The sequence below is a fragment of the Gopherus evgoodei genome, chromosome 1 (assembly GCF_007399415.2).
Source record: "Gopherus evgoodei ecotype Sinaloan lineage chromosome 1, rGopEvg1_v1.p, whole genome shotgun sequence".
NCBI lineage: Eukaryota > Metazoa > Chordata > Testudines > Testudinidae > Gopherus > Gopherus evgoodei.
Window position 1 is genome coordinate 217,776,491 of NC_044322.1, and position 122,429 is coordinate 217,898,919.

Genomic DNA, 122,429 nt, shown 5'->3' on the forward strand with positions numbered 1-122,429 from the left:
TCCAGAATCATGTTTGCTTTTTTTGCAATAGTGTTACACTGTTGACTCATATTTACCTTATGGTCCACTATGACCCCCAAATCTCTTTCTGCAGCACTCCTTCCTCGGGGAGAATGGATTTGGGGAGAATCAGACTGGAGAGTCTGTTGGTATCACCCGGCAAAGAGTAACTGGGCTAGTAAGAGCCAGGGTAAGACCTTATGCTTCTGGGCAAGCTACTAGAATCAGGGATCTGAACTGCAGATGTGCAGCACAGGGTGGTTGATGGCAGAACCCTTTACATTTCTTTTGGGAGATCATTCCAAACCTAATAAACATCACTGATTGGAATTTTTTTCTGAAATTTGGCCTACTTTTTCCTTTTTGTACTTGTACCATTATTTCCTGATATAGCTATCAGTACACCACTAAAAATTCCTCTCCTTTGTGGTTCATGACCATGAAATACTTGTATGTAGTTTTCATGTCCCAGCTAGACATCGTCAGGAAATTTTTGATCAAAATTTTAATTTTCTTAATCTCAGTTTTATCACAGGAACCTATCAGTTTAGACAAAACTTTAATTGTAAAGGTCTCAAGTTCAGGATGGAATTTCTGTTCAGATCTGTGACAGAAAGAGCCTGATCCCAGAACAGCTAATTGACTGGTGATCAGGGTACTCACCTGGGCTCTGAGAAAAACAAGTTTAAGTCTGTGCTTGATTTTTTGCAATGACTTACCACTGTGTATCCACATCCCAGAGGAGTGTCCTGAGCTATGGCATCAGGTGTTTTCTGGTGCAATTAATATGTATTTATTCATACAAAGTGGAACAGCTTCAACAGGACAGACTGAGCCTAGTGGCTAGGGCAGACACGTGGGAGGTGGGATAACCAGGCTTCAAGTTCCTATTCTGCCTAGACAGAGCCAGGAATTGAATATGAGTGTTTCATAGCCTGAGCGAGTGCCCTCATCACCTGGCTATTTCAGAGACTCTCATGCTCTGTCTGGTTTGCACAACATGTTTTCAAAAGGCCTCAGGTTTTCTTTCAATGTGAAATGAAATCTACTGATTAATAGAGGTGTCTTGAGCATGATGTAAGTGTAAAAAACTAATGTTATAAAATATCTTCCATCCCTCCATACATGGTTAATGAACAACACTTCACAGAACCCCCAGGAAATAGGGAAGCATCACTATTCCCAGTATAAGATGGAAGGATGATAAGAAGCTGTTAGGTTAAGGTCTCTATTGTGCCTGGTGATAGGTGCCACTGGGTGGGGTACAAGGACACCCCAACCCAAAGGCTGTCACTGTGATATGAGGAGCTCAAGGACTATTCCTTCTTAATGTTTCTTAGGGCATAATTCACTCTGAAAGGGGCCAGGAGAAGGTAGATCCACGGCTGAGGTGGCCAGGTTGCCTTGTGGAATGCTCTATACTGGTCACAGGGATAGCATAACTGGAGCTGAGCAGATAAAAGATTTTTCAGTTTGGTGACTAAACAAAAAAAAAATCCCAAAGAGAATGTGGTGAGTTTCAAACCAGCAGGTAATTTCTTTTTGTTTTTGTTGCCAAAACAAAAAACAGAGAAAATCTGAATGTTTTTAAGTCTTGATTCAGAATAGGGTGACCCGATTTTAAAGGGACAGTCTCAACATTTTATAACATTTATCTATTCCCCACCAACCCCAGTCCTGATTTTTGTCCCCTATTTGAAAATGACATTTCATTCTGAAAATGTCACTTTAATCAATATTTAATTTCAAAAATGTCATTTTTATCAACATTTTGATTTGAAAATGTTGATTAGAAACAAAACATCAAAGTGCTTTGTTTTGACATTTCCAGTTTTTTTTGCAGCTGAAACCAATTGCTGAATTCTATCCAAATTCACAGATTGTGTTGATAGCTTGAAAATTGGATTTTTCAGCAAATTTACTTTTTTTGCTGAAAAAATGTCATCCAGCTCTAAGTATAACTTTCATACTCCCTCTGCACTCTGCCCCCCAAAGATCCCTCTCAGGCTCTGGCCTCAGAATGGCCAACTCAGCCAGGGGTGCACCTTCTTCTTGCCCTTTAGTGAGCAATTTATGACCCAAGAATTATGAAGAGGAAGCAGTTTTTGTGCTCCCCACATCAATACAAGCCAGCACCTAAATGGCAAAATTTCTAGTGCCAAATAATTAGCCCAAGATCATAAAGGGACTGTGGCAGAGCCAGCTGTAAAGCCCAGAGCTCCTGTCCTTGAGCCACAACATCATCCTTCCCTAGTAGCGCTAACTTCTCTTTTATGTCCAGAATTCAGGCTGGTGTTCTCTGACTTCCTCTCAACCACAGAGCTGCTTGAAAAATGGCAATTATCTTCCATGAAAATTTTGTAGGCAATGAAACAATTGTAATTTAATGTTTAATGTGTCCACGGAATTTTCCTTTTTTTGTCAAAACAATTTTTTGTTTCAATTTGATTTAAACTTATAAATTTCCATTCAAGTGGATTTGAATTAAAATGGAAAAATGTTGGGTGCTCTTTGGTTAGTTGCATCCTCTGGGCTTGAGTGTGTGGGTCCCCATAGCTTCCCTCCTCGTGTTCTTGGGCATCTTGGGTGAGGAGGCTATGGAACTTGGGGAGGAGGGAGGGCAGTTACACAGGGGCTGCAGCCAGTGGTATAGACAGGTTCTAACATCAGGGGAGAGAACACATTAAAAATAGGTGCCACTAGACATATCAAATTACTAATTACATACTTTTAAATTTGTTGTACATGTTTATTTCTACTTAAAATAAAAACACTTTCTGACCTTTCCTTGCTCCTCCCTCCCATCTTCCATTCCTTGTAGGCATTTTCCAATCACCTGTTTGAGATGCTTGCTCACCCAGCTCGGTCTGCAACCCTTCCCTATGAATATTTCCCCCTTGCTTGGGACATAGATTTCAGAGAGCTTCTGCAGCTTTGATTTAAAGTAATTCCAAGCCACCTCCACCTTCAGATCCTTGAGTTCTTCAGTCCAGTCCACTTGGTGCTTCCCTAACTAATTCCCTTCATTTTTTAAAAGTTTGCCCCTTTGAAATTAAGGCCCCTAGCTGCAGAGCTCTTTTTGTTTATCCTTCCATTTAATTTAAACAGAATTAGCTCATGATCACTCGAGCCAAGGTTGTCCCCTATAAACAGCTCTTCTCTGAGGTCTTGACTGCTCACCAAAGCCAATTCTAAATGGCTCCACCTCTTGTTGGTTCAGTGCCTATTTGGTAAAGAAAGCTGTCACATCCAGGAAAATCTAGGCCCTTCTATTATTAGTAGCATTTGTCCTCCACTCTGTATCTGGGAAGTTAAAGTCTCCCATGATCACACAGTTCCGAGCAGTATTTTATTTAATTAAAAGCATTACAAAGGTTTCTCTCCTTCTCTATATCCAGATCAGATCCTGGGGCTTTAGCACATGCCAGTCACTAGCCCAGGGAACCCCTCTGGTAGCTTTCTTCCCCCAGCTGAGTTTGGCCCAGATTCTGTCTTATCCATTCCATCATCTCATTTTTGTACAGTCTGCCTCCTCATCAATACACATTGCTACTCCAGTGCATCGTTCTCATCTTCGCCACTTCTTTCACAAATAACCCCTTGGCCTCAGCGCTGCCTCCTTCATTTTCAGCTCCCCCAGCTTCCACTCCTCCCTGCCCAGGCTGTTTCTGTGAAGATTTCCAGCAATGACCTTGGTTCTGCTCCACCTCAGGCTTGGATCAGCCTCTCTGGCTGAACTCTAAGGATATGCCTACACTGCATGATTCCCAGGCCAAGCAGATGGACTCATGCTCGCTTAGCTTGAGCTAATGGGTGAAGACATTTGGCGTGGGCAGCAGTTCGGGCTAGTGCCCCTGTTTGCCCATTGGGATCCAAGCTCAGGTGGTTAGGCAGAGCTAAACCATCCACAGAACTGTTCTTAATGCTAGATCATCTTGAGATAACACGAGTCTCCCCACTGCAGTGGCTAGATGCTCCCTACAGTTCTTGGGGCAGAGACCTGCCTCTAGCCCTCCAGCTCTGTTGGTTACAAAGAGGTTGGGAGTTCAGTGTGTGTCCCCCTCCTAAGTATTTAGCTCAAGGCTGGATGCTGCTAACTGGCAAACTCACAAGGCAAGTGGTACAACTCAATTTGTATTTTTTTAATAATTTCAACAGATAAATTGATTTTAAAAAAGCGTAAAAATAAGTTTTCATTGTTGTGCAAAATGATAGGGGGAAAATGCTTAAAACCATTTTTATCTTCACATTTGCAGGAAATTGGGAGGGGTGTGTGTCAGGCAATATTTATTTAACAGTCGGTGCTGACATTCAACGAGTGAAAGCTTTACAAACTGTTAAAACACCCATTGGCAACATCACCTGTCAAACTATAGAAAATGTCAAGAGCCTTAAATCAAACTCTGAGAAGTGATCAAGCCACCTTGCCTATCAGTTTCAGTTAGAGCAGTGGGGGGGAGTTGGTCAGTTTGTGCACGTGTGATGAAATCTACGATTACTGACATTTACCGATCTGAGAAAAAAATCTAATCTTTCCAAACCTCCTCATGAGCAAGAGCCTAGAAGCATCATGGACAAACATCTCTAGGAAGCTGGTTTTCCTATTGGCCAGAAAGCCAGAGTCCAGCCCGGCCCAAAGACCAGGTTGAAAATTACTGCTGGGAGAAAACATGTCTGCAACATTTTTAAACAGTAGAGTGCCACCCCTCCCTCCCTGGTCTGTGGCTGCTGCAAACTCTCACACGTCCTCCCTAGGAAGACAGTAGGAAGGTTTGTCTAATGCCTAGGGTTAAGTGGATCTGCCAGGAGCTTCCTCCTCCTCCTCACCCCCGGGGAGCCTGCAGCCCCGGAGTGAGCAAGCCGGGCTGGAGATGGGGGAGGGCGGTGCAGAGCCGAGAGCAAACCGGCAGCCGCACGCAAAACCCAGCTCCAGACTCCGAGTCCAAGCCCAGTGCTGGCTGGGCAGAAAGGCGCCACTTTTGGAAAATGTCCTCAGAGGAAGCGACTGCTTTCCCTGCAGCCCCCTTAGCTACTCTTCTGGCTGCAGCGGGAGTATGTGGTCTTGCTGCCTTTCCCGCATTAAATCCACCATACAGCGGAGCATGTCAGTTTGCTCCTCCATGAGCTTAACCATAGCGTCCTGCCTGCTCTCATCACACATATCCCTCCTCTCTTTGTGTTCCTGTAATGCTTTATGGGACTCCACAGTTGTTTGCCTCCACACATTCAGCTGGGCCCTATCAGTGCAGGAGGACTGCATGAACTTGGTGAACATGTCTTCCCAAGTTCATTTTTTCCAACTTCTAATCTGGACCAGCCTCTGGGATGGAGTAGATAGGGGCCGCATATAAAATTTGCACCTGCGGGAGGAGAAAAAGGGAGGGTAGTATTTTAAAATATACATTTCAGAGAACAAAGGGGACACTTTGGTATGAGTAAGCCATCACACACAGCTGGGCAACAGAATTCAGCTTGCTGGCAACCTAGGGGCACATGGGATTCTGCTTCTTCTACGTTCATTTCAATGTTTTCAAACTGCTGGTACTCCTTTCCCATAGCAAGCAATGCCTGGTGGGTTTGCCATAAAGGAGGACCTGCGGGCTTTCTGGGATGATCACTTTACACAACACCCAACCTCCTCCCCGCCATGCACCCACCCCACACCCACCGCATGGCTCTGATAAGGCTCTGAGCAGGGATGGGCCCTTTAAACTATATGTGAACAGCCCAGTGCAGCTGGGTTCCCCCCCACACCCCCATCTGCATAGCTCCGATCAGGCTCTCACTCACCAGAAGTACAATAGTACCTTCTCCAGGGTCATGGTCCTGGAGCCCGCACTGGGAGTAGGGGAAGGCTATTGGCTCCAGTGTTAAGCATAGTTCCTGGCTAGGGGGGAAATGGATTCCCCACTTGTCGTCTGTGCACTGTCCTCCTCCTCTTTGTCCTCCAATGACTCTTCCTCCTTGCTCTGTGGAACTCCCCCCTTGCAAAGTGTCCACGGGCAGTGGTGGGGTAGTGGTGGCATCACCCTCCATAATTGCATGGAGCTCATGGTAGAAGCAGAATGTATGGGGCTGTGACCCAGAGCACCCATTTGCCTCCTTAGCTTTCTGGTACACTTGCCTGAGCTCTTTGATTTTTGTATGACACTGCTCTGTGTCCCTGTAATAGCCTCTTTCTGTCATGGCTTTGGAGACTTTAGTGTACATATTTGCGTTCCTTTTTTTGGAACATAGTTCTGCCATAACAGACTCGCCTCCCCAACATGCGATGAGATCAAGTACCTCCCATTTGGACCATGCTGGAGCTCCACGAATCCGGGACTGCATGATCTGCATGATCTCTTGTGATGCTCATGACTTGTTCATGACTTTTATTACAAATATCTGTGACTAAAATGTAGCCTTACTCATGAGCCTTCAAGGACAAACCTGGAATCCTGGGCCTTCCCAATTGCCTGGGAGATGAGAGAACTCCGAACACTGCAATAATCCATCTGGATTGTGATGTTCTCTACCTTGACCTCTAATCTGAATATCAGGCCTAAACTATGACTGCTTGTGTGAGTTAAACTGGAGATGACCTGTGAGACCCCTAAGGAGACAAATTAGGAAGTGAGCTTTCTGGTGTTAGCACATGAGACCTTTTAGCCATGAATGGTAAAGTCTCCTCATATGTCAGCTACATGGTATTTCACAGTCATTGCTGACAAAATGTCTGTCAGCCCCTTTATAAACCCTTTAGTTTTTGATTGTCCGTAAACAAGCACAAAAATCTATGTTTGCTTTGGCTGTGGTTCCTACTGTCCACTGGATAAATACAGTTTTTCTTGTCTTGCCTGAGCTGTCTTTTTGGATATCAATTTAGAGGAAAGGTTGAATGCATTGTGACCTGTTTTGTCTTCTTTTGGCCTCTGATCAGCTGAGTAACCGGAAGGGTGAGATAGGCTAACAGAGAGCTCTTGGTGTCATCCACCCAGTCTTGGATGATGAAGGTAATCCTGGGTACTTTGTCACTGATAACTTTCTGTATGGTTTAACCTTTTTTAATTACAGATCTTATATTGATCTGCATCAACCTGCATTCTTGTGACTTTGTTTTATGTGCTTATTATTAGAAGTGGTCGGAAATTCTCTGACAGAATGGTTTGCCTTTGAAGAACACAGATTTGTCCAAATAAAACAGTTTGGCACACATGGTTCAAAGTTGATGAAAGTCAGATGGAACCCATGCAAGATACAGATGGAACACTATCTGTCAGCCAGGTTTTAAAATCTGCCTTGTTCCTGCCATTTTCCCCATGTAGCTCTTCAGCTGAAGGGCAGTTGGAAGCCTGGAAGTCCCCTGGTTGAAGTGGGAGTCTTGGAGGTTGGGAGCACTCAGGGCTTTCATGTTCCCAGCTTTCTTTCAGCCTGTTGGGCAGAATGTCACTTCTAAACACCGAATGTTTCAATTTTTTTTTTTTAGTTTGTTTTGTGAAAAATTTTGTTTTTTTTTTAGTTTTTTTTTCATATTGGAATTCAGCCAAATTTCCAAATCTGCTGCAGAATGGATTTCTTGTTATCTGCACAGTTGCACCTGTTATGCCCCTCATGAAAAACACATGGGGTCACAGCCTAGCTGGCCCTTGCATGAGCATGTAGGAATGGAGAAGTAGGCATGAAACCTCTACAACCACTATTTGTGCGGCTATGCAATTGTCTTCCATAATAGCAAAACCTGTTTACTCCTACTCTTCTTCATGGCACAGAACACCATAAAGGGAGTAGAGATGGGCAGAGTCGTGGCACAGCCGCTCTTCATCAGACATTAGAATTGGTCTGTTCTACTTGACAATTTCACACTCTTCATAGACTTACAGAAGTTCCAGTAGAGCTTGTCCTACCTGAGGCAAAATCTCACTATACGCCACCTGGATAGAGTGGTTTCACACTGCCACCTACACAGGATTGTTGAATAAATGCCACAAGCTAGCCCATTGAATTTAATTAAGAAGAAAGCAATAGGGTTCTATTAGAATTTAACAGAGTTCTAGGGAAATTGGTCTAAATTCTATAGAATTAAATAAAGAATCATATCCCTTCCACATTCTTTTGTGCATTCTATTTCAGGGATATAATTTTCTAACTATTTCTAATTGGATAAAATTTCACATGATTTTTTTCTTCATTTTCTATTACATTCTGCAAGAGTTGTCTGAAAGGAGCAGGCACTTCTTCATTTTTGAGACTCCTGCAACGTGCAGAGATAGTAACCAGTTTGTTCTCAGAGTTGCTGCAGCTGGTCGAGGGAGATACATGCACTATGCTCTCTCATGAAGACATTACTTTCACTCCTAAATCTAAAAGTCAAAATTTCAAAAATTATATGATTGCTCTTTTTTATGGAAAAAAGAACAGCTATTTTTTGTTGTTTCATCTTTCACCTTCACTCAATTTTTAGTTTCCTTTCCACAACATCCATATCTTTCTCTTCCTTCGGAGGCATCGCCTCTTTCCCTCTCCCGCCTCTTCCATCTCCACCATGGACCATCTCTCTCTCTCTTTCTCCATTGTACCTACCCTTCACCTCTATGGATGCCCCAAAACCTTTTTTTTCACTCCAGATTATGGGATGGATCTGTCTCCATAGAGTTCTGTCTTATTATAGCCACATTTACCTTGCTCTAAAATGCCTACAGATGACAGGATAAAAGATGAAAATGAGAGGTAAAATGAAGCTACTGATCAGTACTGAGAACTGTGTAAAATGCAAATATCACAAGTCAGTTAATTGTAAACCCTGTAATGGAATCCTTCCAAGATTTGCATCCTCCAGATCAAGATATGAAAGCAAGTACAATCCCGTTTCCAGATGCTTTCCTGCTCTCCAATAAAAAGCAGGAGGAATGTGTGTTAGACAGATAGCAGTAAGCCTTTGCTTTGGTGACACCTGTTCTCCTTCTCCTTTAACTCCACAAGCAGATCGTGGTGATTGTGAGAAGAAAGATGTTTATTTCATTTTATATCATCGGCCTAATCATTTCATTGATAGAGAACATCATAGGGATGTTTGGAAATGGATTTATTGCTGTCATTTATTGCATTGACTGGGTCAAAAGCAGAAAACTATTTTCATGTGACATGATCCTGACCTGTTTAGCCATGTCCAGAATTCTCTTGCAGGGGATATTTACAGCATACATCTTCATCCACATCTTTGCTCCTGGGACACATTATTTGAATCAAGTACAGAAATCTTTTAGCTTCCTGTGGTTGTTTGCAAACACTGTTGGTCTCTGGTTCACTGCCTGTCTTGGCATTTTCTACTGTGTGAAGATCACCATCTGCAACCAGCCCCTCTTCCTTCGAATGAAGCAGAAAATCTCTGTGATGGTCCCCAAGCTGCTCCTGTGGTCACTGCTGGTCTCTTTCATTACCTCTATCCCATTAATCTGGAGTCAGTACAGCTTTTACCTTTGCATCTCAGAAGGGCATCTTTTCAGTAACAGCACTGTGGAAGATAAAACCTGGGATGTCTCATATCTTTACTTCACCTTTCTGTACAGTGCAACATCTTTCATTCCTTTTATCATATTTTTGACAACATCCATCCTGTTAATTTCCTCTCTCTGGAGACACACCAGGAATATGCAGTGCAATACAACCAGCTTCTGGGACCCCAATACAGAGGCCCATGTAAGTGCCATTAAAGCTCTGATCTCTTGCCTTATTCTCTATATTTTCAATTTTGCAGCTGTGATTGTGACCGCATTACCTACTTGTTTGACTGATCGCATCTGGACACGTACAATCACTTACATGGTCCTTGCTGCTTATCCTTCAGGGCACTCCCTTATCCTGATTCTAATTAATCCCAAACTGAAGCAGGCATTGGTGAGGATTCTGCAGATTATCAAGTGCCATCTGAAAGGAGAAATTTTTTAAATCCTATCACATGACCCCAGAGATGTCCCAGCCCTCCTGATAGGCAAGGAATGGTTTCACATTTGAATTGTCCTGGACATTATGAGAAGAAAGATAAGACACAAGAAGTGTTGGTTAATTAGACCATAACATAAGTAACACATCTGGGAACTACCTGGCAACAAATCGTCCAGCATAGTTCACCCTTCTTATTGTAATATGTACAACCTGGTGGAGGATTACTGTCATCCCCGTACCCCATTAACTGTTCCCAGCACCATTTTGAAGTTGAAGGGGTGGGGAGGAAGGAGGTGTCTCCTTGCTGTACTAGACAGTAGGAGACCCAACCCTATTCCCCCCCCCACCTTCTTTAGAAGAAGCTGCCTCCTGATCTGCTTCCAATTCCAGTGTATCTGGGAACCAGACTCCCTGTTGAATTATTGCCTTTCCTGGGCACTTCCAAGTTACAACAAAATGAATTTTACAACCTAACCTTTCCATCAGATCCCTGGCCTCCTTTCCCCTGGTACTTTGTGCCTGGTATGCTTGCTTCTGTCTCATCTGTTCCTCCATCTTCTGGAATGTTGTCCTCAGGTTACAGATATAAGATGGTGCTGTGTCTCCCACTTGTGTAGAACATCAGGTCAAGGGAAGCATGGTAGCTGGATCAATGGACAATCATTCTTGAACTGCACTGACCCTCCCTAGTCTTGGTCTCCTTTGACAGATCTGTTGGCGCACAGAACACAACTCAGGTTCCTTAAACTGCTCTTGCTAGATGTGCTCACAAGACCAGACTGATTCTTTTCTCACTGCACTGACTGACTGACAGCATCTGTAACCACATTTTGCTTTTCAGGTTTACGGTGGACTGTGACTGCATATTCAGATGGTTTGTGAATCCATCTCCACAGGCATCCTTCTGGGTTGTGCTTCATAAGGAGCCATTTCAGGGCCCTGGGGTCTATGCATGCTGTGAATTCCATACGTAGGAAATAGGGACAATAGGCCTTGTGTGTCAGGAATCAGAGCCTGCAGCAGAGTTAGTCTCCATGCAACCTAACGAGCACAGCTGGCCTGCAGCAGGCTGTTGGATTGGCTATACCACTTGATTGGCTGGAAGGGTCAGTAGACTAGCTCTTAAGTCAGCAGAAGCAGGAGCTGTTCACTGGTTTCTCATTGCTCGCACCCATCACTGTGACTACTCCTGTGGTATCTTATTCCTGCTGCCCCTGCCTTGTCCCCAGCCTTGCCTCAGTCCAGTTCCTGCCTGTGACCCATCTTGCCTATTACCCTGCTTGCTTCAGGTGATTCTGCCTCTGATCCTCAGCTCTGGTCTCTGGTTCTTGCCTCCAGCTTGACTCTCAGCTCTGATACCTAGTTCCTGAACTCTGACTTGTCCCTTGGCTCTGACTTCTGAGTACTGACTCTGGCTCTGACCCTAGCTTCTGGTTTCTGACACTCACTTCCTGATGCCTGCTCTGGCCACTGGCCCAATGCCCGCAGGAACCACTAGGATAGATTGTCCATGTCCTGACAGATTGAGCAACCCAAAAGAAGGGCCAAGGGATGAGTATGGACATGATTAAGGCACTAGCAGAACTAATGGATGCCGTGCAGAACCTGCAGGTGTAAGTAACCATCCTGCAATCAGAGAATGTGTTCCTGAAAGTGCAGGTTGCTCTGCTGGCTCCTCTGATTCTGCCCCCCTCCAAGCCAAAGATTCTAGTACCTGACAAATTTGATGGGAGGGGGGCAAGCTTTAGAAATCCTGGGTCAGTGTCAGCTCCTGTTCTTACTACACCCTCAATTATGACGAATAGACAAGGGCCATGAGGGGCTCATCTTAGGTCAGTTGTCTAGGGAGGGTTTGGCCTGGGCTTACGCCCTTCTGGAACAGCCTAGCCGCCTCCTGGGATAATTAGAGGGATTCATTCAAGCTGTGTCTATCTGTGATTACCCGAATTTTACCCAGATTGCCAAGGCAACCCTTTGGGCCTCAGGGCAGGAGTGCCAGCACACTGTCAAATATGGCACTGAATTTCATTGTTGGGCCTCTTACACTGAGTGGAATGGGGCAGCGCAGAATTGCCATTTCTGTCTGGGGTGAAAGAAGAGTTAACCCTAAGAATCCCTTTATGCCGATTGGCAAAGGGCACACTCAATACTCTGTTGTCAGAACATTTAGTCAAAGAGTGTCTTGTAAAGTATCATATAAAAACTGGTGACATGCTGGGCATGAATATAATTTTGTGATGTATGTATGGGTTTATATAAAGAGTTATATATGTGTGCTGGTAATAAGTTCTTAAAATATGTTTTGGAGACAATGGATAAACTAGCCTGCCACAGGCAAAGGAATGTGAATTTACCTGTCTGCCTGACTTGGTCACAGGCAGAGGACAACGAAAGTGCATTTAATATAAGGTAATCAAAGCAATCAAGCTAACAAGCAGTGGAGGAAAGAGCTTGGTGAGCACACTGGGGGGCATGCTGGAGTCTGTACCCCCAAAAGGACTTCCTGGCTCTTAAAGCAAAGACAGTGAATTTTGAAAAATACAAAAGGGGCAAAAAGTCATTCTAGTTATCCATCACTTAAGAGACCAGGGGAAAATCACCCTCTGATTCTGTAGATTCTCTTACCTGACTGGCTGGAGTTCTTGTAAATGAGAAACTTTCAAGCAAAGACAGCATGCTATTTGTGTTTTGTTTGTAACCCTTTTCTCTCTCTTTTAGTCTTGCTTGGTATCACCTAAATCTGTGTTCTTTATTAATAAACATACTCTTTTTATTACAAAAATCATCTCAGTGCTTTATATTAAAGTGAATTGTGGGGCCTCAGCTAACCTAACAGGCTGATATGTGCACTGTCTCTTTGGAGGCAGCAAACTCAGTAATATCTGTGAGTGTCAACACTGCTGAGAGACGTATCCGAGTAACTTGGGTCACTGATTGTTACCTGCAAATCAAGATTTAGACTGACATTTTTGAAGAGCTTTCTGGAAAGGCAGCCAAGTTGGTAGGTCAGGGAGCTGGCATACAGCTTAGCAGCACCAAAGCTTTCACTTGCTAATGTAGATGGGTATCACAGTGGCTTCCAGTTCTGGGTGTCCTGAGCAGACCATCACAGGGCATAGAACACAAATGAGATTTCTCCCACTGGCCTTGTTAGCAACTGATTTTCAAAGTACAACCATTATCCCCATTCCACTCTGTTAGTATAGAGGTCTGTTTGTTATTCTGGGATAGAATTTTGGGTTTGACTTTTTGATACTTTTATACTAAAATGTGTAAACAAGGGACAGAGACACTGATGTTGCTTCTGTCTAGTTAGCTGCATTTGTTAATACAATGGGAATAGATAAGAGCAGTTAAAAGTGTTACTCGAGAGCACACTAAGATTGCCTTGACTCCATGTCAAGGAAAAGTCAAGCAACCAGTCTGGAGAGGCAAAGGGGCTTGGTGGGGGAGGTATAAAACACGAAAAGACCAAAGAAATGCCCATCCCTGACCATAGCACAACCTCTCTCCTTACCCCTCCCATAGGGTACAAAAGGGGTGGGATGAAGAACCCAGAACCAAAATGGAACATGACCCTAAATTGTAAGGGGTGGGACTGTGGGCATTCCATTGCAGATATATTTGGGCCTGCTTAGATGGAGGAAGTGGGGAATAGGGAATGGGAAATGGGAATGAGGACACAGGCAAGACTCTATGGTGTCAGAGCTGGGAAGGGGGACACTGGGGAATGGATTCTGTCAGTGTATAGAGATAAGCCCGACTGGTGTGAAGGGCTTCGGAATATGCTTGCTTGAAAATTAACCCCAATAAACACTGCATTGTCTGTGCTTCAGACTTCTGGTCTTTTGCTGCTTGTTGTCTGTGTGAAAAGAACCAGGGAAGTGGGAGGGTTGAGGGGAAGCCCCCTAACATCTTGTTGCAGTGACTCGGATGCATCACTCTGGACAAATAAGTAGCAGCCATGCAAATCCCCCGCCCTAACTGTCTGTGCAGCTGCTTGGACGGGGTTATGCCGGGCTCTCATGATGGTAGTTGCGGGTCTTTGCAAGATGGCGTAATGGTCTTTTTGGATAAGTGGATACAGAAGAATCAGGGCCCATTCCAGGTACAGGGTGTGACGATGTGGTTCTGGCAGGACCCAGCTGAGAGTGCCAATTCAGGACCAATTGCTCAAACAGGGCAGTTACAGCCCTAGGCTGGGTTTTTTCTACCTCTAAGGCAAACCAAACCAGCCAGACAAAAATGACTTCGGTTTTACCCCACTGGCTAACCACAAGTCACACAAGCAATTTCCTTAGACACTCCAGTCTCCCAGTATCACCACCAGTCCCACTTGTCCTGGGGATGAATGGTTATGAAAACCAACACCCCAGTAAAAGAAAAAGGTTCTCTCGATCCAAAGGACTAAGCCCCAGACCCAGGTCAATATACACATCAGATCTTACCCACAAATCATGCTGTTGCCAATCCTTTAGAATGTAAAATCTAAAGGTTTATTCATAAAAGGAAAAAGGTAGAGATGAGAGCTAGAATTGGTTACATGGAATCAATTACATACAGTAATGGCAAAGTTCTTAGTTCAGGCTTGTAGCAGTGATGGAGTAAACTGCAGGTTCAAATCAAGTCTCTGGAGAACATCCCCTGCTGGGATGGGTCATCAGTCCTTTGTGTAGAGCTTCAGTTTGTAGCAAAGTCCCTCCAGAGGTAGGAAGCAGGATTGAAGACAAAATGGAGATGAGGCATCAGCCTTATATAGGCACTTCCAGGCGTAAGAACACTTCTTTGTTCTTACTGTGGAAAATTACAGCAAAATGGAGTTTGGAGTCACATGGGCAAGTCCCTGCATACTTTGCTGAGTCACAAGACGTATCTGCCTCCTCTCAATGGGTCAGTTGTGTAGCTGATGGTCCTTAATGGGCCATCAAGCAGGCTAAGCAGAGCTAACACCAACTTGTCTGGGGTGTTTCCCAGAACTGCAGCACCAATTTGAAATACAGACAGTATACAACCAATACTTATAACTTCAACTACATAATGATACAGACAGCATAATCATAACCAGTAACCCATAACTTGGTCTTAGACACCTTATATGACCCCCTTTACATAGGATTTGGTGCCACTACAGGACCTTGGTTGCAACCCATGTTCTATATAGTCCCAGTTTATATCAATAACGTCACACAGGGGTACCTGGAATGAGATTAAAAAGGAAACTGGAGCAATGTTAGGGGACCCAGAGGGGTGGGGGCTGGCTGAGGAGCCCACCCTCCTTGGTAAATGGGTAGCGGAAGGAGGTCCCTTCCCATTGGGACAGGATGCCTTCCAGGGAAAGGAGGCACTTAAGTCCACTTGTAAGAGGTTTGAAGTAAAGACAGCATTATGGCAGGCTGCCAGTAATCTTTCAAGTTTGATGCTATTCCAACAAAGGCAACTGGAGGGTTGTAAATTACAGCTAGAGGTAGCTAAAGATAATTTGGCTCTATAGGGTTTGGAGTCAGAAGCAGAGTTAACAGACCACCTTAAGAGACAGGAGCTGGGACTTGGTCCTAGGGGAGTGGAGGAAAAAAAGTTTCAAAGTGAAAAAGAGCAGGGTTTGCAGGAGGGGTAACAACCCCAAGTCCTCTCCAAGAGCCAGGATAAAAATCTAGGTGTAATTTTTTGCTGTTAGCCTGTACTTTAAAATAACTACACAGGGCAATTGGTTGCTTTCCACCTCATCCCTCTCTCTCACACTTTTGGTTTTTCTGAAGTTTTAATGGAGAGTGCTTTGGATATTTATGTGAAACATTTGTTTGGACAAAGCATGAGGGAAGTCTGATGGATTCTGTTGAAAATTTGAGAGTAAAAGATCCAGGGGCGACCATTGGAGATAAAAGTTTTTTAATGCCTTTTTGAACAATCCCGAGGTAAAGACAGCACAGGGTAAAAGGCAGTTGTTTGCAGAAATTAATACTACAGAGCGTGGGGGAATTTGGAGGGAAGTAAATGGTTGAGAGTTGTGGAAATGTTAAAAGGTAACAGTTGTGAAGATGGTAAAGAGTAACAGTGCGTTATAAGAAGGAAGTTTTAGGCTTGATGATAAAATCCAGTTACATGAATCTAATTATTTGCGCAACTCGTTCAGTCACATTGGGTGGAACCCTGGTACTATTATCATCACTGTGTTTTTGTCCCCAGAAGCCTTTACAGCTGTTCTGAAGAAAAATGGGCCTTTTTCCCACAGGAAAGGTTTGTAAATACGATTGAATCAAAATCACTAAAGAAATGTAAGAGGTTTCCTTTGGAATTTAACTTGACTGCCTCTAATTGTACAAAATGGGAATGTTATTGGGGTACAGTTGTGTAAAAAATAATAAAAGCAGTGCAAGGGGTGTTGGGCAGGAGGATTTTTGTGTGTGAATTTTTTTATGTAATTCTGTGAGGTTTTAAGGACCTAAACCACCACTCATGGTTTGTAAAATACTGTTTGTAGGTTTAAGATAAATTGTTTATTTCTTAAATAATGAAAAAACAAGGGCATTAAAATTCCACTTGAATCTCTCATTCAAAGTTGCAACACTGGCAGACCTTTATGCCAGAACTGGATTAGTTAGTATGATGTGGCTTTGGTATTTGGCATGTAATCTTTTGGGAACTGTGACAGGGTTGGGACTCACCACCGCAGCACTTCCCGCTGGCACCAGGGCTGGCTCTAGGTTTTTTGCCACCTCAAGCAAAAAAATTTTTGGCTGCCCCCACCCCAGCCCTGGGCTCCCTCCCGCACCCCCCTACTGCCCCAGCCCTGGGCTCTCCCCCTCCCTGACGTGCACCCCCCTACCACCCCAACTCTGGGCTCCCCCTTTTCCCCACCACCCTCACACCCCCTGCTACCCTAGCCCTGGGCTCTGCCCCCTCCACCCACACCCCCTGCTGCCCCGGCCCTGGGGTCTTCCCCTCACACCCACCTGCACCCTCCTTCCGCCCAGCCCTGGGTCACTGGTAACTTGCTCCCAGGATGGGTCATTCACTAGGAATTTTGGATATGCACAGAACACAGACAGGATTGGTTCTCATATGGTTACAGAACTGCAGTAAAGTGGAACAATTTTCAGCTTGTGTGATTGGAGGATATCTGGATGCATATTATAAGACTGTCCTCCATAAATGAGGAAAAGTTGAGGTGCCTTTATTATTCTTTTGTTCCACTCTTTGTTTCTATGGGGAATTTGCCAATGCAATATCACTGTCTTCCTTCCTTAAACAAATAAAACTAAAAAAAAAAAAAAAAAAAAAAAAGGCCATGGCTCTTGAAAATAGCAATTCCAGTCCTAAAAACCACTGGGAATCATTTCTTGCTCAATTTTATCCTACTTTTTCTACACCAAATTATAGTGGATCAGTATATTTGATTTGGGAGAAATGAAGTAACAGCTGCCCAAATTGAGCATGAGCACTCCTGAATTTTGAGGTGTTCAAATCTGGAAGTCAGGTGCTAGATTCCCTTTCTGAATATTAGCTATATCTGGAAAAGAAAAGTCAATTTCTGCTTCCATGGCTCAGAAGTGGAAATCCTCCTACGTGCCTAGTACTGTATCTAATGCTGCCCAGGTCCAGTAGAGCCTTCCCTCCCTTACTTTTAATTTTAAATTCTAGTGGGATCCACATACCTCCCTTGCTAGGCTTCAGATAGAGAGGGGCACTGTACATTTAGTCCACCCAATTACTTCTTTGGGGGCTGCAAGGTGAGGTCACACCAATATCCCTAATTCAGTCTGGGGAATGTCTTCTGAAGGGGATATCTGGGGCAAAGCCTTCTACTCCTTGGGCACACTTGTTCCCCATTCACAGTGCCACCCCGCTCTAGCAGTGAGCTCTCCATTCACAGCATGCTGTAGCATGAGGTTTCAGCTACCATACTCCCTTTCCCGTTGATAGTGGTCAAGGGAATGCTGGGAAATGTAGTTCTTTCCCTGCTCCAGGGCTGGCTCTGTAGGCAGGGAGCTAACCAAGGAACTATAGCTTCCAGGGCCCCCTATTGGTTCTCAGCTCCCAGGCTGGATCCCTGCCCGCTGCCGTCCCTGCAAATGGGCTGCCCCAAGCAGCTGCTTGCTTTGCTGGTGCCTAGATCCGCCCCTGCCTGGCACATCTGGGAATTAGCTTTATCCTCTGCAGGGCTCCCTCTGCTGGTGGTGTCCTATCCATCATCTGCTCCCCTGTCGATATCCAGACCCACGTTGCTCCCCATTCGACAGTGTCCTCTTCAGGACACTGCCCTCTGGCAGTGCCCACTGCTCCAGTCTAATCCCCTTCTGGAGGTGTGATGTTATCAGCAGTCCTCCATCTGCACCTGTTCTAGTGGCTGACTGCAGCCTCAAAGTCTAGCCTCTTTGTCGCAGTGGCCAGCCACAGCCTGAATCCAGCCACGGTCCTCAGTCAAGTGTAGTACAAGGTGGAAGGAGGGGGGACCCAGACCCACCTGCTACTTTGAGTCTTGACCCAGGGACCCTCAAGCAGCAGCCTCCCTGCCCTCCTTCTCTCCCCTTGTCCACCTTTTGTCCCTGGACCACTTCCCCTTCAGCCCTGTGCATCTGCTTGACCCTTTGTAACAAGGCCTGCAGCCTGGGGTTTTCCTTGGCCAGAGCTCCCCAGCTCTTTCTGCCCTTCCCCAGCACTACTCTGTCTAAGGTGCTACCTTTCCACTCAGGAGCCAGTCCTTCTCCTCCCTTGCCAGTCAGGGAGAGATACTCTATCCCCCTACTAGGCAGCCTTTATATAGGGCCTCACCTGGCCCTGACTGGCTAGCTCTGCCCTGCCCTGATTTGCTCCCAACAGGCCTCTGTTGATTGGCTGCTGGCTGTGCAGCCTCAAAGGCCTGTTCCAGCCCTCTTCTCAGGGGGTGGGGTGCCTGCCTCACCACAGGTATCTTCCATGTTTTTTCAATAGAGTTTAATATCTTTTTAAATAGGGACCAGAGAATGTGGCCCTGGCTGGCGCAGCCAGAACTGAGGGAATGGGGAGAGATTCTGGATCTTTTTTTGGTAATGAATAGCAGGAGGGGAACAAAAAGTTAAAAGACAGTGTACATCTGAAGCAAAGGCAGGGGTGGAATGTACAAAAAAGCAATGTCAAACGCTGAGCCTTGAGGTAGCTCTGAGTAATCAAACTGTCACAGTGTTAAACTTTGGGATAAATGCTAGTGAGTAATCTTGTAAAAATAGATAAGGTGTATGATTTGGGTAGATTTTTTAAACATGTTAAAAATGGTAATTGAAAGAAAATCTGATGTCAATAGTTTCCTGGTAACACTGTGTCTCACCTGTTACCTGTGAATAAACTTAAAGCCAGGCACATCAGAAAAACCAATACAAATGTGGTCTGTTGTACAAGTGGGGAAACTGAGGTACATCACCTCATGAATTTCATGAATGAACAGATAATTTACTAGCCTGCCTATAGAACAAAACAAGGACAGTCTGGAGATAATTCTTCTGTTTTTCCTGCAATTACAAAGATTTGCAAAAGGCAATAATCTTTCTCCACCAGGGAGCTGGGAAATGTTTCTTTTGTTTTTCAGACACTCTACAAGCAAGCTGGTGCCAGTGGAAGAATAACCCAGAGCACCGTGGGTCTACTGTCGTGATGAAGATTGTGTTGTGTGTTTGTGATTTTTGTCATGTTATTACCGTTATTTTGGTTGATATTGTACAAGGAGGGTTAACACATGTAACAGCAAAGGTCAACACATGGTATAACCTGCCTGGGAAGCACGGTCTACCCATGCTGGGAAATCAAATTCAAATAAAAAGGCACAAAAGGGGGTTAAGAAAGAGGACATATACATTGTTGCATGCATATTACAAGTGGACCTACAAAGGGGAACCCCAAAATTCCATGGTCTGGAATGGAACAATCATTGTTGCTAATCACAATTGTCACTGTTGTAAACCCTGCCCAGATCCCATGATGTAAAGCAGCAAAAGGCGAGAACACATGGACTGCTGTACCCCCAAATTGTGATAATAAGGCAGATAAAGACCTAAAGGATCTACCCATGGAAAATTGTACCACTGATCCTCCACATGTGAATTTGGCAGTGTTGAATGTGGTGTACGGATTGGAAGGGGAGGGGTCCTAACTTGGTGGAGAATATCAAATTTATCAAGATATGTTGCATGGTATTCTTTAGGATATGTCATGATCAATGACAGTGGGAAACAGAGTCATCTGAACGTGTGGTTTGTCACAGAGGCAGGGCCGGTTCAAGGATGTTTCGCACCCTAGGCAAAACTTCCACCTTTCACCCTACCCCCCAAACACTCCTGCCCTGAGGCCCCCCCCCATCCCCTGCAGCAGCTCCCCCCTCGGCCCTGAGGCGTCCCCCTTGTGGCAGCTCCGCACTCCTCACCCTCTGCCCTGAGGTACTCCCGCTGCTCCAGCTCACCCCTGCTCTGCGCACGAGCACCCCGAGCACACCATCGCTGCTTCACTTCTCCCACCTTCCAGGCTTGCAGTGCCTAAGCCGATTGGCGCCATTAGCCTGGGAGGCGGGAGAAGTGAAGCAGCTCATCCCTGTCCCGCCTCCTCCCCAAGCATGCCGTGGCTGCTTCACTTCTCCTGCCTCCCAGGCTTGCAGTGCCAATCAGCTTAGGTGCCTGACACAGACTCACAGATCAGGCCCACTCATGGCCCCATGCGGTCCATGAGGGGTGCCCCTTTTAGTGACACAGCCCTTCTTGGGGGTCCACTCTCTCTCGGGGTCAGGCCCCTCCACCTCCTGGAGCTGCACCTCTGTGAGCCTTAGCACGTGTGTCTCTGCTGTGGGCCCCCTCAGGGAGTCCATGCGCTCTGGATTCCCCCTGGCCTCCTCACCTCCAAAGGGGTTGATGCAACCCTGTTCTCTAGACCAGAGTGACTCTCATCCAGCATAAAACAGGAGGGTTTACTGAGAGGTGAGCATAGCACAGGAAACTCTCAGGGCCTCAGGCCTGGCCTCTCACAATAAAAGCACATCCCAGTCTCCCCTGCAGCCAGGTGGGCTCTGCCTGCTCCCCCTCTCCAGTCCAGAGCCCCCCTGCTTCCCAGCTGGGCCTCCGATATCCCCAGGCCCAAGCCCAGCCTCTGTCCATTGTCTTCTCTTCAGGGAAAAAGGATCGTAAACAGGAAGGCCTGGGTCTCCTCTTCTCTCAGCCCTCCTCTGGCCCCTCTGGCTGGAACCGGCTGGTCAGGTCACCAAGGTCCTCTCTCCACAGCCCATTGTCCTCCCACTGGCCAGAACCGGCTGCGACTCCTGAGCTGGGTCTCCGGGTCACCAGGTCACCAGTAGCTGGGGTCTCCATCCTCCAGGCCATCAGCCGGGGTCTCGAGTCCCTCTCAGGTCCTCTGTAACAACAAACTCCCTCTCCCCTCACCTCATTAAACCAGTAACACCCGGGAACACTGAGTCCCACTCCCTCTGCATGCAAACCACTGGAAAACAGAAAACCTCAAGAACCCCCCCCCCACTTTGTCACAGCGCCGCAAGCCTGGGAGGTGGGAGAAGTGAAGCGGCCACGGCATACTCGGGGAGGAGGCGGGGCAGGGGTGAGCTGGGGCGGGGAGTTCTCCAGCGTGCCCCCACCCCCTTACTTGCTGCAAGTGGCCCTCCCTGCACTCCCCTGCCCCAGCTCCCTAAATGCCTGCAGCGACTGGGGTGGCCAAAGATCCAGCCACCATGGTCGCTGCTGAAGAAAATGGCACCACCCAAGTCCTAGTGCCCTAGGTGACTGCCTAGGTCTCCTAAATGGTTGCACCGGCCCTGCACAGAGGGCATAAAAACATATAACCCTCTGGTCTCCTAGAGTGTTTGGGTTATGGGGTCCCACAGTTAGGGTGTGTTACCATGTGTAATCATAATGGTACCTCCACAGAGGAAAGTGTCTGGATGTGCAGTTATAATGTACACATCACAGTGATGTAACCGCTTTGCAGAATGTAACCCTACAAGTAATATAGATGCCAAGCTGGAAGAATCCTGATTTAAACTGGCACAGCCTGGAGCCAGAAATACTTCCTGACGGGTGAATGCATGGAAGCCACTGTAGGAGTGGGTGAAACCAGTGCTTTGCAATGTGTCTTTCCAGTCCATTACCTGTGTGGTACCTCCCAAATCCCTCCCACTTCTTCCCCCAGCCTGCCGCGTTTCCCCTCCTCCCCCCTCCCTCCCTGCCCCGTGAATCAGCTGTGTAGCAAGCTCTGGGAGGGAAGAGAAGCAGGAAGCGGTGGAGGGCTCACGGAGGAGGCAGGGCGAAGGTGGAGGTGAGCTGGATCAGGGGGGCAGGGCAGGGTCACAGGGAGCTGCCAGTCGGTTCTGAGCACCCACCAATTTTTTTCCATGGGTGCTCCAGCCCTGGAGCACCAGTGGAGTCAGTGCCTATGCAACTGCCAACAATTGGACACATTTAAAATACATTCTCCAGAATGGTGTTAAAAGGATTGTAACCCTGCCAAAAGAGGAGAAGCAGTATTTCTGCTGGTGGTCTGGATGTTGGACTGTATTACAATGGTCAGGGCTGATAACATTACTGTGGTTATTGTGGCTCTTGGCCTATTAAGTTTGCTAATTTTGCAATGTATACTAAAGTGGTTAAGGGGAGCACAGACCACAAGGTATAACCATTAATTGTCATATACAGTAACTCCTTGCTTAAGGTAGTAGTTATGTTCATGAAAAATGTGACTTTAAGCAAAACGGTGTTAAGTGAATCCAATTTCCTCATAAGAATTAATGTAAATAGCGGGTTTAAGTTCCACGGAAATTTTTTGCACCAGACAAAAGACTATATTATATATATTTAAAACAATATAACAATTTAATACTGTACACAGAAATGATGATTGTGAAGCTTTGTTGAGATGGTGAAATAAGAGGGTGGAAGAGGGAGGGATATTTCCCAGGGAATGTCTTACTGCTAAATGATGAACAAGCACTCATCTGAGTCCTCAAGGGTTAACACGTTGTTAATGTAGCCTCACACTCTACAAGGCAGCACAAATGGAGGGAGGGGAGACAGCATGGCAGATAGAGACAGAGACACACACCCAAGATGTGTGTAAGAGAGAGATGCGCATTGCCCCTTTAAGTACACTGACCCCAGTCTAAGTACACTGCCTTTTTAAGTAGATCAGGAAGTTGAGCCATCAGCTGCCGTTAGCAAGTTCCCTTCTTCCTGAGCCCTGTCGTGTCCCCTCCTGTCCTATGGAGATGGGGTATGCAGGGGACAGGGGGAGGGGGACACCCTGATATTAGCCTCCCCCATACCCCCCCTGCACAGCAAGCAGGAGGCTCCCGGGAGCAGCTTCAAGGCAGAGGGCAGGAGCAGCATACAGCAGTGGGGGAAGAAAAGCTGAACTGTCAGTAATTGATAGCCTGCTGGGTGACTGCTGCACAGGGAACTTAGGGGAGCCAGGAGCTGATAGGGGGGCTGTCAGTCCACCCTGGTTCCAACCACCCACCAGCTAGCTCCAGTGGGCTGCTCTTTCTGCATGCAATGGACAAAGCTGGTGGCTGCCAAACAACGTTATAAGGGAGCATTGCGCAACTTTAAATGAGCATGTTCTCTATTTGATAAGCAACGTAACAACTAAACATTAACCTGGACGACTTTACTTGAGGAGTTACTGTATAAGTAATGTAATAGGCTCCCTACCACAGTGTAACAGATAACCTGGACCCAGCCTTCTTGGGTCCATTACTATGGGGAGTCTGATACACTCGTTGGAATATACATGCAGTATGTCCATATGCGGGAAGGTGCAGGGCATCATACTGCATAAGGGGCAGTGGAGCAAATGGAGCATCAACACATTCCATCTTGATACCTGGCCCTTTCAGGAAATGTGCAGCAATGTGTCCTATGCTTTTCCAAGGATACCTGGTCAGGAGGGTCCCAGAAAAAAAGAAAATAAAGGGGTGGAGTGTCAGTATATAGGTCTGTTTGTTAGCCTGGGAAAGAATTTTGGGTTTGACTTTTTGATACTCTTATACTAAAATGTGTAAACAAGGGACAGGGACACTGTGATGTTGCTTCTGCCTAGTCAGTTGCATTTGTTAATACAATGGGAACAGATAAGAGCAGTTAAAAGTGTTACTTGAGAGTACACTTTAAGATTGCCTCGACCCCATCTCAAGGCAAAGTCAAGCAACCAGTCCGAAGAGGCAAAGAGGCTTGTGGGGAGGGGGAGGTATAGAACAAGCAAAGACCAAAGAAATGCCCATTCCCGATTGCAGCACAACCTCACTCCTTACCTCTTCCATGAAGTTTAAAAGTGGTGGGATGAAGAACCCAGACCCAAAATGGAACCTGGCCCTAAGTTGTAAGGGGTGAGACTGTGAGCATTCCATTTCAGGTATATTTGGGCCTGCTAAGAAGAAGGAGGTGGAAAATGGGGAATGGGGAAAAAGAAATGAGAATGGGGAACAGGGACACCAGAAAGGCTCTGCGGGGTCAGAGCTGGGAAGTGGGACACTGGGTAAACGCTCTGCGGCATCAATACTGGGAAGGGGGACACAGGGGAACAGACACTATTGGTGTATAGAGATAAGCCCGACTGGTGTGAAGGGCTTCAGAATACGCTTACTTGAAAATTAACCCCAATAAAAACTGCATTGTCTGGACTTTGGACTTCTGGTCTTTTGTTGCTTACTTTCTACGTGACAAGAACCAGGGAAGTGGGAGGGTGAAGGGACAGCCCTCTAACACACTATTACAAAATGTACAAGATGGGGAGGTAAACTGTGGAATCACATAGCAACCATATGACCTGGTATAAAAACCACTGGACTGGGACTATTCCTAGCTCAGCCCCTGGACTGCTGGGTGACAATGGGCAAGTTACTTCATCTCTCTGTGCCTCTGTTTCCCATTTGTTACATGCAAATATAAAAGACATTTTTGCGAAGGTGGAACTCCACCCAGCCTGGATAGTCTGTTTGACTTATGCAGCAGTATCAATTATCACATCGTGAATCAGCACCACAACCTTACCTTGCCTCTCTGGAGGTGACCAGTATTTCTATCCATGACACCTGACACATGTGAGTTTTCCCTGGCATCATAATCCATGCACATGAACCAGGCCTGCCCACACCTCTCTAATGCTGAGAGGCATTGGCACCAGACATTATGCCTGTGCTTATATTGTTCCTTCAGAACTCTTGGGTGAATACCATCTTTTCCTTGTGACATATTAAGCCCTGCATGGGAAGTTGAGGGAGGCAGAAGGGGCCAGGGATGATGGGTATTGGTGGGTGCAGGCAAAGGCGCCAACTTTCTCCGGCACCGGTGGGTGCCTGCACCCCTCGCCCCTTACTCCACCCCTGGCCCCGCCCCAACTCCACCTTTTCCCTGCCCCTGGCCCCGCACCCATTCCAATCTCATCCCCAAAGTCCCAACCCTAACTCTGCCCTTCTCACCCCCTCTTGGATCCCTTCCTCAAATCCCTGCCATGGCTCCGCCTCTTCCCCCAATGTGCCGCATTTCCCCTCTCCCCCCCATGCCCCACAAATTAACTGTTTCATGGCGCAAGTGCTGGGAGGGAGGTGAGAGAAGCAGGCGGTGCGCTCGCAGAGGAGGCGTAGGTAAGTTGGAATGGGGGGCATGGGGTGGGGAGCTACCGGTGGGTACTGAGCACCCACCAATTTTTTTCCATGGATGCTCCAGCCCCGGAGCACCCACAGAGTCAGCGACTATGGGTGGGCTGAAGCCCCACAGCCAGAGACTGAAGCCCCATGGCCAGGAGGCGGGGCCTGGGGATGAAGACCAAAGCCATGTGGCTGGAGCCTGGGACCTGCTGCCATGCAGCTGGAGCCTGGGAATGGAACCCGAAGCCCCAAGGCCAGAGCCTGCCTCATGCCACCCCAGGGTTGAAGCCCAAAGACTGAGCCCCCCACCCCTGGGAAGGTGGGAAAATCACAGGCTGTCTGCTTCTCCAGGGTTATGCCCCAGATGTCTCCGGAGGGGGGCAGGGCCCAACCTCTGCTGGTGGCCCCAGCAACCAACAACAAGGTGGAGTATCCAGGAGCAACAGGGAGGGGAGGGGCCATTACCTTACCCCCTCAGCCACAGTTCATAAAGCCATGGCCTCAAAAAAGCATCCGGTGGTCGCATGTGGCCACGGTGGCCGCATTTGAGAAACACTGGGCTAGAGACACCATCCCTGCCCATCCTTGCTAACAAATACATAGAGGTGTGCAGGCACAAGTCAGACCAGCAATGTTAACCATGTTTCCCATCATCATTAGCAGGTAGACAACAGAGACGAAGATGAAGAACCCCAGTGTGATACTTGAAGAGGTTTGGAAATCCCAGGAGAATGAATTCTCTCACCATGGTATGATTGTCCATCTTCTGTTTCTCCACTTCACCTGTTACCTGTGAACAAAAGAACCACTCTGAAAGGGAACAGCAATCAGAAAAAGGTAGCCAAACTATTTCCAATCCAAAACAATGGTTAGAGTGTTCATAATCTAGAATAGTTCAAGTATAGTCACAAAAACTATTCATAAATTGCTTTTACAAATTACATAAAAGCCTTGTGACTGAATTTTTCAGCGTATTCACTGTATATTTTCTTACACTGTTGAATTTGTGTAGGTACCAGTTATAGCTTCATAGTGAATGTTCAGCTGAATTTGCACTTAATATAGGGAGTTAACTCTTTGTTATATATGAAAAATACAGTATATGTTCTCCACAATTACAGTAAATACTCAGACTACATTATAATTTTTCAGAAACTTTACAAGTCAATCCATTAATTAGGTTAGTACTTAAAAATAATTAAAAACGGGCCTGTTAAGAAATTTAGCATCCAGTGTCAAACTATTTTTGGCCTGTAATGATCTCAGGAATCAAATGATAAAAGACTCTTTAGACTTACCACATAGTTAAAACTCACTAAAATCTTGCATCCAGTCTACATTTATGTAGGAAGGGGGGCAAAAAAGCAGGGGAATTTGGAAGATAAGAGGAAGGGGGTGCATACTCCAGTTGCTTTTCAGTGCTCTGGAGAAATATTGCAGCTGTATAACCAGTTTAGCTGACCAATATGCTCTCGCTGTTGTGCACTGCTCTGGAGTAGCATAAAGCAGCCAGAAAGTACCAGTTAATGTGCCCTAAGATGTAAATGGTGCCCAGTTTACAATGGCTCCATGGAGTTGGGCCCATGCTCTGGCCTGTTCCATTTGCACTGTGCCACCGAGACCCTACTGGCTCCCCCTGCCCACAACTTGCTCCTCTCAGCCTACCTGTTGGCTGGCCAAGGGCTACTCTCAGACCCCTGGCCAGACCCCAGTGCACCTCCAGTTCTGGGCAGTCTCTGCTTCCCACCACCTGTGGTGCCCCACCTGTCTCCCCAGAGCTGGGCCACCTGGGACTGGTGCAGAAGCTTTCCCTGTCTCAGCCAGGTGTGTGGTGGGGGGAAACAGTGTGGCAGGCTTGGCTGGACCCCTCCAGGCAAGCACATCTTCAGGGACCCTGGCTGGGGCAGGTCCTGGCCTGGCTGATGGTGCCACTCCAGAGGGGCTGGAGTGATTCCCAGCCCTGGGACCAGCCCTGGCTGCGCTTCCACTACAGCCCCGCAGACACAGTTGCCTCTCAGCAAGGCCACTGAGTGTTGCTGGAAGGCAGGACTTGAGGGACTGGGTCTGTGAGAATTTTGAGGGGGTGCTGGACTGTGAAGGGGCAGGGAAGATGTGTTTTGGGGCACTAGGGGATGCTGGGCAGTTGTGGTGGGTTAGTGTTGTTCAGAGCACTGTGCATTTGTGGGTGGGTCTGGGAGGCCTCTGGCTGTAGGTAGTCAGGGGGGATGTTGGGTGTGGCATGGCCCTGCCCCTAAGGAGAAGGGGCATACTGGCAGCACAGCGCCAGACAGGCCACTGTGTGTCTGGCAACTGCCAGTTTGTAAATAGAGCCTTTGCATTCATAGAATATCAGGGTTGGAAGGGACCTCAGAAGGCCATCTAATCTGACCCCCTGCTCAGAGCAGGACCAATCCCCAGACAGAGTTTTGCCCCTGATCCCTAAATGGCCCCCTCAAGGATTGAACTCACAACACTGGGTTTAGCAGGCCAGTGCTCAAACCAATGAGCTATCCCACACACACACCCTGGGAGGAGCAGGGCTTCCCTTGCCATGCCATGCCTCACTGCCTTAGGCTGGCCCCTCGCTCCGGGAACTGACCTCCCTGCTCCATGCCCTATTGCCTCCATGGAGGCCCACAGATATGTTTGGCGCTGGGCCCACAAAAGGTTAATCCGGCCCTGAGAGGGGCCTCCTTTTTGGAAAATAGGATTAGAGAAGGAAATAAATTATTAGGTTGAAAACATAGTGTGGATGTTAAGTAAGATAAGTAAATAGGTCAGTAAGCCAAGAATACAATGTCTGAGCCAACTGAGATAAGAGGGAAAACCCAGAACAATTTACAGTAAACTCAATAACAAGGGAGAAAGAATGTAGAAATGAGGTAAAGAGCAAGTCAAATTATGATCGGTGTGTGGATATACAGTAAAGGGAATATACTGTGTAATGTATCTAAAGGGAGACGATTTCTGTGTAAATTTGGAGCTGTACTTTCTTTGCCCTGCACCCATCCTCCCTACATTTGAGTCAGATCAACTCAGTGTAGTTGTTGTATGTAACTTGCCATTTGTATAGACAATATTTTTGTTAGTACAGTAACTCCCCACTTAACGTCCCCTTGTTTAACATTATTTCAATGTTATGTCTCTGCTCCATTACAGAACATGCTTGTTTAAAGTTTTGCAATGATCCCCTATAACGTCATTTGGCCACCTGCTTTGTCCATGACTGGCAGCCCCCCATCAGCTCCCCTACCCCTCTCCCCAGCAACTCCCACCAGCCAACTGGGGGGAGGAGCAAGAACATGGTAGCAAGCCTCATCCCTCCTCCCTCAGCCTCCTGAATGCCGTGAACCAGCTGATTGGTGGGGAGAGGGGAGAGGGGAGAAGCGAGGACATGGCATGTGGAGTAAAGGGGAGGAGGTGGAGCTGGAGGGGGAAAAGAGGCAGGTTAAGAGTGGGGGCTTGGGGGAAGGGGTGGAGTGGACAGGCCAAGGGTTGAACCCCCCACCCTTGGCAAAGTCAGTGCCTATGCTTCCAAGAACAGCAATAGGAGCAGCCAGACAATCCCCCCTCTTCCACTCTCTGACTCCACTACCTCAACCAAGCTTCATACTCAGCAATGATGATTGTAGTGTTAAATTGTTTCTTTAAAATTGTTTAAAACTTATACCTGTATTAAATTGCTTGTTTAAAATGTATATAATGCCTTTTGTCCGGCAAAAAAAACCAAAAAACCCTGGAACCTAAACTCCCCATATACATTAATTCTTACAGGGAAATTGGATTAGCTTAACAACGTTTCACTTAAAGTTGCATTTTTCAGGAACATAACTACAATGTTAAGTGAGGAGTTACTGTATCGGTCATAATTTGGGATCAGTTAATGCTGCATTCTAGCTAAGGCACATGTTATTCAAAACAATTTTGGTTAGTGTCAAACTACCAATATTGAATTCTGACAGCATTATTTAATAAATTGGTTATTGTCCATTCTAAAAAACAGCATCTACAAAAAACAACTGGTTCTACAACAGTTACTGGTGTATCACAAATCAATGCAAATTTAACGATCACTGCACCCAACTTTTTATGCCAGGAATATTGTCAACATCGCAACGTCAGTGGCCACAATAATTCAGGCCAATCCAATGGAACAAAGAAGCTAGCCGCTCCTGTCTCCTGTTCTGAGAAGCTTATCAGGTGGCAACAACCAGCAGTAAGGGCAACCTAGAACTTGGCTGGACAGTACTGTGCAGTAAATTTATATATGAAAGCATCATTTGTAATGTCATTATTCCAAATTTCTGTTTTACTTCTCACGTACATAAAATTGTGAAATATATTGTAATAGTGCCTATTTCAGTTTTTTAAATGGTTTTAAAACAACACCCCTCAATCAAAGTCCCAGACCTAGCATTCCCAGGCCCACAATAGAGGACTAAAATCAATTAACAGAAAAGAATTGTCCACAGATTGTATGAGGGAATGTGCAGACCATTGGACATATGGAGCATGAATGTATGGATGGATAAAGCAAAATAGCCATAAAACAGTGTTTAGCCTGCCAGGTCATTTTCAGTTCATACATTATGCTTTTCCAGAATGATAGGTAAACATCCTCCCCATAAAAAGACAAAAAGTAGGGGAATGTAGTAGAGAGAGAGAAAAAGATATCCTGCAGCATTGGATCTGGTGGAAGGTCTGAGGCTTCATTGACAATAAATTTAACTGAGCACCTTCGCTACCAAACCTGTTGTCTTCCTTTATAAGTAACATCAAAGTCTGCTGAAAGAACATGCTGCATGCACTATCTATTAACAACATTGCAGATCTAAGAGCAGAAGCACTGAGCAGCCTGAACAGTGTCACTAAGGCAATGGCCTTCAACACTTAACACTAGGTAGTACTCTCGAGGTCTGCTAAACCAGCTATCTGTACAGAGCTGGACAGCACACAGAAAGAACACAAACATGCAAGCCAACAGACAACACCGTGAATAGTAGGCACAATGGTGGAGATGATATGCTAGGGACCATGTATTTGAGAGAATATGGGGCCAATTGCCACATTGGAGACATTAGTCTCGACAACAAAGGGTCATTACAGGTTGGGATGGACCAAGATTGGGGCAATAGTAAAGGTCATCTTGAGTCAGACAAATGCTTGTTAGGCCTCTGGAGACCAGGTGAAGGTGGTTCTTGTGGAGAAGCACTATCAATAGGGCAATTTGGTATGAAAATCTGGAGATGAAGCATCTATAAAAGTTAGAAAACCCCAGGAAGTGTTGTAGCTTCTTGATGTTTTTTGTGGGGGTGCACAACTCCATATTACATCCACCTTCTTGGGGTCCATTCAGAGCCCACTGGTGGACAGGATGTAACTCAGGAACTCCATGAAGCCCTGATCAAAACTCACTTTTCCAGCTTTGATATAAGCCATGTTGATGGAGCCATTCCAGGGACGACTGACCGGATGTGCTGGGGGTGTCGCTCAGGATCCTCAGAAAAGATGAGGATGTCATCTAGGTAGACTATGATGTACAAGTGTAGGATGTCACGGAAGACCTTATTCATGAAGTTCTGGAATGTTACATGGGCATTTGTGAGAGCAAATGGCATTCATAGTGGCCGTTCTGAGTTCAAAAAACCTGAACCAGGTTGCAGGTCAATTTTCATGAATACCTGGTGGATCATACAATAGTTCTGGAATGAGTGGAAGCAGGTATTGATTCCTGATGGTAACCTGATTTTCTTGGGTTCATCAGATAGTGTGAAGGCAGACTTGCTCACAGAACTTGAAGTAGAAGCTAAGCAGGTGCTCATGCCAAAGGATTTGCAGATCATGAGCCACCAGCCATGAAATGCTAAGGATTATGTGGAAGAGTGGTGGGTGGATCGTCCTGAACTGAAGTCCTCCCTGATGGTCCTGAATGACAAGTTCCAGAGGCACTTTCTCCTGGATCACTGGCTCTGATGACAGGAGTGAGTCATCTTTAGTTTTCACTAGGTGAGGGACAGTCTTTGGTTGAACCAGAGTACACACGACTTGTGCTGTATCAGCATCTATGAAGCTATCTGCTGCCCTGGAATCCACCAGTACCCACTGTGGCAGAATTTAGTAAGGTTCCCCTGAAACACAAAGGCAGACCTGGACTTTAAGGTGGATGAAGGGTTCACCATGCTGGGGGCATTTCTCGGTAAGGAGTAGGGGGGCATTATTTCAGGGCTCATCCTGACCAGCCTCTTCTACTGGGTTTGGATGTGGCTATTTGAGTGTGGTTGGGTATGTTGTGCATAGTACTAGACCTCAGGGTGGCCAGTTGGCAAGAGCATGGCTGGATCCTCCGCAGTAAAAACACAGCCTGTGGTGGCAATAACGCTTTTTTCCCTCAGCGTGGTCACTATATAGCTACAAGAGTTCAGGGTCTGGGATGGAGATCCATGCTGTTCCATGGGCACTTCCTGGAATGCCCTGTCAGTTTGTATAGTGTGGAGAGCCAATCAGGAGCCAGGAAGCTACTGCCTGACAGACTACTGGCAGGCTAGTGGCAAGTGCAGCATGGTGAGGACTTGAATTCCATCTACAAAGACCCTATGCAACTCACTTCTTCTGTGCACATCCCATCTGCCCAGGCTGTGGGCTGAATTTTGACTTAAGAGCAATAAAGATAATGTCTCAGAAGTAGCATTCCCAAACTCCCACTGAAATCAGTGGGAGTTAAGAGCACATAGCATCTTTCAAGATATGGCTCCATATGCAAGGAATAAATAACATCATTCTTACCACCTAACATCCTCTTCCCTTCTTATTTCTAATCTTTTATGGTCCCTCTTTTGCCATCTCTTTTTCTGTCTCTTTTTTTAATTACTATTTTGCTCATATTCCTGCACTGGTATTTTACATTTGATAAAAAAAATCACCATTATTAATATTTAATTTAATTAATCATTAATTTTCCAGTTTCATTACTTGGCATGCTCCCTGCCTGGAGAGAGTGAGCTGAGCCACCCTTCTTTGCAATGTGGACTTCACAACCTGCAGCTTATGGAAATAAACATTTTTTCGTGTAATCTAATGTATGCCTCACTTCTTATTCCAAATATGTATGTATTTGTAGAGGCAAGAGACCGGCATAGGCATTTCCTGATTGATGTAAGTATGCTATAAACTTGGTCCCCTGGACATTTATTTTTCCTGTTCCTCTTCCTCACCAGAAAATATCTTCTCTTTGGAATGATTTTATGCCCTGGGTGGACCCAGGCAATATTCAAGGTAGCCCCTTATGACTTATGTCTTCACCTAACTTGGCTCCTGAGTTTCCAAACTCTTTTGCTGACTTCCTTAAATTACAGATCCACAGGAGGCCTTGTGGCTAAGCCTGGACCCATCCTGGACCCCAGTATCAACTAAAACATCAGCTCAGATGCCTAACTGGGACATCTCCCATGTAGAAGTAGCATACTATGGGCCAGCTCCAGAGCTGACTCACCCCTTCCCATGGAATTACTGGGGGGAAGGGGCTCAGGGTGAGGAAAACTCTACAAAGGTCCCCAGCAGAGTCCCTCCAAAAATCTTTCCATGAAGGGGTTAGGATTTGACATCACAAACATATGTGAAGAATGAGCCTTCATAGATTCAGAGTCCAAGGCCCAAAGGGACCGTTGTGATCATCTAGTCTGACCTCCTCTATAACATAAGCCACAGAACTCCCCTGAAATAATTTCTAGACAATATATTTCTAATTGGTAGAGCACAACTGCAACATTGAGCCAGAAAAGGTTAAGCAACTAGCAGGCTAAATGACCCAAATTCAAACTTTAAAAACAAATTAGAAAAGTGTATGAATGTTAATTAGGGCCATTCCATGTTAGATAGACTAGAGCTCTGAAATGCAAACCTGTATTGTTAGCGAATAAAGGTAATACTAATTGTAAGTGTTTACTTGTATCTTGTTAGCTGTTAACCATGTAAACAAACGGTTCCTGTCTGTTACTATATTTATTGATTCAGAGATCAAAAGGGAATATTAATATTTAGATGAAACTTGAGTGTAATAATTTTGTTGTCTAGATCTCTTTTTGAAGTTTGCAGTAAACTGTCTATGAACTGCTTAATGGATAATTACCTTACACTGATGAACGCAAATAGTTACCTGTATATGCTTAGGAGGTCTACTTGAAAGCTAGGATAATTGCCTGTTGTTCACCCAAGGACTGCATGCTGTCAAGAGGCTGCTGAACAACTATAAAAAGGACTCTAGAGCCCTGATCCTTTCATCTCAGATCTGCTTAAGTTTCATCAGGGGAAGTTTGAGATGCAAGATTGATGTCTCCAGTCTCATCTGGATCACCCTGATATTTAGACATGGAACTAATTCTGAAAGGACTTTTTGCAGCTCTGAAGCTCACCATCTCTACTATGAAACTGACCTAGGAATTCTATTCACATCTATATGTGTAATGATCTTTTAACCAATACTTTATCTCTCTTTTTTTTTAATAAATTTTAGTTTAGTTAATAAGAATTGGCTGCAAGCGTGTATTTGGGTAAGATCTGAAATATTAATTAACCTGGCGGGTAATGTGTCTGATTCTTTGAGATTGGTAGAACTTTTTTAAATGATGAACAGGATTTTCAGTAATCCCCTCATCATATTTGATTTGGCGCTGTAGATGGGAGATCAAGGTTGGGTTGCTTTAAGGGAACTGTATTTCTGGCTTCTGGGTAACCAGTAAGGTATTGTGGAAGTTGTTTTTTTGTAAGCTTGGTAAATCTAAGTATTAAAATAACCACCATTTTGGGGGATTGTCTGCCCCATTCTTTGCAGTTTCCCCTGATTGCCCATCTCAGAGTGCCCCCCAGGGACCCGGGTCACAACACTTATGTTTCTTTGTACTGACTCAAGGTCCCCTGGCTCCTCTCGCCCCAGTTCCTGGCATCACAGCTCCATTGGAACTGCATTCCCATGACTTCCTATGCCTGAGGCTGCCTCTGTGGAAAGTTGTAGAAAGATGTGGGAGGAGGATCCCCTGTACTGCAATTCCAAAAGAGCTATGATTATCCCAGTCTAGATTAATTTTTCTGACTAACTTCCATGAGCTGGAGGGGTCATGATGTGGCCTCATCTCCAGGTACACCTATTCAAACTAGTCCTGCAATCCCCACCCCCACCCCATGCATGCAAGGCGTGTAACCTTCTGCCAGGTGGAGTCAGCAGCAGAAAAGGCCAGGTTCAATATCTAGGGGATCCACTTAATAATATAACACAGAACCAGCTCAAACCCTGGTGATCTGGGAAAATGTCACAGCACCTGTAGGCACCTCTAAGAGACAATACTTCTCCACTCCCAAGCATTGAGTCTGTGTTAACAAACAAGAACATTTATTAAAACGGAAAGGGAGCCCAGCATTAGTTTGTTAAAATACCACAACCACGTTCAAAAGCATGTGATCATAAGCAAACCTGACCCCTCAGTGTGTTGGGCAGGGTCCTTTGCCTCAGTTTCCAATCTTGTGTGTGAAAGTCCAACACCTGATTTAACACATCACTCCCCTCTCCCTCTGCTGCACCCCACTCACAGTTGCTGTCCTTGGTTAGCAAAGACCCAGAGTTCAGAGGTGTGTTCACAGGGGTTCACCTCCCACCGCTGCAGGGAGGGGATCAAACAATGCCTCTGCTGCTGCCTTTGCAACTGGCTCACAGCTGCCATTGTCTCTCTACCACTGCTAGCCACTGCCACTCTGTTGCCACTGGCCACCACTGCTCACTGTTCCCATGATATCACCGTCTGAGGTTCCACCACTTAATATGGCTCTTAGTGAATTTAGCAGGGAATGGGGAACCTCACAGTCAGTGAAGGCTCTGTGTTGTCTTTCACTGTCCCCATGCAAGGACTAAGGATTAGCTTCTAGACCCATTCAGCAGTGAAGTCAGCACTAGGAATCACCAACCAGAAATAAGGGCTTTTAATTAAGTCTAACTAACTTTGCTATTAACCACTAGAGAGGAGCGGGTCAAAGAGTGTCTAGAACTCTTTAGGTAGAGACCACAGGAGGAACACCTGTCATCACCCACTCTCAGCTTCCTGGAATTTGGCATCCCTTCTCTTTGCTTAGCAAGTGAGGTTCAGTTCAGGATGACCCCCTTAATGAGGGTACGCCAAGCACAGTTCTGCTGCCCTTTACTCAGACAGTAAGCATGACAAAATTTCATTACCCCTGCATTCAAATACTAGAGTGATTTGTAATCCTAAACCAGCCAAAACTGATCATTTTGGCAAAGCATTATGCTGCACCTAGGCATGTCCATAAAAACAGTCTGCTTTTTAAGTCTTTTCCTCCACGGTGTCACTAGATGTCAGGGGAGAGTTCATTCAGACTCTATTACAGGAAGAAGAACAGTTCGTGGAGGAATATGCTTTAGGTCTAGCATAGAATTGTAGAAGATTAGGTTGGAAGAGACCTCAAAGCAGGACCAACTCCAAATAAATCATCCCATCTAGGGCTTTGTCAAGATGGGACTTGAACTCCTCTAAGGAGGGAGATTCCACCAGAGAATACCAGGGTTGGAAGGGACCTCAGGAGGACATCTAGTCCAAACCCCTGCTCAAAGCAAGACCAATCCCCAGACAGATTTTTGCCCCAGACTCCCTAAATGGCCTGCCTCAAGGATTGAGCTGACAGCCCTAGGTTTAGCAGGACAATGTTCAAACGACTGAGCTATCCCTCCCAGCAAGTCCTGTGGTCTTCAGAATTCTGTTATAAAGGAAAGCAAAATTATAGCCTGGTCCATTGTACAAGGATGGATGTGCATTAGTAACCAGGCTGTTGCATTCTCATCTGACCTGGTTATAGCAAATGTGAACAAGCAGCACCCACACAGAAGCAGCTTTTCTCACCTTTAACTATGTGTAAATGATGTTTGTGTCTACATCCACCTCACTGTCTAAAAAGGGATGTCTCGTATTCTGGAAAAATGTGGGTACTATCCCATAGTGAGCATGGAGTGCACAGAGGACAGCACCAGCACCACATGGAGCAATGCACTCTGGGATGTCTTCCTACTCATGCAGCAGGGGAGAGATGGTTGGGAAATGCCTTTTTTCCATTAAACATTCTGACAAAAACACAATTCTTCAAAATGTAAAATTTTCCTTTGTGTTGAAAAGCTGTTTTTGACCAAAAAAGTTTTGATGAATAAAATTTGACCTACTGCAGGGATGAGATAAAGGAGGATCAGCCAACTAGGTTTCACAGACACAGTGTGTGTGTGTGTGGGTCCATTAAGACAGCAAAATAACAAAGTGATGAGCCATTTACAGGAAGACACATATGTCCCCTTCTATCCCTGTCCTTGCTTCTATTCCCCTCTACATCTGTCCCCACTCCAGTCTGTCTTGGTCCCCCTCTACTGCTAACCCCCGCACCCACCTTCTCCCCTTCCCCCTACACCCCTGTTGCTAACCCCTCTGTATTTCAATCATGTTCTTTCCTCCTTCTCTTCCTCGCTGCCAGGGTGCCAGAAGGGGGTCACTGAGTACACAGCAGAGACAGGATCCCTGGTCTCCATCCCAACATCTAGCCCCACAGCAGTCAGGAGGACCAATTGCAGGAAAAGTCCTGCTCAGTCCAGGCTAAAGCATGCTCAGTGAGCTCTAGTGGGGAAGAAGAGTAAAATAAGTTTTGGACTAGAATGCTGCCAGCCTCTACCCAGCAGGAGTGAGCTTCTCAGCCCAGGATGACAGACTCAGGCTGATGGGGTTCGCACTAACTCTCTAAAAATAGCTGTGTAGACAGTGCTTTGAAGTTGCAGGCCAGGTTGAAGTTTGAGCTCTGAAGCCAAGCCCCTGTTCCTAGGCTTCAGAGCCTGAGCCGCAGCCCAAACTACAACTTCATAGTGTTCTCTACAGAGCTATTTTTAGAGCACTAGCATGAGTCTTGCTAGACCAAGTCAGTCAACCCAGGCTGGGAGGCTCACTTCTGTAAGCTGTGTAGGCATATCCTAAGAAACCACATATGCAAATAGTGGTTTCCAGAGGTGTTTAATTTGGGTGGATTTTCACAGGGGCTAGCAAAAAGCAAATCCCTCTCACTATATTGACCCCTTTCCCCCTCTTTCCTGCTACCTAATTTCAAGTCCCTGCTTCAAAGCGTGGAGGCTACTAATTTTACACCATTGTGTCACTCCTGATTCCAACAGTCTGAGGGCAGAATCAGGCCCCATTCAAGGTAAATTCAATAATGCCTGTAAAGTTCTTTGAGGTTCAGAGGTGCTATAGAAACACCAGCTATTATAATTATTAGTAATAACTTCTATTGCTAAGTTTCTAAGATCACTGTAATTCTGACAGCAGCCTAAGGACCCCAAGCTGAAGGCTGACCACAGAGACAGATAACAATAAGTCAAGTTACTTCCCATTGCCAACATTTTGCATGAGATATTGGCTGTGGTCACAAGTCACTACATTGGGGGTGACTGCGGAGCTGAATGGCAGGAAGTCAAGAGAGTGTCCAGCGCTCACACTCTGCAGAGGTGATATAAGCAGCACTAACTGTGGTCTGGAGTCCCCTGCTCACACATCTCCATTCCTGGGGCACCATGAAGAATTAATTTGGATAATGATATCTACTTTGAGATTCCTCCTACTCTGCCTGCTCTTTGACGGAGGCTTCATAGCAGAGGGTGAGTCTGCAGCTCCGATCAGCCAGTTACACTGAATGCAGATGGCATTGTGCTTGCTAGGGAAGCATGTTGACTTCTCTGGTTTCCTTTCAGAAAAGAGGCAGTTATAATTTTAGGATGAAAATTTCCCATTAGGTGGGAAATGTGTCAGTTTGGAAGAGAGTGGTCTTGTCTGCATGAGAAAGCTGCTTGGGTTTAACTTAATATATGATTTAGTTAAACTGGTGCAAAGGGCTCTTATTTCAGTTTAAAAGTGGTTTATTTTAGTTAATCTTAAATCAACTCTGGTTGCTGAAAACCAAGGAAATGTCAGTTTTGGAACTTCTGTTGAGAACTCAAAAAATTTTGTAGCAAATTTTAAAAAAATGTAATAAAAAACTTGATAGGGAAAAAACATTTCACAATCAACTCTACTGGACATACTCCAGTGTGAACACTGAACTTGCCTATTAAGCTTTTTATTGAAAACAAAGATTCATTCACTAAGGTTATGCTTCCTAATTAACTCAGTTCTAATTGCTTTTGATATTTTGACCTTTAAATAGCAGGGAATGTGCAGGGTTCCGGAAACTGTGTGGAAAATTGGAAAGAATTTTTTTAGGGTATTATTATTTTGTAAAAGCAGCAAAGAGTTCTGTGGCACCTTATAGACTAACAAATGTATTGGAGCATGAGCATGCATCTGATGAAGTGGGTATTTACCCACAAAAGCTCATGCTCCAATACGTTTGTTAGTCTAAAAGGTGCCACAGGACTCGTTGCTGCTTTTACAGATCCAGACTAACATGGCTACCCTTCTATTATTTTGTAAAGATTCTATTTGTTACTTTTTTTAAACGGTTGCCTTTCCTCTTCTAGAGAGGACAATATGATGGATTACATCACAGTTACAATTTTAAGATGGTCTTGTTTCTCTAACTTTTAGTGACTTTTAAATCGAACAGTAATAACCAACTCCTATCCTCTGACCTTTTTTTTCCAGATAACTGCTGGCAGATTATGTTTGACTCCTAATTCTGAAGCGGTAAACTCAAGGTGAATTAAATGGAATCCATTAGAATCATAGAACTGGAAGGGACTTCGAGAGGTCATCTAGTCCAGTCCCCTGCCCTCAAGGCAGGACTAAATATTATCTAGACCATCTCTGACAGGTGTTTGTCCAACCTGCTCTTAAAAATCCCCAATGATGGAGATTCTACAACCTCCCTAAGCAATTTATTCAAGTGCTTAACCACCCTGACAGTTAGGAAGTTTTTCCTAATGTCCAACCTAAACTGCCCTTGCTGCAATTGAAGCCCATTGCTTCTTGCCCTATCCTCAGAGGTTAAGAAGAATATTTTTTCTTCCTCCTCCTTGTAACAACCTTTTATGTACTTGAAAACAGTTATCATGTCCCCTCTCCGTCTTCTCTTCTCCAGACTAAACAAACCCCTTTTTTTCAATCTTCCCTCATAGGTCATGTTTTCTAGACCTTTAATCATTTTTGTTGCTCTCCTCTGGACTTTTTCCAATTTGTCCACATCTTTCCTGAAATTTGGCACCCAGAATTGGACACAATGCTCCATTTGAGGCCTAATGAGCACAGAGTAGAGCGGAAGAATTACTTCTTGTGTCTTGCTTACAATACTCCTGCTAATACATCCCAGCATGATGTTTGCTTTTTTTGCAATAGCATTACACTCAGATCATTGCAAAGGCTGTCAGAAATAATGATTCCCCCGTTTCTATTAAGAAATTAGTTTATCCTTATATCAGAATTATAAAAAATGCAGACTAAAGAAAAATTGGAACACCCAAAATTGGAAGTAACTTGAATTTTCAATCACAGATTAAAATTCATCTCTATTTTGGAAGTTGGTGGCAATGGGCTTTGACAAGACAGGAAGGAGATTTCATCCCAGCAGAAGTTGTACAGACAATATTGATTGGTGGGCCCCCATGCGAGCAAAACTTTTTATTAATTTAAATCATACAGGATTTTTCTCCTCAGATTGGTCACCAGGTATTATTGTTCCACTTTATAAAAATGATGACAAAACTGATCCTGGGAATTACTGCCAGTTAGCCTCTTACATGTATATTTTAAAATTTACACTAGATATCGGGGTGAGTAGAGTTTTGGGCAGAGAACTGTAATTTATTTGCCCAGGAATAAACAGGCTATTTGCCAAGGAACAAGCCTGAATGGCTGCTCTACCTTTGCTAACTGCTTTGTCCTCTCATCAATTCACAAATATTGTTCCTCAAAGAAGGGAAAATGTTATGTAGCCTTTGTTGACCTGAAAGTGGCTTTGGATTGACAGAGGTCATCTCTGGGAGAAACTTGCATGGACTAGTATACCAGCTAGGCTATTTTATCTCCTGAGCTCCCTGCACAGCCAAACTTTTCATGATGGTTAATGGAACGAACACATAGATAGTGTAAAGAAGAAAGCCTTAAATTCTATACAAGCAGTGCTATGTTTCACTCAGGTCTATGGGGCAAATCTAATCACTCCAGTTGTAGAGTTTTCATGGCTAAAGTCTGTGCCCAAGTACTATATCACATGGAAATTTGAGGCTGGAATAGTCTTAGGGAGTCAGGGTTGAGCAAAACAGTGTTTTAAAGAAAATGCCCCAAATTATATCTCTGCTGCTTTACTCAGGGCAAAAGTAGGAGAATGTGCTATTTCAACCAAAGCCTTTATATTAATTATTGTCTCTGCATTTATCAAATGAATCTACAGTGCCTTCCAAGTTTATGTCTAGAACAAGCCTGCACAACATGCGGCCCAGGGCTGCATGTGGCCCATGGGGGGTGAGTAGGCAAGCGGCAGGTGATGGAGGGGGGCTGAAGAGGCGGGTGAGCAGTGGTGGGGGATGAGGAGGAGAGCCAAAGGGTGGGGGGATGAGGAGGCGAATGGGCAGGCAGTGGCGGGGGATAAGGAGGCGAGCTGCAGGGGTGAGGGACTGAGGAGACGAGCTAGGAGTCAGTGGCTGACCTGTTCTACTGATCTGGTCTGGCTCCCATACCCTCTCCAAGGGTTGCAGCTTTCTGAGAGTGCCTGCCTTCCACGCCTTCCTCATTCACATCTCATTCATTCAACAGGGCAATCGATTACAAAGTTGAGGGAAGAGCTTGTTCTACTTCTAGCAAAAAGACATTTTTCTTTTACCTTAATTATACTACCTTAGGGGCCCGCTATAACATATTACCAAGGTTCAATGCTGCTGTTTAGGTGGGGCAGTGCTGAGGAAGGAGGGTTTGTTTCCATGGGGTGGACAGTGCTGGGGAGGGGAGTATTTCAGGGGGGCTGGGCAGCACTGGGGGGGGGAGTTCGGCGAGGCCAAGGGGTTTCGGCCCTCAGCTGTTTTCTTTGGAGTAATATGGCCCTCTCTTCTTTATGAGTTGTGCACGCTTGGTCTAGAGGAACAGCTCAAGCAGATATATATTCTAAAGTTCGCTTGGCTGTTTTCAAATTCACTGCTCCCTCCATTCTTTGCGCTTTTCAGAACTAGACTTAGGACTGTTGGCAAAAGTGTGGAAACTTTAATTAAGCTTTGAGCAAAAGATGCCTGCAAACAACTGGATGTGGCATTTGTTCATACAACAGATATGTCTCCTTGGCTTTCTCACTTAAAGAATATCCACAGTTATGAGAAATATTTGGACATTTTGAACAACAGTATGTTAAACAGGGTCTTCAAACTATGCAGATGGACAGTTTGGAAAGGAGGTATGCTGGTACTGAGAGAGAGAGTATTGTTTTTGTCCATTTAGGTCTGGCCAAGTTTAAGACTTATCACACTACTTATTGTCTTGTAATCTGTACTCAAGGCCAGCTTTAGGCCTATTCCAACAATTCCCCCGAATTGGGCCCGCGCCTAAGAGGGCCCCACACCCAGTGAGAATCCCTTCCCTGGTTAGAGGCGCCTTTTTAATTTTTACTCACCCGGCGGTGCTCCAGCTCTTCAGCGGCACTTCGATGGTGCTCACTCTGGGTCTTTGGCGGCAGGTCCTTCAGTGCCGCCGAAAACCTGGAGTGAGCGAAGGACCCACCACCAAAGACTCAGAGCACCGCCAGGTGAGTACAAGCCCCACATGTTTGTTTGTTTTTATAGTCATCCCTGCCGGGGCCCCATCAAAACTGTTCAAATTGGGCCTCGCACTTCCTAAAGCCGGCCCTGCCTATACTGCACCCAAGAAATGAATGGCTATTTCCTTTCTTGGTCTAGATGCCTTTTACCACATTACCTCAGAAATTAGAATACTTGCTGTAAAATTAAAATGTTCCAGTTGTATGGGGTCTTGCCCTATGTGACTGGTCAGCCAGAAAAATAAGAAAAAAAGGATATGAAAGAGAGGCTGCTTTTGACAGAAATGAAATAATGTACTCCTATATTTTATTCTATTTTTGTGCATTATTTTTAGGGGTGGTGATTTTAAAGTGTAACTGACTTTAGGGAAGGGTTTATCTTGTGCAGATTCTAGCTCTTGTATTTGTAGTTCAGTTTCTGGAAAATGTCCAGCACAGCAAACCCAATGGATACTGAAAAGTCTGGTTTGAGAAACCATTTGGCTAAAATGCTTTTCTTTTCATCTCACTGATCTGTGGGAGAGATCTCTTTCTCTGTATATTATGCTCTCACTATCAAATTTAACCTTGCATACTGGTCACATAGTAATTAATAATACTTTGCATGAGGGCTGTCAAGCGATTAAAAAAAATATTGTGTGATTAATCACACTGTTAAACAATAATAGAATACCATTTAAATATTTTTGATGTTTTCTACATTTTCAAATATATTGATTTCAATTACAACACAGAATACAAAGTATACACTGCTCACTTTATATTTATTTTTTATTACAAATATTTGCTCTGTAAAAAAAACAAAAGAAATTGCATTTTTCAATTCACCTAATACTAGTAGTGTAGTGCAATCTTATTATCATTACAGTGAACTTACAAATGTAGAATTATGTAAAAAACCCACTGCATTCAAAAATAAAACAATGTACAATTTTATAGCCTGCAAGTCCATTCAGTCCTACTTTTTGTTCTGCCAATCGCTCAGGCAAACAAGTTTGTTTACATTTGCAGGAGATAATGCTGCCCACTTCTTGTTTACAATGTCATCTGAAAGTGAGAACAGGTGTTCTTACAGCACTGTAGTAGCCGGTATCAATGATATGCATGTGCCAGATGTGCTAAAGATTCATATGTCCCTTTATGCTTCAACCACCATTCCAGAGGACATGCGTCCATGCTAATGAAGGATTCTGCTCAATAATAATCCAAAGCATCATCAGCATGGAAGCATGTTCTCTGGAATGGTGGCCAATGCATGAAGGGACATACAAATGTTTAGCATATCTGGCATGTAAATACTTACAGAAGTGCCATGCAAATACCTGTTCTCACTTTCTGGTGACATTGTAAATAAGAAGCAGGCAGCTTTATCTCCTGTAAATGTTAAACAAACTTGCTTGTCTTAGTGATTGGCTAAACAAGAAGTGGACTGAGTGGATTTGTAGGCTCTGAAGTTTTACACTGTTTTGGTTTTGAGTGCAGTTATATAACAAAATATCTACATTTGTAAGTTGCACTTTCATGACAAAGAGATTGCACTATGGTACTTGTATGAGGTGAATTGAAAAATATTATTTATTTTGTTTATCATTTTTACAGTGCAAATATTTATAATAAAAATAATATGCACTTTAATTTCAATTACAACACAGAATATAATATATATGAAAATGTAGAAAAACTTCCAAAATATTTAATAAATTTAAATTGTATTCTATTTTTGAACAGTGTGATTAAAACTGTAATTAATCGTGATTATTTTTTTTTAAGTTAATCATGTGAGTTAATTGTGATTAATTGACAGCCCTACTTTGTACTTATACAGGAAATGTTTTGCTTAATTTCAAAACACTTTACAGTAGTGGATAAACATAATTATCCCATTTTCCAGATGCACAAAGTGGTTAAGTGATTTGCCCAAAATCACACCTTGATGGGAATGGAAATGAGGTCTTCTGACCACCAGTTTTGTGCCCTAGCCACTGGAGCATGGTGCAATAGTTTGAAATGTGTGTGAGCATAAAAGGATGGGAGTGCAAGACACCAAGTGATCACATAGTGGCAGCAGACAGTAAGGGAATGAGGAAAGGTGGCTGCCAGCTCTGAGAACTACTTCAGTTCAGGTCACCTATGTATAAACGGATAGGTCACTTTCAGCCCTTGGAGAGGAGCACATTGACTCCTATCACTGCTTCTCTTCCCATAGGTATTTCTAGTGTGCGACTGGTAGATGGGGACAACCCCTGCTCTGGGTGGCTGGAGGTGCTGCATGAAGCTACCTGGGGCACAGTGTATGATAAGCATTGGGATGCTCATGACTCTGCGGTGGTGTGCAAATAACTAGGGTGTGGATCTGCATTGGAATCTCCATGGTTCAGCTTTGGACCAGCCTCTGGTCCTGTGTGGTTGATGGCCACATTCTGCCATGGTACTGAGCAATATCTCTCACAGTGTCTGAGCCATGGGATGGGGCAGGAGTCCTGAAGTCATGCTCAGGATGTTTGAGTAATATGCTCAGCATCAGGTAACTACATTCTTTGCTATTTACTCGTATGGTTTAGTGCAGACAGCCATGAGACAATTCTCCTTCCAACTTGTTCAGTCTCCAGGAGCCACTAGTACTGTGGAAGCGGAGTCTGTTACCTCCTGTGGGTTAGAGCTCTGCACTGCCATGCAAGAGACACAGATTTGGGTCACCTGGGCCAGGTCTCCAGCTTTCCCTTGGGAGGGCCAATGGAGGTTGGGAACGCCAAAGCAGATGGGCCTGGGGGACCTAGAGTTGGCCACTCTGAGCTGCCTTAGGGGAAATCCAGATTCATTTCGCAATTCTAGCCTCCTGCTCTCCTCCTACAGCTGCAGCAGGTGTTGAGAGAGCTTAGAGGGTGAGTTGGCTGCCTCGTAGAGGCTAGCACTCTTTGTCATCATGTTGCAGATCAGGGCTCAGTTCCCAGTCCTGAACTCTTAACTTCCCATGGAGAAAACACAGCAGCGGCTCCCTACTCCGACACAGGGACAGTATCAATCTGCAGTATCTGTCTCCAGCCTTGCCCTTTCTTCTGCAGATATCTCCAGTGTGCACCTGGTAGGTGACCAAGGCCCTGTGCAGGGCGTGTAGAGGTATTTCTCTAGGGCAGGTGGGGCACTGTGTGCAGCCTGGGCTGGAGCACCACATCCTCCTCCATCCTCTGTGGCAGTCTGGGCTGTGGATCACCTCTAGAGACATCATCTATGCCAGCATCAGTGTCAGGCCACTCCTTGGCACTCCAAGGCCTACTCTGTGGTCCTGTAGACTGCAACATCTCTCAGTGCAGCTCCTGGCTGTAGGACAGGAAGCTCCACGTTGATGCAAATGCTGTGGTGGTGGTCTGCTCAGACACAGGTGTGACAAAAGGATTTCTCTTGATCCCATCCCTGAGCTCTGTGGTTGAGGAATCCCTTATTCTCCCCAGTCCAAGGCAAGTGGGCTTGGGGAGGATAATGGGTGATGGGGGAGAAGGTGGAAATGAATTCCTGAGTCCAATAGCCACAAAGAGGGGAACATAACCAGGATTGTAAACCCTTGTGGGGGGCATGTCCCTCTCCTTCATGCCTCTCACCAGTGGCAGAAAGCCTATGGATTTAGTGTGTGGGTGTTGAGTGGTACTGATGGCCTGTGATCTACAAGTGGTCAGACTAGATGATCTGGTGGTCCTCTATGACTCTGTGGGAGGACTCTAGGGTAGCAGAGTACACCTGGGAGAGGAGAGTCTTTGGGGGAGAGATCTGAGAGGTTGGAGGGCCAGGGAGTTGTGTCTTGGGAAAATGGCTTTAATATGGCTCTTCACAGCCCCGTGGCTGGAAACCCCATGGTTTGGATTCTTTGTGTGAAGTGCCAGGAGGAGGAGGGAGTTTTAAAGGAATGATGGCTGAGTTTGGGGACTGAAGGTTTGTCAGGGCTGAATATTTGGATGCAAATTTTGAGTTCAGTGAGAAGAATTATGGGTGCAGTTGAAATTTGGGGTGAAGGTTCCAGTTTTGGAGTGATGGTTTTCGCTTAGTTTATTCTTACTTCCACTCTGCCCCTGCTTTCTTAGATGGAGTTTTCAAAGTGAAATTATTTATCCTGTGTTAGTGTGCATGGAACGCTAACTGACGGCCCTTGAGTTTGTCCTGCTGACTCCTGCTTCCCTTTATGTTTCCCCAGAGGATTTGTCAGTTGGTCCATCTCACCACCGTGTCTTCTACTTTTGGAGCTCCTGGATTTTCCTCCTGTTGATCGCCATGGCTGTGTTTGTGTCTATTCTCTTGGGACCCACTTGCTGCTTGTCTCCCAGAATCAAAATTAAGATCTCAGTCAAAGCTCCTGTGGGGACTGGATGACTCAGAACAGTCAGGGGATGGGATATGGAGCTTTTCATCTCTTGGTCTCCAGTTTCACTGTAGCCCCAGGTCAGGAAGTCTGGGTAGCTCAGTATGATTACAGAATGGAATATGATTGGTCCTGCTTTGAGCAGGGGGTTGGACTAGATGACCTCCTGAGGTCCTTTCTAATCCTGATATTCTATGATTCTATGATCTATGACTAAACCATTTTGATTGGAGTCATGGGAGCCTAAATTAGTAGAGCTGCACAGGTACTAGAATTTTTGCTTTGTGAAAAATTTCAAAATTTGTTTTCATTCTAAATCAGAATTTTCCACAGAACACAACTAGAATGTTTCATTTCAATAAAATCAAAAAGTTTCATTAAAATTTTGACTTTTAAAACAAAATAAAATAAATTTTGATACAAAACTGTTTTACAATAAAAAGTCAAAACATTTCATTTTAAAAATGCTTTTACATTTTATTAAAATGAAATTTGGTCCAAACTGACATGTTTCCACTGGAAGTTTCAATTCTGACAAAACAGCATTTTCAAACAGAAAAAAATCAGGTGGATAATTTTTGACCCACTCTAATCATGGATATATTCCCTCAGCAGCCATTAGGTTCCTATAGGCCTGGGTGCCATATTGTGACCGAGATCCTAGTGGGGGCCAGTTGTGGTCACTCAATTAGGGTGAACTGCAAAGAATGCAGCAGACAATCCCCAAAAAGCTGGTGGATATTCCAATATTTAGATTTACCAAGCCAGCATGAAACAGCTTCTTTATTACCTTACTGGTTACTCAGAAGTCCAAACAATACAGATCCCTTAAAGTGACCCAGCCTCAGGCCTCCATCCAAGTACTTAAGTCAAACATGATGATTTCTGAAAATCTTGTTTCACCAAATAAAATAAAAGGTCCTACCAATCCCAAAGGATTGGACACATTACCTCCCAGGTTAATGCATGTTTCAGATCTTACCCAAATACATGCTACAACCAATTCTTATTAACTAAACTAAAATTTATTAAAAACCAAAAGAGCGACAGAATGGTTAAAAGATCAATATACATAATGACATGAGTTCAATTCACTGAGGTTTAGATTCATAGCAGAGATGGTGAGCTTTATAGTTTCAAAGAGTTCCTTTAGAATTCAGTTCATAAGTTATAGTCCAATGTCCAAATATCATATTCAGGGCGTGCCAGCATAACTGAGACCTCAGTCTTGTGACTCAAACTTCCCCTGATGAAGCTTAGGCAGATCTGAGATGAACAGGATCAGGACCCAAGCGTCTTTTTATACAGTGTTCTAGCATCCACTTGACCACACAGTCTTGATTAAACAATAGGTTTTTGATGTAACCTTTTGCTTTCTAAACACCACTAGTAATAAGTATCAGAGGGTAGCCGTGTTAGTCTGGATCTGTAAAAGCAGCAAAGAATCCTGTGGCACCTTATAGACTAACAGACGTTTTGGAGCATGAGCTTTCGTGGGTGAATACATCTGAGGAAGTGGGTATTCACCCACGAAAGCTCATGCTCCAAAACGTCTGTTAGTCTATAAGGTGCCACAGGATTCTTTGCTGCTTTCACTAGTAATAAGTTACACAAATTAACACAGGGCTATTTATCCATAGACAGTCTATCACAAACTTCAAAGAGACATATAGCCAATGACATAATTTTACCCAAGAGATATCCAAATGTTAATATTCCATTTTGATCTCTGAATCAATAGTTATAATGACAGACAGGAAGTGTCTGTTTACGGGTAGCATTTAAGATACACACAATTAATATTACTTCTAACAATATAGGTTTACATTTCAAAGTTCTAGCCTATTTAGCATTAACGGCCCTAATTATAATTTGCATACCTTTCTAACATGACTTTAAAGGTGAGCTTTAGGTCATCCAGCCTGCAAGCTGTTTCTAGCCATGCATCACACATATCATTAGCAAATATGACATTTCTGGGTTTGGGGAGGCCAGCTGGAGGAAGCACAGAGTGAGAAAGGCAGGATGTAGTTTCTAAAGATAAAGAGGGCTACTCCAGGAAGCCAACGTGTTTTGTGTGTTTATTGTGATTAGTAGAAAAGACACAGGTTCTCAGAGCAAAGACTATTGCAGTTTTATTCAGCATGGCCAGATATCCATTTATTTGGGGTCGTGAAGGAATTTTCCTCCAGGGTGGATTGGCAGGGGCCCTGGAGGTTTTTCGCCTTCCCCTGCAGCGTGGGGCACGGGTCGCTTGCTGGTGGTTTCTCTGCAGCTTGAGGTCTTCAAACCAATTTTGAAGATTTCAATAACTCTGTCCTGGGTTAGGGGTTGTTATAAAATTGGATGGGTGGGGTTCTGTGGCCTGCCTTGTGCAGGAGGTCAGACTAGATGATCAGATTGGTCCCTTCTGAGCTATGAGTCTATGAGTCTATGAGTAAGAGGTCATCAAGCCCAACCCCATACTCTGAGGCAGGGCCAAGTAAATCTAGAGCATCCCTGACAGTAATGGGGATCCTTTGGAAGCCTGCTCCAGAGTTTAACTATCTTTATAGTTAAAAAGTTTTTTCCTAATATCTAATCTAAATCTTCCTTGCTGCATACTAAGCCCATTACTTCTGGTCCCACCTTCAGTGGACATGAAGAACAACTGATCACTATCCTCTTTATAACAGCCCTTAAGACATTTGAAGACTGTTATCAGGTCCCCTCAGTCTTCTTTTCTAAGCTGAACATGGCCAGTTTTTTAACCTTTTCCCATAGCTCAGGTTTTCTAAATCTTCTATCATTTTTGTTGTTCTCCTCTGGACTCTCCAATTTATCCACATCTTTCCTAAAGTGTGGCACCCAGAACTGGATGCAGGATTCCAGCTGAGGCCTCACCAGTGCTGAGTAGAGCGGGGCAATCAACCCCCGTGTTGTACTTATGACACTCCTTTTAATTCACCCCAGACTATTAGCCCAGAGGTCCCCAAACTGTGGGGTGCGCCTATCGAGGGAGGGCATGAAGGAACATCCAAGGGGGAGCGGTGGGGCCCGTGCCAGCCCTCATAGGTTCTTTTATCCCTGGCCACATCCCACCTCTCCCAGACCCATGTCCCAGCTTTAGGGAGGGCGGGATGGGGGAGGAAGAAGAGATTAAGGGGGTGCAACCCTCAAAAGTTTGGGAACTGCTGCATTAGCCTTTTTGCAGCTGCATCTCATGATTAGCACCTGAACACAAACAGCACTATACAAACTCTAAGTATTATGATTAGCTTGAGTCCTTATAACGTTTTGTGGAAAAAGCTTAAACTCACTATCACGTTTGCAAACTCATGTATACACAGATGAGAACTCACTAGATCTAGCCTGAAGTGATGTTATAATTAAGACAGATTCGCTCTCAGAAACCTTGCCCAATGCAGCAGTAAAACCAGGCATTAAAGTTCTCAGAAAGTGATGAAAGGCATTCCCTGGGAAAATGACAATAACAATAAGAGGTAGGCGCTTTATAATTGCTATCCAACACCTTTTCTCACTACCTGCACCTTTGATCTCCTCTCTACCTCTTGGCTTTCACCTCTAATCCTCTCCATTCTCCTGCCCTCCTTTCCCTGAGGCCCTAAATACCCTGATTTTTCCTCCCTCCCCATGATTATCCACCCCTGTTCTCTTCCTGGCTCTCACATATCTCCTGCTCTTTTCTCTCTGCATCACTTTCCTTCTTCCCTTCCTCCTCTTCCTTTCCCACCCCCCATCCAGGATTACCTTCCAGTCTTGCTCCCCTCCAGTCCTTTCCCCTCTTTCCTGGCTTCCCATGATCTCCCCACCTCCATTTTCACCCTTACTTCTGGTTTCTTTCCTTTCCATGGATATCAGGCTCCCTGATCCAGCCTCTGCCTCTTTCATACAAACTCAGGCCTTGTCTACACTATAGAGTTGCAGCGCTGGCGAGGGGGTTACAGCGCTGCAACGTAGGATGTGTACCCACTTGCACAGCACGGCCAGCGCTGCAACTCTCTGTTTGCAGCGCTGGCCGTACACCCGGTCGAGCCTCGGGTGTAGAGGATCCAGCGCTGGATCACCAGCGCTGGTCAGCAAGTGTAGACACTCACCAGCGTTTTTATTGACCTCCGTGGCATAAGCAGGTATCCCAGCATACCTTAGAAGCCTCTCTGGTAATCATGCAAACTCCACTGCCCTGGGCTCACCTGACCCCTCCTTTAAATGCCCCGGGAATTTTAAAAATCCCCTTCCTGTTTGCTCAGCCAGGTGTGGAGTGCAATTAATCAATCAATCACTCAGCGACCATGCCTCCACGCACCAAACGAGCCCCAGCATGGACCAATGCAGAGCTGCAGGACCTCATTAGTGTTTGGGGAGAGGAGGCTGTGCAAGCACAGCTGCGCTCCAGAAGGAGAAATTATGATACCTCTGGTCAGATATTGCAGTCCTTGATGAGAAGGGGTCATGAACGGGATGCGTTGCAGTGCAGGGTCAAAATTAAAGAGCTGAGGAGTGCTTACTGCAAAGCTTGTGAGGGAAATCACTGCTCAGGAGCTGCCCCCACGACCTGCCGTTTTTACCAGGAGCTGGATGCCATACTTGGGTGTGACCCCACTGCCTAGGAGCACAATGGAGAGTTCAGAGCAGGGAGAAGTGGGGGAGGTTGTAGAGGACTGCGACAGTGAGGCTACTGGCGTGGAGGGAGACACCCTGGAGTCCCAGGACACATGCAGCCAGGAGCACTTCTCAAGCCAGGAGGAGGCTAGCCAGTCGCAGCAGCTGGAAGTTGATGGTGAGGAAGAAGCTGAGGATCGTGCTCGGGGTAAGTAGATTTTTATGTTTTTGGAGAGGAGGGTTTTGGTTATGGCTGCCTGCATGCATGCCTAAACGTGGAATAGCCCATTGATTTGCTCTATCACGTCTCTGTAATCTGCCTCGGTAATCTCTTGAAATGTTGCTGCAAGAGCGTTTGCAATTTGCTTTCTCAAGTTGATCGGGAGAGCCACCGTGGTCCCTGTCCCGGTCAGGCTAACTCGTCCGATCCACTGTGCAGCGAGGGGTGGGGGGACCGTGGCTGCACACAGGCAAGCTGCATAGGGGCCAGGGCGGTATCCACATTCCTGTAGAAGACCCTCCCTCTCTTCCCAGGTAACACGCAGCAGTGATATGTCTGGCAGTAGGAAACCCTGTTGAGAGTTTAGGGATAATTGAGTGCAGGGCACCAGGTTCGCGTTTCCCCAGCCCATGGTGCTTTGTTTTTAAAACCCCCCCCAGCACGTAGGCAGCCACGCGGTGTGCTCCTGTGTTCCCCACCCACCCTCCCAGCATGTAAGCATCCACACGGTGTGCTCCGGTGTAAGGCACCCCCCCTCTAAGCAGGCATCCAGCACCGCGGTGTGCTCCGGTGTAAGGCACCCCCCCTCCAAGCAGGCATCCAGCACCGTGGTGTGCTCCGGTGTAAGGCACCCGCCCTCCAAGCAGGCATCCAGCACCGCGGTGTGCTCCGGTGTAAGGCACCCCCCCTCCAAGCAGGCATCCAGCACCGCGGTGTGCTCCGGTGTAAGGCACCCTCCCTCCAAGCAGGCATCCAGCACCGTTGTGTGCTCCTGTGTTCCCCACCCCCACTCCAAGCAGGCATCCAGCACCGCGGTGTGCTCCTGTGTTCCCCACCCCCCCTCCAAGCAGGCATCCAGCACCGCAGTGTGCTCCTATGTTCCCCACCCCCCCTCCAAGCAGGCATCCAGCACCGCGGTGTGCTCCTGTGTTCCCCAACCACCCTCCAAGCAGGCATCCAGCACCGCAGTGTGCTCCTGTGTTCCCCGCCCCCCCTCCAAGGAGGCATCCAGCACCGTTGTGTGCTCCTGTGTTCCCCAACCACCTTCCAAGCAGACATCCAGCACCGCGGTGTGCTCCTGTGTTCCCCAACCACCCTCCAAGCAGGCATCCAGCACCGTTGTGTGCTCCTGTGTTCCCCAACCACCTTCCAAGCAGACATCCAGCACCGCGGTGTGCTCCTGTGTTCCCCAACCACCCTCCAAGCAGGCATCCAGCACCGTGGTGTGCTCCGGTGTAAGGCACCCGCCCTCCAAGCAGGCATCCAGCACCGCGGTGTGCTCCTGTGTTCCCCAACCACCTTCCAAGCAGACATCCAGCACCGCGGTGTGCTCCTGTGTTCCCCAACCACCCTCCAAGCAGGCATCCAGCACCGTGGTGTGCTCCGGTGTAAGGCACCCGCCCTCCAAGCAGGCATCCAGCACCGCGGTGTGCTCCGGTGTAAGGCACCCCCCCTCCAAGCAGGCATCCAGCACCGCGGTGTGCTCCGGTGTAAGGCACCCCCCCTCCAAGCAGGCATCCAGCACCGCGGTGTGCTCCGGTGTAAGGCACCCTCCCTCCAAGCAGGCATCCAGCACCGCGGTGTGCTCCTGTGTTCCCCACCCCCCCTCCAAGCAGGCATCTAGCACCGTTGTGTGCTCCTATGTTCCCCACCCCCCCTCCAAGCAGGCATCCAGCACCGCGGTGTGCTCCTGTGTTCCCCAACCACCCTCCAAGCAGGCATCCAGCACCGCAGTGTGCTCCTGTGTTCCCCGCCCCCCCTCCAAGGAGGCATCCAGCACCGTTGTGTGCTCCTGTGTTCCCCAACCACCTTCCAAGCAGACATCCAGCACCGCGGTGTGCTCCTGTGTTCCCCAACCACCCTCCAAGCAGGCATCCAGCACCGCGGTGCTCCCCCCCACCACCAGCAGGACGGCGTGAACGCGGACCAAAGAACACCCCTCCCAAGCAGCTAGCTCACCACCTTCCTGTTCACTACTGTCCCCTCTTCAGGACACCAGCTACCTCCTGTACCCATTGCTGATAAACCCCAGTGACCCATTGGTCAATTCCCACTCCCAAGGGGAAATCGGGGCAAAACCACTCACCCCATTGCTCGCCATGACTTAGCTTGCCAGCCCTCTCTGTGTTATGTGAGGTATATGAGAAGGATGCTACCAAAAGTCTAAAAAGTCCTTCAACGTGTGATAATAAACAATGTAGCCTCTGTGTATTACATGGTTCTATCTCTCTTTTTTCTAGTGACCTTGACTACTGCAGCTGGATCACTGGCCTCACGTAGGTTGCAGAACTTGAGACGGAATCCTAGAAAATCAAAAGAGGAATTGATCAAATCTGTTATGAGCCTCTACAACAGAGAAAGTAGGAAGACACAGGAATGGAGAGAGAAGACCTATGAATGGAGAAACAGTGTACATGAATGGAGAAAGAGTGTACATGAATGGAGGCAAACAGAAAGCAGGAGAAAGGAATTGTTTGCAAAGAAAACCACAAAGCAGATTATAAGCCTCCTGGCTCGCCAAACTGAGTCTTTCGAGTCTATTGCAGCCATGCAGACAAATATGTACCGTGGTAACCCACAGCCCTCCCAAAGCCCTCTTCCTTGTTCCCCAGTATTTCCACAAAACACCTTTCTCCAGCAGCCAGTTCCTTATTATCCCCAGCTGCCCCCAACACCTGTACGATCACCTACCAGCCCTGATAACTATAATTCTTACCCTGTTCACTCCACCCCCATTATTCTGCAGCATAGTAATCCTGAAGTGCAGCAGACATTGAATAGTGATCAAAATAGGACATATTCAAACCTGTGAATGTACAGTCCACCACCCCAACCCCCTTCCCTGTTATGTACTGTATGTTGAATAAAGTTTTTTTTTCTTTTTCACTACGTTATATTGTTGCTGGAAGTGGTAAATATTATACACCAAGGTAAAGCAAAGCACATCAAATGCATCAAACATTACTGTTGGCTCTCAGCATCATATTGCTCCCTTAAAGCATCCCTAATCCTTGAAGCTCTTTCCTGGGCCTCCCTATTAGCCCTGCTCTCTGGCTGAGCAAACTCATCCTCTAGGCATCGAACCTCGGAGGTCCATTCCTCACTGAATCTTTCACCCTTCCCTTCACAAATATTATGGAGGGTACAGCACGCAGATATAACAGCGGTGATGCTGCTTTCCACCAAATCTAGCTTCCCATAAAGACAGCGCCAGCTTGCTTTCAAACGGCCAAAAGCACACTCCACAGTCATTCTGCACCGGCTCAGCCTGTAGTTGAACCGGTCCTTGCTCCTGTCAAGCTTCCCTGTATATGGTTTCATGAGCCAGGGCATTAAGGGGTAAGCGGGGTCTCCAAGGATCACAGTGGGCATTTCGACGTCCCCTACTGTGATCTTGCGATCTGGGAAAAAAGTCCCTGCCCTCAGCCTCCTGAACAGGGAACTGTTCCTAAAGATGCGTGCATCGTGCACCTTTCCAGGCCATCCTGAGTAAATGTCAGTGAAACGTCCACGGTGATCCACAAGTGCTTGCAGAACCACGGAGAAATACCCCTTGCAATTAACATACTCTGATGCCAGGTGGGGTGGTGACAGAATAGGAATATGCGTCCCATCTATTGCCCCTCCACAGTTAGGGAACCCCATTTCTGCAAAGCCATCCACAATGTCCTGCACGTTCCCAAGAGTCACGGTTCTTCTTAGCAGGGTGCGATTAATGGCTTTGCAAACTTGCATCAGCACCATTCCAATGGTAGACTTTCCCACTCCAAACTGGTTCGCCACCGATCTGAAGCAGTCTGGAGTTGCCAGCTTCCAGATTGCAATAGCCACCCGCTTCTCCACTGGCAGGGCAGCTCTCAATCTTGTGTCCCTGCGCCGCAGGGTAGGGGCGAGCTCAGCACACAGTGCCATGAAAGTGGCTTTTCTCATCCGAAAGTTCTGCAGCCACTGCTCGTCATCCCAGGATTGCAGGACGATTTGATCCCACCACTGAGTGCTGGTTTCCCGAGCCCAAACGCTCCGGTCCATGGAGCTGAGCACGTCTGTTACTGCCACAAGCAATTTACTGTCTTCACAGTGAGGCGATTCAATATCATCGTCTAACTCCTCACTGTCACTGTCGCTTTCACTGTCACTCTCACTTTGCAGCTGAAGGAATAGCTCCACTGCCAAGCGCGATGTGCCGGCAACATTCATCAATAAGGTCGTCAGCTGCTCAGGATCCATTTATAACAAAAAGTCGCAGAAAAAGCGCTGTAGAATCACAATGCCACCAAACTGCTCGGAATGTGTACCAAAGCACCACGGGGCGTTGGAACAGGAAGCGGAAAGACAATCACACTTCCTTCCCCTTCCCACAAGCCACAGAGCCGAAATGGGACGAGGTGCTCTGTGGGATTGCAGCCCACAATGCACCGCTCCCAACAGCGCTGCAAGTGCTGTAAATGTGGCCAGACTGCAGCGCTGGTTGCTGTAAGTGTGGCCACTCTGCAGCGCTGGCCCTATACAGCTGTACTAACACAGCTGTAACTACCAGCGCTGCAAAACTGTAAGTGTAGACATACCCTCAGCTTCCTGGCCTAAGTGTGCTCTGGCTCCAGACTGAATTGGCCATTTCCTTCTCTTCAAAGGGCCCACAGAAATGACACTCTTCCAACCTCCCTGCTCTAGTTCTATTGTAGGCTTGTCTAACACCTCCTCTGCTATGAGTTGGACAATCCCGTTATCCCTCCCTGACTTGAATGCTAGAGTTTCCTTCCCCTTTTCCCTGCCCTGGTAACTGAACTTCCCTGTCATCTGAGAGTGGGGAGCCTCACAGGATTTCTGTCTTCATTCATGGTTGGAAGTGAAGAAGCAAGTGGAGGAATGAAAGTAGAAGAGATAGCATACATAGAGAGGGAGGAAAAGTATAGATAAGGTGAGAAGCAGGGTGCACCTGGGTGTGTCACTGAGTCTCCATCAGCAGTCTCTGCCACCAATGGGCTCTGCCAACCACTGGCTGGTCAGAATGGAATGACAAAACCCCCGAATGGCATCCTCACTCCTAGCCTATGGGTGAGAGATGAACTCACTCTGCCCATAAGGTCACCCTCCCAGCCTCCACAATGTGACAGCCTCATGCTGTCGGTGTGCATTGACTCTCCTCACTCTCTCCCTTCTTCCCTCCTCCAGCTGACAATAGGCTGGTAAGCACTCTTGCCAGCTTTCACAATGTTTGATGTTTTGCTCTGTGTCTTAGCTCCTAGATTCAAGCAATTACTGGAAAATCTCAGTTTTCATATAAAAATAGAAGGAAGGTTCTAGCGCTCATGATTGCAGAGAAAAGTTTGAAAATGTGAACCTAGTGACCCTGACCGGCTCCAGAACCAGCAGACAAAGAAACCAACATTTAAAAACAAACAAGCAAACAAAAAAACCCTTCTGTTTTTTATGTCAAACTCATGATTTTGTGTGGTGGGAAGAGTACTGTTGTAACTCTGCTACCCAGGCCCTTATGCCAATGGGCACAATCCTTTCCCCTCACGTGGACAGGCTGCAGCTTTGTAGCAGAACAGAGAGCATTCTACGATATGTATTATATTAGCACAATTCACACAACATGTGCCACAGTTTATTTTGCTTGCAGGACAGCCCTTCACTGCATCGTGGGGGCCCAGGGAGGGGATGGGAGAGAAAAGGAAAGCAAAACCCTCGTAAGAGTAGAGTTCTGTACAGGAAAGAGGAAGAAAGCCAGTATTGCCACTTCTACAACTGCTGTCACAGCCAGGGGCCTCAAGGGATCAGAGCTATCCTCTGCAGCTCACAGATAAGAAAGAAGTCAGCTGATAAATGGTCCTGTGACGTCCCTCACACCGACACCTCTGCCTCCATCAGTGGCACGAGAAAGTTTCCAGGGAACAGCATTTTGTCTGCTCTTTTAGTAGCTGATAAGGTGTCTTCGAAGAAATTCATGAGTTAGAAGCAAAAACAACTTCATATACACAGCACCTTTCCTCCTTCGACAGTACAGGCATCACTCCTACAGCACAGTCACACTAAATGCACAACAGTATAGGGGATGAAGTGCAGAAGAGTTCAATATCCAGTGGAAATATGGACAGTTGAGAGAGATATATGGAGTTTGGCAAGGACATGGGGCTTAACATCCCCTACTCTTGGAGAAAAAATGCCATTGAATTTTTAATGGCCAAGAGTCACTTTATATCACAGCTAAATGACTCGCGGCACCTTCCTATCAAATTACTAATCATTTTCCCTGCAACCCAGTACTATGCTAGGGTACACTAGCTCCATTCTGGGGCACTGGGGTCAGTGCTGACTCAGAGAGGACAGCACCCCAAACTGAGCCACCCATGCCACTGCAGCACAGCGCCCTCTAGTCCCATACTGGTCATTGCAGTGAGCACTGACAAAGGAATGAGTGGTCTCTATTGAGGAAATGGCACTACTTCTTGAAGCACCTTAGATCTCCATGAAGGTTGGCTATCCTTAGCTTGTGAGATCTGAAAGAGCTCACACTGACACTCAGGAGGTCAGACTAGATGATCATAATGGTTCCTTCTGACCTTAAAGTCTATGAGTCCATAAGTAAAACGGTCTATATACTGTACCACGGAGAATACATAGCAAGGTCATAATAATAAGAATTAGATTTTTCCCACTGGTGGGGCATACATTAAAAAAAGCCTATCAGTGCCTAGCATCTGGTTAAGAAATTCACTGAAGTTAACTCCAGTCTCATTCTCTCATTGATGGTCTCCAATGTTGATTGCTGGCCAATTCACGTTTCACAGTAATTTTAAAACCAAATGTGTTTGGGGCCTCATTTTCAGAGGATCTGAGCTGCAACAGCTCCCAAGGACTTCCATCAAAGTTGCAGGGCTTAAATTCTCATAGATTATTTCCCAGCTCCACCAGCACACACAAACATGCTATAAAAACTTCAAGGCCCATCAGGTCTTCAGCTGTTGGGCTTGGGGGAGCTCAGGGCTTCTGCCCAGTGATGGAGTGGTGGGGCTAAAGGTTTCTGCCCTGCAGTTCAGCCTGGCTCTGGGCTTCACTTGAAGAGCTTTTCAGGGCATTAGCCCCATGTGGGGTGGCAGTGGGTCTCAGGGCTTCAGCCCATTGAGAGACACTGGTCCCGGGGCTTTAGCCCTGTTGGAGGTGCTGGGGCTCAGGGCTTCTGCCCCACAAGTTTAAAAATATTTATCAGAGCTCCACTCTGGACACTTCTGGCTGAATTTGAGCCCTGCACAATTGTAAATGTTCAGTAACTCTGAAAACTGGACCCCTCCTTCCTTTACTCTGTGTATATTTTTAGATGGTTTTTGTTGGCAGCTATTCCTCCATCTGAGCTTCCAATGTACTTATCAACATTTTGTTTTTCAAGGGTGTGGGTGAACTTCAAGGAAAGGAGCTAAAATGTTCTTAAAAGATAACTAGAGTCTAAACAAGCATCAACATTTCTGGGTCAGGAAAGCTGAATCTAGTTTGCTGAATAGCAGAAGAATTGATCCTATTTAGCAAACCAATTTATTTTAAGTTGTATCATGCCCAAACCATTCTAGGCACTTTACATACAAAAATGGAAATAAGATCTGTGCCTCAAAGAGCATAAAAAGCCCAGTCCCTGCTAACTGGAGAGGAGAGGGATAAATATTATTTTATTAGTACATTCCTTAATTTTAGGAGGCTCTCAGGTACCTCAGTTACAGGAAGCATTTAAGTAGCTAGCTAGATATGTAAACAGTCAGAATAAGTTTTCTTCTATCCTCTATTGCTGAACTGGAGGAAGAGACTTCAGGAGCAGACTGTATTTGCATAGACACTCCTGAAAAGCAAAGAAACCTGCTTTGCCAAAGTAATCAATTTTGGCTGTTTTGGGTTAAAATTCACTTTAATCTTGGACCTGGGGATAATGAAATGTTATTATCCTGATTGTATGATGAAAGGGCAGCAGAACTTAATATGCCCTAATTGAGGGGATCACCCTCACTGTAACCTCACTCTCTTACCTTACTCATTAAACAGGGCATAGTGATGCCAAATCCAAGTGCAAGTCAGAGAAGATTGGAATGAGTGTTCCTATCTGCTGATAAGGCATTGTTTAAAAAGTCTGTACCAGTTGATACTCCCCTTCAGTGTCTAAAGACAAAGCTGGTCAGACTCAAAGGAGAGTCCTTGTTTCTGCTTACTAATTAATGACTAGAGGTAAAATCACTGATAGGAAGGTCTAGGGCAGCATTTCTCAAACTGGTGTCTGTGGACCCTGGGGGTCTTTAAGGGTACTTCAGAGGGTTTGCGGGCCCCACTGATCAACTCCTCCCCCAAATGCCTCCTGCACACTGGAGAACAGCTGTTCAGTGGCATGCAGGAGGCACTGGTAGGGAGGGGGAGGAGTGAGGATGGGGTGTGCTCAGGGGAGGGGGTGGGAAGAAGAGTAGCAGGGGTGGAGTGGGGGCAGGAGCCTGGGGCTAATCAGGAGGTTTGAGGGTCTATGAAAATTTTAAAATCAAAATGGGGGTCATCAGGTTGATAAATTTTGAGAACTGCTGGTCTAGGGGAGTTGAACCTTAGACCTTGTATAGGGACAGTATTGCACTGAAATACAACACAAAGGGTACAGCAGCAGCAGCAGTGAGGTTCCCCACTACCCAGTGAAATTGCTAAGAACTGGGATAGGTAGTGGAACCATCACAGTTAGATGCAGAGGTGGCAGCAGCATAGATAACAGTGGTAGCAGGGAGCAACAGAAAAGGCATTGCTCCATGCCCCCATCAGCGGTGGGAGCTGAACCCATGTGAAAGCACCCCTGACTTCTGGGACTTTGCTGACTTTGGACAACTGACTGTGAGTGAGATGCAGCATGTTAAAGGACATTTGTCTGTCAGGCTTTTACTCTACCAGGTGAGAAACTGAGGCAAAGGACATTGCCCAAGATATTGTGGGGCAGGAGTTCACTTATAGGTTGCATATTTTTGAATCATTATTATGGTATTTTCCAAAATTAATGCTGGGTTTCCTTTCCCTGGCAATAAAAGTTTTCTCTTGTTATTCACAGACTCTGTGCTTGCCTCTTAGAGGTGTTATTTTCCCCAGATTTCTGGGCGGGAGCTCGAGGCATTTCCTCTTTTGCAATATTAACAGAAACCTCTAGATATGGAACCTGGCCTTTGTTGCTGCCAGCACCACCAGGTGTAAGCAGAGGTGCTGGAACAGTTTGCATAGTGGGGGTGCTGAGAGCCATTTAGCCAAACTGTAAACTCTCTATATAATGGAAACCACTTCAAACCAGTGGATACGGTAGCACCCCCAGGACTCCTAGTTCCAGCACCTGTGGGTGCAAGGGGGACAGAGGGACAGAGTCAGAGAGCAAATTGCAGTGAACAAATTTGGCCAGTTTATTCACAGATGCTTATAAATGTCATGGAAGATCTATGTTTTGAGAAGGGATTTGAAGGAGGAGAAGATGGAATGGGAGACCTCTGGATGAAGAGTACAGGAATGTGCACCCCATGGTAAAGGCACAGAGACAAGTGTGGCAGAGGACATGAAAGGATCAGCTAGACGCAGCTTGGAAGGGGCAGGGAGCAAAAATAATCATGAGCTGAGCAGTAGGTAGAAGTTAAATTGTGTAGGGCCTTGAAAGCAAAGATAAAGAGCTTGAATGTGAATATAAATACTGCTGTAATTCATCTTGCCAGTTGTCTGAGAGAGCACATGCCAAAGTGAAGACATGGGCATGAGGGTTCAGCCATCTGTCAGGAGAGCCTTATCAGCTGGTCTGAGGACAAATTGAGTACCTCAGTCACATGATATAAATCACTCTTTCACTTCACACTTATTCTCCCTATACTAGCTGGGGACAATAGTTTATGCTGCTCAGGAGATAATAGAGGGTGTGCTAAATAAAGCAATCATGAGGCTGAAATGACTTACCTATTCCCATCCCCTTATTCAGGATCCCAGTTCATTGTTCAGGGGCTCTTAATTTAAATAAATAACTGGTGGTTTGACATAACATCTTTCAGGTCACACAAGTCTTATGTCCCTGTGTCTGTCAAATGGTTCTGAACATGATGCCCTCAGTCTCCAGTTCCAAACTTGATTTGGGGTGACCCAAGAGCTATTTTCTCATACACAGCTAGTTGCATATTCGAGGAGCATTTGTAAAATGGAGGCTGAGCTGGGGATGACACAGGGTAAAACGCTGCACAAAAAGAAAACTTCTACGGGGACTTCCATGTTCCAGGCTGTTCAGAACCATCAGATGGATATGGAGATGTATGACTTGGGATGACCCTAGAAGTTTAAGGACCTGGGGTAAGTAATTGACTTCAGCTTCATAAGGGATCAATATCCTTACCTCATAATTATAAAACTATGAATCTTCACGTGCACTTCACAGATACAAAAATAACCTCACTGTTAGATGAGGAGTGGGGGCTAATACTTGGGAAATATCTGAAAGCTTGAGCTGGAATCCAAACCTATTTGTATACCCCAAAGGCAGTGTGGGAAGACAATGGCACATTCATCTGGGGAGTCTGTCAGAGTGGAGTGGTGAGGGAGGACCCTGCGCTGGACCTCTGCTCAGATCTAAACTTTCTGTAAACTCTCACCGTCCAAATAGGTCCTAGCCACCCTTCTGTAACTGTCCTTCCCTGTCTCTAAGCTTTAGAGGTCTTGGGGGAAGTAACCTAGAGTCCCACTCCAGTCATGAAACCTTCAAGGGACCACCAGCTGGTTTCTCGAAGTGGAGGAACCACACCTCTTAAATCTTCCCAGGAAGGGTCTTCAGGGAAGTGGACTGCTGCTATTTTGTACCAAGCTGCAATGCACACGGGGTGTACCTGACACCCTGGAATGGATTCTGGGTGCAGAAGGAAGAGAATCAGAATTCCATTTCTGTTCCTGCTAGAAATAGAATTCGGTGCTGTTGTAGAAGCAGCAGGAGAAGCACACGTGGATTTTTGCACCTTCTCGGGGAGGAGGAGCACCAGAATCTGTAACTCTCATTATCTTGGAGGTTAGAAAAGGCCTCAGGGCCCAGAACAGCAGGTTCAAACAGGCAGTTTGAATATCAGAGCAGGCATGTGGAGTGCAAGGAACAGCAGGGCAGCTGGGGTAGGAAGGAAGAAGTGGTGAGTTGGCCGGGGGAAAGAATTGCATATTTGTGACCAACATGGGTTCCTGGCATGGTAGGGAGGGGGCAGGTGCACACGGTGACTCAGACAGATAGATAAACTGTGGTCGAACTTTGCTCTCCCAAAGGGAAGTAGAAAGCAAAAATGCACTGTCAGGGGAGGAAGGGGTGTCAGGAGGAGAAGGTGGGCGGGGAGCTGCAGAAATGAATCCATATCTCTCCTCTCTGCCTCCTGTTTTCTTTAAGGGTGTTTTTCAGAGCCCTTGTTCCCATCTCCTCCTCCTCTTCTGAGCACTCAGCCAAGGTGGGAAGGAGATACTGTCTGTGATCTGAACTGTGTTTTTTATCAGCCCTTGGGCACGAGTAGGGCATAGACCACCTAGCAGCAGCAGCAGTAACCACACAGGGAGCAGGAGAGTCTCCGCAATGAATGGCACAAGGACTCCTCAGCAGGTAGGGAAAGAATTCTAGTCCCCTACTCATATCATTTAACTCAGTTGTGCTCCCTCTCTATGACTCTCTTTCACTCTTACCCTGCTCTGTGCCTGAAGGGGGTTGGACAGCCGGACTCAATTGCACTTGAGAGTTAGGGTATAAAAGAACTTGCACAGGGCCCAACACTAGGGGTTCAGGTTCCAGCAGGGGGATCTATGAAGTTTGAGTTTCAACTTTATTTGGACTTGCCTAATGTACACATAGATAACTCTTGGCTCCCTCTCCCCGCTGCTGGTGAGACAAGATATCAGAGTTTTCTGTCTCTATATTTATCTGTATCCCCTGCTTTGCCCACATTTGTCTCTAAGAGTCTTTCTTTCCATATCTCTGTGTCAGAGTGAGTGAATTGCAGGGGGAGGCTCATTTTGCGCTATTCCAATTGGTAACTACTGCTAGAACCAGGTACAATTCAGAGTCATCCTAGTGGGCAGTTTTGTCTTGGAATTGCTGTCCACAGTTAAAGGTTTCAGAAAACCAGTTCCCATTGATGGCCATATTTAGGTTATGCTGAGACCGAAGTGAACAATTTGCAACAAATAATTTATCTGATGAGTTTCTTTTTTTTATAGTATCCACAAATTGTCCGCACACAAATTTCAGAATTCCAGATGACCTCTTTATTCAGAATTATTGGCAATTTTTTTCAACACTTTTTTTTAGCCTGGAGATCATTCTTCAATTGGAAATATTTGCAAATTGAAAATCACATTGTATTGCCTAATTATATGTCATGTGGTTTTGTTTCTCTTTCCTGACATGTAATTAATCAACATAACTGCAAATTTATAATCAAATGTACATTTGCCAAGTCGTGCTAATTTGGTTAAATATATAAGATCCAAATGGAACAGAAACAATACCATATGAATTATGTAACTAATCAACATAACATTATTTTCAAAATATCTGTTAGATTATAATTAACTGTTGAATACAGCAAAAGACAGAGTTCATAAGCCTTTGTTTGTATTCTGAATTGCTGTTCTATTTGTTTGTGTTCATACCCATTTTTATTTTCTGTTCAGGCAAATGAGGCATGTATATTTGGGGAATGGCTTTTTTACAGACAAATACCCATATTCTCATAAGAACAAGAGTAGGTGTCATTCATTATTTTAGTTTTTTATTGGCTGTTTTTATGCTTCACACTTTTCAGTCTTCCAGGCCAGGGTTCAGCAAACCATCTCTATTTCGCAAAGCACTTTAGTATGTACTTCACTTTCAATGTGTCCTTCAGTCCCATTGGTTTTCCATGGATTTATGCACATGATTAAGTGCCTTGTTAAACAGAGATGGATTTAAGCACATGCTAAAGTATTTTGCTGGATTGGGGCTCCAAATCTGGGAACATAAATAATAATAGCACATGACCAGGTTTTAGTGGAGGTCCTGGGTGCAAGTACACCCTCAGAAATCAGGCCCAGATTAACCAAGGTGCACTGGATTCACTTGCACATGGCCCCCATCCCAGGTTTTGCCCAGTCACTCCTCCACTATGACGGAGGGGTGTTCAGCCCAAATTTGAGTGAGTGGTGTTGGGACCCTGTGCACCAGGTTGCAGCACCACTCAGATTTGGATCAGCCACTCCTCCGTCATGATGGAAGGGGGGCTGGGCCAAATTTGAATGGTAGTGAGACCCTCGGTGCCAGGTCACAATGCCTGGAGCGGGGAGCCAGGCAGAGCCCCAAGGGACAAGAACCTCTGCTCGGGGTGGTGAGTGTGAGGCAGGCTTGTTCTCCAACCTACCTACCGCTCCCTGGGACCTCCCATCTGCCTTGTGACAGTATTAGGATTGTAGTGCTGAGGTGAAGGGTGCTGCTGCTTGTGGCCAGTGCTCCCCCAGCAGGGCCAGGAGGAGGAGGCAATATGCACCCATTGAATTGGGAGACTACATCCACCCCTGCATGTGATTACCATGGCAAATCACACCTCAGGCCCACTGAATAGCAAATGGTCAAAGTGAACAGTTTGTGAACAACCCAGTGGCTGAAGACAATTCATTCAAGTTATTTAGAGAATACTTACAAATAATAGCCCTGATTCTCTGCTGTCTTGCACCTTTTGTTTAATCATTTACACCCGTACTAACTGAGTGCAAATTAGATGTACAATGCTACCATTCTGTGTTGGTAGTGTTTTACACCTGCTTTGCCCTCCTTTTGCACAAGTGTAAATGTTAATGAAAATGGAGAACCAGGCCCAGTGAATGCATAGGCAGAAATTTGTCACAAACAGAAAAAGGGCTACATTATTTGGAGATTTTATTTGCAACAAATAATTCTACTGGCTCTAACTGTAACAGTCTCAGTTCATGTCCTCTTAGTTTATAAGTCACATGGTTCACATCCCTGAGTGGATGACTTATGTAATTAACCTTCACACTGTAAATTCCAAATTGTGTATTGTACTCTCAAATAATATGTTAGAAACTAGCTTCCAGTGACTATTCAAGCATTTAGGCTGAAATGGAAAATTTGGCAAGAATTGGTGTTAGTAAAACTTCAGTGCCTGAATATTCGTGGAAAGCAAATAGGATTGTGAACATGGTTGAGTCAAAGTACAGTTTCCACTTCATGCTAATATTCTTAGAAAATTGTCTCCTTGCTTTGTTCACCTCTAGATATATCTTTGCTTAAGATGCCGATTCTCTCTCTCTCTCCTCCCTCCAACCACCAAGAATTTCTCCCACATTCAGCACTTCAGTAGCTGAGCACCTTACAAAATTATCATCACCACAAGACAAAAGCCTCTTCCTTAGGCACTCTGGGTTGTTTTTTCCAGCAATTTCCTCTCCTCCTCTATCATCTCCTTTATTGCAGATGTGGGGAAAGATCAGCTGAAGAAGCAAGTTTGATACTTTGCTCTAAGAGCTGTGAGCTCTGAGCTTGTTTTTCATGGGAAGTGAATTCTATCTCTTGAGCCAGCTGCTGAAAAAGCTCTGATTTCTTCTTTCCCAGGATTAACTGTCCAGACTAACATTTTCATAGTTCCTGATTAGACATCTATGGAGACAGTCAAAGATGTTTTCTAGCACTGCACTGGTTGAAATTACGGTTAAAGATTCAGCAACAAAAATTAAAAAGAAAATGAACTATTTTGTTTTGTTAAAATTTTTTCACATTGTTTTCAATTTTTGAAAAAAAGGGAAAAGAAAATTAATTTTGAAAAAATGTGTTTTGAATTTCTGGATCCCCTCCCACTTGTATCAATTTTTACTCCTGCACATTTTTTAAAAAGGTAAAAATGTGTGTGTGTGTGTGTGAGGGGGCATTTTCTCTCACTATATAGACACTTATTTTCATATATTTCCTGTAGAGAATAATTTAAATAAGAGATAGTGGGTTTTTCCCATTATTTCTCTAACTTCTTTACGTTTCCCATCCCCCTTTTTCAGGGGAAGAAAGTTGGGAAGTAAGTAAAATAGAAACTGAGAAATTTCTAACTATTTTGAAATAAAAAATTCAAACATTTTAAAAGTTTTGGATATTTTAACATTTTTGTTTAGAAATTTTTCTAAACAAGTCATCAGCAATGATATATTTATTTATACATTTATTCACAAAAAATATTTTAATTAAACCCTTTTTTTTTCAGTATCTGCCCAGGTGATTACTTGGCTTGCTTGATTCTGTGTCTAACCTTAAAGACTGAAACAGAAAATTTGAATTTGGCCATTTATTCTGTGAGGAGCTCATGAAGTAAGCAGAGCTTTGGAGAGATCTGCTTTTATTGACACTGGAGCCTGGCTTAGCCTTGCTGTGCCACCAACCAGACTTTTAACGGCCAAGTCAGCAGTGCTGACCGGAGCCGCCAGGGTCCCTTTTTGATCGGGTGTTCTGGCTGAAAACTGGATGCCTGGTAATCCTATCTGTATTAGTATATGTAACCTATAAATGACAGAGTCCATACCCCATTCACCCCTGTCCATCCCTTACCCTGGAATATCCAATCCCCACAGTATGGAGAAGCACTGGAAATGCTGATCCACACCTCAGTCTCCTGTAAACCATTCAGACTCCACAATCCTTCATGAATTGAAGCTAGTGATAGCTTGGAGGTAAAAGACTCTCTATCTTCTTCCTCAATTTCCTCCAACCATACAGCCAGTTTACCCTCTTACTCCTCTCTTACCTGAGGCCAGGTTGGAAGGGGCAACCTGCACATGATAGGCTTCATATCCCATTCCTCAGTCTCATGTAAGCCGTCCAACTGTCTTGCACCCCACAACTTCAGGCCAGATTGGAACACGATGTAAAAGCCTCCATATCCCATTGCCAAATCCCTTTGAGTATCTTGACCTAGCTGAGCTGCAAATAGACTGAAACCAGAGACTATGTGAAAAATTCTGTAGATCAGAGGCACCCCTTCCTCCCTACAGTCCCCCAGAGCTATGGTCAAGGTTAGTTAGTTTGTGTTGGGCTATGTGTATCTAGCCATGAAAGGTAGAGGAGGCATTCTCCCACTCTGTATCTTCTTCCTACAGCACTAAGGGAGGAGATCAGTGTTCTTCCAAGCAGACCCAAGACACTGTTATTTCAAAAGTTGAATGTCATTCCTTCAAACCCAACATCAAAACAGATAAGCTAAATCCAAAGGCTGTTGTTTAGGAAATATGAAGTGTTTTAGGAACATTTGTTCTTGTCATGTCCCTCATTGCACAGACCCTAAAATCTCAGTTTCCTGCATTGTTCAGAATTGTGGATTTGGAGAGAGCACTCTAAATGTCTGTTTTTGTTTGCTTGCTTGCTTACTTCTTTGTTTTAATCACTGCTATTTAACAGAGGCATTATTTAATAAGGAAAATATTAATACACTGTTTGTGCAGAGTGTGCTTTGAATCATAGCTTCCACAGGAAATGAAAAGTCACATCTTGCTGCTTCTTGTCTTCTTATACCACAACTTTCAGCATTTGAGGAGGAGATCTAGATCTAAATCTAGATCTAGATATATCGTTCAAAGAGCACAAGACCAGGGTACTCCAGCATTTTGAACACCTTGTAATCAGGCTGCCAACTTGAAAAACAGGGAAACATATTACAGGGGTAAAGAGGAGGCACAAGGAATGGTTTTGGAGGGAGTGAAGGAGTTGCAAACAGAAAAAAAGGGTACTCACTCCTCTCTGTTCTTAAGCCATGCAAATTCTCCCTCCCTTTCCACCCCTTCCCTGAGACTGTCTTCACTTTCAGAGTAAAACTCGGTGTGTGTTACCATCACAGTGGGATCAAAGGGTGGAAGAAAACAATTTTTCTCTCTTTATTGTATTATGTCTCGTCACTTTCTATGTTTTCTGTGCTGTGTAGGCCCAGCTTCTGTCTATTTGATTTCCTTTCTCCTATTCCAAATCCTGCCTTAATTAGTTGGGGGCAAATTTTCAAAGGCATAGTTATGCACCCATTGAAAGCCAGTGGGAAATGGGCACCTAATATAATAATAATACAATATATGGCAATATACCTATGTCTTAGAACTGGACGGGACCCTGAAAGGTCATTGAGTCCAGCCCCCTGCCTTCACTAGCAAGATCAAGTACTGGAATGTCTGTTTTTGAAAATCCCACATTAACAATTGTGCTGCCTTTCAAGGAAAACCCAAGGTTGTAAGTTCAATTCTTGAGGGGGCCATTTGGAGATTGATCCTGCTTTGAGCAGGGGGTTGGACTAGATGATCTCTTGAGGTCCCTTCCAATCCTGATAATCTATAAAATCTATGTAAAATACTAGGTGTGCTAAGCATTATGGCCCAGATCCATAAAAATGTTGAGGCAGGTTCCTAAATTCCATTGAAATCATGGAAGTTAGAAGCCTCAATACCTTTATGGATCTGGGGCTATAATACTGCTTTTTGCTCATCTCCTTTTATTTTATTCAGCTCTGTATAGGATCTTATCACGCTCATCACTGTAGTGTATGAGCAGCCTCCAGCAGATGTATGAGCACCTTCCAGTAGTGCATTAAGCAGCATGACTAATGTCTGTCATGTCTGGTTAGTTCTCTCATACTCTCCCATGGGGAGAAGAGTGTTGCACGAGAGTGTTCAGTTTGGTAGAATGTTTAGTTTCGTTTTGTGTTGTCATTGTTGTTGCTTAAATATACCTATGGCTCTGTGTTTATGGTAAAGAAGGCAGGCTGAATAAGTACACCTTGTGCTTGAAGCAGAAAGTGGTGAGGTTTGGGATGGTCCTTAGTTTCTGAAGGAGTCCATTCCACACTCTCAGATCAGCCCCTGAGAAAGCTTTGTCTCCTGCACCGATGCATCCTTCTCTTTCTGTACCATCTCCACATTTCTCCTTCCCCGCCTGGGTTTTCTATTCTTATCTTTTCTCTGATTTTATTATGATTATTGTTTATTATTAATCATGTTTATGGCAGTAGTGCCTAAGGCCAACCAAGATTGGGCCCCCATTGTGCTGTACAAACACAAAGCAGCAGATGGTCCCTGCCCGGAAGGGCTTACAGTCTGAACAGACCACAGAGACACAGGGTGGGGTAAGAGGGTAACATACAAGCAGAATGAACAATGGGATAGCAGCATGTTAGTGCCATGATTTTTTGGGAGGAATTGGGGGGTCAGCTAAATGGAAAGAAAAGGAAGGTTTGCTGCAGCTGGTAAGGAAGAGGTGCAGAAACTGCTGTTGAAGGTTCTGCAAGGCATGGACTGAAGCAGCTGGGGAACTGATACAATTACTAATGTCTCTGGTTGCCAGCTCTCCTGTGTCAATATTAGTAGAATGGGTAGAGCTGGGAGGCATGTGACCAGGCATAACTTTAATAGAAATGTTTCTCTCTTCATCTCTTCTCTTTTCCTAATTCCCCCTTTTCAGCCCTGTGAGGAAGATCCAAGAGAGGCTGCAAAGAACAGAAGATGTCTCCGGGGAAAGAGCCTGCTCCTGTGTGCTCTCATGCTCAGCACTGTCCTTGGGTTTGCATTGCTTCTTGCCTACACCATCCTACACCAGGGCCTGGGTACAAGACATGACAGTCTTTCTCCCTTCCCTCACATCTGACCCATCAGTGAGACCCCTTCCTCTCTCTCCTCTCCCTTAATTGCCTTTTGGGCTGAGCATCTATATGAGGTCCAGGCCCTGGACGATTCCTAAGTCTTAAGAAAACATAATTGTCTCAAGTAAAGATATTCTAATAAAGAGATATTGCCCTACCCCTTTCCAAGCCTTCCCTACCATGTGGAGATCTTCTCACTCCTAGGCTTCCTGCCAACCTAGTGTGGCATGGCCCAGCTTCCATGAAAAGCAGCACTTCACTTTCTAAAAGCTATTGTATTACAGTACTCTCATCCCCTCCTTCTTACTCACAGCTTCTGTATCTCTGAGCAGTATTGGTCTGTCTGTAGGTGACCCAGCAGAAATGTGGATAAGTCTAGAATTTGGGGTTGGGGCTTGGAATTGCCCTTCCTTTCCATCCCTGAATTCATAGACCCGTCCTAGTTTTCACAGGTCCAACCAATGGAATCCTTATATTAAGAAGACAATTAGAGAGTTCCTGTCAGTGGCAGAGCTGGAAATAGAGCCCAGGAATCCAGGTCCACAAGCAGTCCACTTTTCTAACCACTAGACAGCTCTCTGCTATAAGGATCTATAAATATGAAGAGGCCAAGTCATACACATCCTCTTCCCCAGTTTACTTATTTTCCCCTTAGCTGGCATTTCCCTTTAACTCCTCTCTTGTCCTTTCCCCGTGTGTGAGGGTTGGGGAGCCCCTGACTATAGACCCCTAGAAGTTCGAGACAGAAGGACTGTATTAGTTCAGATCTTCTCTGTCTCCCACCTTTTCCCACATACATCATACCAACCAATGAAGATCTGAGCCAGGACTCTGATTAGGCCAGTTTCTTATGTCTCAGACAATGGCCCTTCCATCCTTCACCTTGAGACATTAAGCTGCAGCCTGTGGCCTTGTCTAGACATAAACTTCCAAGGGTTTAACTAAAGATGTATTATTATTTTGACTGAATAATGGCTTATTTCAGGAAAAACTGACTTAACTGGAAACCAACACAAACCACTCCTAAAACAAAATAAGAGTGTCTACCCAGGAGTTTACATGGGCTTAATTAAATCAGTTTTTAAATTAACATAAGTTGGACTGGTGCAACTTTCCTTTGTAGAAAAGGTCTGATAGATTTCACTTTTGAAAAATGCTTCCTGATATATCATTGTTCAGGTTTAGCTCTTTTCCCGTAGCTATGCCCTTCTCTTCCTGTCTGGTGTTTACACCATTCCTAACCTTGTAGTGGTTATCATATTCCCTTGGGGTCATTACTTTGCCAAACAGCCACTGACACACAGGGAATGTGGTAAGAAGATGAAAATAGGAGGAGAAATTTGTTGATAATCAGCTGTGTGGCCATTTGGGTTGTGCCAAGATTGGACCTTCTCCCTGGGGTGACTATTCATCCTTTATTTTAATGGCTTCTCTTAATTGGTACTTGTTGACATCCATCCATAAAGTCAAACATAGGATACACTTTATCCTCTGTTCAGCAATAATTTTTCAAAGAATCCAACACTGTGTCAAAAGCATAGAATTTTTACCACAAATAAAACTTCAAAATAACCTCTCTCCTATATTTTCATACAGTTGTCCTGAATTTCCTTCACTCTGCTAATGATGGCTCCTGTCTTTGCTTCTTGCTCAGAACCTTGTGACACCAAGGAGTGTCTCATGCTACTGGCCAGACTCCTGGAGGTGAGAAATGCCACCATAGACCCCTGTGAGGATTTTTATGGCTATGCCTGTGGCAACTGGGAAGCCAACCACTTGCGCACAGGGACTATGGAGTCATCAAATGTGTTTGATGTCCTGCTGGAAGAAAACCAGCTGATCCTGAAGAGGCTCTTAGGTAGGGAGTGGAGATGGATGGTGTATGTACTGCCAGCATGCTCTTCAGTCAGAGCTCTGATTACTAACTTACAACAGTGCAGCCACTCCCAACAGGGACCAAACCCAATCCCTGTTACCTCTCTGTCACTGCAACCACAACCATGAACCCCAGCACGTACCAGTATGGGACCATGCCAATCGGAATAACACCATCCCCCTGTCACCACAACCACCAACATATATCACTGGAAACTTCCCCAGAAAATGACCAAACCATTTCAGTTACCATAACCACAGTAACAACCACATGGTCTCTCACTTCAGCCCCTTAAGTCCAAATCATTTTCCTGCCATCTCACACCATCACCACTGTGGAAGTAGCCACACCAATTGGGCAGCAATACAACCAACCCTGCAATGACACACAACCACCCCCATGTTTTCTCTCTGTCACTGCCACCAGAGCTATAACCATCCTAGATGGAAACATAAAACTCTCTTGGGATTCTCCAGAGCTGACTTGTGACTGCATCCCTCTGTCTCCTGGACTGTCTGGGCCCCTAGAAACTATACCAGAAACCTCCTTGCTCACAGCTAAAGCTACTACTTTGGTTTAGGTGACTGTGGGTTGTACTTTTTAATGTGGAAGATCCAGATTTGATTTGCACTGGTGACCATGGCGTTTATCTATGCAGCTCCAGTGTGCTACATTTCATCATGGGTTATCAAATGAGCTGTAGTTCCTGCTTCAGGATGCACATTACCTCTTACTAACCCCATCTCTTCACCTGATGCTATTTCTTGGTCTTCTTTAATTTTTGGCTTGTTAGTGTTTTGTGTGTTTTCCTTTTCTCAGAGGTTCCACAACTCAGGGTTGGAAGCTCAGCCAAGGAAAAAGCCATTCGGTTCTACCACTCCTGCATGGATACCCAACAGATAGAAGCAGAAGGGGCTCAGCCCTTGAAGGAGCTTATAAATCAGGTGATCATTGTTCATACAATACTATTTCTGAGCATATATATACCCTTACACTTCAGAACAGAATTCTACCAGGAAAAAGATAGAAAACAATAGGGGGTGGGGGAGTAATAATCTGCTTCATTATTTGCTCCTTCATTATTGCACTTGCCAGCACCAGGTCATTGGTGACTAAGGTGTCAGTGATGGCAAGTTCGTGGCTTCTGCCCATGGAATGAACAAAATTTGTAAATGAGGAGTCACAGCCTAATTTATAACTGATGAGACTCCATGGCACAAACAGCATTTCCCTAATAGATATGATGGGCTCAACACTCATATTTGGCTGCCTGATTTCAGGCCCTGAATATGTATTTATTACCTTAATGTCCATTCAGGCACGTGCAGCCTTGCAGTTTTAGAATTCCTCCCATCCTGCAGGCAGGGATATTTTTTCTTAACAGGAACTCAGTGTAATTCAATAAGATCCAGACTGCAGGATAGGAAACTCCCTGCAAAACAGATGGAATTTTGCTGCCCAAGGAATGCACTTAAATCCCCACGTATGAAAAATGAGCCCTAACTGCCCTGCACGAGGGTCACAGTGAAGTGTAGACACTTTTCTTTCATCCCCTTCTATCTCCTTATCTCACTCGTGGCCCTCATGTGACTTCCTCTCATTCTCTTGCTCTCCTCTGCCCTGGATGGCAATTTTATGTCATTCCATAAAGATGAAGTGACAGGGTCACTTTAGGGTCACACAACGAGTGTGAAGATTTTAATGGGTTCTTCCCATTCTTCTTCATTATTTGTACTGATCCTGAACCTTGGCTGTCATATTCATCATGTTCTGTTGGGTGGCAGGGGGGAGAGAAATTTGGAAATCAGTATCTAGTAGATGTTCCCGTTTCTCTTTCCACCAATGTAAGTTCTCTCTGTTTGTCACTCTATTTCCTCAGATTGGTGGCTGGAACTTCACAGGCCCTGAGAAACAGACCGATTTTAACCAGACCCTGCAAATACTCATGGGCAAATACAACACTTTCCCCTTCTTCAGAGCATATGTGGGACCCAACTCTTCTGACCCCAGCACCAATATCATCCAGGTGACAGGATCATCAGGAGATGGCAGTCAGAAAGGACAGGGTCAGGGCAGTATCTGTGGGCCTTTAGGATCAAATAACTGCTTAAGCTACTGGGAGAGGCAGTGGAAATCGAACATATCTTATGAGTATTATAAATAGATGAGCTCCTTAAAAAGATCTCTGCAAATCTATGCAATTAAAATAAACAAGAAGAACGGTTTTGCCATGCACTGTGTAATTAACACATGGAACTCACTGCTGCAGGATATCATTGATGCTACTAGATCAGTGAGACTAGAAGAGGATTAGGCACTTCCATGAACTGAACCAACACCAGCTATGTAAGGGCTAAATTATTTTGGTCATCAGCCATCATGAGCTGGGAGGCCAAGGAGTCCTCCATGCTCCAGTTTTGTAATATTACATAATGAGGTATGTTGTGGATATTTTAAAGCCTTTGTCTGTCAGAGACTGGAGACCAGATGCTATTTTATATCAGTTCATTTTCTTACATTTTCCACTCATTTCTTAATTCTGTAATTACTTTTTAAAAACAATAACATAATCTTTATCATTTATTTCTGGAAATTGAGCATATGGGGAGTGGGTTAGGGTGAGCACATGCAAATAAAGTTATTTCCCTTTCTCTCACTCTTTATCTGCCTTTGTCTAGTTAGATAGTAAGCTCTCTTGAAAGGGACTGGCTCTTGTTCTGTGCATAGCACAGTGGGGCCCTGGTCTCAAATGGGGTTTCTTGACATCATTTAAATAAAAATTCATGAGTTTTTGTTGTTATGTATTATATGTAATAATAATTATTAGGGCTGTCAAGTGATTTAAAAAAATCATGATTAATTGCACAATTAAAAAATTAATTTATATAAATGTTTTTTCACATTTTCAAATATATTGATGTCAATTACAACACAGAATACAAAGTGTGCAGTGCTCACTTTATATTTTTTATTGTAAAAATTTGCACTGTAAAAAGAAAAGAAATAGTATTTTTCAATTCACTTAATACAAGTACTGTAGTGCAGTCTCTTTATCATGAAAGTTAAACTAGTATTTGATGTACAAAAAATAATAAAACAATGTAAAACTTTAGCACCAACAAATCCACTCAGTTCTACTTCTTGTTCAGCCAATCGCTCAGACAAACAAGTTTGTTTACATTTGCAGGAGATAATGCTGCATGCTTCTTGTTCACCTGAAAGTGAGAACAGACATTCAAATGGCACTATTGTCGCCAGTGTTACAAGATATTTATGTTCCAGATGTGCTAAAGATTCATATATTCCTTCATGCTTCAGCCACTGTTCCAGGGGACGTGTGTCCATACTGATGATGAGTTCTGCTTGATAACAATCCAATGCAGTGCAGACCAACAGATGTTCATTTTCACCATCTTAGTCAGATGCTACCAGCAGAAGGTTTATTTTTTTTTTTTGGTGGTTTGGGTTCTATAGTTTCCTCATCAGAGTGTTGATCTTTTAAGAATTCTGAAATCATGCTCCACACTTCATCCCTCTCAGATTTTTGGAAGGCACTTAAGATTCTTAAACCTTCAGTCAAGTGCTGCAGCTACTTTTAGAAATCTCACATTGGTACCTTCTTTGCATTTTGTCATATTTGCAGTGAAAATGTTCTTAAAACGAACAACATGCTCAGTCATCATCTGAGACTGCTATAACATGAAATATATAGCAGACTTCTGGTAAAAAGAGAGCAGGAGACATATAATTCTCCCGCAAGGAGTTCAGTCACAAATGTAATTAACACATTATTTTTTTTAATGAGTGCCATCAACATGGAAACATGTCCTCTGAAATGATGGCTAAAGCGTGAAGGGACATACAAATGTTTAGCATATCTGTCATGTAAATACCATGGAATGCTGGCTACAGAAGTGCTATGCGAACATCTGTTCTCACTTCCAGATGACGTTGTAAATAAGAAGTGGGCAATATTATCTCCAGTAAATATAAACAAACTTGTTTGTCTTAGCAATTGGCTGAAGAAGAAGTAGGACTGAGTAGACTTGTAGGTTCTAAAGTTATACATTGTTTTGTTTTTGAGTGCAGTTATGCAACAAAAAAATCTACATTTGTAAGTTGTGCTTTCACGATAAAGAGATTGAACTACGGTACTTGTATAATGTGAACTGAAAAATACTATTTCTTTTGTCTATCATTTTTACAGTGCAAATATTTGTAATCAAAATTATACAAAGTGAACCCTGTACACTTTGTATTCTGTGTTTTAATTGAATTCAATATATTTGAAACTGTAGAAAAACATCCAAAATATTTAATAAATTTCAATTGGCATTCTATTGTTTAACAGTGCAATTAAAACTGATTAATCATGATTAATTTTTTTTATCACAATTAAGTTTTTGAGTTAGTCGCGTGAGTTAACTGTGATTAATTGACGGTCCTAATAATAATTCCATTTTACCAGGTATCCCGTGAAGCCTAACAAATGTAGCTTGAATTTAAATGTCAAATACTCACGGCAAAATTCTTGAAAATGATCTGAAGACCAAAAATTAAGCCTAGAACTGTTTGGGGGACACTTCCCAATAATAAAATCAGTTTATGACCATCATAACCTGCTTGCAGACAAATTCTTGAACAGATAAAGAAACAAAAGTCATTGAATAAATTATTTCCCCATCTCTAGCATTTATGGCATTAACTAAGTGTTTTTCCTTCGCTCCTTTCCTCAGATTGACCATCCTGAGTTTGAGATGCCACCAGAGAGTGACTACAATGAAAAAGGAAATTATCCCGAGGTACCCTGTCAGAGGCTGGGGCTAGGCAAAAAAATGCTTACTGGGTTCAGAGATCTACTTTGAATTGTCCCCTGATTTGGTTTGTGAGTGGTGATCACATGTGCTCAGTGTCTGATGAGATCATGGGGCTATTCCAGGGCTTGTCCACACTAGGACAGGATGGACAGTTTTTTGGAACATTTTTAGCTAACAGGTTTTTAAGTCCTGGCATAGGAAGGGCGTGTTGCAGTTTTTTAATGTGTTAGCTTGTCAAGGGGAACATGGCTTACAAAAAACTTGTCCTGATTGTACTAGGACTTTATAACCCATTAGTTAAAATATGATACATTTCATTCCAATGTACGTGAGAGCCCTTGGAATTCCATTTAGTCATCTCGTCTTCTTCATCTTCCTGAACTGGATCAGCTGAATTGGCTGCAATTTACTGACTATGAGTCTTTCAGAAGAGATCTTAAATACCAAAGTTCTGTCTTCCCACCATGGATGTTTAAGATCCCCTGATAATCAAAGTAGAAACAAGAGTCTGGTCTGCTATCTCTGTCCAAAATTTCCATTTTGTTTGTCTCACTGTCTGGAGTGGCTCAGAACTGTCAGAAAACAGGGCAGACACCCCAAACTGGTGGTGTATTCTATAATTAGATTTCACCAAGCCAGTAACAAATGTGCACTCCTGGATCACTATGCCAGTCTTACCATAGAGTCATAGCCACTGCAGTCTATCTTGCCACCCAGACAAACTGGACTTTGTGATAAAAGGTTATATAAATCAATAATCACATCACATTAGGTTACTCCAAAGCCCAAAGGATCAGTCACTTACTCAGATCAATTTGGTACTCTGGATCTCACACCAAAGACAACACTGGCAGCCAATTCTCTAGTAAACTAATTAAAGATTTATTAGCTAAGAAAAGGAATGAGAATTGATGAGAGGTTAAAGTAGGTAAAATACATTAACGAATGACTCAAAGTTTGTAAGTCCAAAATGATAGCTGTTGATATAATAAACTGCTAGTTGCCCGAAAGTCTTTTCAGGGAACCCAGATATTTCTGGGGATCTCCACTTTGCATTTGGCATCTTCCCTCTAAAAGTCATAGAATTATAGAATATCCAAAAGTCCAAACAGTCAGAGATGATGATTATTCCTTTGAATCAGTATTTATAGTTTCTACTCACAGAAGACAATCTGAATCATAGAATCATACAATATCAGGGTTGGAAGGGACCTCAGGAAGTCATCTAGTCCAACCCCCTGCTCAAAGAGAGACCAATACCCAACTAAATCATCCCAGCGAGGGCTTTGTCAAGCCTGGCCTTGAAAACCTCTAAGGAAGGAGATTCCACCATCTCCCTAGGTAATCCATTCCAGTGTTTCACTACCCTCCTAGTGAAAACGTTTTTCCTAATATCCAAACTGAACCTCCCCCACTGCAACTTGAGACCATTACTCCTTGTTCTGTTGTCTGCTACCATTGAGAACAGTCTAGATCTTTGGAACCACCTTTCAGGTAGTTGAAAGCAGCTATCAAATCCCACCTCATTCTTCTCTTCTGCGACTAAACAATCCCAGTTCCCTCTTCCTCTCTTCATATGTCATGTGCTCCAGCCCCCTAATCATTTTTGTTGCCCTCCGCTGGACTCTTTCCAATTTTTCCACATTCTTCTTGTAGTGTGGGGCCCAAAACTGGACACAGAACTCCAGAAGAGGCCTCACCAATGCCGAATAGAGGGGAATGATCACGTCCCTCGATCGCTGGCAATGTTCCTACTTTGACAGCCCAAAATGCCGTTAGCCTTCTTGGCAACAAGGGCACACTGTTGACTCATATCCAGCTTCTCATCCATTGTAACCCCTAGGTCCTTTTCTGCAGAACTGCTTCCTAGCCATTTGGTCCCTAGTCTGTAGCAGTGAATGGGATTTTTCCATCCTAAGTGAAGGACTCTGCACTTGTCCTTGTTGAACCTCATCAGGTTTCTTTTGGCCTAAACCTCTTAATTTGTCTAGTCCCTCTGTATCCTATCCTTACCCTCCAGCGCATCTGCCACTCCTCCCAGTTTAGTGCCATCTGCATGTCTTCACTCACATGGGCCAGTGAATTTCCATTGTCAAATACAATGGCCCTTGTTTTGACTTTAGCACTCGACTTCATTTACATTTCCAAGGCTCCAATCATGTTTGATGGGTAATTTAATTAGAGGGACATACATAATGTAAAAAGTAATGTAATAGCAAATAACAATCCTTCATTAGTTTTTGTGAAGTTTACATATCAAGTACATTCTCATTTTAACACTAACACTTTTGATCTAGGGTTATCTAGTTACAGAGATATACATAATGTAATGTGATATCAATCAACAGGTTATAGATAAGCAAAGACAATACTACTAACATTTCCTTTGTGTGTTCACAAATGAATTGGCCTGATTACCTTTGACATTCCTTTGATTTCTATTAACATATGACTGAATTAGCCTGCAGCCCTGTCCTGAACTGGCACCAGGGAAGACAGCATCACACTGTTCACTGTTGTTCACAACTGCTTCACGCAATTAAACAGCTGCCTCCTCCCAGCCCAAAAGCAGCTGCATTTCAGTGCTAAATTAATCCCTATATTTAAACCATTTGTAAAGTGTGAGGGAACTATACACTATTATTTCTCATTGATTATTCAGTTTTGTTCACAGATCTAACAGTCCTATTCAGCAAACCTTGCTCCAGGCAGATATACAGGAACATTGGGATGAAAGGGGTGGTTTGTGTTGGTGAGATGGTGGGGAGCAACCCCTGAAAGATTGAGGGTTGGGTGGGAGGATCCAGATGAATGGCTGGGTGAGTGAGATGGCTCAGATCCCAACTCATAGCTCTTCTACTGGTGACTGGTTTTAAATCACAGGTGGTCCGTGTGTATTTCTCATACCTGATGAAGCTGGGGACACTGTTGGGAGGGCCACAGAATGTTACCTCCACCTTCATCTCCTTTGCCTTGTCTTTCATCTCCAACCTCCAGAAGGAGGTCACCCCACTGCAGGAACGGCGGGAGAGAGGGATGCTGTTCTATCACACCACTATCAGGGAGCTGCAGGTGTGTGTCTTGAACTTCCAGATGAGAGAAGATGTGTGCAGGGCCAGCTCCAGGCACCAGCCGACCAAGCACGTGCTTGAGGAGGCACCTTGTAAGGGGCGGCCAATCTTTGGGTGGTGGGGGGGCGCTCAGGGTGGTTTTTTTTTTTTTTTTTTTTTGGTTTGGCAGGGTGACGCTCAAGGTTTTTTTGTTTGTTCATTTCAGCAGGGCAGGGCAGCACTCCGGGGGAGTTGTTTTGGTGGGGTAGGGTGGCACTTAGGGAGAGGGGGTGTTTCGGAAGAGCAGCACTGCCTTTTTTTTTTTTTTTTTTGCTTGGGGTGGCAAAAAAAGTTAGAGCCGGCTCTGGATGTGTGGCGCTTCTTGCAGAAACCTGGCCGAAATTGCCACTCTCCTGCCTCCTAGAGTCTCCTCTGCCACTGAATTGTCAGTTTCAGAGGGGTAGCTGTGTTAGACTGTATCAGTAAAAACAATGAGGAGTCCTTATGGTATCTTAGAGACTAACAAATTTATTTAGGCATAAGCTTTCATGGACCACTTCATCAGATGCATGGAGTGAAAAATACAGTAAGCAGGTATAAATATACAGCACATGAAAAGATGGGAGTTGCCTTACCAAGTGGGGGGTCAGTGCTCATGAGGCCAATTCAATTAGGATGGATGTGGCCCATTCGCAACAGTTGACAAGAAGGTGTGAGTATCAACAGAGTGAAAAATATTTTTTGTAATGGCCCAGACACTCCCAGTCTTTATTGAGGCCTAATTTGATGGTGTCAAGTTTGCAAATTAATTCCAGTTCTGCAGTTTCTCACTGAAGTCTGTTTTTAAATTTTTTTTTGTTAAAGAGTGGCCACTTTTAAGTCTGTTATTGAGTGTCCAGGGGGATTGAAGTACTCTCCTACTGGTTTTTGAAGTTACAATTCTTGATGTCTGATTTGTGTCCATTTATTCTTTTGCACAGAGACTTTCTGGTTTGGCCAATGTACATGGCACAGGGGCATTGTGCACATCTACCAATGTGATATATGCCATCATGTGCCAGCACTTCAATCTCCGTGGAGACATTCCTGTTTTCCCCATTCAGTCCTGGGGATAGGCTGGGAAGTCACATTTCAGCATTTCTGTTTGGCTTTACCTTTAGGAAAAGGCACCTGCGATCGATTGGCTATCATGCCTCCAGGCAGCCTTCCATCCAGTGCAGCTGAACATCTCCCAGCCAATCGCAGTGCATGACATGGATTATTTGAAAGGCATGTCGCGGATGATTGGAAAATGGCAGAAGGGGAGGTAGGAGCTGATATCTGATACTGTAGCCATTGTTCCTTGAGGAAGCTGTGATAGCTTCAGGTGTCAAACTAAACCCGAATGGACTTAGTCAGTGTTCAGACAGGAGATGGCCAAGGAAACACTAAGGCACTGTAGAAGCTCAGTAAGTTACCCAGCAAGGCTCTTCCCACTTATAGTCATTAAAGATCATATGGCACTTTCTGCAAGCTTTGACCTATTTCCTGGCCCAGTTCCATCTCAGGCAATTATATTCTGCCAAACTAAATTCTTCCTGCAGTTCCAGGCAGAGGTACTGTTAATCACTCCTTGTCTTCAGGTGTTAAGTGGTATTGCTATTTGCAGTTAAACAGCTGCCACAGTTTACTCAAGATATGGATGCATTTAGTACTGGCTGAAGTGATCCTTATATATTAATCCCTATAAATATGCTGCTTTGTGTCTTTTCCCTAGGGTCCTACAGATCTATATGATCCTCTGCCTGGTTGGAAACCTCTCCCCAGCCCTCGACAGCCGGTTCCAAGATGCACGCAGGGAGCTCTATGAAAAGCTGCATGGAAAGACAGGGGAATCTGGGTTGGTGAGTCAACTTTCATTCAGTTCCTCCAGCTCCCAAGGCAGCTCTGTAGATGCTCTGCTTCCATGGCCACCCTCCCACCCCCGGCTGCTGCCTCTGATCTCTAGTCCTTGAAGTAGTTTCTCATGTTGGAGGGACAGAGTGAAAGGACATGCTGACCAGGATAGCAGCATTACTTTCTATTTCCTAGCACTTTCCTCTAGTAATGATGCCATGGAGGAAGCCAGCCCTGTACCTGCTGCTGCACCCATGGAGTCCAATCCACACTAAGAGACTTCCACAAGGACAGGGGGTGGAGAATAATATACAGATGGGCAGGTTTCCCTTTTCTGTCCCTTCCAGCCAGGATATGAGTCCCCTGCACTTGTGGAAGCGAAGAGGGTGAACCAGCCTTGAGTTCTATGGCTATGTTTTCTGAAGTGCTCAAAGCCTCTTAGGGTTGATAAAAATCTAAGTAAAATAAATTAAATTCTTGATTATTTGCTATGATCATTACTACACATGTACACATATTTCTCTGTCCCTCTCTCTTTCTATGTGTTGTTCTGCCTTCCTCCTCTGGAACTTTGTTTCTCTCTCTGTCTCTCTGCTTCTTTCCCAGGTACAGGCCCATCGCTGGAGGAAGTGCCTGAGTGACACCAGCACCTTCTTTGAGCCTGTCCTTGGGGAGATGATTGTGCAAGAGATTTTCCCTCAAGAGACAAAGGACCTCGTAGGTATTCTTCTTCCCCCACCCAAACGCAAACTCATCTTAATTTCCTTCTTCTCTTTCCATTCTTACCTGATACACTATCAAGGTCAGGTCACTTCCTTATCCCTTACAAATGTCCCATCATTCTTTGGGAGTGAGGCAGGTTATTGGAGCTTCAATACACTTATTGCTAAAATAGTCAGTACTAGGACCTCCGTCCTTAGCCTTATCCCTTCAGTAACAAAGCAGAGAGTGGGGCCCAGTACTCATGCATGACCCTACACTAAAACAAACCATTGTGTGCAGCCCCAGCACTCATACAGGACCCTACAATAACAGACCAGTGCCTGCAGCCCCAATACCCATGAGTGATTTTCTAATAACAAACCTGTGCTTGCAGGCCCAGTACTTATATGTGACCCTACAAGAACAAATTAGTGCATGCAGCCCCAGTAAATGCAGTTCCAGCACTCATGAACCATCTCATGGTAAAAAACTAGCATGGATTACCCAGTACTTGTGAACAATCCTTTATTAACAAACCAATATGCCAGGGCTTCTGAGTGGGTCAGTAATAACAAACAAGTCTGCATACTCTGGGGAAGGGGAACCTTTTTGCTAAGGGATCAGATTTCTGTTTCCAAGGTTATTAGCACAAGCATTGAATTTATAAAGGGTTTGCAATGTGTGAAAAATGCCATGAAAAAATAACCCAGGGACATGGGACAATGAGAGACATTAAGAGGGAAGATCAGTGAAGAAGCAGAGAAGAGAAAGAGGGAAGAAGGACAGAGGAGAGCATGTCAAACGACAGCACTCATCTTCCTTGTAAGGGCATCAGTGAAGTGAATTTCCTGGGCTTCCTCCAGGGCAGACTATAGGTTCCACTATGGGAGAAGTGTGTGTGTGTGTGTGTGCACATGCGTGTGGTGGAGCCCTGAACTGTTTGAGTGAATCCCCCTCGGACACCACCAGCAGAGAGGAGGGTCAGATTGTACAATAGAGGGAGCTGGAACTAAATACATCCTGAATTTTCCTTTAATTCAAACAAAGGGAAAGAATCTGGAGTAGATCCCATCCCATGTTAGGAGAGGAGAAGTCTAGGACTGAATGAACAAGGGACTGTGTTCTCCTCTCACCTAAGCAGAGGCAATGGGGAGATGAGGAGAACAGGGCAGGGTTAGGGGAGCAGTGTACAGGGACAAGCCCATGGCTGAAAGAAAGTGAAGAATGAATTCCCTTCTCACTCCCTGGAAAGAGGGATCCTTACCAGGGCTGGGTTGTACCTCAATTTGTGGAGCACAGAAAGAGAGTAGCCCAGGACTGAAAAAACATGGGCCCTGATTGCTCCCCACTCCTCTCAGAGCCAGATATGGTATTTCCTAAGGAGCAGCTGCTTTTCTGTAGCCCTGAGTGTATCTCTCTTTCCTCTTGGCAGGCTGAGAAAATGTTCTCTGTGGTCCGAGATGCCCTCAACAGTCGGCTGCATCAGGTGGAGTGGATGGATGAGCAGACCCGACAAGAGGCCAAGGACAAGGCATGTGTGGAAGACACAGGTCACTGGGTCCTTATGTCCCAGAAGCCCGTGGAGAAGGGATGTGCACCTGCACATACTTTGACATGTGTTCTTGTGTACATGATCCTACATGGACACATTTATACATACCTGCTCAACACTTCTAGGTGGATACACATATACCATCATATGCACATAGTCATACCCTGATGTGTTTATATGGAAAAGGTATGTTTATCCATGCGTACCCACAGCTGCACACGTGCCAACATTTATGAACACCAACAAGCTTCCACATGGAAGGAGTTAAAAAAGCACAAAGCTGCCCTGGTGTAAGCAGCTGCATTCCATGGGCTTCGTTAGAGCAGCTGCTGTTTATATCAGGGTTGCATTTGGCCTTATGGCACTGATTTGGGAAAGGAGAAGAGCAAAAGGGGAGATGTGTTACCTGGAGAAGTCAAGTAGGACAACTATTATTTTTACAGAGCTAATTTATAAGTCCTTCTTACCCTGCCCTGAAACACTTTATAGGGACATTCAAAATGTAAGGAATCCTCTTGGTTATGTGTTTTATTTATTTTATTTTATTTTATTTTAATGACTTAAGGTTTCTAAGCTTCAGGTGGAAATTGGCTATCCAGACAGAACCCTCCAAACTCCTGAAATAGACCGGGAATTCCAGGATGTGAGTAATAGCTAACATACCTGTCTTGTTACTGGTAATGTACCTGTTCCATACCCAAGGGGAACTTCTGCTGGAGATGAAGGGAGCAGAGCATACTCCATACAACTAGCATATCTTCTTCTTTCCCTCCAATGTCTTATTTTGAAAGAGGTTGGGTCTGGAGAAGCTGGGAAGTCCAGTCAGTGCTCTTGCGTCTTTGCCTACTCTGCCTCCTGTTGGGACAGGAGAAGTTGGGAATGGCACCATTCATCCCCCAAAGAAGCCGGGCTCTGCCTTGCTTGTGATAATATCTCCTGCAGTTCTTTTCCATGTGTTAGGTTGGAGATTTTGAGCGTTGGGAGAGAAAAGAGAGAATATTTGATTGTTTGATTTTTTTATTAACCCCATTTTCTGCCCTATTTGGTGTTGTCTCTTTTGTCCCATCCTCTTTCTGATTCTCATCTCTCTCTTGCTCTTGCTCTCTCTTCTGTGTCCTTTTAAACTCACTCTCATTGCCTCTCTCTTTCTTCAGCTGGAGATACATGACAATACTTTTTTGCTCAATGTGGTGGCCTGCCTGAAAGCTGTGAGGGAAAATTTCTCCCTGAGGCTCCTTCATCCCCACCTGCAGGATAAGTATGTGTCAGCTGACAGGTGGTGGGGATGATGTGTGGTAGGGGACTGGTTATAGGATGTATATAGGCTGTGGAGAGGAGGTATAGGAGCAGCTGACTGGACACAGAAGAAGATACAACAAAAACAAGAGGATTAGAGATATAGTATAGGAATGGGCCAAGACAATGGGGAGGAAAGTTGCTCTTGTGGTTAATGTACTGAGCAGAAAGTCAGACAAGCTGCGTTCATTTCCCTGTTCTACCACATACCACCTGCATGACCCTGAGCAAGTCTCTTAGCCACTCTGTAAAATGAGGCTACTCTCAGTGGCTTACCTGACAGTGGTGTGGGAAGGGTACATCCATGAATGTTTTCAAGGAACTTAGCTATGGCAGTGATAAGTGCCTAATAAATAAATAAAGGCAGATTGAACACATGAGGCTCTGAATAATGTGAACCTCTAACTCTGCCTCCTCTCTGTATGAAATTGCACTGGGGAGTTCTTTCTCTATTTCACCACCATTCTCACAAAGGTCCAGTAGGGAGAGAGATCAGGAGATGGTCCCAAGCCATTAATAGTGGGTGTTCTTTCTCTTTTCTTTTTCTGCTTCTAGTTGGAAGGTCTACCCTTGGTCTGTCCATTCCTACTACTCATTGAGGCGCCACGCCGTGGTCTTCCCCGCGGGAATGTTCCGCAGCCCCTTCTTCCATGCAGAGTTCCCCAGGTACTGAGGGGCTGCAAAGCCACCAGCATAAACCTCACCCCTTCGGCATGCTGTGTTTCTAGTACACTGTTTCACTGTGAAAGGCCAAAAGAGGGGAGAGAGGGTCCTGCTCTGAGGTCTGGTCCACACTACACAGTTAAATCGATTTAAACAGCGTTAAATCGATTTAACTCTGTACCCGTCCACACTACAAGGCACTTTAAATCGATTTTAAGGGCTCTTAAAATCGATTTCTGTACTCCTCCCCAACGAGAGGAGTAACCCTAAAATCGATATTACTATATTGATTTAGAGTTAGTGTGGACGGAAATCGAAGTTATTGGTCTCATTCCTTTAATGTAGCTACCCAGAGTGCACCGCTCCGGAAATCGCTGGTAGCTAGGACCATGGACGCACACCACCGAATTAATGTGCCCTAGTGTGGACGCATAAAATCGATTTTATAATATCGGTTTTATAAAACCGGTTTTAGTAATTTCGATTTTATGCTGTAGTGTAGATGTAGCCTCTGAACTCAGTGGGAATTTGTCCACTGGCTTCAGTAAGAGCAAAATCAGAGCCTAAGTGCTTTCCATGTGGGGCTGAGATAAGCCATCTCTCATCTGTCACTGAGTAACCTCAGGGTCTTACCCTGAGACTCAGGCTGGCAGTTTTCCTGGCCCTCCCATGCAGGCAGAATATAATAGAGGAGAAGGAAAAAAGACATGAGGCTCATCAAGACAGGCTACAAAGACAGTTCCTGAGCCCACCTCAATATTGAGTCACTCAAAGATGGAGCTATATTATTTTCTAGAGTCCAAGAATAAATCCTGTGAAACCTTTAGGCAATCTCCTATCCAAAGTGTCTTCAAATGGATCAAAGACAACTCTGCTCCTCCTTTATAAAAAGACCACGTCTACTAAGCAACCTTTTTTTTTGCATTATGAGGTTTGTATGCATTCCTGTGAATCATCAAACAGTACAATTCTGTTCTTCTGTAATAATGAGAGCACCTCTGTTGAGCAAGCAATTGTTGTCATTGAGTGGTGATTTAAGACACATTAAACATTGTTTGATGTCATTTTTTTTGTCCCCCGGTAGAAAAGTTTGCACAGAGAGAATGATCCCAGACTCATTAAATTCCTATTATAAAAAAAATAGGCTCTCACTGGGGGAAGGAATGAAATAAGTGGTCTGATCAATATAATAATTCTTTTTAGTCTATGGTGAAACTTACACCTCCTATCTGAAGAACACCCATGTGCCCTTGATGATTCATAAAACTCATAACAAGATTAAGAATGGGACATAGCTGAAATGAATAATGGCAAGACAAATATACTTTTCTAATGCTGTGTGCTTCCACTTAATGAGTGAGTCACTTCTGAATCAGCAGTTCTGTCTCCTGTATTCAGTCTGATTTGCTGACTAAATTGACTGTGACAGAAGTAAGTTTGCTAACACTGTTAGCCCAGCTGAGCTAACAGTTCAGAGAGAGAGAGAGAGAGCATTAGATTCAGGAGTCAGACATCCATGGTTTGAGGTTTTTCCCCCAAAAAATGCAGCTTGGGGTTGACAAAAATATTTCACGAATTCATTTTGAATTCTCCAAGTTCTTTCAGTTGAAATTAAAAAAAATTGAAACGTTTTGTTTTGACATTTTTTAAATGCAAAGTTTTGATTTTTCAATTTTATATGACTTTTCATTTTCAAATTTACTTCAATTTTATTAAACTTTTTTTAAAAACTGAGTGGAACTTAATGCTTCATTCAATACAAAGCAGATTATTTTTTCATCGGTTAATTAAAAAAAAATTAAAAATTAAATTCTGGTCAACCCTGAAACAAAAGTTAGTGTTGATTTTTCAGAATGGCCAGTAAACTGAAAAATCAATTATAAATCCAGTTGTAGTTGCAGATATCCTTTAAAATGTGAACTGAGTCTGTAGAACTCTAAAAGCAGCCGCTGTTAGAGAGATATGAGTTGCTCCTATTCATTTCAGTGACCTGTTAATTCTGAAATCTAGTGATGATCACTACGTACGTGTCAATGTGCTTTGCTTTTTCATTATTGATCAATGCATGTAAGAAAAGAGAGGGATGATCATACTGTGGAAATTTAACTGTGAGTGGACTCATTCTGGTGTTTCAAATGGGTGGAACTTGGTTTGTGGGTGGAAGCTGTGGGAGTACCACAACTATTTCTAGTGAAACCCTTGCTTAGATTACTATCTTGCGCATACTTAGCAGACTTGTTAACAAACATCCAATTGCAATTGTTCACTTGTACAACCCCATTATCTTTATCCTCAGTTACCATTTGTGCAACTCTTCAACAGGCAATGGGGTTGCACAGATGTCACTAACCTGGCATTACCATGTCACTAACCTGTCATGAGGACACTGGGATTCCACAATTAATGAGGGCAGAATTTGACTTGCAGAATCTTTAATGATGAAAGGGTATGAGCTAGAAAGAATTCAGCTTGACTCTCAGGGTATGTCTACACCAGAATAAAAGACCTGTAGCTGGCCTGGGTCAGCTGACTCGGGCTGTGGGGCTAAAATTGTTGTGTAGATGTTCAGGCTCAGGCTGGAGCCTCCGGCAAGCCCTAAAGTTTATACAATTTTGCAGCTGTCCAGCAAGCCCAAGTCAGCTGACCCAGGCCAGCTGTGGGTATTTAATTGCTGTGTAATCATAGCCAGGGGGAATTGGCAGTGCTGATAGTTAGAAGAATCATACCTTTACTTGAACATTTGCTGAACATGTTGGTCTGGAATAACAGAGACGATAAGCATGCAGCCCGTGATACTGGTTTTACACCATCACTTGGCATAGTAGAATCACACTAGATGGAGCAGGGCTGTACAGAGAAACCCCTGCGTCCCCTGCCTCCTGCAGGTTTGGCAGCTGATACCTCTTTACATTCTGTGTTTTTCAGCGCTGTGAACTTTGGAGCCATGGGGGTCATCATGGCACATGAGCTGCTTCACGCATTCCATGATTACGGTGCGTATTGTGAACCATTCAAGGGTGAAGCAACATCCCCTGACCTGAAGTAGTAATAACAACCAAATACGTGGTTTCCACTTTCACCACCCTGACTATAAAAATTGTTCCAATGCCCCGAACCATCGCTGGTAATTTATAATACAGTCTTCCCTCTGCTCACTGTCACAGACCTCAGGAGTGTATTCCCTCTGGAGAGCTCAGGGGTGCTCCTCCAGGACCTGCTCCCTATTTAAATGTGTAGTGCAAAGATGGGTTTGGTAAATTCAAAAGACTCGGTCCCAGACCATGCTCATTACTAATGGGAGCAGTGACTGAATCCCAATGGACACTGATATTGCATTTACCTTCCTGGATTTCCCTCTTCTCTACAGTGGTGCCTGAGAGCTGTCCTAGATGCAACAGGGATGCATTAGTGTGGGGTACAGACTGCATGGTGGAACAGTATGAACGCTACTCTCTGCAGGGCCTGAGAATCAATGGCACTTTCACCCTGCTGGAGAATGCAGCTGACACAGGAGGACTCGCCATCGCTTACCAGGTATCACAAGCTACCTGCAGTTCTAGTCTTGTAGTTTCACATAACTCTACCAGTACCCCTCAGTCCTGCCCTGCCATGCAACCCTCTTGCTCTGGTCCTGTCTTGGTCCTGTATGAATCAACAACCCATATCTATGAAGCTGAAAGAACTCTGTGAAAGAAAGTTCCTCTTCAGGGAAGTTATGAAGTTTAATTAAATAATTTCTGTCACATGCCTTCAGATCTTTAGATAGAAGGTACTAGTGATATGCAAAGCATGGCAAATTTTTTTGAGCATGAGTGACTTAAGTTGAAATGATTTTCATTCATTTGTAGTGCATCAAACATCATCATCTTCTGACCCTCTGCTGCCACTATGTGGTATTGCCTGGAATGAGAAGCACAACAGTTAGGTTGATAGGAAAGAGCAGGGGCAGCTCTAGACATTTTGCCGTTCCAAGCACGGTGGCATGCCGCAGGGGGTGCTCTGCCAGTCGCCGGTCCCACGGCTCCGGTGGACCTCCCACAGGAGTGCTTGTGGAGGGTCCACTGGTCCCACGGCTCCACCGAAGCCACGAGACCAGCAGACCCTCTGCAGGCACGCCTGCGGGAGGTCCACCAGAGCTGCGGAACCAGAGAACCCTCCACAGGCATGCCGCCGAAGCTGGCTGCCTGATGCCCTCCAGGTGACGAGCAGAGCGCCCCCCGCAGCTTGCCGCCCCAAGCACACGCTTGGCATGCTGGGGCCTGGAGCCACCCCTGGGAAAGAGGGCAGGGATAAGCCATCTCGGAGAGCAAGGAGATGGGACGGGAAAGAAAAGGATACTATACTTTCTCGGTGATTGGATGGATGTTTATGGTGTGGATGGATGTCTATGGTCCCAGTGTAAGAGCTCCAGCGCAGTACCAGCAGGCTGCACCAGCATGCACACTGGGAGGAAGGAGGCGCCTGATTTCAGCTCTCTGTTGTGAGTTAAACTTTAACAATATTTGTGACAGTCTGAGATTTTTTTTTTAATTTATCTGTCCTTCTTTGCCCACAGGCCTATAAGAACTGGCTGAAAAAGCACAAACAGGAGAGGAATTTACCCGGGAGTGGACTCTCACACCATCAGCTCTTCTACATCAGCTTTGCCAATGTAATGAACACCTTGCTGATCTTATTCATCTTGTCTGTCCCAGTCCATCAGGCCTCCTTTAATGTATCTTTCTCTCATACTTTCTCTCTCTGGTTTGTGTGTCTGATTATCACTATCTCCTTCCCTCCTGGTCTGAGTCTCTCTCCCCACTTTGCAGCACTGGGCTGCTCCCTAAATGCTGATCAAAGGCCTCACTGAAGACATACATCTTACATGGGCTTTGAAGCAATATCAGACTGTCAAAGGGACCACACACAACAAACTATCTACTATCCATCATTTAAGGTTTATCTAAGGCAGCAGTCACTGGAATATCTAAGCACCCTTGGTTATGATGACTGATGATAATGAAAGAAAAAAAAATGAATGATATTTAACTTGACCGTCAAAAGATAATTTACTTACCTGGGAAGAGTGGGCAAGAAGAAATTTAGGTTTGAGAGAAGGAAAAGACAGCAAGAGTGAACCAGCACTGCCACCACAATGGGCTTTAGGGAGAGAGCTGATCAAGTATTTTGGTGATGGGGGTCAAGTATGTGGATGGATGGATGGATGGAGTGAGTGAGATTTTTCAGGTACCTTCCTCTTAGCAAGTTTAGGACTTATACATAACCTAACCCTTGAGCTGCAAGTGAAGTGCACTTCAAAGATCACTGGTGTTATGTTCTCATAGAGATTCAGGGATCATAGAGATCAGCCATTATATTCCACACTAGCTGGATCTTCAGAGTGCTTATTGATGGTATCCCTGAGAAGAGTGCAGAAGAAGGTTGTCCAGTCCTGAGGCTACAAAGCGTTGGGTCACTCTGGTAAGGTCTGTATTAGAGAAGAGATGTGCAGCTCTAGGACCAGCTGTCAGTGAATGCAGGCAGGATTAACCAGAGTGATCATCTGGGCTTCCAGCAACAGTAATGAGTCCAGTATGACCCAGACTCTGCAAATCACCTGAATAAAAGCTGGACTCTCCCCTCCAAAGAATGGCATATTCACAGCACTACCTGTCCTATAGGTGCTTCCCCTGCCAGCCAGCATAATTTCTGCCTTGTTGGGGCTGTGACAAAATTAACACACTGAAATAACATAATGAAGATTTTAGAACAGATAGATATGGATAGATGGAACTCTTCCCCTCTACCATGCACTAGGAAATGGCAGTATCCAGGTGTGTAGATCTGAGTGTCATCCTCTCTCCTGGCACTGTTGTCCAGCATCTCTCTCTCTGTTTGCCCTGTCTCTTCATGTTCATGTTGCCCAGGAAGAATGACAAGCTGGAACTCGGCAGAACCTATGTGAGGGCTCATGGGCAAGTGAGTCTTTGGGATCATTCTTAGATGCTGACATGATTGTTTTGTTTCCCTCCAGGGTATGTGTGGGCACCAGAGCCGTGAGAGACTGCAAGCCTTCCTGCACAATGACCCACACAGCCCCCCACCACTCCGCGTCCGTGGGCCCCTCAGCAACAGCCAGGACTTTGCCAGGCATTTCCACTGCTCCAGCACAGCACCAATGAATCCAGCCTTCAAGTGCCACATCTGGTAATCCACATGGAGATGGAGGGGGAGAGAGAGAGAAAGGCAGAGGTATGGAAACTGGAGCTGTAGAATTCATCCCTGCTGAAGAATGGCCTGCCCTCACACAGAGACATTCTGGAGCCTAACCCATTCCTCCACATCCCTTCTTCTCATCCTTTTCCCCCACCAATAGGTCATGGTGGCAGAAGATTCCAGTCCGGGTAGCAAGAGGGAAGAGAGGCTAAACATAGCAGCCAGTACAGTGTGTGCTACTCCCCAAATGCTCCCCATGCCCTGCCCCAGTTAGGCTAAATTTGCCTTTCAGAGTGTGGGGGTACAGGCTTGCAAGGTCAATAGACAAGCTGCAATTATTAACAACACTGGGGGGAACCTCACAAGTTCCCATGCACACCTCCCGCCCTGGACCACTAGGGATAGAAGAACTCAGATCTCTCACTCTGAAATCACAAGGGGGTAAGAGACTCACTGGTTACTGCTTCCAGATGGGAAGATGAGTCATTTAATTAATGTACATTGCTAAAAACCTCACCTAGATATGTTATGGCATACCTGTCTTAGCACCCCCAATATGAGTGGAATGGTCTTGAGATTCTATGTTATTTTCTGCTATTTAGCCTAGTGTCCTGGATCTGACCTGTCTAGCTCTTTGGGATTGTTTTTTCCCCCAGTTATTCCTATCTCTGACCACTAGGGGCCCAGCCCACTGCTAGCTTGAATGGAAAGCTCAGTCCCATTAACTTCATTGGACTTTGGATCAAACCCTAGATATCGCTTGTCTGATGCAGCGGTTGCCTCTCTTTTCTAATTGCTCCCCCTGCTGACTTCTGCCGAGAAGGACGTAGCAGCAGCAGCTATTCTTAAGCTTTTTTGCACTCAGAAGAAGGGGAAGGGCATGCACTGGCTGAGGGATAAGAAAGGCTGGAATGGTGGAACCCCTTCTGTGGAAAAGAGGAAGGGGGGAAGCAAGGCATGAACAGGACAGGGAGTGGAATCTCAGGAGTCAGTGACATAGCTATAATGTTGCAAGTAGTGAAGTTCCACCAGAACCATTGAGTTATGAGGTTATGAGGGACTTCCAGATGGAATGGCACTTTGGCATATCACCTGGTTCACAGAGTGGCAATGCTGCTCACACAAATTTGGCCCTCACCTGTCTGGGGCTCAGGCCAGATTTGAGTGGCATTGTGACCAGGTGACACCACTCATCACTCAGATTTGGTCTCTCGTGTGATGTGGGGTGGACAATGGGGTGAGAGGAACTGAGGGGCAGCTGCCAGCCAAGATTAGGAGTTGCCTCCCTAGCCTGGAATGGGAGTGGAGTGCTGAGCTGGGTGCTGGTGAATGTCCTGGAAAGTCTTGGAGGCCAGTGGATGAGGGGTTGGGGGGGTGAGGTGTTGGTGTACTATGGGGTGAGTGGAAAGGACTGGGAGGATGGGGGCAAGTGGGGGGGGAGTTTTGGGGGGCAACTGAAGATGTTGGAGGTGGTGGGATAGGTTGTGGGCCCAATGCTGGGCATAAGCAACATTTTAGATTTTGGAATGGGGAAGGGAGCCCCTAATCTAGTCCTGCACCAGGGCCTTGTCATGCACTGTCAGGAGGCAATGGGATGTGGGAGGGTGTTATGCCCCCCCCAAGATGTTAGAGATTCCTAATAGTTTCCCCCAGTTACTCCATATGGAGATAACAGACAAGTCTTGTTCCCTCTCACAAAAAGGCATCAAGTTATGGTGACCCTATGTCCCATTTTGGCCAGGACAGTCTCTTTTTTTAAGCCCTGTCCTGGCTGTCCTGACTTTTTTTGGCAAAACTGGGCATTTGTCCCAAAACTGGACAAATGCCCAGTTTTGCCCCAAAAGTGGGGTGCAACCTTAGCAGGGTGCAGAGGAACATGTGTGTGGGGGAGAGCAGCAATGCCAGCCCTTCACAGGAGGAAGGGCTTGGGAGAGCAGCTCAGGCCAGAGCAGCCCTCTGCAGATGGGTGGCAGAGGGTCTAGGGCTGGCCCCACGCACATGGGAGAGAGGGAAGCCTTGGGTAGGCCCCACACGGGAAGGGAGGAGGTGCCTCGTATGGTGTCCCATTTTCCTTTTGGAAAATATGGTTACCCTATATTAAGTTAGCTAGGACTGGGGCCTGTTTAAGGAAAGATTGGGATGGTAGGGGGTGGTTTCCAGGGTTTATGGGAGCCTCCAGAGGTCAGACTAACCACCCAGATTTTAGAATGCTTCTCCAAATACCTAACTGCTTTTCAGGAATTTTTGCTATCCAGATGGGGGAGTTTTGCTGCTGTTATGTTTTTGTGACAGTATTGTTGCAACCAAATGTCATGTAGTAATGCTGTGTAGGGGAGCAAAGTGTAAAAGATATAGTGGATTTCAGGAGCAGCAAGAAAACTGGCATATAAGAACATTTCTATGTTACTAAGAATCCCTTAAAACTATAATTTTGGAGGCCCTGATAATTAGACCTATATTTAAAAAAAATAAATAAATAAAATTCACTAGAATTGGCAAACACAACCCTCCTACAGCTCACTGGCCCCTGTTTCTTTGTAAAACTGTTTCTGGGAAAAAATTTAAATGATGGGAGCTGTTTTATTCTGAACATTATATTACCAGTGGGGTGATTCTTTGGGAGTAGATACTGGTATTGGGAATAAGCAGCAAAATTAAAGCTGGAAAAGACCAATTAATTGTCTTAATCCCTGTCACTGTGACAATTAGCAAGGGTTGTGGAGGATTCTCAATCTTTGGCAATTTTTAAATTAAGGCTGGATGTTGTTCTAAAAAACAGGAATTATTGGGGGAAGTTCTATGGCCTGTTTATACAAGAGGTCAGACTAGATGATCACAATCATCCTTTCTGGCCTTGGAATCTATGAATCCAGTGCCAGCCAGTATAGGCCAACACAGTATATTCTTCAGGAACACTTTTTTTGAAAGACCATTTCACTGTTGTATTCTCACTGATTAAAGGCCGAACAGAATATATGTGAATAAAAGGTTCTTTATCTGTGTTGTTATTAATAAATCTTTTGACTGAAAAATTATAATTGAAATATTTTTTAAAAATTAAATGTACTATTTACTATTAATGCTGATTGATTCATTTTTGAATTTCACTCAGTATAAGAGAATGAAAATAGACTGGTGAATTTCACTTTTCTTTCTGTCAGTTTTATTTTCCAGCTCTCAAGCACTAGGTCGTTGCTGTAATATCAGAGTTGCAAATGCTGCAGGAGAATGTTTAAATCCAAACTAAAATCTGTATTCCTTGGAGTGAACAAAGAAAATCTTAGAAACATTTCTACTAGTCTTGAAAAAATGGTATATATCAGACTCACAGTTTGATATAAGTAATAGCACATATGTTGGTGAGTTTTATGCATAGACTTCAAAGCACTATACAAACAGGGTTAGATATCATTATCTTTATTTTACAGATGGGGAAACTGGGGCACGGAGACACTAATGACTTAAACAAGGTTACACAGCAGGTCAGTGGCAGAGATGAGAGAATAAACCATCGGTGAAATCCTGGCTCCCTTGAAATCAGTGACAAAACTCCCTTATGACATTAATATGGCTGGATTTCACCTCAGCCCTTCCAATTCTTACTCTCTATGCTTTATCTACTGCATCACACTGACTCCCTTTAAAAAAAAACCTAATATTAGATATTTAAGATTACAAGCAACATTTAAACACCACAGGGGTTTTTCTTTTCTTTTGTTTGTTTGCTTCCTGAAAGTGTTGGCATTTCCTCCTCTGCCTCCCAATATTTTTTCCTTTTTTTCCCTTTTTTTTTTCAACATTGGAAATTCAGGTCTTGTCAGTCCTGGTTTTCTTGGACGCCTCTTGGACTACTAGAGAGCTAGGATCTTTATGACATCAGAGAAATCATGCAAATGAAACCTGTTTCATTGATATGGAAAGAGCTTTTTTTTTTTTTATTCTAACTGTTTAAAACGATCTGTTTGGTTGTTGGCCGTGATGCTTTTGTTTTTTCAAACATCTATTTAACTAATTCAAATACCTGAATGATCAGTGTGAAGCAAAGCTCTTGTAGATAGGGCACACCTTGCCCTTCAAGTATGGGCTGAGATCTGAGAATCTACATATCCATGTCTTGCAAGAAAGACCTCCAGCAAAACAGGAAAAGCAAGATTTTATTTTCCTGGTATTTCTAAGGTTTAAAAAAAAGATGAAGAAGAAGAAGGTACTGAATACCTTACAGCTTAACTACATATGGAGTTATTTCAGGGACAGCTATTATTAAATAACTCCATGTGCTGACACACCCCTACTTGGATTGTAAACTCTTTAGGTAGGTCTCCCTTTTTGTTCTGTGTCTGTACAGTGCCTAGCAATGAAGTGCAGGTTCATGACTGGGTGCCACCTTAACAAATCCTGTTAGGCTTTTGTCTTTTGTCCCTCATAAAGAAAATCACAAGCTCCATGTTACTATCCTTTGCAGGTCATTCTTAAAGTGTTTACAGATTCCACACCCAAACTTTTCCTCTTTGTTCAATTCCTACTCCAGTCAGCTCAAGAAAGTCTCCTTGAAAAATACTCCTCTTTCATTTGCATTTATTTTCTTCAGATACTACAGCCTGAGCTAATGAATTGTGACCAATATATACTGGGAATGATTCAGCTCATGGTGGATTTTTTTTTTATAATTGGTATCTCAGAGTGTATTTAATTATCTTACTCATAATTTTCAAGATCAAAAAAAGATTGTTATGTCCCCAACAAAACCTATTTTTTATTATTTAAACTTATTCTTATAGTCATTTACACTGAGCTCTGTTTTGACATTTTTATATACCTTGTTAATCAGAGAAAAAACATTTTCTCTGGAATGTAAGTTGAGAAAAATGTTTGTCATTCAGTAATTTCTTTTCCAGCAATGTACGCAACATAATTGTTTAACCCCTTTATACTGCTGCTCTTTCAAAGACAGAAACATCTTTACATTTGGATATTTTTGGCCATTACAGAGTCTGACTTTATTACACAGGACATAGCTGGCCTGTGGAACTCATTGCCTCATCATATTAAGGAAATGCAGAATATAGTGGGATTCAAAGCCGGCTGCTACGTATCTGAGTAAGAAAATATCTGCAGTGACATTGGATAGGATCAACTCTTAGGATCAGACCTACTGGTTTATGGATAAAACAAACACTAGCTGCCTGCTTTAAGAAATACCTTCCCCTGTAAGCATGTATTTGTATAGTTATGGTGGAGTTTGCAGCTTCCTGTGAAGTATATGGTAATGGCCCCTGCTGCAGAGATAATACCAGGCCAGATGGACCAGCTGCTTTCCTTTGTGTAGATCAGGGGTCGGCAACCTTTCAGAAGTGGTGTACCAAGTCTTCATTTATTCACTGTAATTTAAGGTTTCGTGTGCCGGTAATACATTTTAATGTTTTTAGAAGGGCTCTTTCTATAAGTCTATAATATATAGCTAAACTATTGTTGTATGTAAAGTAAATAAGGTTTTTAAAATGTTTAAGAAGCTTAATTTAAAATTAAATTAAAATACAGAGCCCCCCCGGACTGGTGGCCAGGACCCAGGCAGTGTGAGTGCCACTGAAAATCAGCTGTCGTGCCACCTTTGGCACACGTGCCATAGGTTGTCTACCCCTGGTGTAGATAGTTCCTTTCACTCATTCTCATGTGAACAGTCTATATCACTGATTTAACCATTAACATACTTGGAGCAAGTACCTACAGGGTGAGTCACTCCAGATCCTTGCGCCGGGTGGACCAGGTATTTTGGCTGCCACACTGTAACTAGGAACTGGGTCTCTGTCGCCTTAACAGCACCAGGTGAGAAAGGAATCAAGACTGTGACCCATAGGTAGGTCTCCAGCATGGCAATGCAGTGCATAAGACCCTTTAGAGCCCTCTGGCCCAGCTCAGTGGAGAGTGTTCTGCTCTGCCATAACAAGCAGATGGGAGACAGAAGATGGTGATCCTGAGATGAGGAAATCTGGTTTATAAGAGATTCCACAAGCTTTGGATTGAGGGTTTATTGAGGGTTCTCAAGGGGGTTGGGAGATGAGACAGGTCTGGGTGATGGGGAAGGTGCCTGTTGTTGTCACTTGGTTCACAGGTTCCCTGGGGTGTGAGTAGTGAGGAAAAGCACTGTTGCTTAGCAGGCAATCATGAAACGCAGATAGACATTCAGGTTGTCTTCATCCATGAGCATGGCAATGATTTCTGGTTCTATGTCACGCATAAAAAAAAAAGCATGATGCTGCCTGTGTTTAAGGAGATGGCCAGATCCAACAGCAAATCCTTCACCACTGAATTCCTCAGTCTTTGTGCATCCTCATTCTGCACCATGTCAATCAGCTCCATGCCTTCCCCTGTTGACGAAGCCACAAAGGTTTCTTCCATTTGCTCCCAGCCTGTAACCCAAGAGGGGGACATAAGCTCTCCTCTCTGTCTCTCTTTCTCCTCTCTGTCTCTTTCACTGTCCATCCTAGCTGTTCTCTCATTCTTTTTGGTCTCTTGCTGCTTCTATACCTGTCTCTCCTCTCCTCCCACTCCTTTCTCCATTCTTTCCCTCAATTCATCTTCATCCCATCTCCATTCTCTCACTCCTTCACTCCCTTCTGCACTGAGTCCCCTCCAACTCCCCAACTGCTTCCCTTCCTTCCTGTCCCCTTTTCTCTCTTCCAAACTCCCTACTCTCACTATCCTTCCTCTCCCTAGATGTCTCCCCTTAGCCCATCCCTCACCACATTGTTGTCATAGCTGACAAATTCTATGTAGCTCTTTATGTGATGTGCTTATGGATGTGTGTGAAGTAAGTAAACTTTTTCTACACCAGAAAAATCATCTAATGCTAATAAATGAATGCTATACTGCCATCCGAAGCTATGAAAGTGCTCTCACCCACCTGTGACCCAAGGTCATTATCTTTATTTTATAGATGGGGAAACTGAGGCAAAGAGGAGAGAAGAGACTTGCCCAAGGTCCTAGCACAAGTCAATGGTAGACCTGGCAATGGAACTCAGGAGTTCCAGGCCTGTGCATGAGCCACATGACTTGTCCCTACAGCATTTTCCCTCCTCCCTTTCCCTCTTTCAACTACAATCTCTCATCTAGTCCTTCACACCTTTATTTCTTCATGATTGGCCCTCTCTCTCTCTTTGCTCTCACTCAGCCATTTCTCTTCCCCTTTTCTGCTCTCCCTCTTCCCACAGGGATCCAGTGCCCCTCTCGCAGAGCCCTTGCTTCCCCTGAGCTTGTGAACGCTGCTCTCATCTTCCTCATTGCACAGAAGGCTGCTGGAGGTGGAATGTGCTCAAGCTCACAGCCTGCTCACCTCTCTCTTCTCATGTGAGGCAGGAAGCAGTGAGGCCAAGTGAAGGTGGGGTAAGGGAAGGAAGCCTCAGTTGCCTGTTCAGAGAAACTCTGAGAGCAACCCCTGCTGGGAAGGGAAGCTGAGCAGATAAAGGGGAAACCTTGCTCCCTGCCTATGAGCGGCATTTCAGCTGGCATGGTTGAGAGAATGACAGGATTGTATCATTTAGCAGTTATGACTCCTGGATGGGTCACTAGCAGTGGGGAGCAAACCTAAGACCTCTGGATCTTAATGCAGGGCTGCTGCCTGAACTAAAAGACAGCTTTTTCAGCAACACTTGCAGCAGGCTTACCAATCTCTAGTACCACTTAGAGGCCCTGGCCCAGAGCAGGGCCTCATTGAATTGAGGCATTGCACATATAGATAACTAAAAACAAGCTCCTCTGATATCCCCTCAATTTATATCTACCCTTCCCTTATGCTGTCATTCCTTATCACCCTTCTTCCCTCCCCATCCAATTCCTTTTTCCCCCTCATTCCTTTTCGCCAACCCCTATTCCCACTTTTCTGTCCATTCCCCTCCCTCTTTCTCCATCTCTAGCTGTCACCTTGCACCCTCCCTTCTTTTTAATCCTCATGCTCTAACCCCTCCTTCACCACATCCTTTCTTCCTTCCCACTCTGCCATCTTCTCAGTCCATCCTCTCTCCCTATTGGCTCTCCATACAGGAAAGCCAGAGACAGCCTCTCTAACCTGGTGGTGGGCTCCTTCCCTCAAGCTTCCTGTCCTTGACTCCATGGAACATGGTCTGGCTTTTTGATGGTATGAAGGCATCAGAGAACACGAGGAAGTGGGTGGCCAGGAGTACGGCCAACAGATAGATGGTGTACCCCAGGGAAACCATCAGAATTGGATCACCCCTCCTCCACCTCTCCCGTCCAGCAGGAGATGCCTGTACTCATTGCCCCTTGAATTAATGAAGGACTCAGGATCCTCCTGGCAGACTGACTCCAGCTCAGGGTGGGCTATGACATCATCAGGCCCTTGTGACATACCATGATGTCATACTCTGTTATGCATCTGCCCTATGAACAGGAGGAGAGGGGGGGGGAACAGTCCCTTTCAGAATGGAGCAAGGACTCACAGCTAACAAGAACCTAGAATGTGGAGAGAGTGGGAAAGCATTTTGGGAACCTGTAGGACTCTGATTTACTTACAGTAAAGACTGTACAAAACTAAAAGGGAGGTGAAGGAAATTGGGCTAGCAAACTGTAAGATCATAATTAAAGGGAGACCACTGATCTGAAAATCACACTTCACTCTGAACATGTACCTATTATTCTTACAAGTTTCACTTCATACACTATAACAGAAACAGACTTCACAAATCATATTTTTCTCTGCTTTGGGGCGAGGGGAAAGGAGTTGTGTAGTAGTTTCCCTGTATTACCAGTTATCTAGAATCCCTGTTGTTTGTATAGGTCTTTCATATAGCACCAGTGGAGAGAAACACATTTTTAAAAATAGGAAAATGTGCTTGTAAAACCATAAAACATGTGAAAGGTGCTCAGGGGCAGAGGGGAGGCCTGAAACTACATTCTACTTGATAAGAAGATGACTAGATTTCAACATGAAGCTTTAAATAGAAGTATGTGCCCTAAAACAGCCTCCAGATGGTGCTCTAGCATCATCAGTGAACGGACACAGCTGCTGTTATTGAGTAGTTTTATTTTATAAATGAAAAAGTTCTTTTAGGTCATGTCTTGTCCATCACTTCTCTTTCCCCCAGCCACTAGAATATTGTCCACTACAGTTTAGCCTTCAGGTCTTTGTCTGGAGCACATTTATGTGTCCCAAGTGATGGGATTTCCAGCATGTGGCTTGGGAAGCAATTTTCATTAATCATTTTCAAACTCATGGCGTAACCCCAGCTCCATTTGCCTTTAGCAGATGCCTACACAGTTTGTGAAATTTTAAACAGAAAGTTTTGCATCATCATTTATAGGCTGTTCCTCTGCCCTTTTCCCTCCCTCCCCTGCACATTTTCTTATTCCTCCTATTTGTTTCATGTTGTTTACCTTTCATCTATGAATATGGGACAGACTCCTGGGCTATTTACTCTGCCCTGGATATGACTGTTGGGCAGTAGCTGGATAACAAACTTATCTGTGTCAAACCCAAAGTGATCTTATGCTCTTTTTCAGAAATGCTGCTTCTACTCTCAGGTATTTGCTTCTTTCCTGGGTGCCTGGGATTTTTAGCCTCATACTCAGGAAACCTTTCAAGCCTAGGAATTTATCAGAAGACTGAATGGGCTGGAATATGGAGATTTTCTATATCATGGGATGTTCTGGGGCCATCTCCAGATTCCTGATTGGGACTTTGAAACAATCAGAAAAGAGACTTGCCCTCAGATAATCTTTCTCTGTTTCTACAATGAGCCCAGGGTGCGCTGGCTGGGACAGGACTTCAGGAGTTTGTGGCCAAATGTTCCCAAAGTCTCAGCATAGTGAAGGCCATTAGTTTCACAATAGGACCTGCAGTGTGCTGAGCTCCCTTGAAAATCTGGCCTTTAGTGAGTGCTGTACATATACCATGCAGTGCAGGTGAGATCAATAAAGATCACTGTTTATGAATACCACTATCAAGTCTCAGTGCCTTGATTCAAGGATCCACAGATGCCATATGATCCCCAGATATCGGCAGTGCACACCGGATGGTTTAAGGGGAATCAGACTGAGCTATGGAGTTTTTCATCTCTTGATCACTACTTGCAATCACCTTGCCCTGTTTAAAATGGGTGCAGGGGCTGGAAAGGTAACTCCCAGGAACATGTTCCCTATAGAGACCCCAGGGGACCAACTGGACCCTGTTCCCAATTTAAGGATGATGTAGTGTGTATCCCAGTAGTGTAACCCTATGGGGACCTATTTCTTGTTTAAAAGATGTGCAGTAGTTGGGGAACTGAGTCCTAGGCTAGAAGCTTATGGGCCTGTGAAACTGGAACAGGATGATTGTATTATCTTCCCCCGCTTACACAAAGTTCTAGCCAATCCGCTTTCACTCAGCCCACAGAAAAATAAATCTGGCAGCAGAGCAGACACGTAACTGAGATAACACAAACCCAAAAAGAGGTGCTGTAGAGAGTGACAGGACTTTGGGTTAATGCCAGCACTACTTAAAAACAGTTCTTATTAGGAAAAATTTTTTCACCAGAGGATCGTTGAAGCACTGGAATGGGTTATCTAGGGAGGTGGTGGAATCTCCTTCCTTAGCGGTTTTTAAAGTCAGGTTTGACAAAGCCCTGGCTGGGATGATTTAGTTGGTGCTGATCCTCCTTTGAGCAGGGGGTTGGACTAGATGACCTCCTGAGGTCCCTTTCAACCCTGATAGTCTATGATTCTTGGCCGAGCAAAAAAATCAGGAAGTAAAATTCCTAAAAATAGAGACTATGTGCAGGGTGGAACTGGAGGGTGAGGATGAGACAGGTTATGTGAACAGCCCCATCAGAAGGACGAGCTCAGGCACCACCCTTCCAGCACTTGAGGGCATGTTGCTCTGACTCTATGCTCCCACTCCCACACCCCACTAGCGGGTGCTCAGGTCAGAGGGAGCTCAGGGTCTGTAAGGAACTGGGAGGCATTGTGGCAGTGGGAAGTTTTCACCTATGCTGTCAAGATGGTAAAACACTCAGCACAGGGAAATTATGAGTGAGGCAATACACACAGTGGAGAAGCCTGGTAATTTCATAAGGCTGCCAAGCAGCTAGTATGGTGCAATCCCCAGTGTTCTCCCACATTTTGAAACCTGACCCCCCTCTCCCTGCTTCAGTAAAATGACCCCAATCACAGCCTGTTGCTAAAGGCCTGCCCATCTTCTGCTCTGGTCAGCTAGTCCTTCGTTCCTCTCCCCACCCCCACGTTTGGGAAATGCTGGTGTTAATCTTAGTAATATGATTTTTCCTAGTCTTTCCTGCATGCTGTGATGAACAACATTCTCCTTTGGCAAATCTCCCTTGGTTCACCATAGGGACCCTGTCTTGCAGGCTTTAGCAAGTTTCATCAGCCAAGCCCCCTGCTGTGGAGGGTTAAGTTATCCCTCCCACCTGTAACCTCCTCCAGAGATCTGCAGCAATAGTTCAGTGCCCAGCAAGTGCTCAAATGCTCATCTTTAGCTCGGGCCTTATATTTTCTCCTGTACAGACAGCACAGTGTAGATGTTTCCACTACTTGTCTTCGTATAACACCAGGCCAATTGAATGATTAAACTTTTACATATTTTTTTCAGTGAAAGGGATATGGGTCAACTCTGAAGCTGGGATCTGAATTGAACATCAGGTTGTTCAGAGGTGGGATTTTGGTTTGTGTCCCTAATAAAACCCTAATGAAAATAAGTATCAAAGAGACTTTAGCTATGTACACAATACTACTTAAGTTGGCAAAATTTATGTTGCTCAGGGGTGTGAATATTCCACCTTCCTGAGTAACATAAATTATGCTGGCATAAGCACTAGTGGGGGGTGGATTAATTATGTCGATGGGAAAGCTGTCTCCCACCAGCATAGATCAGCTACATGAGAGATCTCCAAGCAGCACAGCTGCATCAGTACAGCTGTGCCACTATAAACACTTTAGTGTAGGCATAGCCAGAGTAAAAAGGGAAGAGTGAAAGTGTGGGCTTGACGACACTAGGAAGTTTTACCACTTTAACTGTGCCAATATAATGAAATGCACTCCACCTCACCTCAAAGTATAGCTATAGTTATATTGGTCTAAAGGTGCTTATATTAGTATTGCTGAGACCATGTATGCACTAGGAAGGCTTTACCAATATAAGAATACCAGTGCACTGCACTAGCCAAGTGTTCCTATTGGGATTGCAGTTTATGTCAGAAAAGCTGCACATTTGCTAGCATAACTTCTTCCACTCCCACTCCCAAGTGAAATAAGCTATACCTACAAAAGTGCAGATCTGTTGCTATAACTCTGCCTGTGCTCAGGGCTTTTGCCAGCACAGCTCAGCTGGTCAGGGATCACACCTCTTCACATTCCCTGACTCACCGAGCTGTGCAGCAGAAGTCTGTAGTCTAGACTTGGCCTTATTCTGGTTCAGTTACGGGAATAAGCTGTACCGGTATAAGGCCCCTTCTTACTGAAATAACTGTGTCCACAATAGGGGTTTTTATTGATACAACTAGTTTGGTTTAAAAAAATCACACCTCTAATCAAACTAATTATACCAATAGCACTTTTTAGTGTAGTCTAGGCCTGAGAGAATGAGACCAGGAGACAGGGAGAGGATGTGAATGAGAGGAGGAAGTGGGGCAGGAGAGAAAGGAGCAAGAGAGAGACAAGATATGGAGAGAATGAATATGGAAGTGTTATTTACCCAATGGAATTAATAGGCAGCAGGTTAAACCAAACAAAAGCAAGCATTTATTCACACAACACACAGCCAACCTGTGGAACTTGTTGCCATGGGGTGCTGTGAGGGCCAAAAGTATAACTGGGTTCAAAAAAGAACTAGATAAGTTCATGGAGGACAGGTCCATCAATGGCAATTAGCCGAGATGGTCAGGGCTGCAACCCCATGCTCTGGGTGTCCCTGACCCTCTGATTGCCAGAAACAGGGACTGAATGACAGAGGATGGATCACTCAATAATTTCCCTGTTCTCTGTTCGTTCCCTCTGAAGCATCTGACACTGGCCACACTCAGAGGACAAGATACTGGGCCAGATGGACCATTTATTTGCCCCAGTATGGCTGTGCTTATGTTCTTAAGGGAGAGAGGTGAGCAGGTGTGTGTTGGAGTGGGGAGGGAGGAGGTGAAAGCCCCCTGGCTCTGACATTGATGTGTGAATGGCCGTTCTGCATTGCTGGCTTCCCTGTCTGAGCTAATTGTTCTTTGTACTCGGAGTCTCCTCACGCTTGGACTCCCCCAGCCTGTGCGCTGACAGATCACAAGGCAGATTAAACACCACTTACGATTACTGAACTAGGTTGGCTTTCCCTGGAAACCTCACTGCATGCCTCCCCCTCCTGCTGTGGTCTACCCCCATTCTGTTAACATCAATCTTAACTTCTACAAGCTACCAACCCCAGCCCACCCGCACTCTTCACCATCCAAATCCAGAAACAACTGAATTTCTGTGCCCCTTGCAATGGAGTCTAGGTGCAACTCCTTGGGGACTGGCCCTACTTTCCTATAGCCCTTCCAGAAGGCAGCCCTGGGTGTGAGAGAATAGCCTGGACTGGATTTAGGATTGCCAGTCATCCAAGTTTTTTACTGGAACACCCGGTCGAAAAGGTACCCTGGCGGCTCTGGTTGGTACCACCATCTGAGCCATTAAAAGTCTGGTTGGCAGTGCAGCGGAGGCCCGGGGCTAAGGCAGGCTCCCTGCCTGCCCTAGTTCCACACAGCTCCTGGAAAAAAAATGCCAGGTCCCTGAAGCCCCTAGGTACACGAGCAGCCAGGGAGGTTGCACCAGGAACCACAACCAATGGGAGCTGAGGGGGTGGCACCTGCAGACGTGAGGGCAATGCGCAGAGCCTCCCTGGCCATCCATGCACCTAGGGACTGCACTGCAGGGACCTGGCAGCACCACAGAGACCCTGTACTCTGAATCCTTTCCCACACCCCAACCTGCTGCCCCAGCCTGGAGTCCTCTTTCGCACCCAAACTCTCTCCCTGAGTCCACACATACACATCCAACATCCAGCTCCAGCCCCCTCCTGCACCCCAAACCGCTCATTCCCGGCCCCACCCCAGAATCCTCACTCTCACCACACCCCAACCCCCTGCTCCAGCCCAGAGCCCCCTCCTTTACCCCAAACCCCTCATCTGGGCCCCACAGCAGAGCCTGCACCCCCAGCTAGAGTCCTTACCCCCCCTGCACCCTAATCCCCTGCCCATAGCCCTCTCCTGGACACTGAACCACTCGTTTCTGGTCTCACCCAGAGCCTATACCCCCAGTCCAGAGCCCATACTCACCCTCCTTCTCTAGCTCAGAGCCCTCTCCCACACCCCAACCCCCTGCCCTAGCCCAATGAAAGTGAGTGAGAGTGGGGAGAGCGAGCGACGGGAGGAGGGAATGGAGCCAGCGGGAGCGGGGCCTCGGGGAAGGGTCCTGAAAGGGGTGTTTGGTTTTGTGAAATTAGAAATTTGGCAACCTTAACTGGATTCCTATGCCCCCTAAATGGATTCTGGGATAAGCTGCTTAGAAGGAAAAGGAGGAATGAAGCAATGAAGTAGCAATGTAGGAATGTAGCAATGAAGTAGGAGGAAACCAGGATAAGGGCATTCAGGAGGCTTGCAGGTGACTTCATCTTTCAGGGCTCCCCCCTCTACCTAGCAAGTCTCTCTGACATGATCTAAGGGAGGGAATAAAAAAGGACGTATCTCCCAGCCACTCTCCAACAGAGGCAGGTCCAGTCACTGCACATGGATTAGTAGGGGGAGAGGGCTAAGACAGAAGGGTTAATGTACCCTCTTCCCCACCAAGGTGAGTGAGCTGGCATACGAAATCCAGTCAAGCAGCTCTCCGGTCCAGTGGAGCACAGAGCCATCAGCTGCACCAGGGGGATTATTGCTCTCCACATCCGATGGCTCTCCTCTTTTGAGGCCAAACTCCAATACGTTCGCAGGCGGGAGGTGGAGGAGGCTGCAAAGTCATTCCCAAGATGGGGGAGTGAAGGCCTCGAGGCAAAAAGGAGCTAGTGGAGGGAAGAAAAGAAATGGATTAAGAGATCATATCAGTGAGGTTTCTGCATCCTCCCCCCAGGGTCTGCTCCTCAAAGGACAGGAGGGAGTTAAGTTACACAAAGACTCCCACAACCTGACTGTGAGCACTAGGTGCAACAGACTGGGATGCTGGCAGAACTAGGGGACTATGGGGGCCCAGGGATGGAATAGCTTGGAGGTTGCAGGGCAGGACTGAGGGGCATTGGCAGAGCTGTGTGGGGAGCCCAAGACTGGAATAGCAGGAGAACTGCAGGACAGGACTGAAAGGCACTGGCAGAGCTGCGGGGGAAGGAGGGAAAGGGTGGAGAACTGGGTCAGCAAGGAGTGCAGTTAATTTGGATTGAGGTGCATTTGTGGAGTTATATAGGGACAGGAAGTCAGGTAGACTGAGCTGCAGGTCAGCAACGCAGTGCATTGGCACAGGTATGATGTTGGGAGTGTTAGGGGGAGCTGCAGGTCAGAGACAGGTACATTAGGAAAGCTCTTTGGGAGCCCCATGACTGAACTAGTAGGGAATGCTGCTGGTATGGACTAAGTGGCATTGGCAGAGCTCTGGGGGAAAGTGGGGCCAGGGCTGGAATAGCAGTGGGTGCTGCAGATCAGAATGTAACCTATGGCAATGGAGGTGAAGGAGTTCATACCAGGCTCCAGGAGAACTGTCAATTAAGTGCCTCAGTCCAGAGACCACAGTAAGACTGGCACAATGATCACAGACTGTGATAGGAACAGCATGGTATCTGTACTGAGAGTCAGTGAGTACACTGCAAGGTCTGAGCGGCCATTCCTCCTGGGGCAGATAATCCATTACAGCGCTCTGTCCTACTTATTATCAGGGTATTAAGCGGTTCTGCCAGAATCTGTTTTTCATACCTCTCATACACATTCCACCTCTAGGCATGCCCTCTTAGCTCTTTGTTTTTTCATGTGGCATTCATGGCCTGTAAGGGGGGTTTGGTGGAAAGGGCGAAGTCATACAGAAACCTGACAAAATAACCCCTTTCCAGCTCTGACACAGAAAAACATCCTGCTGCCTCTGTTACTGCAGGTGCCAGGAGTTCACTGATGCCTTCCTGTGCAAATAACAACCTAGAATCTGTTATCCCAGTGTATGGCTTGCTTCTCTCTCCCTACCTGGCTGTAGAAATAAGATGGAAGTTATGGTGATTTGTGAGCTATAAGAAGGTCATTTTAGAACCTTTGTGCAGACTGTGTCAGACATATGTTTCCTCAGCAAACTTATCTTCCTCTTCAGCATTGTGCATGAATGCCACTTCCTTACCTTGCCCTCTGCCTCGCTCATCCGGGCTTCCACCTTCTCCTCTTGCCTTAATTAGCATTACAACAGTTTAAAAAATATAATAAAAGGCCTGCCATAAATTACCAAACAAAACTAGATCCTCCACAGAACACTAAACTCCCCTTTCCCCACACAGATGATTTCTCACAAAGGCCCCCCTCCCCAGCAGTCCACATGAATAGATGTGACTTGCAGCATGCTCTGAGGATCAGAAGACTAGCAGTAACATTTTCAAAAGCACCTAAGTGATACAGGAGCCTAAGTCCCATTTTTAAAAGTGACTTAGGGACTTAGGAACCTTAATCTCATTGAAAGTCAAGTTCCAGAGTTCCAAGGTTCTGGTTTCTGAGTACACTTGATTCAGATTTTCAGGTTTTTCTCTGGTTAGCAACTTATTTTTTAAAATAAAAGAAAGCAAAGACTTTTGTGAAATCTCTTGACTCCAGGATCTAGAGCTTGAAGAAAAACATCAAATAGTGTGAAATGCACGCTAAAATCACAAGACTGGGCAACGTCTCTTGGTTCTCTCTACTCTCTTCCCTTGCTCCCTTTGTTTGTCTGGCAACAATCTCTCCTCTTTCTCCTTGACACTTCATTGTTACTCTCAGAGTGGAAGCCTCTGCAGAAGATAGCCTCTATTTTTCCACCTCATTAGCTTGTCATCCCTTTTCAAATCTTCACTAAAATGTATCTTTTTTCCATTGAACATGAGGCAGCTTGATGGAGTGGCTCAGGCCCAGGACCAGGGAAGGATTCTTCTCCCCCAGCTCAGCCCAGCACGGCCTGCCCCCTGTACCAATGTTAAAAGACCAGTAACACTCTGTAGCTGGTAAGGAGAAAGAGAGAATTCCCTCAGCACAGGTACAGCATATAGCACCCCTCGTAGTTCTCTGAAGGATACTGCACAAGCCCAGGTAGTGAGCATGCCAGGGGTGGAGGGAGCAGGAGGAGGCGGGGATTGAGATGGAGGAAGGAGCATGCCCGTAGCACAGTTTTATGACATTACTGGTAGTGCTACTGCTCATAGAGATTCTGATGTACTTAAATGGGTCCAGGTGTTGTTGCTTTCAGAAAACACCAAATATATCAAGATTTAAGATGAAATCATGAGAACTGGCAACATCAAGATCCATTAGGGATTGGGGAGGCTGGGGTATATGATGGGCATGTAAACTTCCAGGTTATGTAGGGTAGGGAGGGTGTCAGGAGACTGAGTCATAGGCAGTTTGGCCTCGTGGATGGAACAGGAGTCAGACCTAGTGGGCAGAGTGAGGGCCAGAACCAGAGTCTGACTTTGAATGCAAGAGCCCAGGGACAAGGCAGAGTTAGAGTCAGGGATCAGAGCCGAGGGTCAGAACCGAAGTACCTTAGTCTGAGGAGGTAGGAGCAGGTTGGGACAGGACTGGAACAAGGCTGGGTGCAAGGCAGGGTCTAGGCTGGAGCAAGGTTGTATGCAGGTCATGATCTAGGCAGGAGCAGGGCTAGAAGCAAGATGAGCACCAGAAGACATGAGCATTGAGTAACCAGCAAGCTCCTGCTGCTGCTGGGCCTAAGAACCAGTGTTCTGGCTTGCTCAGCCGGTCAGGCAAGGTGGTGTGTCAAGCAGCCTTGCTAGCTCATTTGGCAATACTCCTGACACTGGGGCACTCAGAACTGTATTTGGGGACCCATCCAAATACTGTTGCACTCTTGCCCTAAAGTGACACATTTATAGACTAAGAGCGAGGATTTAGATAACAGGGGTGGCTCTAGCCATTTTGATGCCCCAAGCACAATGGCACACCGGAGGGGATGCTCTGCCAGTCACCGGTCCTGCAGCTCCGGTGGACCTCCCGCAGGCTTGCCTGCCGATGCTCCACCGAAGCCACGGGACCAGCGGACCCTCTGCAGGCACGCCTGCAAGGGGTCTACCGGAGCCACCTGCCGCACTCCCGGGGACCGGCAGAGCACCCCCCGAGGCATGCCGCCCCAAGCGCGTGCTTGGCATGCTGGGTCCTGGAGCTGCCCCTGCTAGATAATACCTTGCATTTCTCCCATCCCGAAATACTTTGCAAACCAATATACAAGCTATATAAGGATCTCTCACATGCAGCACTGAAATAAAACCATCTCCACAGTGAGACCCAGCAGACATATTCCACTAATGATGTCTTTTCACTTCTAGATCTCTTTTCCATTTGAGTGTTCAGTCTCCCTGTGAGATGCAGTAGGCATGCAAGGTCTTGATTTGGTGCCGCTTGCAATGGGGGGTGGGGGGCGTGACATGGGCGGTAAGGCCAGGGGTCTATACCTACCTGACTTGTTGTGGAATCTGTGTCTATCACTGCTATCCTATACACCTTGGGTTCACCCTCTGTGAGATGTGGGCATAATGCTGCTTCTCCTCCTTTGTAAAGTGCTCTGAGGTATACGGATAAAAGCACCACGTAAGAGCTAGGTACTCTTATTGCTAACAGTAGCAATTACTATTATTGATATGGGGGCCACTGGACAGGGAGTGTAGGCTTTTTACTTGGGCTCCTTTGGGACTGGGGTGCCATGTCACAATGCATATGCTTACAGAAAGCAATGGTAGGAGGTTGGCGTATAGCTGCTGCATGGAGTCACTGAGTGCTCTGGCAGGCCACTGCGTTCATTCCTCCCCAAGCACAGAATCACTGACATTTTTCTGACATGTTTTCTTTATGAATGGGCAGTTCTGCTGGATTCATTTCCCTTCAGCCTGTTCCAAAGTAGAGCACATGATTTGACTTTTCATTTGCTAAAACATGAGAATCACTGTTGCAATCTTCTTCCAGGCTGCAATTAGGGTAGAATGAATGAGGGTAGTAGAATGTTAGGCTCTGGGTGCCACAGGCACTTGGTGTCTGTGAAACTGGAGGTGCTAGGGTTCACTTGCTATCTCGACTGCTACCATAAACTGCCTCTATATTAGCGAGCTCCATCACTGAGACATTTAGATATCCCTTTCCAACAAGATAGAATCTCCAAGGTTGAAAAGAACTAAGTAAAGAAATAACTCTGTGTTTAAAATTTAAATCCCGATTATTGGAGAAATTATTTTTATTTAATTCTCATTATTCTAATCACATTCTCCAAATAGCCATTGAATATTATAATTTAACCCAGACAACTTTAACTTCGGAATTAGTAACAAAATTGAAATCACTCCAGTTGCCTTCTACTTGGAGGAGATCCTATTTCCCAGTCTCTCTCCCTGTTTCTATCTCTGTATTTCCCATATCTGCCATATTCATGTAGCCTATGTAGCTATGTAAATGTTGGGATGATGAAAAAATTATAGTTTCCAGGTGTTGTACCTTTAAATTTAAATGGTGAAATCCTGGCTCCATTGAAGTTGGTAAAATACTCACGATTCTGAGTCATTTCAAAAATGGCTGATACAGAGAGTTTGGTGCTGTGCTCTCCCATATACACCTTATATTTGTTCTTACTTTATTTAGTTGCGTTTCTTATTCCTTACCAGGAAACAAAAGTCAGCCAGACTGAATGGGAATGTTTTGCTATTTGTGTATGGGAAATATAATAATCATTTTAATTGTGCAGATGAAGGTATTTGGAGAAAAAGATGAATTTTCAACATCGTTTGAAAAGGCAGACAGGGCAAATGATTGCTCAACAATAAAGAACTGACCTTCCCAAATACTGGTACTGCTGGGACATATAGTGTGTGAGTTTCTCTACGTGTGTGTGTCCCTATCTGTATCTCCTTCTCTGTCATGCCTGGAGCTCTCTCATCTTCTCTCAGAGATATTTCCTGTACAATAATAATAAAATAATAGCTAACCGTTAATATTTCCCTGTTACACGGCAAACTTAATATAAAGTGTGCACCATATGCTGAACTTTTAAAATATCTTTCTATGTTTGGCCCAAGTATTCTCTGGTACCATGCCCTATCTTTGCTGTTCTCACAGCAGTATGGTAGAGCATCATTCTGGAATATGCATTCTTCCCACGGTGTTTTTGACAGTGTGACCTCCAAATATCTAATCTAATCTATCTGTCCTGGAATTTGTACTATGCTCACTACTGTGATACCTGTGCTCAGATCCATGATGAGTTTGTGTTTGCCTCATAGTCTTGCCCCAGGAAACAAACAGCCTAGGGTTTTGTTTTGTTTTTGGGGGCGGAGGTGGGTTGTTTTTTTCTGGTTATGGGGTTGGTCCTTCATTCCAGAGCTCACAGAATCATAGATGTTAAGGCTGAGTTGGATCTCAAAGGTGACTAAAGTCAAATTCACTTCATGTAGTAACATTACACTATTGCCCTGAGAACTTCTTATCATGTTATATGATAACTGACCCCCAAACTCTCCATATTCCCTGTAGTTAAAAATTGTGCCCCTGGTATTTTTCCACTAGAATCTTTATTTATAGCTTTTAAGGGTTGTCAAGTATGTATGATCTAAACATGATATTATAATAGAAAACCTTTATTTTATATAACGGTCTTCATACCAATGGATCTTAAAAGGCTTTACAAATTTAGTAGAAGTATTACAGAAATTGCCTACATAGTAGAGTTAAGATTAGCTAACAGATAATAATAGAAATAATTATAATATTTGATTGGTAGTGTAAGCCATAGTTAACACTGGAAAATGGTTTCCCCATGTTTTTATTTGCTCATAACTTTTTATGAAATTATCCATTTGGGTTTCCTCTTGGAGGAAGAGCATGCTAGTCTCTATCTTCAAGTGCAAAGGAGATATGCAGGAATATAGTAATTACCAATCCACCAGATTCATGGTTCATGTGATGAAATTATTAGAATTATTGTGAGAAGACTTTGTAAGGAAGTGGAGCACCAAGTAGGTGACAACCAGTTTGGGTTTATGCCTGGAAGGTCAACAATGGATGGATGTAGTATCTGAAACCCGAATATCACAGAAGTACAGGGAGATTGCAAGGAATTCCATTAATTGTTTGTGGGTTTAGAGAGGGCCTATGACAGAGTTCCTAGAGAACTGATATGGTGGTGCCTGCAGTTGCACAGTCTGCAAGGGTGTATGTTCTGACTATCATGGACAAGTACAAGGGTAGCAGAACATTCGTGAGAAGAAGCTGTGGCTATAGTGAACCATTCACTGTGAGGGTAGTTCAACAAGGATTAGTCTTAAGTACGTTCTATTTGTTGTTGTAATGGACACCTTGATTTGGGGTATCAGGAGAGAGGCTCCATGTAGCATGCTTTTCATCAATGACATGTTGTGCTGTGAAGATTAATACGAACTGGAAAGGGATCTAAAATGACGAAGGGTGGCATTAAAAGAAAATGATTTACGAATCAATCAACACAAGATGGAAAACATGAAGTGCTTTGTTGAGAAGGACAATGAGAAGCCAGTAAAGCTAGATGGTATTAGAGTTAAAGTCTATGCAACAATTTAAATACTTCGGCTCATCATTAAGCCGAAGGTGGATGGAATGTTAGGAGCTGAAGAAAAAGGGAACTGACAGGAATTCTCTGCAATAAGAATATGACAAATAAATTGAAGAACAAAGTGTATACAATCATGATTAGGCCATCCATGATGTATGTATCAGAATGCTGGCCAATGATGAAAAGTACAATACTTCACACTGTCAAAATGAGAATATTCAGGTGGAGGCTGGGTAAGTTGAGAGCTGATAGGCTATGCCGAGGTAGTCAATAGGCAGACTGAGGGTCAAATCTGAACTACACAATGCTTTTGAATGGACCCCAAATTTATTTATTTATTTATTATGATCATTACTGCTATTTTTAAGAGTACAAGATCTAGTAGTCACAGAACAAAGACCACGAGGCAGACCCAGAAAATAGTGGTTCAAGACACAGAAGGAGAACATGAAGAAGGTTGGTATCAGCTTGAAAGATGCACTTAACAAGAACTCTTGGAGACAAAGATAAGAGCAGCTGACCCCAACTAACGGGACAAGCGAAAAATTTCCATTATGTAGATAGCTTGAGGAAAATCTCTTCAGTCATTTTGGAATTCTATGGGGTCAAAATACAGTTCTCTCTGTAAAAAAAAAAGAGAGAGGGAAAGAAGAGATTGCCACACTTTCTTTTCCACATAGATAACTAAAGTCTATATAATGCCAGTAAGTAGCATAAATCAGTTCATAATCATACCACAAATATTATATTCAGTTTTGATCACATCTTCTCAAAAAGGACATAGATTAAAAAGCTTCAGAAAAAAGCAGCAAAATTGGAAAGGTTATAGCCATAGGAGGAAGGAAGGTTTCCATATGAAAAGAGATTAGCTAATCTATTGTATAGTTTGGAGGAAAAAAAGAGAAAATGACATTACAGAGCTCTGTTATGACAGGAAGCAAATGCTGACTGGATAAGCCAATAATCTGATCTGTTAACGGTGGGAACTGGGATAGCAGATTAGATGCATACTCAATGAGCACTGACGAGGGGTTAATTTTTATAACTGACCAATCGATCGCAGTAAATAGGGACTTAAAGAGGGAAAGTTGTTATTAGAATTACTGTTGCCTCTGGAACTATCAACTCTAGCCTCATGATTAATTTCACAGAGAGGAGGATGTGAGTGAGGAGAGTGTATTTGCTAAGCATGTCTCTGGATAAACTCAGTGACTCCAAAGAATGTACTGTGGAAAAATGCCCTTGGGTGGATGGAGGATGCTCAGATGGAAAAACGCTCTAGACCCAGGGTCTGGATGAAGGTCACACTGAACAGGCTATCAAACACTGACCTACAGTATGTTTGGGGCAGCCCAGGAGACCTGCCCTGTGTCCCAGGACCTTGAAACTAGAAGAAGCTGGGAAGTAATGAGGGCCCACAATGTCAGTCAGTAACCCTCTTGCTCTCATGAGGAATCAAGCACATGGGATGTTCAATGCACTACAGGAAGATGAATCCCAAGTTCCTAAAACTGTATCCCATAGGTTTGGGGAGTGGGGATTGACTCCTTCCTAACAACAGACATGATGGTCACATATGCAAGAATAACTTCTAATCAAGCATCTATTCCCAGTTTCCTTTCCCTCTAGGTATACTTGATCCCGCCTCAGCATGGGGGGGATGAACTAGATGACCTCTTGAGATCTCTTTCAGCCCCACCTTTATATGATTCTTTCATCTCTCCCATCAACTCAGATGGCCTCCAATTCAATCCTGTGTCCTCTCTGCTGCTTCCCTCACTCTCACCACCAAGCCTTTCTCTCAACCTTCTGCTCTAGGCTGAATCCCTACCCATCCCCAAGAGGCATCAGATTAGAAAATAGATGGATCACATGGTGTTGTTGGGTCTTGGTGAAGTTAGGAGGGTTTCTGAGTGAATCATGGGTGAAGCTGGAGTTTAGGAGGATTGGCAACAGTTTCTGGCATTGGGTAGAAGGTCACATGAGAATTATGTCCTAGGTAGGACAGATCAGGAAAGGTTTGCCTCTTACACTGTAAGGTGTCCAGGGCAGTGATTGTCTTGGTGTCTAGCTGGACACTTTCTTCTTCTGAAATCATTGGTCATGGTTGTAAAAGGAGCCACTGGAATCAGTGGATATTCACTCCTGCCATGTGACGGGGGTTATACCTTAAATCCTTTTGTTAACCAGGAAATAAAGAGCAGCTTTCAGTATTCCTGTGTGTCCCATCTTCCAACAATAATTAATGTTTCATCATCAACATTCAGTGGACAGGTATTAATACAAAAAAGTTATAGGTGTGGCAGCTTTTTTACTGGTATTTCAGGAGATACTACTCATTATTTACAAGGATTTATATGGTTGCCAACTTATTTGTGAAGTTCATAAATCCCAAAATGTTCATGAATTTTAATGCCAATAGTCATTCATCCACAAGTTCAGACAAGAAAGTTAATTGCTTCTTTTTCTCAACAATCATTATTCTTCTGTTTTAAAAGTTTCAATTGTTCACCTAAGGACTAGGAACAGTAGATATAACATACAACTAACTGGACCAACAAACAGCAAAGAACTAAAGACATCAATGAAATTGCTAGTTTGTGAACATTCCATAAATTGACATTTGTTTGTAAAAACTATTCAGTAAATATTTGCAAATGCTGAAGAGATTCATAGACATTTTGGTAGGTTCTTAAATAATTCATGAACAGAAACAAGGGCCAAATTTGTTGGATACTTTTTTTTTTGTTTGCAGTGAATAATTCACTGAGTTCCAGCAGAAATTTAGGGTGATAGTGCATGAAGAATAGACTTCATCTAGAGGTTGCTAACCCTCCAATATTGCCCTGGGGTCTCCAGGAATAAAAGATTAATCTATAATTAAAGATTATGTCATATGAGGAAGCCTCCAGGACAAAATTAGCAACCCTAATTCAAGCTCTTGAGTTTTGGTGGCTCTATGGTTCTAACAGGAGAAAAAATGTGTTTGAGTCAGTGAAGTAGGGACAGGTATGATTCAGGCACAGTGGTAGCTAATGTGTTGAGTAACAAAGTGCCATTTTTACGCAGCTGCTATTTTTCAGGCCTTAACCACACTTTGAAGTTTATTAAAAAGAGAGAAACATGGTAAAACCTTGACCTGATACTCTCATCACACCACTAGAGGGCAGTAATTCACTTCTTGGTGCCACAAAGAGAAGGGTTGAGAAGAATGTGTACTGGTATGCACTGTTACACCATATTGCAATCATGCCGCCCCAGAGCTGTGATCTCATCGGGTCTCATAGCTAAGTAAAGTCAGATTAGGACACTTGGACTGGAGACCCAGAAATAACCTCAATGCAGTAGGAAGGTGTGTTGGTGATTCTGTAGTGAGTGCCTGTACACTCTGAGTCAGCCTGAACTAGTGTTGTGGAATGCTAGACTGTGCAGTGCTCCCTACCACTATGGTGGAGCACTGAGATCAGTACTGAATCAGGGAGAAGTAAGCCCCCATACCAAGTCACCTTCCAACATAGTACTCCCTTGTATTATGCTATGTTATTAACTTCAATGCTGACTCTATGAGATGGGTATCCTCTACTGCATCACTCACCAGCACTACCGTCTACACCATCCCCAAACTACAAAAGAAACTAAAGTACTGAAATATAGTGAATAAAAATAATTTGCACCACAGCAATATGATAATCTCAGGTTTACTGAAGGCTGCAGGGGGCTAAGTAGCTGGAGAATTTCTTGAGTCATAGCTATGAAGGGAGGAAACAACCTATTAGGTAATCTCTTATCTCAAACCCTATACCCCCAAGCTCCCAGCCAATGGAAGATTTTTCCTTACAGTCTATTTTCCAGCACTTCATCTAATCTAGTTTTAAATAATTTAAGTAATGGAAGTTGCCCCAGCCAGGGCCATCCCTAGCTATTTTGGTGCCCTATGCAGCCCCCCCATGGGGGTGGGGGGGAGGTTGGGGCCCCAGCCCTCCATGAGGTGGAGTGCAGGGGGCTGGCCCAGGCCTCCATGGGGGTGCTGTGTGGGACCCTGCCCTAGGCCTCCACGGGGGGAAAAGGGGGGCTGGGTCCAGGCCTCTGTGGGGGATGGGAGATGGCAACTGCAGGAAGTGGAGTGACCCAGCCCCAGCCCCAGTCTGCTCTGCAACCCTGGCTCCCAGGCTTGGAACTGCCCCCCAGCACTCGGTGGTACAGCTGGGAGCAAGGGGAGTAGAGCAGGCTGGGGCCGGGTCACTCTACTTACAGGTGAGTATGGGCCTGACTACTTCTGGAGTCCTCAGGAGAGTGAGGGTGGGCCGGAATGGGGCAGGAGAGGGAAGAGGGGGGCTAGGGTGGAGTAGGGGCCCTGGGGAAGAGCCAGAGCAGGGGCTAGAGCAGCACGCAGCTGTGCAGGACACCAGGAAATTTGATGCCCAAAATTTCCTGGTGTCCTATGCGGCTCCGTACTTTGCATATGGGTAGGGATGGCCCTGGCCCCAGCTAATTTAGGAGATAATTCAGAGATTAGTGGATATAATTGCTAAGAAAATGAGTTTGAAATGCTCTTACTTTTATCAGCGTCAGGGAAATTAAACACCTTTGCAACCTGTGAATTTCCCAAAGAGTTGATCTCTGAAATTAAACCCCCTCAGATAAAAACAATTTCCTATTTGAATGGGAAAGCACAGATTCTTAAAAGTGACTGCAATGAATGCCAAACCTGAGAGAGATGGGTTTTGGCTTTGTTTTGTTTTATTTTGTTGGGGTTTTTTTTGCAAGACTTTTACCCTTTATCATGTTCCTAACTTTGCAGTGGGGGTGATAGTTCAAAGTTTTTGCTACAAAGTGGAAATTTTTTTTAACTCCAACATACTGGCTTAACTGCCGCTGTACGGGGGGGTTTTCATCTTCCTCTGCAGCATGGGGAATGGGTCACTTGCAGGTTTAAACTAGTGTAAATGGTGGATTCTCTGTAACTTGAAGTCTATAAACCATGACTTGAGGACTTCAGTAACTCAGCCAGATGTTAGAAGTCTTTTTCAAGAATGGGTGGGTGAGGTTCTATGGTCAGACTAGATGATCACGATGGTCCCTTCTGACCTTAAAGTCTATGAGACTACACCTCTACCCCGATATAACGCGACCCGATATAACACAAATTCAGATATAACACAGTAAAGCAGCATTCCAGGGGTGCGGTGGGGGTGGGGCTGCGCTCTCCTGCAGATCAAAGCAAGTTCAATATAATGCAGTTTCACCTATAATGCGGTGAGATTTTTTGGCTCCTGAAGACAGTGTTATATTGGGGTGGAGGTGTACTTTGGGGTCTTGTGATTTCATCAGCTACATAGATTTTAGTCTATGTGCCACTTGGATGGGATACCTACAAGGAACATCCAGAATGCTGCGTGAGCTAGTGAAGGGAATGCTCTCCCCACTGACTGAGTATGGAGTCCATTGACCCAGCATGATATTAGGGGCACACTGTGCTGCTCAAGTTATCAACAAAACATGGGCCATTAAAGAGCCCTTGACACATGACACTTTTTGGTTTTAGTGTCCTGGCCACATCACAATTCCCTTTAAGGAAAGGTCCTATATAATTTGATAAGGATGTTTTGCCCTAAAATATTAAAAAGAGAATTATATAATTTGTATGAAATTTTTAAGTCACCCTATAAAATTAAATAGGTCAATTAAAAATTCCATTGAAAGGTTATCAATTCTCAGTTAAATTCTGTAGGACTTTTTTCTATATGAGTTAGTTAGGTGTAGTCTAGCTTCATCAAATTACCCTTGTATTTTCAATTGGATACAAGATTCTTCTGTTCCTAACCTAAACTGTTATGTACTTGGCATAGTTCAACAGCTGCCAAGCTCCACTTTGGTGGTAACTGCACTTTGCTGATTGGTGGGATGAGTGATCCTTGTGTATACACCACTCTCAGAGCCCTCAAGATAAAATTTTGTAAGAGCTGTGACAACAGGATTATTAGCATGCTCTTCCTAGAATCCCTAGGCACTGTACTGTATTTCACTGCTACTTATTTTTGTTTTACTTCAATGTGTATTTTTATGCATTTACATATTATCTTTACAGAAGCATAATGTGACCTGGTGCTGTCTGCATATGTAAGCTACTACAGCTTGGTTGAGGAACTATTGTGTTGTAACACTATCCTCTAACACGGTAGGACTTGCTGTGTAATTCAAAAACTAAAGAGGTAATGTAAATAGCTTATTGACTGCACTTATACTCTTTGTCTGAAGATGGCAGCATATCCCTGACTGTATGAACCATTCTCTTGCTCTCGAATGGCTGTATCTCTCTGATGATTTGTGAAATAGGGGCCCTCTAAGGGCTTGGCTATACTGGAGAGTTGCAGCGCTGGTGGTGGGTTTACAGCGCTGCAACTTAGTAACTGTCCACACCTGCAAGGCACATCCAGCGCTGCAACTCCCTGGCTGCAGCACTGGCTGTACACCTGGTCTGCTTGGGGTGTAATGATTGCATAACGCTGGTGATACAGCGCTGCTCATCAAGTGTGGCCACCAAAAGCACTGTTATTGGCCTCCAGGGTATTAGGAGGTATCCCAGAATTCCTGTCCACAACAAACAGGACGAATGGCTGAATTCCGAGCTTCCCTGAGCGACTTATCTAAAAAACAAACACAGCTGCTCTTTGCTCCAGCCAGCGATGAGCGGAGGCAGGGGATTTGCTTTGGAATGTTCACAGCTGTTTGCTTGAGGAACAAGAGGGGAGTCCGTGTTGAGCAGCTGCTTATGTGGTCTGAAGGCTATTTAGGAGTGCATAATTTGCATTTAGCGAGTAAGAGAGGGTTGGGGGAAGGGCTCAAAACTTTTAAAATGATTGAAGGTTGGTGTTGTGTATCTTCCAGTCCTTAGAACTTGCAAGGCAGCTCCAAAAATCCACTCTCTCTGTCTCCCCTACACTCCCTGTCACACTCCACCCCACACCCCTGTTTTGAAAAGCACCTTGTAGCCACTTGAACGCTGGGATAGCTGCCCACAATGCACCACTCCCAACAGCGCTGCAAATGTGGCCACACTGCAGCGCTGGTAGCTGTCAGTGTGGCCACACTGCAGCGCTTTCCCTGCACAGCTGTACGAAGACAACTGTAACTCCCAGCGCTGTATAACTGTAAGTGTAGCCATACCCTAAGAGGAAAGGTTGCGGTGTGAGATTGAATCCATTTGTGATTTGGATCACAAAAGAGATCTTGTAATCTTGTTTCAAGCAGGTTGAACATGAAGGAGAGATTCAGAGAGGAGGGGAACAAAAGAAAGTGAAAGAGGAAGTAAAAAAAGGAGGGCTTTAGGGAGCGGATGGAGCACAGGACTGGGAGCCAAGACTAGAGCCCTAATCATGGTCTGCTAGTTACTCTCAGCCTGGCCTTGGACAAGTCACTTGACCTCACTCTGCCTGCCCCAGTTTCTGCAGGTATAGAATGGGTGTGACTATATTTCTAGCCCACAGAGATCATGTGAATATTGGTTAGTTAATGGCTGCTCAGTGTTTTGAAGATGCAAAACCTGTTCTACGTGCTAGGTATTGTTATTGAGGCAAAGAGCCTCATGTGTCCATCAGGTGAGTGACATGGATTGGGGAGAAAAGTTAAAGTTACACCCAAGTACAACCACAAAAGAAGGTAAGTTTACCAAAACTAGAATCTCCTCTATGCTCTCATCATGAGCAAGTTTGGCTAATACCATCAGCTGCCACATTGTCTGTTCTCTGTTTAACAGAGATCTAAGTTTCTTGAGGGGCTCTTGAAGCATGTAGATACACGTAGCTTCTTCCTTAGATAGAAGATCCTCCCTCACTCTTGTAATATCCTCCATCACACCCATTAGCTGCTCTTCACATTGCAGATATTGTAGGAGAATAAGGTGCACTTTACCATTTCCATTTTGCACGGGCGGCTCTATGTTTTTTGCCTTCCCAAGCACAGCAGTCAGGCGGCCTTCGGCAACGTTTCTGCGGGTGATCTGCCGGTCCTGCGCCTTCGACGTGCCCACCACTGAATTGCAGCCGAAGCTGCGGGACCAGCGGACCTCCCGCAGATGTGCCATTGAAGGCTGCCTGACTGGTGCCTTCACAGTGACCGGCAGGCCTCCCCTGTGGCTTGCCGCCCCAGGTATGCGCTTGCTGCGCTGGTGCCTAGAGCTGCCCCTGCTCTTTGGAGTAATATTTGAAGCATCTCTTCTCCCTTGTATTTTTTTTTCCACTCCTAAGGAGATGTTTGGACCTTGTGAGTGAAAGGGAGAGAGAGAGAAAGAGCTCTCATTCTGACTTGTCACAAGTTAAATATATTGGATCCAATCCTACATTCCTTGGGCACTCAAAATTCCCACTGAAGTCAATAGGAGTTTTGCGAGAACAAGGAATGCAAGGGTCAGAGCCATTTAGACTAAAGGAATCCATACCCTATAGTGGATGAATCATTTATGACTATAATTTAATTTGCATATGCTGGCATCAACAATTTTGATGATAGCCAAGACAATAAAACTGTCTCCTCCATTGGCCTCAGCTCCTCCAG

At 44.9% G+C, this 122,429-nt stretch overlaps 2 protein-coding genes and 4 long non-coding RNA genes across 14 annotated transcripts; 4 read left to right on the forward strand and 2 right to left on the reverse strand.

The window, feature by feature from the left end:
• Positions 1-8,988: 8,988 nt before the first annotated feature.
• On the forward strand, positions 8,989-9,927 carry LOC115644416 (taste receptor type 2 member 9-like). Its single transcript, XM_030548728.1, has one exon. The coding sequence runs from the start codon at positions 8,989-8,991 to the stop codon at positions 9,925-9,927; it is 939 nt and encodes a 312-aa protein (XP_030404588.1).
• A 28,056-nt stretch (positions 9,928-37,983) lies between these two features.
• On the forward strand, positions 37,984-46,992 carry LOC115636472. The gene is made up of 3 exons (XR_003996959.1): positions 37,984-38,210; positions 39,193-39,245; positions 46,470-46,992. It is a non-coding gene; the product is annotated as an uncharacterized LOC115636472 (long non-coding RNA).
• Positions 46,787-64,116, reverse strand: LOC115636492. Its single transcript, XR_003996966.1, has 3 exons — positions 63,854-64,116; positions 61,684-61,685; positions 46,787-46,797 (listed from the first exon to the last, which is right to left on the reverse strand). It is a non-coding gene; the product is annotated as an uncharacterized LOC115636492 (long non-coding RNA).
• On the forward strand, positions 62,508-95,203 carry KEL (Kell metallo-endopeptidase (Kell blood group)). 9 transcript variants are annotated; one of them, XM_030536535.1, is made up of 19 exons: positions 62,508-62,600; positions 62,953-63,055; positions 69,920-70,061; positions 71,752-71,955; positions 72,793-72,917; positions 73,853-73,999; positions 76,710-76,775; positions 79,674-79,862; positions 81,001-81,146; positions 81,597-81,723; positions 82,328-82,432; positions 83,850-83,948; positions 84,535-84,612; positions 85,124-85,227; positions 85,821-85,931; positions 88,854-88,921; positions 89,296-89,462; positions 90,484-90,579; positions 91,942-95,203. In XM_030536535.1, the coding sequence occupies exons 1-19, from the start codon at positions 62,551-62,553 to the stop codon at positions 92,116-92,118; spliced, it is 2,304 nt and encodes a 767-aa protein (XP_030392395.1). In that variant the 5' UTR covers positions 62,508-62,550; the 3' UTR covers positions 92,119-95,203. The 9 variants fall into 9 exon arrangements, with proteins under 9 accessions (XP_030392395.1, XP_030392387.1, XP_030392405.1 ...); XM_030536527.1 differs by having other exon boundaries at positions 62,510-62,600; positions 82,322-82,432; XM_030536545.1 differs by having other exon boundaries at positions 62,510-62,600; positions 79,788-79,862; positions 82,322-82,432.
• Positions 87,463-88,847, reverse strand: LOC115636480. Its single transcript, XR_003996963.1, has 2 exons — positions 88,574-88,847; positions 87,463-88,434 (listed from the first exon to the last, which is right to left on the reverse strand). It is a non-coding gene; the product is annotated as an uncharacterized LOC115636480 (long non-coding RNA).
• Positions 95,204-105,124: 9,921 nt separating the features above from the next.
• On the forward strand, positions 105,125-120,162 carry LOC115636510. Its single transcript, XR_003996970.1, has 3 exons — positions 105,125-105,222; positions 112,038-112,161; positions 119,965-120,162. It is a non-coding gene; the product is annotated as an uncharacterized LOC115636510 (long non-coding RNA).
• The last annotated feature ends 2,267 nt before the right edge of the window (positions 120,163-122,429 follow it).

Excerpts from the sequence above, each read along its gene's own strand:
- LOC115644416 (XM_030548728.1), top strand. The coding sequence starts at position 8,989 with ATGTTTATTTCATTTTATATCATCGGCCTAATCATTTCATTGATAGAG.
- KEL (XM_030536527.1), top strand. The coding sequence starts at position 62,551 with ATGTGGAGTGCAAGGAACAGCAGGGCAGCTGGGGTAGGAAGGAAGAAG. Across the intron at positions 72,918-73,852 it reads TGAAGGAGCTTATAAATCAG|ATTGGTGGCTGGAACTTCAC; the intron begins GTGATCATTGTT and ends CTATTTCCTCAG. Across the intron at positions 85,932-88,853 it reads TTCCATGCAGAGTTCCCCAG|CGCTGTGAACTTTGGAGCCA; the intron begins GTACTGAGGGGC and ends TGTGTTTTTCAG.